The sequence below is a fragment of the Mesocricetus auratus genome, unplaced genomic scaffold, assembly GCF_017639785.1.
Source record: "Mesocricetus auratus isolate SY011 unplaced genomic scaffold, BCM_Maur_2.0 Super-Scaffold_100001, whole genome shotgun sequence".
NCBI classification, from domain to species: domain Eukaryota; kingdom Metazoa; phylum Chordata; class Mammalia; order Rodentia; family Cricetidae; genus Mesocricetus; species Mesocricetus auratus.
In genome coordinates, this window is record NW_024429187.1 from 15,529,801 (window position 1) to 15,673,979 (window position 144,179).

At 45.6% G+C, this 144,179-nt stretch overlaps 2 protein-coding genes, 2 long non-coding RNA genes and 1 pseudogene across 5 annotated transcripts in view; 4 read left to right on the forward strand and 1 right to left on the reverse strand.

The window, feature by feature from the left end:
- The first annotated feature begins 1,671 nt into the window (after window positions 1-1,671).
- Window positions 1,672-120,195, forward strand: LOC121139708. The gene is made up of 3 exons (XR_005876625.1): window positions 1,672-1,730; window positions 119,943-119,978; window positions 120,052-120,195. It is a non-coding gene; the product is annotated as an uncharacterized LOC121139708 (long non-coding RNA).
- On the forward strand, window positions 53,164-53,331 carry LOC121139762 (annotated as a pseudogene).
- LOC121139707 (C-terminal-binding protein 2-like) lies at window positions 103,809-105,683 on the reverse strand. Its single transcript, XM_040743653.1, is given in 2 exon segments — window positions 103,809-104,940; window positions 104,943-105,683. Coding segments are annotated over 2 exon segments (1,272 nt in total). The 5' UTR covers window positions 105,358-105,683; the 3' UTR covers window positions 103,809-104,083.
- A 2,919-nt stretch (window positions 120,196-123,114) lies between the features above and the next one.
- On the forward strand, window positions 123,115-127,091 carry LOC121139709. The gene is made up of 2 exons (XR_005876626.1): window positions 123,115-124,758; window positions 126,766-127,091. It is a non-coding gene; the product is annotated as an uncharacterized LOC121139709 (long non-coding RNA).
- A 3,989-nt stretch (window positions 127,092-131,080) lies between these two features.
- The window catches only part of Ccdc91 (coiled-coil domain containing 91), a 167,973-nt gene continuing 154,874 nt past the window's right edge, over window positions 131,081-144,179 (forward strand). For both annotated transcript variants that reach the window (XM_040743654.1, XM_040743655.1), the window contains exon 1: window positions 131,081-131,217. The gene's annotated coding sequence lies outside the window, so the exon portion shown is untranslated. The remainder of the gene's footprint in view (window positions 131,218-144,179) is intronic.

Here is a 144,179-nt window from a genome sequence, read left to right on the forward strand (position 1 = left end):
ACAATAAGTTATACAGGACCCAAAGGAAGCCTTCACGGATTTCTGACAAAGACTGACTTCAGCAGTCAGTAGAATGACTTCAGATTCAGGAGCTAGAGTAAACACCACCCCTGCCCTCTGGACTTAGAAAGGAGGCCACGTGGCTCTAGATGGTGGCTCTCAGGATCTCAAGGTGAGGACGAGTGGGTGAAGAGCAGGTTAGAAGCTCTTGTGCCTGAGACTCCCACCGGCATCGTCTCCCAGTGACGCGCTTTGGCTCCGGGCTGCTTCCTAGAACCATCACCATTTCTCCTGGAGCCCATGTCTTTGTTTTCCCCACGACCACCATCTGACCAGAGCCTTTCTCTTCTGCTGTCCTCTATGTTTCTAAACTCATTTCCTTATCCACCCTTTCCAATGTGGCCATGTTCCTGAAGGATAGGCACTGCCCCGTGATCATTTGATACACCTTTCTTGGGATATTCAGTTTTATTCAAGGATAACTGAACCTCCCATTTCCCTCCAAACGAGATTTCTACACAACGAGGCAGCACACAAGCAAATGGTGAGGAAACTCAGTCTAAGACAGGACGGCCACTGTGATCTGCCCCTGACCACAGCCCTAGATGCCTGGGGAATGCACTTAATTAGCTCCGTTGTTTTGGGTAGTGCATTGGTGGAAAGCAGAGAGACTCAGAGAGAGCTCATGGAAGCGTTCTTGAGGTTTTCTGAGGGGGCTTTTCTGCTAAGAATGGAAGACATGCCAGGCTCTCCCTGGAGGAGTAACAGGGCAGGGATTTACCCCCAGGAAATCAAAATATAGAGGCAGGGTGGTAAAAAAAAAACAGAGCGAAAACACAATTGAACAACGATTTTAAAAGCTTAGCACTTACTTACCAAGAATAATTAGCTAAAATAGGAAGCTACCAGATGGCTTAGGCTTGTGATTAAAACCCATCTGTGAGCCACATTTCCAGCCGGAGACCTCATTTGAGGGGTTTGTTTGGTGCAGCATCAGGGGCTCAGCTCCAGATCCGGAACTGGGAGAGATGACTGTGCCCTGATCCTCCCGGGTCCCACTGACACCTTCTCTTCCTTTGCTGACTCCACCTTTTTCTTCCCCCCTGAAAGGTTTGCAAGGATACATTTTGTGTGCACAAAGACCCCTGAGTCGTTCACCCATCACACCCACAGTGGCCTCTCTTAGTTTCTGCATAGAAACAGGGAGCGGTCCTTGGGAGATGGAGCTGGGGGTTGCGCCGCATAGAAGCAATGAGCCCGGGAGGGGAGCCTGGCTTTGGATGTTCTCCTGAGCCCTTCCTCGTCCCCCTCCCTCCCTTTGGTTTTGCATCCATTCTGCCACCACAGAGGGGACACGGTAGTTCAGAGATGACCCTCAGCTTAGCAGTCTCATGACAGGATTGTTTGCACCTAGAAACATTGTGGGTCTTCCTCCGTCGTAATGGAGCCAGAGGCTAGACCTTGAGGAGGACATGCGGGCCCACATGGAGAGGGCTCTGGTGATGGTAATGCCCATTGCCTGCAAACACAGGGGGAGAAAAAGCGCCCCAAATCCTTTGAGAGACACTTTGTCGGCTCACCTCAAGTGTTCTCAGAGCCAGGTGCTGCTCTGCTACTCAACGCTCGTTTGTTTCTTTCCTTGCGCAACGCCCCCTCGCCTTTCCTTCCTGATATGGAGAACGCTGTGTGAGAGCGATCACTCCGTGGGTTCCGTGATTACAGCCTAAAAGGTATGACAGAGCCTCCGCTCAAGGGGATGAGCTCAGTGGACGTCGGTGGCGTGAGTCTCATTCACAGAGAGTTCAGTGGGATGTCGGCATCATGAGTGGCTTTCACCCGGAGGGAGAAAGAAAGTGCTCACCGCATCGTAATTATTGCTATGGTTATGCCGTTATTAAATCTTCCGGCAGTCACCAAGACACGGACGTCTTGGACGACATTAAATGCTGGAATCACAGCAAGGGTCCGTCTGAGTGCTTGGGAGCGCTCCAAGCCTTTTGACACGCATATGCTTCCAGACGTGTGGGCTACAGAATATTGTCATAAATAAAAGTCTAGTTAGCAAACTCAAAGACATGGCAAGTGAGATATAAACTCACGCAGCACATGTTAACCAAGGCGAGAGCTGTCAAGATTGGATTCCCAAGGGCCGAAAATGGAAAGGGACCCGTGAATTCTGGGAGATGGTTCGAACATAGAGTCGGCGTTAGCATCTGTCAGTTGGACTTCCAAGGTGGGGCTTGGTAGCCAGGCAAAAGCACATAAGATGGTCCAGATTTTCCACTGGATATCACATTACTATCTGCAAGAATGGTTTGAACTTGGTTGGCTAAAACCGAAAAGGAAATACAGGAAACAGTCAGGTTCATGTTAGCGTTAGAAGGCAGAGAAGGGCTAAGGGGACAGTCTGGGCAAGACTTGCAGACCCTCATGGGGTCATTTGGAATATTTGGGTAGGAGGACTATGAAACCATCACCTTATTTAGGTCACGGGGTCTCTGCTACGGGCTATGAGTGTGGCTCGTTCTATTCCCGGAGCTATCTATGAGAATTCAGGCAGTGTCGAGGTAAAATCTCTGCCAGGTCACCAAGAGGGATTCCTGGGGACAGGCTTAGCATCAGTCGCAGATGATTGAGAGAACCAGACACTTAGTACCTGATACTTTCTTAATAAAGCACTTGAGATGTGCATCAATTTGTCTTACCCGAGTCCAAGAATAGTTTTGTTTCTTGCCAGTAATATATCAGCCTTGGCATTCTGATGTAAAATACATAATTATATAAGTGATTTAGATTTGTGCTTTTAAAAAAGTTGTATCTTAGCTTATTTAGGTTATTGCAAAAGCTAAGAAAACACAACATCCATTGTCTTCTTGGGTTTAATTTACTAGAATAATGTGGTCCTAAAGGTACTCAGAAAAGTCATCATGGTAGCTGTGCTTAACATACAGCATGCACTAAATTAAATTTATGAACAGAGTTTAAATTATTTGTATTTAAGTAACAACATTTATAAATAGAACAAAATATTATTCTAAATGATTTTTTAAAAATGATAACTTATTTTGGTTTATAAATAGAATAAAATTGCTAAGATGAACTTAAATTAATTAAGAGCATTTTTCTTGTAGTATTAAGAGTGCACACAGATAAGATTTTGGTTTAGCAAAATATTTGGAGGCTCAGAAACGATAATTCTATGTACACTCAAAAGCAAGAAAATTGGTTTTGCTGGAATGAAGATATTTTTGTAAATCAAAAATACAAACCCAAGAAATACAACATGGGGCAGATGAATGACAGCTGTAGACCAAGTCGCCTTGTTGGGAAGAGGGTGTGTGGTGGAGAACTTCCCCATGATGGATGCCTAGCGTGGTATCACTGGAAGGACTTGGGATAATCAGACATCTGCAGTGTCGAACCTGAACTGGCACCTTTTCTGGAATGATTTGGCAGGGTGCTTCAGCAGGCATAAAACATTCCTACTTTGTTTATCCTTCCTGCCCCACGCACTGGCATTTATCCTAAAGAAATAATTCAGAGAAAGGAAAATTTGCATACATGAAGGTGTTAATTATGGAGCTGTGGATAGGAGGAGAAAACAGGATTAATTCTAATAAACATTCGTGAGATTCAATAACCAAACGATGCAGAAGGAACGTGTAGATGTTGGGGAAAGTTTAGGAAGACTGCGAGGCAGTCTGAGAAAAAATGTGCATGATATGAAAAGGGGGATACGGAAAATCCAACCATGCTTTCATATATAATAACATCTTGGAAGAGAACCCAGGAAAAGCTGAGCAGGTTTGTTTTATAAAATGTCTTCTGCTGTTGCACAGACTGTGTTCTTTCCTTTTTGGTTCAGGTTAGATCACACCTCACAGTGTTTACTTTGTTAGCTCTCTATTTTGGATCTACCATACATAAATATGTGCCTATTTTGGATCTACTGTACATGAATATGTGTATATTTGAGCCTGTGAATTTCCAAGCAAGTTTTCCTGAGGCAGTTGACAGCTCCTACATCTACAGTGTTCACCAGCATCTCCTGCCTTTCTGACCCATCTTTTCTCTGACAATACTATATGCCCTGTGGTTAGGGGAATGGCCTTACCCTTACCAGATTCCGTCTTTCCTTGTGTTGTCAATCAAAATGTTCTGACTGTCCCTCTCAATAAACAAATACTTATTTTTCGCTTGGTCTGTGAAACCCAAGAACTGCCCTGGTTCTCAACTGCTGATTCTAAGACAGAGCAGTTCAACTTCATTCTTCATTCCTAGACTTAATCTGCATCCTCCCAATATATTTCTATCTTTGGTCATGAAGCTGGGCGTCCTCTGTCTTCTTTCTTTCTTCTGGCCTTCGCTTCTATAACGAGTGTTGTGAAGTAGAGGAAACAGACTCTTTTATTCTGACTTTGGGATAAGAGAAGAGTTCCCAATGGGAAGGAATACTGAAGAGTGGAATTTCTACCGGAAGTAACAGGGAGAGACAGGTTATTTCAGGAGAGCACCTGTATTTTGAGAGTCTATGCTTCTGAGAAGTAGTGCATAGCTTGGAGTTGCAAATGTTTGTTTGAAAGGAGCTCTTCGGAGGCTCTCAAAATGCTTGCTGCTGTCGCGTTTGCCATTGTGCCCAGCATGTGGAGGGGTCAGAGATTTGCCTGTTGAATCAAAAGCTGACATGGGGGTGGAAATGGGTGCAAAAATGGTATGCAAATTATCAAAATTGATAGGCAAACTATCAGATGCCTGGAGGTCATCTAAAACAGGCAGGATGCAAGGAAGCCACTACCGAGTCACCAGTATTTTGAGCAGGGGACAGACCTGATCAGATGAGAAAGCCAGGGAGGCTGACAGCTGTGTGGTAGCCACAGGAGCATAAACATTTGAGGCTGCTGGGAAAGCAGATGCATCTTGCAAACGTGGGCTGCTGGTTTGTGTGCTGAAAGCATTCTGGGCTGCACCAGCTGCCACGTCAGGAGAGCCCCCACTTCATCCAAGTGCCAGAGACCTGCGTATGGAAGAGACATCGGTGGCGGCTTCTGTAGAACTGTGCCCACAGAGCACCAGCTCCTTTCTGAGCTTGCTAAAATGTGCTGGCTTGATTTAAGCGTGAGCCCAGAGAGTTGGAGTGATTACCATGCTCCAGAAGAGGTTTGCTTTATGCAAATTAGCAGAAAGGACGTTTTTGTGTGATGTATCTGGGTGGTAGCATTGGCTAGTGTTTTTTTTTCTTTCTTTCTTTAAGTTACCAGGGAGTAAAGTGATATCAACACCGAGGATGATAATTTAGCCTCGGGAGCCTTGGGGGAGGGCTCCCCAGATAGGATTGAGCAATGAACTCTATTGCACCATACTTTTAAGTCTATTGTAACACAGAGCCCAGCCCAGAAGTTCTGAGTATGAGGCATCAGGAGCGGTGAGCCACCAAGCCCCCCCACCCCGACACTCTCTCCCCTTTTCCCTGTTTTTCCAATTAACAACAAAACGTTGGTGAAGAAAATCTGTCGGGATCTGCCATCCCTCCTCCTCTCTCTGCTCCAGTAAGAGCAAGGGTCTGTGATCCCTGCGGCTGAGGGGCAGAGGTCGGATGACAGATCGCAGTTTCAGCCTAGAGTCCATCATGAGTTCTAGGCTCTACTTTCTGGTAACTTTTTTTAAAAAAAAGAATGATAGCTCATATGGAGAGCTGCATATATGCACAGCCTGCCAGGGACTTAAGAGGGGTGCAACTGTGGGGTAAAGTCTCCTTGCTGGAGAAGAAAAGCACCATGTCAAATATGGTGAGTCTGTTCACTGGGAAATTGTGGAAACTCACATCACTCCCCCAGCTAGGGACGGCAAGTAAAAGATGGAGCCAGATTGGGCAAACGTAGAGGATTTATTTTGCCCCAGACAGCAAATGTGAATCTCTTCCAGATTTAGTTTTACTTCACCGTTTGGATTAAAAGGTAGATGTCTGTGAAAGAAGAAATATGTTTCTGCAGCTTTCGACTTTGAAACGACAATGCTCACGCCACTCCCTACATTAAATTCTTTAATTTCGCTAGTATGTTCAGTAAGTAACCCGGGCCCAGGTTAATGCTAACACGCTGCCCTAACGCAATCATGACATTTTTTCCTTGGTCTGAAGTGACATATCAAAGGAAGGTTTTTACCTTTTTGGTTAATATTATTATAACTTAAAATTATTATTTGCCAGCCAAGTCCTGCTACATAGACCTCCCCACCTCCCCCGCTTCAGCCTTCCATAGGCTGTGCACCATAAAGTGCTGCTTTTGCATGAAACTATTAGTTAGGGTCTGAGTTGGTAGTGCTTGCCATCAGGATGGTCATTGTCATCCCCAAAGCCTCTACAGCTGACGATTTGAGTTCTAAATAATACTTCAGTATCAGCTCTGGGGATTCCTGCTTGGGAATTAATGGTAGACTTGGTACAGTCCTGTCCAGGTCTTTAAGACCTCTTTGTGATCTGCTGGCCTCATGCTGTCCTAGCTGTCCTGGCTAGGAGGCTGCTTTTCCAGGAACGCTCCTCGTGGGAATGCCCTGGAAGGACCTTGCACCAGTAGGAGCTCAATGGCTTCACGATTCTCCCTTAAGGCTTAGTTAGCACTCGGCTCCCTCACTAGGCAACCCGATGTGATGCTGGGTGCTTGTGTGTTGCTCTCCCAGGCCATGCCTGTGCCTCCTGGGAACGCTCAACGCTAAAGTGTTACTCATGGGGCGGGGTGCTTAGCATCCGCCACTATGGGAAGGTACTCTGCCTCAAAGGTTTCCAAACCAGAGGTTCCTGTCCCTTTGTCTAGGTTTGAACTGATCATCGCTGCAATCCACTTGTAAAGAAACCGTGATGATGGGAAGCGTGGTTGTCTTTTTTATTTTCTGTGTCTTTTATACCCACAGAGAGAGAGTTTGCCCAGTTTCCCATTCTTACAGAGAGGGTTGCCCCTTGCCTCTCTGCCCATCCCCAAGGGACTTGGGAGCTGACAATAGGCAGCCAGCTACTTCTCCCCTCCCCGCCGCCCCACGCCCCTCGATGGAGTCACTTTAGACTCTTCATGAGGTGGGGTCCCATTGCTTCCCAAGCTTTGGTTATCCATCCTGGCGTACCTCTCCCTCCTTTGATGGGTTTCATGTCTCCTAGGGTTTTATCAAAGTACTGGGCTTGGAAAGCAACTAATAATTCGAGATTGTGGGAAGGAATTAAATGGCTTATGTTGTATCTTGGCAATGGGACACTTGGAACTTACAGTTGACTCAGAACTCTGATTAATCTAGGGGAATGAGCTGTCTTCCCCATCGGGTATGCCTTCCGCCTTGGCAAGCTGATTCCTGATGCCAGAACATGATCTTAGTCTTTCTTTCTTTTTTTTTCTTTTGCCTTTTTTTCTGCTCTCTGTTGTTGTTTTCTTAGAAGATTGAACTAAGCACTCCAGTCATGGCAATTTTCCTGTATTGAATTAGGGGTGTGCTTTCTTTTTCTCTGAACTCCCTTTGATCTCTCCATCTTCTGACTGCCCTAGGGGTGAGGGCTGAGCATCTGTGGCTCTCTAAGGAATGATCTCTGAGATGATACCTGCTCCAGGGCTGCCTGGCCCACTCTTCATTAGCATGGGACCCATACTTGAGAAGTCACCCTCTGTGGCAGCACACTGTAAGCCTGTTCTAAGAATTAATAGATATTTGGACTGTAACTGTTACAGTTTTGGCTAAATCTTACCAGATGACATTAAAAAAATGAGTTAAAATAAATAGACTCAAGCCCACGGGTCCTCACTGAGAATAATGAATTATATAAGGGGTGCTATTTACGGGCTCAGAATATCACCGGCGTCATCTCTTCTGCAAAAGTGGCACTTTATTAGCTCATCTCTGCTATGAATTCATCCTCTGAAGACCTTTGCACATTATCAGAAGCGGTAAAAAAAAAAAGGCTGGCACTCTGGAGAGCACTGTGCGTCATATCAGGAGGCAGCGGTTGGCAGAGCTCCTGTTTGAGAAAGGACTTGGTGGATTGGAGTGAAAGCACCCAGGGCTTTCATGAGAAGGTCATCCATTTAAATCCAGCACAGCCAGCGGGTAGACAAATGTCACCACCTGCATGGCTCGAGTCCTTTGGAAATGTTTGCCATCTCTGGCCTTGGGAGACAGGTTTGCAGGAGGAACGTGGTGCCTTCTTACCGAGTCACGCAGGGGAGCAGAGTGCAGCTTGGGTCCCAGGGCCTTGCCTCTCTTGCCTTCACCTCTACAGTCCACTGGACCCGAGTCTGTGCAGGCATCATTGGGTCAGGTCACTGCCACGTTGCAGTTGAAGATCAAGACGTCTCGAGGAAAAGATGTAACCGGCCCAGGGTGTCAAAGCAGCACACCCAGGTTCATGGGGCTGTGAGGAGGCACAGACACGGTCAGATCTGAAGAGTCTGAGATGACTGTCCTGGCTCAGGCACACCCCAAGTCAAGGGCAATGTTCCTTTCCCACTCTGAACTTTGCAACTTGTGAGCTGATCCAAACCCCCTGACCCACTTAGACCGTGTTATTATTCCCGGGGGATCTTAAAGTCTGGAGGTATACCCAGCATGCCTGTAGTGTCTTCTGCATGCATGTGTTGTCACTTTTGGGATGTTTACAGTCATCCTTCTTATTAACTACGGTCAAAGGACACATTGTATTCTTTTATGGAAATGTCCTTATGAAATCCAGGACTGTGCACAAAGAGTAAAGCGCCAGTAAAATAAAACACAGGGTGTGGGGAGACGGCTGGGCTGGCAGAGCGCTTGCTATGCAAGCATGAAGACCCAGCTTGGATTTTACCACACACAGGTGTGGCAATCCGCACCTGTAATCCCAACAGTGGGAACGCAGGAGCGGGTGGATTCCTGGGACTTGCCAGCTAGCCCATCTACACGGCAGGCAAGCTCTTTGTTTGCTGAGAGATACTCTCTGCAAAAGTAAGGTATAGAGACACCGAGGAAGACATGTGATGCTGGCCCCTCCAGCCTCCACACACACACACATGCACACACATGATACATGTACACACACACACACACACACACACACACACACACGGATGAACTATAAATTCATTCAAGGGCATGTTAACGCATGGTAGCATCTGAAATTTTTTTCTATGTACTGACTAGCATTTACCACTGTTACTGAGTATGGGTATGTGCTCCTATCTATTTTTTAAAATTACTTGATTACCGTGCTCACTTCGGCAGCACGTATATGATTAATTGCTTGATTATCCTTTGTGTGTAAAACCGTTGGGAAGCCCTACCCAGTGTTCTAATCCCGTGGAATTAGCAATTGGATTTTTGATACTCACAAATTAAAAAAAATTAGTTCTCTCCAATGGAGTCTCACTGGATATATAAACTGCTTTTAAGCACAGGCCGATGCCCAGCGGTAGATGGCCAACCCAAAATCAATTCAGGGACATCTTGGGAGTTCCTTGTCTCATGGTTTGGGACATCTTTGGAGTTCCTTGTCTCACGGTTTTGTCAAGGCATTTAATTTTCTTAATCTTACGGGCCATTTGCATACATATTACAGTTTTGCGTTTTTTTACGGGCTCCTATGTGTATGAACTCATGTGTCTCTGTGTCCCTTTACATTGGCTCTCTTTTGTTTTTCCTGCTTGTTTGTTTTTGTCCTATTCTGGTTTGTCTGTGTTTGTTTTATCTCATCTCATTATTCTCTATATGCCTTTTTTTTTCCTAAGAAGAGACAGAAAGGGTATGAGTTAGGATGGGAGGGGAGGTGGGGAGGATCTTGGAGGAGGAAACTGTAATTAAAATATAGTGTATGAGGAAAAAAATCTATTTTCAATAAAAGAAAACTAAGGTGAGAAAGAAATTGGATTTTGCTTGGATGTAACCCTGTAACCCTAATCAAAGAGGAAGTTGCATATCTGTTTCCACAGAAATTCACCCCTCAAACGGTGACAGTTTGGTCACTCAGGCATGGCAGCGAGTCAGAGGAAAAGGCTGCCCATGCCCTTTGTGAGTAACTGGAAGTGACCTGGGAGAGCGGATGCCCGCCAAACCACCGCGCCCCGCCCCACGGTTCCATCCCTGAGTGTCCTGCCTGGTTCGCACAGGAAGCAGAGGGCAGGCCCCAGAGGAGAGCAAACAGTCTCAGGATCAAGCAAACAATCGGGAGATGAAAGGGTTTAGGTACAGAATATGTACATTCAAACGACCTGGCCAGGTTATTGTTCTCAAATTAAGCTTGATAACTTGCCTTTGTTGGGCAGCCATGGGAAATGCAGAGAAGGCAGTAAGCTAACTTCACTAAAGGGCAGAGATCTTTCAAAAAGGGCATGCAGTGTTTTGATGTCAGGAGGCTCTGTGTGGCAACCTGGGCGTGTTGAATTAACAAAGAGGGGAGAAAAGTGCTACACCCAGAAATCAGCTTAAAATGTGACTCCAGGACACCTACACAGGTGCAAAGGCATCAGAAAGGCTCACGGGGAAGGTGTAGTACTCCCCAGGACTGCTGGGAGAAAGCCACAGGTTCCGAGACTCCTCTTCAGGTGGACAGGTGTCTTCTAGATCCAGGGAACCTAAGTGGGTATGAGGAAATCCTGCTCACTGACCCCTGTCCTTGGACCAAAGGGTGTAAAGGACCTGCCAACATGCAACCTTCTACCCGAGTGTCACGCCAGCTTGGACCTGCTCCCTCTGTAATGTCGGATCCTCAACACAGGGTCTCACTGGTCACTACCTGAAGTGGATCACAACAGAGTGGCTGTCGCCCTAGTCTTGGTGTAAATCTGCAGAGTACAGATAGCCAGACAGCCCTTTGAGACGATCAGATAGAAGAACAGTGGTTTTTCAGAACACATTTCTCATCCTGTTTCCCTTCCCAAGCGGGTTCTGTCTGCCCTGCTCACCGCTAACTCCCCAGTATCTGTAAAAACCTGACAGCCCCAGCTCATAATTGGTTTTCAGCCGGTGTTAATTGAATTGGGTAAACGAATCTTTCCCAGTCACAGGCACCGTCCTATGGTGACAAGCAGGACTGGCATCTACCATCACCTGAGATGGCCTCTACGGGTGGCCACCATTGCTTGATGCTTCTCTGCCTCTCATTAACGTTTTTATGTAATCAAATCAGGTAAGACAGACTAATAAAATGGGTGTTGGGTGAACAGCGAGTTTCTGACTTAGGCTCTCTTAAGTACGCACGTCTAGGTTCATGTTCTGATGCAGCCTGCAGGAATCCAGGGCTTGGTGTGGTCGTGGAAACGTTTGTACAGAAATTAAAGTCTTGTGATTTGTTTACTTACTTGCTGTTTATGAACAGCAACTGTTCCAGTTTGTTTTTTCTGTGTTATGATTAAAACACTGACCAACAGCAACGAGGGGAGGAAAGGGCTTGGTTTGTACTTTAGTTCAAGACTCATTACTGATGGAAAGCAGGGCAGGAACTAAAGCAGAAACCTTGAAGGCAGTGGCTTACTGGCTAACCCCCCTGGTTTCTGCTCAGCTCACTTTCTTTCTTTCTTTCTTTTTTTTTTTTTTTGGCTTTTACGAGACAGGGTTTCTCTGTATTGTTTTGGAGGCTGTCGGTCCTGCCCGGCCTTGAACTCACAGAGATCCACCTGCCTCTGCCTCCCGAGTGCTGGGATTAAAGGCGTGCGCCACCACCGCCTGGCTCAGCTCACTTTCTTATACAATCCAGTACTCCCTGCCTAGGGAGGGCACTCCCCACGTATACTTGGCCCTGCCTACATCAATTAGCAATCAAGAAAAACGCATCCACAGATGTGCCCACAGGCCAGCGTGGCCTCAACAATCCTCCAATCGAGACTCATCAGATTTATCTGGGCTGTGTTAAGAAGCTAATTTGGAGACTAACCCAATCAAAACCATCCCACCAGTGAGCAATTCTAATTTTTCTTATACATTATCATATTCTCTAAATTATTTATACCGAGGACATGCTTTTTTGTAAACATTAAAACAAAGGAAAAAATAACTCCCCCTTCCTAGGACTTCAAATTCAATATGCTATTTAGAAGTTATGACCTGATTTCTTCTTTTGATGGCCTGAATCCAGTGGTACAAGATGCCATTGATAAAATATGTTTTGTGAATGAAGGCAAAGCAGATGATCATGACAACAGCTGGCCTGGCATTCATGTTAGCATTCATGGTCACACCGGTCATCCTGGCTAAGTGGAGATGGTACATTATATAGAATTTCCTGACTATAAGACATTGGAGACAAATACGTGATAGACAGACAGACAGACAGACAGACAGACGGATGATGGATGATAGAAGATACATAGCAGTGGGTACACAGATGTAGACAATGACAGATCAACGTTAGATGGCAGAAGATGGACAGAGAACAGAAGGCTGAAGGCAAGCACAATTCCAACGCGTCATGGCATCGAAAGATCTTAGATGTGGGTGTGGTAGGGACACTGAGACAACTGTTGGCGGTAGGAAAAGTATCAGAAGAGTTATTAGCACCATGAATACACAGGCAAGCCACATGGCAGCAGATACACGGGGAAGTTCGGGTCTCATTACCGGAGACGGCATAGTGAGGGACTCTGAAGAGAGGAAGCAGGACTTACGAGGCAGAAGTGGGTTCTCATGCGATGGGTTGTTTTCACAGTGTGAGCCTGCAACCAGGACTCCAGTCCCCAGACAGGAGGCAGGGCAGAGAGGAGGGGAGCAGGCCGTGGGGCTGCCAAAGCCTCCGAGAGATTGAGTGATGTACACTTCTGTTTCCAGGCAAGACACCCTGGGTGTGGTAGATCTGTCGTCTGGAGGTTCAGACAGGGCCGTCACTCAGTAGGTGAGCATCAGCATCTGTGAGAGGGGGCACTGTGGCCTGAACAGCAGCCCTTTCTGGGTTCTAACATTGCATCCTTTCGTGGGGTCTCAGTCAAAAGCGTGGGTTACAGAGTTTGCACTTAGATCCATCTTTCGTGTGCATTGCTCCGAGGTTCTGAGTGACTCCCCTGTTTCGGCTTCCAATTACTTACCCGGAAAGAAGGCATGCCACTCTTCCCCGGTGTCTCTGTAAGATGGCGGGCTGCAGGCACAGTTAGAGCCTCTTCCTTTTTACCCCGAGCCTGCTTAGTGTCCCAGGGGACACTCGCTATGTCCCTACTGCCTCCCAGGGAGGGACGGCAGCTGCAAAACTGATAGCCAAAAATCTCTGCCCTCTTTTAGAAACTTGAAAACAAAGATATTTTTGAGGCCTCATCCTCATGGCAGGGAAATCCGTATTAGAGGGAATATATATTGGCTTATTTTTCTCTCCAAGGGTTATTAATTAACCTTAAGGAAAGGACCAGCCAGGTGCTTCTTATTTGGAAACGTGATGACCCCACAACTCCTGTGGAGGGAGAAAACACAGAAGGAAGCCAGTGTTTCTGGTTAAATACATTTATTCTCATTCTCTAGCTCACAAAATGATGGTAAGTAGATTTAAATTTACAAACATTTTAGTAAATTAAGTCCAGCGACGGAAAAGACTTTTGCCTTGTTTTAGAGTAGACACAGGAAAGATAGAAGCAATAATGAAAACGAGGGACAGGAAGGACATAATTCAGTGAGCCAAAGGTACCGGTCTATGAGAGGGTTCAGTTTGTGGGAGAACTGGTAACAGTTACGATTTCTCAACTTATAAGTGATATGTGTAGAACTCCCCAGCTTTTGTTACCTTGAAGAATTTTTTAAATGTTTCAGCATTTGTGTTTGTTCCCCCAAGTCCCCCAAGGCCTCCATTAGGGCCCCGCCAGCAAGGGCTGACATTTACGACCTAAGTCGAGAGACCTGGATTCTCTCCCTACAAGAGAATTTGGAAAGACTGATTCGAGGGCTCTCAGAAGTTAAGTGTCTACCCAAGAGACCGCGGTCGCCATGGTATCCAGCAGTGGTTGGGGTGGAAATGTCAGCGAACATGTCCATACAGGGACCACCTGTAGATTAATCCGCTGCCCACTGCCTAGTCTCCTTCAGTTCCAGTCCGTGCTTCTCCAAGATCTTATTTCTTCAGCCCTTGCATTGATCGTGCCTTCTAAATAACATTTGTTTCTAATCGGTTCCTTTCTTTTTGAATTTGGAATCTATTTCTTCTGCTTGCTGCCAAGACCTGACCGATACATATTGAACGTTAAAAAAAAGAAAATGCTGTCAAGGGCTGGGGAGATGGTTTAACAGGCAACACACTTGCTGTGATGGGTGAGGCCCTGCGTGTAGATCCATGGTGTCCACATAAGAACGCCAGGCACATGGCATTGCATGCCTGTAAGCCCAGGACTGGGGAAGCGGAGTGCCGAGCATGGGGAACTGTGGTTAGCTGGCCTAGTGCAGGTGGTGAGTTGAAGGCTCAGTGACAATAAGTTTGTAGACAATTGAGGAAGACAGTTGAGATGGACCCCTGGTCTCCATATGTGTGTGCACTCACAAGCACGTAAGCACATACACAGACAGACATCAAACACACAACCCAGAACAAGAAACACACAACATAAAGGTTACATTTACACTCAGCCTTTGAAGGGAGTCGGGTAGGAGAGGATAAAACTGCTTCTGTCTTTGTGGGGCTATGCAGGAGGGGAGCAGACGGGATCAGGGAAGGACAGAAGACTCTCTTGAATGGCACACCAATCGGGAGATGGTTAAAAAAAAAAAAAACAGGGCGAGCTGTATGCTGATGAGCGGACGAGCCACCTCCATCCTGGTACCGACGACTCCTTGAAGGATCCACTCTTTAAACAGAAGGGGAGTTGTTCAGTGAGCCCAGAACAAGATCTCCAGTCTAACTGGCTGCATTACTTCCCATTCACTGATCTATGCTTACCCCACTGCCTACCAGCGCAGCGCAACACCATGGAGAGGGAGGAAGTTGGCCAACTCAGAGAAACACCTGGAGAACAACAGCATCTCAGCATCTCCCCCACCCACCCGCCAATTATGTTTTTGATTATCACGGGGAGTGGAAATTCCATAGAGGACCCAGCAGGTGATCACCTCTGGGCTATGGACAAGGACCACATGTTTGCGCCACTCGTTAAGCCACCTGTTTTTGAGTCTCAGCCAAACACAATAAGCTACCTATCTGAACAGAAGATGCAATGAGTCATGAGTCCCAGAAGCTCGCTTTCGTGAGAAGGTGCCATCCGTGCCCGTGCGTATAGGATCTGGCCATGACCGCAAAATACCACCGCTGGCTTTCTGAGAGGTGGTCCAGCATCGTGTCCCTCAGGGCTTGGGAGAGCCTTCCCAAACTGCCAGGAGAAACCGTAAAGCATCGGGCTTGTGGCGTCTCTGAGGAATGCGTTGCCGGTGTCTCCCACAACTGGGGACACCTAGCCACCTGGAGAGGCCCAGCGTTCCTGCTCCTCCTTGTCTTAGTTTCTTGGTCCCCGGCAGCTGTCGATACACCGAGCCAGGCTGATTCGAACGGGGAACAAAAGATTTTTTTGTTTGACGCTTGAGATTTTCAAGATAGAGAAATGGTGCCTTCAGGTGACGACAAGGTTTGCAGTCACTCCTGAGAGCCGGCAGGAAGCTCCCAAAGCACACACCGGACCCTCTGCTTTCCTGTTCCTCTCTGTGCTCTGCTAACGGCTGGATGAGGACTTTGATGTCAGCGTGGTCAGGAGTGGCTGAGCACACAATAGGCTGTTTGTTTAAGGAACTGGTTAGTTCCTCCATTCTGTGACAACTTTTCAGAGCTTCCTAGTTCCTTATAGTTTGTTTAATTTTTTAAAATCATAGAAAAGTTGCAGGGATAGTACAAAGCCCCCATATACCCTTAATAAGAACGGAACGATTAGAGTGAATTATTTTGTCTTATTTAATCCCTTTTCCCTCTTCCCCATACATATGCACATATACAGACGCAAAGGTCCTATGCGGGGAAGGAAATGTGTGGAAACAGTGACAAGCAGTCCAGGGACGCGTTGGTATCTGGGAAGTTTTCATTTAAAGCTCGTTGTTCAGGTGGGCAGTCTGGACATTCGCCGTGCGCTTGCTGATGCAGGAAACACCTTGATCCATTCTTAGTAATAGAGAAGTCAGGTTGGAGGCCAAAGCAACGGAACGTGACCACGGCCCACTTCCTCCCCCAGCCCTCCAGCCTGGATATTTCTATAACTCACTGTGCAGCTCATTACAGTGTTGTTTGCTTACCACCAGAGGACTGTGGCCCAAGAGAAACAGTGGGTACAAGGCAAGGCATGCAGTCGGACGTCAGCAAGAGCCTCCGTTAGGTCAGAATGGATTGTCCTTTTGATATTTCGAGAGGAAAAGAAAAGACGAGTAAGAGACATGCAAGTTTGAACTGTGGGAGGATTTTAGAATTCTTTCGTGCGGTGGCCACGGTCAGGATTACGAGGCAGAGTTTTTCTTCATTCACTGGTCTTTTCCCTGTATGAGTTTCCATCCCTTGCCCCTCTTGTCTTTGTACATGTATTTCTATTTCTTTTTATTTCCTCGGTGCCCCTCTTTGTCCTTCCTGGATTCTCTTCCCACAACCATCCTTCCTCCCTTTTTAAGATAGTGTTCATCTCTGCAGCTATTCCTGCAGACCTTTCCTCTTCCTGGCTTGGCTCTTCTTGGATTTTTTTTAAGCGTCGTCCGAACGTGTGGATGGCAAAGCACACATCTCCTTCCTTTGCTGGTTTTGTTTTTATACAGAGTCTTGCTATGTAGCTCTGTCTGGCTCAGGACTCACAGTGAAGACTGGGCTGGACTTGAATTTGCGGGCATCCTCCTGCCTCTGAGTACTGGGATTACAGATGTGCTTGCTGCATCTGACTCGAGGTACACTCCTTTCTTCCCTCCTAACAACGAGGCAGAATTCTGAGAGAGTCAGTTTTGTGTTGGTTAGGGCATCTGTTAGTGCCAGCTACTTCTGGCCTGTCTCTGACAATTTTATTCCAGAATAGAGTTGTCCTAATGGTCTCCCTGGGGTTCCTTCCTGCCTCACACCAGAGTGGCCACCCTGCCATTGTGCAAACATGTACAATGTACACATGTACACATGTATGCATGCTTGTTTCCATGGGTGGGATTTGAGGTAGCCCTTTGCCTGCACTTTGTCTTCAAGAAATTTAGTTGTGGGCTTTTGGGGTAGAACTCATCAACCGAATTGGTTTTAATATAACATAAACTACTTGATTGGGGTTTAAATTTACCAGTCCAGATAAAGTGTACAGAATCATCAACATGTGAGCCTCTTAAATAGGAATTTGCTGTAATAAATATGATGCCTTGGGGAGAAGTTGGCAACACGATCAGCTAATTAAGGAGAGAGAAACGATGACACCTTTGGAAGGAATCTAAGCTGCCATATAATCCCCACTTTATTCTTGGGAAACCGTGATGACTGTGACATAGAAAGATCCAGATAAAACACGGATCTCGAGACCTTCGGGGAGGGAGAAGCTGACTGCTCTGCATCCTGGAGCTTATCGGTGGAAGGATCAGGACTTGGTCCCAGTTCTTGCCAATTTGCAGTCCAGACATTTGGAAATTATTTTTTCCCCTGAGAATGTTGCCTTGAAGTTACTATGAACCTCTTTATTCTTAACCCCTACCCCGCTTGACGGGCATGGCTAGTGGTGCTGTTGACGGCAGACATGCTTTACCCCTTCTGGTAACTCATTCTCATCAGGCTTGCTGCCTCCTAAACTTTTGATGAAAGGAGAATTAAAAAAACCTTAATTTTAAAGTTGGGCAGAAGTTTACTGGACTGGAAATTAAGTGTCTCGTCTCCTGTTTGCACGACTGGCCATCATTTGTACGGAAGCAGCGACGACAGGGAGTTTTCTGCAGCAGATGTGCGTCTGCTATACTTTGAGCTTATTGCTTTTTAAAGGCTTGGGCAAACTCAAGCAGAATGCAGCAAGCCTTGTGATAGCCCGTTAGGTACTCCAACAGTTCCAAGAGCATTCAGAAGCCATACATCTTGAGCAGAGCATGAAGCAGAGGGAGCTAAGTGACAGTGTCCAATCCCCTCTGAAGGTACAGAGCTTGGAGGGACCAAGTGAGGCTTGGCTTGCACAGCTTGCACACCCTCTTGCCTGATAGAAAGGTGTTGCAGAGTAAAGTGACTTTCCCAAACACTGGGAAGCAGAAATGGCTCTCTCAGAGGTGAGCGGTTTATTTTCACTCTCCAGTTTCCTTTGGACCAAGAGCTAATCTTGTTTGCTGTTAGGGCAAGAGACATGGGGCATGGCCACTAAACATGAAGCATTTCCTGTGCAAACAAAAAAAAAAGTTTGTTGGCTTAACCAGAAATCGAATCCTTGATTTCACACTGAGGGTTAAATCTTCCCAAGGGTTGGCATGAGGGGTTGGATATCTACAGAACACCTGATACCCGTGTAAATGGGAGATGTCTAGGAAAAACAGGTATATGAGTGCTTAGCCTTTAAATGCAGTGGATATGAAAAACTCCACAGGATTAGATGGATGTTCAAGTCCAAAGAAAATCTTTACACTACTCTATTTATAGATGTAAAAAGAACCATATGAAATTGCCCCCTGTTTTTGTAGGTAAAAATAATCAGAGTGGCAGTTTTGCACAGTTCAACACGGGATTACATGACACAGTTCTTAGCAAACTGTATTGTGAGCATACTATTCACGTGACCACGGCTTCACTCCTGTGTGGGAGTCCTTAAAGCTGATTGCATCTCACCAGTCCCAGTTGGTAGCTGTGCTTTGAGACTGACTTGAAACAAGCCTGAGTTCAACCTCCAGGTCCTACATGGTGGAAGGAAAGAACTGTCTCCTACAGACTTTCCTCTGATTCACAACCACACACACACACACACACACACACACACACACACACACACTAAATTAGAATATAATAAAAAAATTTTAAGAAGCATTAATGCATGAACAAACTGTAATGGTCTGTTGTGTACATTGTTTAGGTCAGACCCTGTAACTGTGGTTTTTTTTTATTGGTTTTACGAGACAGGTTTTTTCTGTATTGTTTTGGAGGCTGTCGGTCCAGTCCGGCCTCGAACTCACAGAGATCTGCCTGCCTCTGCCTCTCGAGTGCTGGGATTAAAGGCGTGCACCACCACCGCACGGCTTGATTTTTTTAAAAGAAAATTTAATTACTGTTTCCCTATTGTTAGTGTTTTGGGGCTTGGTTTGTTTGTTTTGAGACAGTGTCACTTTGTAGCCCAGGCTGGCCTAACATTTACTATACAGGCTTAGAACCTACAGCAAGCAATCCTCTTGCCCTCAGCCTCCCAAATGATGGGGGCTACAGGCACGTGCCTTCATACCCCACCTAAGGACATGTTTGCAGTCTCGGCGAAGCTCCACTTCTTCAGGATGCCCCTGTGGTACATCAGGGAGGCAGATCTCTCCTCTGGTTGCACTAGAGTTTCTCTGCCGCTTGACCACTCTCTGTAGTCTCCATGTCTCACGCCCTCTTCCTTTTTCCCTCCTATGACTCTGCTCTCAGAGCTACTCACTCCGCCGCTCTCCACGCAGGGCTTCCACACTCCTCACTGCATGCTCACAGCGGGGCAGGCTGCTGGCTGTCGTGGATGGTGTGTGGAGAGTCTGCACGACCTTTCAGCTGCACAAACGTGTTAAGCCAGTTATTAAGGGAAGAGAGACCAAAACAAAGCCATATAAAGGAGAAAAGCAAAACTGGTAAATTTGCCAGCCTCGCACTATGTCAGAAACAGAAGCTTCCTCACTCTGCAGGGTGGAAGGCAAAGCTGGAGACTCGACTCTGTCGTGGGTTTTGCTGAAATGGGTATGAAGGCATGTGCCTGTAGCCCTTGAAAACCTCTAAACTCTACTTCTTAGCTGCCCCCCACCCCTGCCACCAATTAAATGAAAAATGGAGCTAGCTTTTATCTCTTCCTTTTCCTTGTTCAGTGTATATTCGCTTTTGTTTGAAAAGTACCAACCTGACTTAGGCACAAGATAAGCAGACTGACTTGGGGTCTTCAAATTTTATCTTGTTCTTCTCCAACTATTGACACCAAACGCTTGCTAAACCAAATTTTATCTACCTATCTGTCTATCATCTGTCTGTCTGTCTATCATCTGTCTTTTGTCTATCTGTCATCTATTTATGTATCTATCTATCATCTACTTTTGAGGTTTGAAAAGTGTTTGGTTCACTTTGATTTTTCCTCAGGTGCACCTTTGCCTTTCAAGATATATTATTGCAAATGTTATCATTTCTAGGCCAAATGCAGGCAATATGTCTTGGAAGGACACAATTTTGCCAACTAAAGATTTTCAGGAAAGAAAAAAGAAGCATAAACATCGAAAGTGCAAGAATGTTGCACTAAATGTTGGGGGTGGTTTGAGTGGAAAGTGCGCTGGTTGGAATCCTCATCCGACCCAGGTCTTTCTAATGGTTATCGAAGCAGCCTTTCATCAGCCCATCAAAGACCTCCGCATTCTATCGGGATCCAAGTCTGGGCTCTCTCAAATACGCAGGTGAAGGTGTCCAAGGCAGCTGCTGTTTACTTACTAAAGTGGACTAAGCCTTTCCCATTCTAGCAAGACAACACAACATATCAAAGGCACAAAGACAGAGGCTGCGGGTGTTTTCACATGCTCGCTGGCAGTACAGCCCTGGACATTTTGTTTTCATGAGATATCTAGGTTACATGAATAATAAGCAGGAGATGTGGACGACTTATTACAAACGCTATTTTTGGTAGTTCAAGGAACTGAACCCAGAGGAACATATAAGTTTTGAACATTCGGTTGTGTGTCCATGGGCATGGGAGGCACCCTACAGTCAATACCTAAGTGCCTTCCCAGGAGAATGCAAGACTGGAATCCATGTGTCCTGGACCAGTTCAGCTAAGCTGTTTAACCTTTTTGATACTGTCATTCAAAGATATTTTATATTCTTTTCCTTTTTCTATTTATCTGATTTGACTCCACTCCACTTTGTGGTGTTGGCTGGGTTTTTGGGTTGAGTAAAATTTTCCATACAACCCCAAACGCCTTTCCTCTCCCTTTGAGAATGTCCCTTAAATCAAGAGAACAGAGGAGGGGCTTGTATTAACATGCCCGGGAAGCAAGCCTGGGGCTTCTCCTTCACCTCCTTCTAGCCCCTCTTTTAATAAAACTAATAAAGAGAGCTTTCAATCCAAATAATGGCAACGTTAAAAAGTGACTGTGAAGACACACAGAGTTACCTAACCCTGCTGGGGTTTACTGGTGGCTCCCATGCCTAACAGTCTAATTGACAGAGCAGGCAATCCAGTGTTTGGAGATGAACCCATACACGTCCGGACTTATGGGGTGCAGAGGCTGAGTCTGGACTTGTCAGCTAGCAGGGGTGCAGTGGGGTCCCTTCCTGGTGGAGCTGGGATGGAGCTACTGCTGTGAAGTTCGTTCTGGGAGAGAAGTCAGTTTGCAAAGGGCAGTTAAGTCCGCAGAACCACAGCTCTGTGTCCTCTGATACTCCAGATGCAGAACCAATGTAATTATCTGGGTAAATCAGACCACAGATTGTTTCAAACGCTAAGGTCACTTTGAAAGATTATTGACATAGAGCCCATGCGTTTCCCCTTCTTGACATTAGTTTCCTGTTCCTTCAAACAACATCTCTGCCAGATCCTCCCCTCTTTCCTAAAAGTGGGGTATCTACTGGTTTCTTTCCTGAAGCCTTTTGGGAGCATGTGGATTGGTGAGCCTGCTGCTTGGCTCCAAATGAGTGAACGTGATCCCACCTTAACGCCACCTGAAATGGGGAGACCCTGACTTAATTGACTGTCAGATGTAGGAGAGAAGCGAGGGGAAGAAAATAAAGAGAGGAAAAAGGAAGGAAGGGCACTGGTGTTTGTTGAAGAATTCCCTTGACCCAGCCACTCTGCTTGCCACTGTAGGAGCCTCACCTCTTTGTGGCCGTTGGAATTTGGTCTCATCTTCAGTCTCAAGCGAGGAGACGCAGCTCCATGCTTTCGGCCCTCTCCCAGATGGCATTCTCTGGATCAGACTCCTTCTGGAGAAAGAAAGAATATTAAAACCACCACAATTAGAAGCCGAACAAGTCCTTACAGTGCCTTTTATACGTACCTAATGGCCTCTGTAGCTTATGAGGGCAGTGCATCTTAGCATGAGTTGGGAAGAAAGGCCTGAATTCAATGGAGAAGTTTGTACTCATTAGCCATGAAACTTACTCAGCACCTTCTACTTACGCATTAGCATAATGGGTATGAAGTGGTAGGTTGTGAAAATTAGTGCTCTATAAGTGGTAGACGTTTTTACTATGAATTATCCAGGTCAGCGCCGCAAGCAGGCACCGGCTCCGAGAATACAGAGCTATAAGCAAGTCTGTAAAACCAAGGACGTTGAGGGGCTAAGAAGATCCATATACGGAGAGGACAAAAAAATGCCACAGACTCTCCTTAGCCTCAGACTCCTCTCCCTTCTACTTCCTGCCTCACAACGGAACAGATGATGTCTGGCTCCGGTGGTAGGCTTCATTTACTTTTCGTCTTAGTAAAAACAATCTTTTGTTGCATCATTGTATCTCTGTGCTTTGTCACAGTCTTGTTTCTGTGGCAAAGTATCTGATGAGCAACTTAGGGCAGTGGGGTTTTTTCTTTGGCCATGGGTTGTGTGCGCAGTGTGTCCTACTGAGAGAGGCTGAGCAGTGGGGGTGAGTCTCCGTGGTGATAGCTGAAGCACAGCACAGGGCTGCCTGCTCACTTCCTGGTGATCGGGAGGTAGAGAAATGGAAACACTGTTGCTCTGTCAGCTTTTTTAATGCTGCGCTCTGCGCTCGAGTCCATGAGATGGCACTCAGGGCGGCTCTCTCCTTTGCTCCCTTCCCTCTGTTATTCCTCGATAGACATGCCCTCGGAGACATGTATCAAAGGTGTTCCTCCATAAAACCACAGGTGTTTCTTAATTCTGCTGACAATCAAAGTTGACCACCACCGCCTTTCTTACCAAAAGTCTGTGCTCCTATATTTCCCTTCCACCTTTCCATTGAGTTCTTAGTGTGGGGGTGAGGTTCTCCAGATCTTACTTAACCCATTGTTGAAGATGGAGGTTTTGTCCCACCTGGTCCCACAGCCACTTAGCCCCAAATAAGCACACAGATGCTATCTATATTAATTATAAAACTGTTGGCTGATGGCGAGGGCTTCCTATTGGCTGACTCTGTCCTAATTATTAACCCATTTCTATTAATCTATATGTTGCCCTGAGGCTGTGGCTTATCCGTAATCTGGCATGTTACTCCTTGGGCAGCATGGCGTCTCTTCACAGTCCCTCTCTGCCTCCCTCTCCCCAGCCTTCTCCTTGTCTGGTCGCCCCACCTATGTTTTCTGCCTGGCTATTGACCGAACAGTGTTTTATTCATCAACTAATAAGTAAAAACATATATACAGAGGGATGTCCCCCATCACGATGTTCGACTTGACCGAACAGTTGTTTTATTCATCAACCAATAAGAGAAACATACATACAGAAGGACAATCCCCCATCAACTATAATGGTGCCATTCCCTACCACTTCTCTGGGCTTGTATCTTTGCTGGGCCAATTCTACATCTCAGTCGGCAGACACACATCTAAGAATCTATGTGATACCCTGACTTCATGACCTTTTCTTTTTTTTTTTTTCCCTTCTATCCAAATGCTCTACATCTTCTAACCTTTGTCACTCCCTGATGGACTTAGTGCTAAGGACAACATATTATCTGGACACAGCAGGAAGGCCACTGCCTTGATTAGGTAGTGTTGTGTGCACTACAAAAGGACAGCCAAGTCACTCCCTAACAGACAACAGACGGGAGGGGGGTGGTGATCTGAAGAGAAGAACATTCCTGCTGGCCCTGAGGCAAATTGCCGTGTTACAGAGAGAGCCGTGTGGCAGGAGAGGCCACTAGCATCTGAGAGAAAACTAGCTGGTGGAAAACTGGGGATCTGAGCCTTATGAAGAACTGATTCCCTCCAACAATGAGTGAAGTCAGAGGAGGATCCCCAGTCTCAGATGAGGCCACAGCCCCAGCTGGCGCCTCATTCCAGACTGTTACAACTATGAGCAAAAGACCCAAGTTGGATCGTGCCAAGCTCCAGACCCACGAGAACTGTCATGTAATAAGCCGGGTTGATTGTTTCTAAACTCGATGCAGTTTACGGTGATTCGGCACGCCGTGGTAGGAAACTCTCAGCGTAGGCAATGGAGCCACCCGAGTCTGGAGTTTTCCTGCTGGGAAGACGACTGTGTTTGCTGATCCAATCTCATTATCTGTCATTCTATTTTGGTCAAGTTTCCTGCTGTTTCATGACTCAGCTCGGGTAGATTGCATCAAGAGGGCCAAGTCTAGAACCAGACTCTAAAAAACCATCTGCAAATCCTCCTGAACTCTCTCTCCCCCACACGGAAGAAAATGCAGCAAGAACCTCGAGACTCATGTTACAGAGTCAGGATTGCCTGGATACCAGAGCCAGATGAGGAACAGTGCAGAAAAAAAGAAACCATAGGTCAGCAGCCTCCAGCAAACAGAGACACTGCTCAGTAAACAGCAATGGTCAAAATCAGGCAGCAGCCATCAGCCTCCGATAATGGGATGTGGTTTGAATGTGCCCCTGGTAGGCACTTGTAATTAGAAACTTGGTTCCCGGTGGTAACTGTGTCACTAAGGAGTACCACCCTTCGAGGCAATGAATTCCACTCTCTTGGGACACTGGTTAGTTCTCTAAGAGTGAGTTGTTATCCAAAGAGAACCAGTGGCCCCGAATCTGTCTGCCTTCCAGCTCTTTCTTGCATTAGCTTCTGCCATGCACCCCCCTATTGTGATCATCTGACAGCAGGCAGTTGAGGCTAGACCTTCAAGGTGTGTTTCACAAAAGCAACTTATGGAAAGAAGGTGAGGCTCACACCAGGTTCATACCAGGCTGGCCAGGAAGCAGACAGAAAGAGAGAGCTTCTAAGTGAGATGGTTCCCATCTACCGCTTGATTCTATCACGACCCTCGGCTGTGGGGCAGAGCTGCGCACATTCAGAGTGGGGCTCTCCTCTAAGTCTCCCTGGAAACATTCTCACCAACAAACCCAGAGATCTGCTTCACTCTCCCAGGAGTTCAATTAAGCTGGCGATCAAAGTTTATTTTTTTTTCCCCACCGCCTTCAATGCTGCGTGCTAAACGCGTTTCTCTTCATAAAGTGCTCAGGCTTGAGTATTTTGTCATTCCCACAGAAAATGAACTAATACAACAATATCTGTTGGTTTTTAAGGAATTAAAAATTAAGAAAACATGTTTATATTTACCCAGTATATATTTCCCCCACTGTATGCAGGCCTAGATTTTCGTGTGATTTTGTTTTCTTTTGTCTGAGTAACTCTTTGCAATATTTCTTAGGATTCATGCAGGCAGACGACATGCCCTCTCGCCTCTGCTAGAAATACTTTTTTTTTTCCCAAAATTTTCAGTAGGTAGCATCTCTGGCTATGCTGTGTGATGTGTGGTGTTTGTGTGCTGTGCACATGTGTGTGTGGAGAGGGCATGTACTCCAGACACTCACACTCAGAGACCGGAGGGGGAAGAGGATGTCTTCCTCTGTCACTCTCCACCTCATTTTTTTTTTTAAGAAGGGTCTCTCACTGAACCTGGAACTTATGGTTTTTGGCCAGGTTGGCTGGCCAGAGGCCTCATGGGATCTGTCCTTAGCCCCCCAGTGCTGAGGTTGCAGGCATGCACGGTCATGAGGGGCTTTTATGTGATATTGGGGACTTGAACTCAGACTCAGATGCTCTTAGCCCCTGGGGCCACCTCCCCAGCTCTTGATGCACTTATTACTCAGCTGCCTCTCAATCGTGTGCATTTTGTACAGTGAGAAACAGAAGCCATCACCTTTTATTCCTCTCCAAGTCGATGTCTTTCACTCCCCTGGCTGAATTGGACATTTCTCTTTATTGCTATTCTTCTTTTTGTTTTTTTTTTTTTAACCAGTTGATAATTTGATATCACATCCTGGTACGGGTTTCTTTATGCTCATCTTATCTGAATTTGTTGGACTTTTTGGTTTGTTTGTTTTTGTTTTGTTTTGTTTTTTTGAGGCAGGGTTTCTCTGTATTGTTTTGGAGGCTGTCCTGGAACTAGCTCTGTAGACCAGGCTGGCCTCGAACTCACAGAGATCCACCTGCCTCTGCCTCCCGAGTGCTGGGATTAAAGGTGTGCACCACCAATGCCCGGCGGACTTTTTGGTTTGTAAGTTTATAATTCACAATAAATTAGGAAAATGTTTGGCACTATTTCTCCAATTTTTTCCTGTCCGTTAATCTTCCCTTTCGTAGACCGTGCATGTACCCAACCACCCAACATTGCTCTGCATGCCCCCAAGAAGATTTTATTAAATTTTCATCACTCATTTTCATTTTTATGTGTGTGTGTGTGTGCTTAGCTTTAGACTTTGCTCTCCAGTGCTTACCTTCTCACAATGACATTTGTGTGTATCCTATGCCTGTAATAACAGACTGCTAAAAAAAACTCAAGTGGCTTGAAACAATGGAATATGTTACCTAACAGTTCTGGAGGACTCCGAGACCCATTTTGTTGCTTCCCCCAACGTCTGGTGTTGGCCGGGCCATTCTTGGCATTGATTTCCTCACCAGAGTGCCAGGCATCGTTATCTCCTCTTTCATCTCTCTTCTTCTCCTAAGAGCATAAGTCACATTGGATTAAGGATCCACTCTCAAAACTCTTGACCTGCGCAAGGCCTGTATTTTCAATTAAGGTCCCTGCAGAGGTACTGGTCTTGCAACATAGTCAATCCACTGCAACAATGACTTAGTCTGTTTGGGCCTCTGTCATAAAGACCAAAGAGCTTAAAAGGAGCAGGGGTTTGCCCCCCCCCCATCGTCCCCTGCTTAGGTTGAGGCTCTGAGATGGGACAGAACCCTGGACTGATTCTGAGAAGGCTTTCTCCCAGGCCTTTAGACTGCCATCCTGTCACTCAGTCCTCACAAAGTGGGCAAAGGACAGAATTGCTCTCTCGTGTCTCCTTTGTAGGGACACCGAGCGCACCCGTAAGGTTTCTGCTCTCCTTCATCTTTCACCTTCCAGAGTCCTCACTTCCTACGGCCATCACAGCGCTGTAGCTACGATCTCAGCAGATCAAACTGGGGAGATAAAAGCATTCAAATATTGTGTTCTCCCTGGTCTGCCTCAAAGTCACATCCTTCTCACGTGCATGAACTTTTCCCGTCCCAGCAGCCCCAAATGCATAAACTTTGTTCAGTATCAATTCTAAAATCTCCCGAGTCCAAAGCTTCATCCAATTACCAACTAAATCAGATATGAGTGAGGCTGAGCCTGAGGCACAATTCCTCTTCAGCTGCAAGCCCCCCTGAAACCAAACAAGTTAAACCCTTCCAAAAACACAGGGGAAGGATGAACATGGGACGCACATTTGTATCCCGACAGGCAGAAAGGGAAAAAGAGGGAAAAGATGAAGGGTTCTAAGCAGCCCCGACCCAGGGAGATGTTTTGGGGAATCGAGCCCTTGGAGCAATGATCACACTGTCGCTCCCCTGGTGGCGCTTCTACTGCTATCTCTGTGGGGTTGCTGTGTTCACAGAGGTCTTCTGGGTGCTTGCCCTGCTGTTCGGGAGTGAGGAAGAATTACCCCCCCCCTTGGAACCCATGTACCCTGCGTTGTAGTGGGTAAATCCCAGGCAAGCTCTCAATTGCCTTTATTGTCCTTCTGGACTGGTTCTGAAGATTTCGCCGTAGTTAGACCACCCTCCAGTCTGGCAGCGTAGACTCTGTTGCCCTTTTCTGTTTAGTGTCTCTGCTGCTCTGATCCCTTCTCCTTTTCTAGGCTTTGTGGAGATAGCTGATAAAGTCCTTGGTTCCTATCTCTGTTAATCTCCTTATCACATAGTCTCTTGGCCACGTCTTTAGTGTTTCTTTCCAAAATACTTGCTTTTTTGTTTTGTTTTGTTTTTGTTTTCCTTCAAATAATTGTTATTGATAGGTGGAGCATTTCCCAGCTCCAAGTTCTGGTTCCTTTTTGTGTATCAACCCCAGCTTTAAAGTCATCCCTCTGGTGTCAGAGAGGAGGCCTAAGCAATCTATGGGGCCTTGGGTAGTAGATCAATATTTGTCCCTGTCATACGAATGGACTTTGGGTGCCCATCCCACAATGAGAGATGCTCTCTCAGCCTGGACTCTTGGGGAAGGGCCTAGGCCCTGCCCTGGATGAAATGACGGTCTATGGATATCCGCCATGGAGGAGGGCCTTACCCTCCCTGGGGAAAGGAGTTGGGGTTGGGGGGGAATGGGGAGGTTGGTGGGAGGGTGAGGGAGGAGGGGAGGGAGAGGGACCTGGGATTGACATGTGAAGCAACCTTGTTTCTAATTTAAATTTAAAAATGAAAAGGCATTAAAAACAAAAGAAAAGAAAAGAAAACATACAAGTAGCCCCTCCCCCCCAATCATCCCTCTGTGTTCTTACTCTGCTCTACACAGTTAGAAGGAGCCAAGGTAGGCTTCAGATGTTTTTTTCCTAGAAGAAGCCAAGCTGCACCTCTAGCAATGTGCTTAGAAATCTCTGACTATAAATGCCATCAATGCAAGCTTCCTTTCCAAAGGACACCAGTGGTGTGTGGCTCTCCCGAAACCTGGCTGGATGCTCCCGGCATTTAGGGAGGTTGGTCTGCTCTGATTGGTCAGAACCTAAGCACCCCCTGACCTTCTGTGAATTCTGGGAGGCATCCTGTCCCTCCAAACAGTTTTGTTTTGTTGTTTTGTCTTTCTGACCTTTTATTTCTTTTGGAAGTGGCTGCTGGTCACCCACCCCACAACCACCACCCAAGGAACAGTACAGGAGAGTTCTACTCCTCCGTGCCATGCCTTTCTCTCCACGCAGCCCCTTCCTCTTACCTCAGGTACCCTTTGCCCCTTTTTATGGGTTTCCAAAGCTCCTTCTCTCATTGGAATTTCATTGTGATTGATCTGTTTCGTCTGGCTGTACCCTTATTCAGGTTACACAGAGCGAGCTCTGGGACCACTACCTCATGTCACCATCTCCGGTTGCTCTCTTCACCTGGCATCTTCCATATCAGATTACACATATACAGAAAGGTGACTCTGGCACTACTTCCTTTGCCAGAGGATCCTGGGTTCCAGAGTGGGATCCGTTTCGCAGCGTCTTAGGGCAGAGGCGACGCGTTTTGCCGAGGGTTCCAAGAAAACCGTTGCTTCTGGCCACGCTCCATGAGCGTGCCTTCACTCTATTTGGGAAGAATTTTCTGGGTGGAGCACAGAGATGGCCAAGGTCCTACAGACCAAGTGAAGACCCGTGTCAGGCGGTGGAATGGGGCGTAAACATCAAGGACCTCTCAAATTGGAGGCACAGAGCTTCTAGTGCCGCTGAAAGCAAAGCAGATGACTCTGGCCACAAAGCAGTCCTCACACCAAGAACTACCTGAGGGCCGGCAAGATGGTTCCGCCGGCCAAGGGCTCTTGCTACCAACCCTGAGGACTTGAATTTAATCTCTGAGACACAAGGGAGAGGACCACCTCTTGAAAATTGTCCCCTCTGGCCTCCATACAGAGGGGGGGCATGGCATGTACAAGTTCCTCCCTACCTAACGTTAGATTAAAATAAAAATCCAGGGGATGTATTGGTTTGCCCAACAACGAAAACATCTGTCATGACCCCAGTGAGTCACCAGCTTGGGACTTCATGATCACACACTCTCCCTTTCCATGACCCACATGCCCCCCTGGTCAAGAATGCATTAGGACTTACCAACCTGTGTCGTCCCAGCCCTTGATGGTGCTCTGTGGCTTTCTACCCCCTCCAAGAATGGTGCGCTTCTCCAGTTAAACACTCTGGAGGCTGGAGGAAATGCTAGGGCTTCCCATGTGGCCTCTCTTCCCGCCATCACTCCTGTTTCATAGACGGGAAAGCCAATATGAAGGCTCAGCTAGGTGACAAATATGTATGTAGCAACTACATCTGCTGAATTTTCAAAAATAAATATGAGATCCTTTTGGTACACAGCGGTGCGCACGGAGGCAGCCTTGGCTAAATAAAATTGCCAGGTCTTGGAGTTCAGTAGGTATTATTCAGACTGGAGAGCCAACACTGACAAGTTGGTTGTCTCATGAACAAGGAAGCTCAGAATCGGCATTTAATAATTTATCCTAAATCTTGTTCTTTCTCCAGTACACAGTTACTATGACAAATGGATGAGATCTTTTTTTTATTTTAATAACTTTTTTTTTCTTTCCCCGGTTCCAAAACTCTAATCTAAGACCTTGCACACACTAAGCATGTACTATGCCACTCAGCTTTTTGGAGAATAAATTAAAATACGGGGCTTGGGTTGTATCTCAGTTGGCAAAGTCCTTGCCTACCATCCTGGGTTTTATCCTCACCATTTTGTAAAAGCAGGGCGTGGTAGCACACACCTGTAATCCCAGTCCTTGGAAGGCAGGGGCAGGAGGCTCACCAGTTCCAGGTCGTCCTTGGCCGCATAGCAAATTGGAAGTCAGCTGGAGATGTATGAAACCTTGGCTCAGAAACACGGTGTCAGACAAAACTGTCAGTGTATATGAAATTGGATGTGGGCTTCTTCCAGATGCTGGTAGCTCCAAGCTGCCTTTGTCTCCCATGTCTCTACACCTACCCTGATGTTCCTATGTGTCTCACCCAAGCTGAGCTTCTTTCCCCAGGGGTGACGAACAAGGATAGAAAGTCTGACCTCTTGTCTTCCACGCTCTACGTAGCACAGGCTGTTCTGCTTGCATTTCCTCTGTGAAATGCACACCATATCTGTCCTTTACTGTCATGTTCTTCAGTTGATGCTGGGAAATTGAACTCACAAAGATCAATGGGATAGATGACTTTTTTTACATGAACAGATGGACGTATTCAGAGGGGGGGAAGGGAAGGAGGGCTCAGAGCTACAGCAGCCATCTTAGCAGAGAACAAGGGGCCTGGCAATAGAAGGGTCATGCTTGGGTTAACTGAATATTAAATTGCAGAGGGTAAGTATGCGAGGGCTATGGAGAGTCTAGTCTCTTGGTAAGGCTTTTGGTATACATTCAAGCCAGTGTCTTCTTTTTAGTAAGTCGTCCAACTTTTCTGGTGTGGAGAGGAGACATAGAGACAGAAATCTGGGCCATGTCAGGCTGAAAGTGAGGGGTGGCTGAAAGCTTCACCCTGATCGGTCATTTGCTTGGTTGACCGGCTCAGAATAGCCCTTGTGCCAAAGTGGCAGGTTGGCACACTTCCGATACCCTTGAGTGGGATCCGTCCTTCCAATCCAGAAAGGCAGATGGGAAACAGTGTCGTGAGATGCTGGCTAGGAAGGGCAAGGGAGTAATCACCCATATTAAAATGCTTTGCGAAAGCACATGTTAGGCTTTGTTTTGATTTTTAGTAGACCGAATATTCCTCAAAACAGAGGAAGCATTTCTTCCTAGTATCCTATAAAATTGTGTTTGAATTCGCGGCATGAATTCGAGTGTAAACCAGTGCTTTTATCAGTGGCGGGCTTGCGTGTCATTGTGAAGCTATGCTGATCATCCTGGGTGGGGACTGACCAGCGGCGGCTACCGATTTCTAAAGGTTCTCTAGGGAATTAACCGAAGCAGGGCTCCTCGGGAAGAAAGAAAAAGAAAACCTCTTGAGACACTGCTGCAAATTATGTGGAGAGAGAATTGTCAAGAGTATTACATCAGGGAGCCTGGCATCCCTGGCTTTTGGAGAACGGGACCCGGAGTCAACATTAGTAATTTTAATGATTTAATGTGTTTGAAGTCTGAAGCTCTAGGAATGATTCACCTCAAGCATGCTTAAATGTATTAACATTTTTTCTTTGCTTCTGGCAATTTGTTTTTGAAATTTCTTCCCTAAGGTCTAGCTGGGAAGCTGGTAGGTAAAGACACAGCCTGGTTGGAGCTGTAGTACCAAAGGGAAGCGGCAGAAATGGGCTCCTGTGCTGCAGGTGCCGACTCTCCACTCATCCTTCACGCCTTCTTCTGGGGGTGGGTAGAGCTCCACTGAGGAAAAGAACTCCAGAGTCTCTGAGGTCAGGAAAGAGAGGAGGAAGTGGAAGGAATATAGCCAGTAACACGTAAAGCCGGGTAGCTTCAAAACGTTGGTTGACCAGTTGGCAGAAGAAGCTGCTGTCAGGCAATAGATCTATGCTCCTTCCTACCTTGTCCTTATAGTCAATTCTCGTTTCTCCTAGTTTTACTCCTCTCTGTTTCTGTGTTCCATTCTAAGCTCCCTTGGCAATGGGAAACAATCGTCATTTAACCCTATGCTCTTGTTTACATGAATTCGACTTTAATGTTAATTTGGGTTAAGTTATTAAGGAAGTATGTACACATTCGGTTTTTAAAAGGCAGGCATTAGGAGCCAGACAAGTGCTAAGAGCATGTAGCACGCTGGCAGATTGCCCACATTTGGTTCCCAGCAACCACATGGGGCAGCGCACAACTTTCTGTGACTTCCGGAGGATCCTTTTTGCCTCTGACATTCAGGGACAGCTGCACTGGCATGCAAATGCCTCCCCGCTTCAGACACATAATCAAAAACAATAAAATTAAGTGTTTAAAGGGCAAACATTATAAAAGAGTATGGAATGCAAGGTTTCTTTTTTCTCTTCTTCCTTAGGCCCTCCTATCATGTCCCTGTCCCAACTCCTCTTCAATCCCTGCTTTTGCTTGCTATGGTCAACATCTTTATAGTTTCTGCAATATGTTTGGTGTTGTATTTAAAAAAAAAAAACCTCATACGATCTCCCAATCTTCCTTTCAGTCTCGAATTTTATAGCTGCATTACCACTTTTGACAATAAATACTGGTTAAGTGGGTGAGTATATCATCCCTGCCCACCCCATCCTCTGCCACCATTAACTTCTTTGTCCAAAAGTGACAGCCTGGTTTCTAAGCCACTAGAAGCCAGTCTTATATCTGCCCGAAAGAAGTTTCCCAGGCTGAACTGTTAAGATTCTTATTGGTACCCCCCATAATAAGCTCAGTTCCCTCCAAAATGAATGGCATGTCTGTATCCTTCTCAGAAACATCTGAGTTTTAACAGGGCTCAGAGTCATTAGCTGAAGTGGTCCCCAGTGTAGGAGCTTTGCAATGCTGAAGCTCGCTCTAAATTCTCCTTGGAGTGGGTGCTGTAGCACCTTGATAATCTGCTCTTTGGGGCTGAGCAGGATTAATAAAATGGAGTTCAGGTGCAGTTGCCTCGGATCATCAACTGTTTTTATTATGTCTGTCTTCTGAGCTTTTCTCTTTGGCTGTTGTTGGATGTATCATAACAAAATATCTCCAGGAAAAGGTATCAAAGAACCTAAAATTAACATGTTATTTCAGTTTTCTTTAAACCAGCTAAGAACAACCTCCCTCTGATGAACGTCTGATAATGGGAGCCTCCAGGCCTGCCCCTCGGCCCACTGACCTGGGGTTCCTGCCTACTTCTCCTCTTTTCATCCTTGCCTCTGATGCAATCAGCAGGCTGGCCTTAGACTCACCTCAGTTTTGTTTTAGTTTTTTTAAGGGGAGGGGGAAAAATACAACCTCTCCCTGCCTTTCGAGAGGGTTGAGATTGAGTTCCTCTCTCCTTTCAGAGCTGATTCTCTTGAAGTCTGGACATTAGGATGTAAATCTCGGTGTGCAGAGGTCACACAGGGGAGGAAATTCCCTTCAGTTGTCTACCTGTGCTCTCAGCCGGGTGTCCCAGGAAAAGCATTCCGCTCAGAACTCAAAGCTCTCTGCCTTCTGACCAACTATGGATGCCGTGTGACCAGCCTGCTCACCCTGACTGCTTGCCTTTTCCATGGTGATTGCATCCTTTATACCCACACACCAAAAACCCTTAACGGGATTCGAGTCACCTGCTGCGTGTGTGACGGGCAAGACATTTCAGCTCTTAGGGTCGCTGGCTGCGTTACCTCAACCCAAAGGGCAGGGACCCTGACACGCTCTTTGGCTGTCAGGGCTGGTGACCTGGTGCATAACAGGTGTGGGCAGTTATCACTAATCTCAGGTTCAACGTGCACAGAACCAAGTTTTTGACCTCGACTCCTAACCCTCCTCTACCTCCAGTCTTTCTAACCCTAGAGATGGCAAAAATCCCCGTCTTCCGTCGCTCCCCACCGTGCTTGACAAACTCCTTCCCTCTTAGTCCAAATGCAGCCCTATCCGAACACCTTTGCCTCTGCCTTACTCCCTCTCCTATTAAGTCACGGCCACCACTGCTCGAGTTTTCACTGCGCTCACTAGGTGGCTTAGTTACTTTTCTCATGGTTGTGACCCGATGCCTGAAGCTTAAGGGAGGAGGTTTTTTGTTTTTTGTTTTTTGTTTTTTTTGGTGTGTGGGTATAAAGGATGCAATCACCATGGAAAAGGCAAGCAGTCAGGGTGAGCAGGCTGGTCACACGGCATCCATAGTTGGTCAGAAGGCAGAGAGCAATGAAGGCTGTAGCTCAGCTGGTACCCCAACCCAGGAACCGTCCCACGCCGTTAGGGTCGGTCTTCCCATCTTAATTAACACAATGTAGAAAACCCCAGAGGCTTGTCTTCTTGATGAGTCTTGATCCTGTCAAACTGACAGACATGGTGCATCCCACAGCTTCCCCGGGACTGGTCCCTGATGGGGGATGTCCTTCTGTATATGTGTTTCTCTTATTGGTTGATGAATAAAACACTGTTTGGCCAATAGAGGGAGGAAGATAGGCGGGTCTAGGAGACGAGGAGAATTCTGGGAAAGGTAGGCAGAGGATGCCACGTAGAGACCAGGAAGATAGGATGTGCCAGGCCTTCTCTGGTGAGATAAGGTCATGTAGAAACACATAGATTAGTAGTTATGGGTTAGTAATTAAGACAGAGCTAGCCAGTAAGGAGCGTAAGCCATCATTCAACAGTTTAATAATTATTATAAGTCTTTGTGTGCTTATTTGGGGCAAATCATCATGGGACAAGAAATTCCAGTTAGAGGTCCCTGTGTTCCCCCTCATTTTGTTAGGGTCTACTCTCAACACTTCAAAGGGAGGCTGGGTCATTGCTCCCCCTTGAAATTCCAACTCAGCCAGATGCCCCACACTGAAGTCATCACCAAGCCTGCTCTCCCAGTTGGTTGACACCTGTATCCTGTCCCCTTCACCCCAACTTCCTCTGGAATCTACCAGGAGGTAGCTCTACTGTGTGCCAACTCAAAAGCTGATGTTTGGCCCCCTGGGATTCTGCGTCACTGCAGAGACCAGACAGCCACACTGATTGGTGAGTACGCGTGCTCTGACTGCCTATATATTTTGAGTGCCTCCCGTGTTTGCACGGGGAAAGCGAAGTCCCCACTTGAATGAGTTTCTTTGCACCATCTTTGCCTCTCCCACTCTTCCCAGACCTGTTCATGCCCTGTAAGCTGTGCTTGTCTCTTGGCATCTCCTCAGGCGGGATAAGTAAGCCTCGGCCTTGATCCCTTGAACACCCAGTACTGGGAAGGTGTCCCGGCAGCTGCCTGCTCAGCCTTTCCCACTGGTTTTCCATTATCACTAATCCCAGTCGTGATTTTCCTCTGCAGCCTTTTGTCTGGCATACTTTGCCTCACCTGGGCCTTGTTCTGTCTTTTGTCTCCTCTCCCCACCAAGCTCAAGTTGAGTTCCTGGAGAACAGGAATTTGTCTGATTTGCTACATACTTCCGGCAGCTGTGTCTGACACAGACTTGTTTATTTACTGATAGATGAACTAGTCACTAGTTGCTACTAGTTACTAGTTACTCCATTTCCCCATTTGAACAATATAGATACTGATACATTCCCGGATAAGTTGCAAAGAGTCATTACAATAACTTGATCACTGTTAGACCCTGAATAACAGGGAACGGTGGTCAGCTGTTTTCTCTTGTTAAGGAATGTCTGTAGGCCACATTCACCACCACCCCACTACTGTGCATAATACCCTACATGTTTAAGACAAAGCCTTAAATAATCTATCTTGGCTTCCCCATGGTAAGGTCACTGAAGAAGGATGAGGCGACAGCTGCCTGTGTCTGGGGGGTAAGGCAGCAGTTTTACCTGCCTGGTACTCCAGAGTCTGTCTGGGGGGTAAGGCAGCAGTTTTACCTGCCTGGTACTCCAGAGTCTGTCTGGGGGGTAAGGCAGCAGTTTTAACACGTGGAGCATGTGGCGGCATCTATCAGACTTCACAGGGATGTTTCTCAATTTTGCATTTGTTTCAAGAGACCTTTGGGGCTGTGACTAAGGGTCTTGGGAATGGTAAGAAAGACATTTAGTGAGCTTCAAGGAGAAAGCTTCTGGTCCCCCGACTCACCTCTGTGGCTTTAACACGAGGCAACCCCCAGATGGGGAGGCTCTTTAGAAAGACTGTAGACTCTAACTCGAGAAGGGAAGTCACTGGGGGTGGGTCTTAAGGATTTGAGGTTCTCCCCACTTCCTGTCAGTTTTCTGTGACCAGTCGCCTCAGGTTTTGCCAGCCAAGCCTTCTCTCCCCGTGGTGGACTGCATCTCATCAAATTGTGAGTCAAAACTAAACCCCGCTAAATTGCTTATGCCAGGAATTTGGTCAGAGCCGGGAGAAAGGTAACAAGCATACCCTCCATCTAATGGTTTGTTCCCGTTGGATCCTTTGTCTGTTCTCCCTCCCTAAGACATAAACAAGCGCCCAGAGGGAATTGTGCTACATTGAGTCTAGACCGTAAGCCTGGCTTCAAGTTAAACGCACCAGGATCTGTGAAGACAAGGTGTGCCCCACCGATGCTACCTAACCCTAACCCTGCTCCACCACAGCACACACCTTTCATTCCTCCCCACATCCCACTGGTCACAAGATAAACTCCGCAAGCACAGTGCTTTGGTTTGTACAAGGATACTTTCAGCTAGTGGAAAACAACTCAGGGGAGGAGAGCTCAGTTTCCGTGTAGCAAAACAATATTTCTGTCTAGCAAAACGAATTATAGGGGCCCACTACCCATGGCATGCTTTTCTTCTTCTTCTTTTTTTATTTCTTTTGGTCTCCAATGCTCCTCCAATGTCATGTGGCCATGAAGATTAATAATTAATAATTAAGATTCCGATACCAGTTAGATTTGCTGTTACGTCTCCTGGGGGGGCTTCAGAGTTTGCGTGATTTTTCCATGGTCAGCATGATGACTGCCCTGGGCACGTGTTTCCAGACTGCTCTTGAGTTTGCCTTCCATAATGAATCCTCCATTTGGAACTATTTCCATTCTGCACCACAAGTGTATCAAGAGGGGTGAGGAGAAATAGTAAAAAAAAATAAGCAGCACCTCCCGGACACTAGCAAGTCCCTAGTTGCCATGGCCACCCCATCATTCCCATGTGGATGACTGAGGGGGCAGGGGCAGAAATAAAAGCAAATTTTGGCAGACCCACACTTAGAAGAAAAACAATACTTTCACAGAGTTTAGCCTCTGCTCTCTGTCATAGAAAATTATAATAAGCACAAGAGAATTGCATTCAATTTTGGTCAAGTATTATTCTTGGAATATGCATTGGGCAGTTTGGCCTCATTAGAAGAGCTCTTGGTGAGCAACAGGGCCGTGGGTTCGTGAAGCATACTGACTCCAGAGAGGGTGTGATGTGAGTTTAACAAGCTTACTTCGTGTCTGACATCACTTAGGTCTCAAACTAGGACTCAAAGCTTGGTCTAAATCGAAACTTTATATGGCGTGGGATAAAATGAAACATATAAGCACGTAACGGCGCGGTCCCAGTCACCACAGCCCACTGATTGTAAGCCTGGCTTCCCTGGGCTCCCCCCACCCTCCAAGTCCACATTTTCCACTGTGCCTCAAGTGCATTGAAATCACAGGGCAGTCCACATCGAAGCACTGGCTCTGTTTGGCTTCCCTGTTTATAACCTTTATTTTGAAAACAACAATTGTGGTTTGGCTTTAACACAGGGCTGGGAAAGGGCTGGGATGTTTCATTTTTATAGAGGTTTTAAAATCATTTTCAGTTATGTCGTCTGATTTGCCATCATCCTGTCAGTGCAAAGTTGGTACAGCCCATAACACCAATCGCACCTTACAGATGAGATCCATGGTAGCACAGGGTAGCTCGCTCAAGCCTGCAGCAAGGTGGGAGGGGTATCTGAAATCTAAAATTAGGTTAAGGAGTAGACCCAGAGAGGCACAAAGAGAAATATACATTGTTGCAAAGACTTAACTTATAGTATGTACACACACACACACACACACACACACACACACACACACACACACAAATACTTATTGTAGACTTGGAAATCCAGCAAGTCAATGCTTTATAAAAGTTCAGAAGATACTGGATCAGTTTACCCCAAGAGCTGTTCTGGGCCAATTGGAGCCCTGCTGTAAGAGCTGAGGTCATTTCATCTGACCTGGGCTCCCTCCTGATAGCATTGTTAAAGTTTTTCTAATAATTTATTCATTTTATGTGCATTGATTGGTGTTTTGCCAGCATGTCTGTATGAGAGTGTCAGATCCCCTGGAATTGAAGTTACAGACAGTTGTGAGCTGTCATGTGATACTGGGAATTGAACACCAGTCCTCTAGAAGAGAAGTCAGTACTCTTAACTGCTGAGCCATCTCTCCAGCACCCCATTGATAAAGTTTTTAAAACATAAGCACACCGATTTTCCACTTCCTTTTCCTCCTTCCAGCTTCTCCCACCTGGCCCCTTCAAACATGATCCTTTTGGATTCATGGCCTCTTTTTCTTTAATTGTTACTGTTACACACACACACACACACACACACACACACTTAAACATATGAATACAACTCGTTAAGTCTGTTTCATATTCTTGAGTATATGTGATTTCAGGGCTGACCACTTGGTATTGGATAGCTGATTAGGGGGCTTGTCCCTAGGGAAGATGATTTCTCCTGCTCTTAAGCATCTTTAGTCGTATAGTCCTTTGTCTAGCCATTGGCCCCAATGAGATTTTCCCCTTCCGTGTTTATGTGTCTCCTGGCGTTGTCATGGTTCAGGTCTTGTTCAGGCAGCCGTGCTGTTGACGTATCACGGCTGAAGCTTCCCTGCTGTTTCCTAGGAGACACAGTGTCACAGCAGATTTCTTGGTCTGCTGACTCTTTAAGTCTGGTTGTCTCCTCTTCCACAGTGTTCCTAGAGACTTAGGTTCAGGAGTCGTGTTATTTGTACCATATAGACAAAGATACATGGATGCTTGTTGGCATCAAACTGTGCCTTCAAGAGTCATGTGGATCCGATTCTGGCTTCACATGGATGGAGGCTCTCGTTTCGGTGACTCGATGAATGAACTGATCAGGCACACTTAAACTTCCACCAAGTCTCTAAGAACTCCTGGATCCCTTGGAGGTAGCAGAGTCAGGTCCTGCTGTTGTCCCACACGGTCTTTCTTTTTCACAGTGTTCTAGTACTCTGGCTTACCACACAGGCCAGAAACTGCTCAGGTGTGCAGAGCTCAGCAGGAAAATGAAAATCCATGAACGTTTTTTAGACTTTGTGGGCTTAGACCTGAACCAGATTTTAGCCTGTTTCTACTGCTTCTCAGCTGGGTCACCCAGGCCTTTATTTTTCCACCAAATAATTTCACTTGACTCTCATTCTCAAGCACAAGAAGCCACCCACCCGGCCTGGATGCCGTGGTATTTTATTCCATACAAAGTCATGAGATGCACTCACCTGACTGGGTAGTGACCCTCTGGGGTGAGCTGTTGGCACTGCTCTAGAATGTGGTCTGTTACATCCAGGTATAAAAGATATAAAGTAGTTAAAAAGAAATTATCTCAACGTTAATCAACTACCTTCTCATAAAACCTTCCCTTGTTTTGATTTTTAGCTCATTTCTTGGTCTTTCTGACCAAAAAAAGAAAAGAAAAGAAAAGAAAAACATACTGCAGTTATGTTGCTCATGCAGCCAAAAATCTGCACTTAATTGGGCACATAAAAAAATAGACAGGAAGTCTGTTTCCTCACAGAGATACCATGGTTTACGGACTCTGCCTTTGTCTGGCACAGCCAGGCATTATTTTACTTTAATCCTCACGTTGAGACATGCCTTGCCATTAGACCCACTAGGCTGGTGTCGGAACAGGTAGATGGGTTTGAGCATTAGCTTAGCTGGGGTTTGCTTCTGAATCTGTCCTAAATTCTTGAACCTTTCTGCATACATGAGAAACAGAGGATTTAGTATTTGTGTGGAAAAGATAGAGACACTCTCCAGAGAAACCTTCTGTACCCTCGAATCCAGTTGCATGGGCTCTCTGAGGGGTCCATGCACTTACGTTGCTGGTGTGACTTCTGCGCAGGCATCCTTCCTCCCATCTCGAGGGCTCTCCGGTTACAAGGGCTGAGGAGGTGTCTCCACAGACTGGGGACATGTCTTGTCCAGCTGTCTCTCCACCACTGAGATCCACCTTAACGCTGCTTCCTCCCTGTATAATGCTCCCCGTGCTTGAGCAACGATAATTGAATTTCCAAGAATACGAATGTAATGTTTGGAGTCAAGCTTCCTTTTTTTTTTTTTTTATAGGTGGGAGAAGTGAGATGATATAGTTTGGTAACTGTCCCCATCGACACAGAACTCCAGTCCCAGAGACAACTAAAACCTGGCTCTTCTCTTCCCTTGTGAGTGGCCATAAGGACTGCAAGAGCTGTTCCGTCCTGTGACTGGAAGTGTGAGACGGGGTGCCTTGGATTCTAAGTCCCTTTGCAGCTAGCTACCTGTCCGCTGGTGCGTGGGGCCTGTGAGAAGCTGCCTTTTGTCCTTAGCAACTTAGCATCCCAGAGTTATTGTGGGCCTAAGCAGGGGTCTAATCACACTGAGAAGGTGAGGGAGAGATCTGTGTAATTGCCGAGCTGGAGGTAGTCAAGCCTTCGCCTAACACCCCAGCATTTCAGAAATGCAAATTCATTTTCAGGCACAGAGATGACCCTCCAACTCGAATCCTCTACCACTCTGGGCAAAGCAGCCGGTGCTGGGGAAAATGCACATCACCATAACGCCACACCGCCGCCACACCGCCGTCTTTGCTTGGCCTTTGGTCTGGAACTGGGTTTTTGACACTTTGCCTGCCAGAGGAGATAAAACAGAGAAGAGAGGCTTTCTCCAGTCACACCCCCCCTCCCCCAAGTCCAGGCTCTGCGCTGGGAACTTGGCTCTGAGCTGGGAATTTGATCAAGGGGACTAGGGGGCTTCGGATCAATCTCAGCTCTTGTAACTGGTCTCTCTGATTGTTTGGCTCTGTCTTCAAAGGAGAAAACCTAACAGGAAACAAACGATCTCTGGCTTTATTTGGAGAGCAGACCCCCACCCTTCAGTTATTACACAGGAGACTTGTGTGGGGCTGAACATCAGCCAGCTCGGTTGATGTGTGCGGGGAGTGGGGTGCACTCCTGTTTCTGCAGGGGTGACGGTTGTAGATTTCTTTCGAGCTGGCTTGGTCACAACCACGGCACACAGAGGAGCCATAATGACTGTGGTGCTGTCAAGGTCTTAGTGCATCAGGGCAACTTCTGAGTCCTTTCTCATTTTGTCTTCCAACTCACTGCTCACTGTAGGCTTTAGCAACCTTATTTATGGATGAAGGGAGAAATGAAAGAGCCCGCAGTGGTTACGGATGCAAACTCTGCAGCTAGGCTGCCTGACCCTATTATGTACTAGTGGCACCCAGCTAGGTGAGTTAATAACATGTTCTATCCCTCAGTTTCTCATCTGTAAAATGGGGGTTCCCTTTGCATGACTGTGAGCAGATAGGAAGTTCTAGGAGCGATGTCTGGCATGTAGGTCTGAGATAATATTTATCATTTAATAATGTTAACAATGTTAGCAGTGGTGACAAGACAGGCAAATGTGACTGTAGAGAAAGCTCAGTCAGTAAAATGCTTGCCTCCTAAGTGTAGGGACCCAAGTTCAATACACAACACCCATGTGAAAAGCTGGGTTTGGCCGTAGGTAGGGCTGTCACCCCAGCACTGGGGAGACGAAGTCTGATAGCCTGAGTTTGATCTCTGGGCCCCACATGTTAAGGAAGAACTAATCCCTGAAATTTGTCCTCTGGCCTTAACTCATGGGCCATGTTCCCTATGAACACAAAATAGATAACATGTAATTTAAAAAATTAAAAGATACAAAACACTTGAGAGATATACCTCTAGATAGGCACACAAACATGTACAAGCACATACATATACATAGATGCATATACCTACATACTCATGCATATGCATATACCTACAAAATATGCATGCACACCTACACACATATGCAGACACACCTACAGATGTATATACATATAAATACATACATACACCAAACGAAAAGGTGAATGACACTTTTAATACCTCAGATTTCAGTTAAAGTCTCAGTTTGGGGTAAGCTTGGTGGTGTGGACCATGTTCAAAGTTCCTCCGGACATACTAAAATGTAACCAGGTGGTCCTGGGTCTGGCGCTCACATCTTGGGTCCAGCTCATTAAGATAGTGGGCACTCCTGACTTCTGAAGCAGAGACTCCACAGGACCCTTGTGGCATATAAGAGGCTCTGAGTATTGGGAAGTTCCTGAAAGAAGCCTGGTCAGCTAGGACATGGTACCCAGGAGTCTAGAGCCTGATGGTCTGGAGTCATTCTTCTTAAGAAGTCCTTGGTAGAGTGAGGTGAGCAAGTGAGGTAGCATAAAACCTGTGTGTGTGTCTGTGTGTGTGGTCATAGACATTTACAGAGTTGCAGCATGAAAGACCTGTGGGACAAAGAGGCCGTCTTGTGAGAATTTTTAGTTTTCGAGGAAATAAGGTATGCACACTGGCTCATACTTGTAGCGAGAGCATTTAAGAGGCCGGTCTGGACTACAGAGTGAGAGTGAGACCCTGTCTCAAGGAAGCAGCAATAACAAAAGCACAAAACATAAGCAAAATGGAGGCATTAGACTTGGGTAGGTGGTGCGGCTTTCTTAAGATCTGTAGGAAATACGTGGTGAGGCCAAATTTTTAGCCTGCGTCCCGTTGTTCCCCTCAGCAGCCGCCAGGCACCCAGTTTGCATGTTCATCAGAGCTAATAAGAAGATGAGGTTGTGAATGAGACACGGCAGTTGTGGAATTGTGGGCGTGGGCTCTGTGCTGCTGGTGTGGACATCCGTGTAGGAGGGTGGTTTTTATTCGGAGGCTCAGGGAGAAGCAACGGACTTTGTTAAGAACTGGGTAGGAGGAGGGATTGTTACTGGCAAAACTCAGGCTGAGATGCTACGGGCAGTAGGACGAGGAACAGCTTGCAGGCGTGTGGCCTGAGAACCAGAAGCTGAGCAGCTATGTCTTGAGAGCAATCGTCACCCGCAAACTCTTGATAGAAGTGCAGGCTGTGACTTAATACCCTTGTCATCACGGAGCAGAATGTGGGAGTCTCCATTCTGAAAGGAATTCTTCCTCGGAGCCTCCCAGGGACACCGAAGCCCTTATGAAGACCAGAACCCTTAGTGTTCACATCTGCATCAAGAGTAGAGCCTTGGCCAGGGTCCCCCACACATGGAAATGAACAGAAACACATGGCCTGGAAGACCTCCTTACAGTTCCAAGGGAACTACATTGCCAGTGAAGCCAGGAAAGGTGGCTGGCTACCCCTGGGAAAAACATCAGCCCAAGTTCTGGACCTATGCATTGAAACCAGCAAGGGCAGAGTGGAGAAGTTGAGGTGGCCCCAAGTCGGAGACCCCCTCAAGGCCTGCTTTAGCTGTGGCTGAGCAAGACAGCAGGTGAGAGGCTCTCCCCTGGAGAGGGAGCTGCAACGGGCAGAGAAGCCATCCTGAGGACTCACCCCAGCAACTGGGAGGACATTTCTGTGGTTCCCTTCCAACTCGGACGAGGTCACTCCAAGGACCGATGGATGACGGCTCTCCCTTCCCAGGAGATGCTCTGGTTTTAGTCATCCTCCTGTTCCAACTCTGACATTTACTTTGGATGCTCACATGCAGGCGACCAGGCTGCTGGTTGACGTACGCAGCCAAATGCTGTGCTGCTCTTTCAGAGCTGGATGAGGCAGGGGGATGGAGTGCTAACAAATGAATGGGATACGCCTGACACCCTGAGCTCTCCTTCAACCATTTTTATTCCTCGTTTCCTTCCTTGTTGCCAGCCTGGGCTGCTTTCTTTCTTCAGGGTTGTTAGAGGGTCGCTCCTGACAAACACATTTCCCAGCTTCCATGTAGCTAGATGGTTTCTGTGAAATTCCTAGTGGGTGACACAAAGAACTCAAGGCAATAATCTTAAATCTGCTTTTTGACACAAGGCTTTGACAGATGGCTCCTTGGGGTGGGTCCGGGAACTCGGTGTGTTGCTCAGGTGGACCTGAAACTTGTGACCCACTTGACTCTGGTTTCTCTGTTCTGGGATTTTTCAGGCACAGGCTGCTCTTCTTGTTCAAGAGACAATCTCCCGTTCCTATCTCCCTTAACGGAACGGGATGTTCTTCTACTCTCCAACCTATTGATTGGCATGTGAGCATGTGCCGAGGGGTACTTCCGTCCATGCAGTTAGAGAATAGTCCTGGAAAGGGAATATATCTGAGCTGAAGGACCTGAGCCCCTACACAGCCTTTGGGAATCTTAGACTGCCTCACTCAGGCCAGTTAGACGAAGGGGTGTCTCTCTTGTCTTAGCTATTGTAGGCCTATGCTGTGCCCAGTCAAAGCATTTGCCTCTGCAATTACACAACCTTTAACATGCTGTCCAGGAATTCACAGTTCAGACCAGTGGTTCTCAACCTTCCTAGTGCTGTGACCCTTTACTATAGTTCCTCATGCTGTGGTGACACCCCCAACCATAACATTAGTTTTGTTTCTGCTTTAAAAAACTGTGACTTTCCTACTGTTATGAATCACAATGTAAATATTCTTGGGAGACCAAGGTTTGCCATGGGGTAGTGACCCACAAGTTGAGAATCAGTGGTCCAGACTCTTCTTTCAATTACTAAATGTTGAGGTGGGGTCCGTCTGCTCCCTTGGGCTAAGCAGTGAATACCTTGTCTGTACTGTTCACTGTTGCATTCCTGGTACTCACAGGACACCAGTCTTTATTCATCTGTATCACACCAATAACCAATGCACATTTAATAACTAATTCAGGAGTACATGCTTATGATTCAGTGCTTAGAATAATAGTTCTCAGCCCACAGGTTGTAACCCCTCTGACAAACATCTGTCTCCAAAAACATTCATATTGAGCAAAACTACAGCTTTTAAGTAAAAACAAAACCAATTTTATGGTTGGGGAATCACCACAACAAGAGGAAATGTATTAAAAGGTTGCATTAGGAAGGTTGAGGACCACTGGCTTAGAAGGTCATGGAGCACCTGGTATAGGGTCTACTGTCAGCTTTATATGTGAAGAAATTGGCACCTGGAAAGGAAGTGACTCTCTAAAGTCATAAGGTAATACAGTGTGTGTGTGGGGGGGTCTCCCTGGGAGAACCCTTATATATGTCTCCCAGTTCTTGGTTACATAGCAGCACTTTACATCTGATGGTTAACTTCAGAAGACTATTGCCTCCCCCGTGCATGCTCTAGAAAGTGGTGGCCTGAGCCTGAAACTCATAAGCCTATGTCAGACAGAAAGTGCTAGGAATTTGGCTAAGACAACGATTACTTTGTCAACCAGTGAAGGAACTTCCAAAGAGACTAATTTTAATGGGATGGAATTAACTTTCTAGTACACAATGTTATTTTCCAATTTTACACATGGCAATTTAATTTCCTGGTCATTAAAAACTGCACTTTAGAGTCGTTATTAATTATTTAGTCATACTTCTCACTAAAGGATAATGACAGTTTTTCCCTTTAATGCTTGCCATTCCCATAAGCTAAGTAAAAGGGTAGTTGAGAATAGTTGCATTAAGAGGACATAAAGGTAATCTTTCCTCTTGAATCAAATCATGCTGGAAGCACACATCAATTCTGTGTTTGAATCCATATCTGCGGGGCAAGGAAAGGGCACAGTGATTCTCTTTTGGTGCTCACAGGAAGAGAGAGTTTCTGTGAATAAGCAATGTCTACCCTGGCCAGAGTCTATCGAGGAGAGAGGAGCTGGGAGGAGTGGAATCTGGTCCATGGCATTCCTTCGAGCAGGTCTCAGCACACGGGCTTCTAACTCAGCCTCGTTCCCGACGCAAACCATGACTCACTTTAGCAGGTGCTGCATGCAACACAAAACAGGATAATGGGTGAGGACGCCTTGTAAAAGCTCACTGGGGACATGGAGGGTAATCAAGGAGGTCTTTGTCTTTGGGGAATCTGGGAAGATGAGATGGGTACATGTGGGGCCTCCTGCCAACCCATGTTTTTGGCCCCATTACCTCATGTAATTGTCCGCTAGGAACACACAGTTAAAACCGCTGACCTGTGTAGGATGCCAAACGTCTTCCAAAAACCACATTTTAATGTTGAAACATATGTACCTGCTTGAATTAGTTAATCTTTTGCCCTTTTATTGTCAGACCTCGGGTTAATTTTTTTGTTGTTGTTTGGTTCCTACTCCAAATACCGCAAAAGTGTTGGAAGCGTCTAGGTCATGGGTTGGAGAAACAAAATGCAGACCCACGTGGGTTGATGGCACACTCAAGTCACATATTCTACCTTTTAGACTGACTTGGAAAATGCAATATTTCTGATTTGCAGACTATTTTTATATTTCAGCAGGCTATTTGACTGATGACTAGTCTTCGTTGTGAACTTGACTGAATTTAGTACCGTCTAGGAAAGTTATGAGCTGCATGTCAGTGTGTCAGTAAGCGTGTTTTCTGAGAGGATTGGCTGAAGGAGAGAGACCCACCTCAGTGGGTACTTGTCTGACCCTCATGACCCAGTCCCCAGAAGCAACTTTCCACCTTCCTCTTCTCCATGCTTGAATTCACACAGATGACGGGGGATGTCATTCTGTATCTGTTTCTCATATTGGTTGATGAATAAAACACTGTTTGGCTGATAGAGGCAGGAAGATAGGTGGGGCTAGGAGACAAGGAGAATTCTGGGGAAGGTAGGCAGAGAAGCGCCAGAAGGAGTCGCCATGTTGAGACCAGGAGGATAGGATGCACAAGGCGTTCTCCGTTAAGATAAGATCATGCAGAAATACATAGAGTATTAGTTATGGGTTAATGATTAAGACAGAGCTAGCCAATAAGAAGCCCTAGTCATCGGCCAACAGTTTAGTGATTAATATAGTATCCATGTGTTTATTTGGGACTGAAGGCAGTGGTGGGACCAGGCTGGAAAAGAAACTGCCAGCAACACGCAGACTGGTCTCTTCTATGTGCAGTCATCCCTTCCACTGCTCCTCTGTCTCCTCAGAGCTCCTCAAGAGCTGCCCACTTAGAGAATCCAGAACCGTTTCCTGGAGCTCTCCTCAAAGAGCTGTCTCCTGAGCCTTGATCCGCTCTTACCCCATCCTGAAGACACACATTCTGCTCTTCCGGTGTCCGCACCTTTTGCCTCCTCTCCTTCTGAAGGTTTCTTCTTCCTGTGCCTCTCTGGTTGTCTGAGGTCAAGCCTCACTTTGACACCCAGGAGGGTTCTATTCTTGAATCAAGTCTATGTAGCTGACAGCGTCTGCTTCTCTCCCACTCAGGTAGTCTCCCGTGACCCGTCACAGCCCTCCCAGATCTTGTCTGCACCCCTCCACACTCCTGCAGGCCATCCATTTCCAGGGCCTGCACCCCAGGAACCTCCTGTACACAGTTCCTCCCTGACCTTCATGGCCCGGATCATTGATCTCCCCAGGACTCAAACCACTGCCGTGTTTACTTTTCTTCCTTCGTTGATTAGGTAGGACATTTAAAAATAAAGCCTTCTGCATAAACCAACAGTGTTAACATCTCTATGGTAAAAATATTTTCTCTTTTCAACACATTATATTCCAGAGCCCCGGTGTCTGGCAAACCACCGCTCTAATCTGATAACAGAGTAAGTGGTTCAATCTGGATGTAAATCTGGAAACATCCATATGCAGGAGGCTATTGAAGCTGCGTGAGCAATGAGTTCATTAGTACAAGTATAAAAGAAAACGTTGGCCAGTGTTAAATTACACATAATCGTGCCGGCTTAGATAACTTCCGTTGCTGGTTTCCACCATTGGAGTGTTCATCGTGGTGATATTTATAGAGTCAAAAAAACACAATATTCTCATTTAGGATGAAGTCTGCAGTGAATAGTGAGCAGAGAGAGTTTTTTCATGCAGACCTAGTTTAAAAAAAATAAGATGGGCTAATTCCATTCTTTCCAGTCTCAGCTCCCCCCCCCCCCCCATCTGTAATTTTGGCAGCAACAGTATTTATAATGAGGTTGCTTTTCTAAGTGTAAATTAACTGATCAAACACATGTGCAAAGTCTATAAAAGTATCCAATAATTAGCAGCATTAAAATGGTACCAATGAAAACACATGGTTTAAATATTGCAGTAGTACACATCTGGGTATGTTTTCTAAGACTTGTTTCTACAGTCTTAGTTCATTACTGACCACAGGTCATGTTCATACTCAAATGAATGTTGGGCATTAGAGAAAGAACCCTCGTGCTTCAGTGCTATTTCTCAAGCTTCCATTAGTTAGACAAGAGTTGCTGAGTTGACTTTAGTGACTTCCAGTCTACAGAATATTAATAGCCATAGTACATTAGGTATGATATATTTTTCTTTGAGGAATTTTAGTTCCATCTAATGACGAGTATTAGTTAAAATTCAAAAACAAGCTTCGATTAGTAGTATATGTAATAGATACTTCATATTTTTGTTTAGTGGTTAATGTCTTCCTCCTCCTAAATTTTGAAGAATTAGAAATAGTAAGAGACAGTTTCTTCCTGGAAGATAGACCTCTCCTGGAGCCATAATATCTAGTAAATATGGTAAATATAGGAGGGAATCTGGGAAATCTGGACCCCACACTTGGCAGTAGGAGAGATATGAGAAGAAAGCAGATAGATGTCTTGGTACATAAAATTTTAGGAATTAGTCACATTTTACTTACATCAGTATTTGAAAATGGCCAACTACACTGGCAATGTTCTTCAAGAATGCTCCTTGAGAGTAAACTCAACAAATGAAGAGTTCATTGTATTTTGCCCATTCTGGCAAGTGTGTACCTTTCCATTAGCTAAGAATCAGTAATTTACACTGGTGCAGGAAAATACAGATTTCTTTTGGTAATGCCTATGTACCTCCTGGGACATGAGAAGGCTGGTGAAACTTTTAGTGGATGACAGACATACCGTCATTTTCATGGCAGTTTTGTGTGGCTTATGATCCACTCCTCAGTCACTGTGTCTGTGAAGAACAGGGTTTTGCTTATAGATAGCTCCTCCTGCTTCCACTGTAGTGGAACCTCTTAGAATGGACTCTGAAAATGACCAGCTGTAGCTGGAGTATCTTTCCAGTCTATTAGCCCCAAATAATCACACGGAGACTTACTAATTATAAGCCGTTTGACCGATGGCTTAGGCTTCTTGTTGGCTAGCTCTCTCTTAATTATTAACCCATTTCTATTAATCTAAGTATTTCCACATGGTCTTATCTTACCAGAGAAGGGTCAGGACCTGCTACTCCTTCCTCAGATACATGGCGTCTCCCTCATGGCATCTCTCATGGAGTCTGCCTCATGGCGTCTCCCTCATGGCTTCTCTCATGGCGTCTCCCTCATGGCGTCTCCCTCATGGCTTCTCTCATGGCTTCTCTCATGGCGTCTCTCATGGCTTCTCTCATGGCGTCTCCCTCATGGCTTCTCTCATGGCTTCTCTCATGGCATCTCCCTCATGGCTTCTCTCATGGCGTCTCCCTCATGGCGTCCTATTTACTCAGAATTCTCCTGGTCTCATGGTTCCACCTATACTTCCTGCCTGGTTACTGGCCAATCAGTGTTTTATTCATCGACCAGTAGGAGAAACACACATACAGAAGGACGTCCCCACCAACCAACCTCCTCCCCATCATAGTTGCCCTGTAGACCAAACTAGTACACACTGGGTGTGTTTTGTTCCTGGTAGTGTTGGTGGGAGGATCTTGATTTCCTGCTGAGTGAGCTCACGTTCAAGTCACTCTCTGAAAAAAAGAAACCAGTATTTGTTTCTTGCCTCTGAGGATAATTTCTGGCCCCAGGGGTGGTTTCCCCTCCCTGCACGATTTTCTAAAAGTTAACATGGCTTTTGTTCCTCACCGTTTCACTCCATGGCTGTGGGAGAAATTGACCTTGTGGGAGCTGGGAGATCTCAGGGTGAGCAGTCTGCTCTGCTTCCCAGGAACACACAACGTTGTTCGGTGGTGTTGGTACCGACGCGCCCACTTTTGAAGGGTGACTGGGGGGGGGGAGGAAAGGGGCGGGGAAAGACAGACTGGTGGGCAGCATATCATCTCTCCAGGTCACCACAGCAGCTTTCCCCAGACAAAGCTGGTTGCTCAGTGTTGATAGTGTTAGGCTACCTCAGAGAAGGCTCCTTTTTATCCCATTATTATTATTTTTTTCCTAAAGGAAGGGAGTATTTATGGATATCTCGTGGCTTCTGGATGCATTGCACTCTCCTCATACTGTCCACACTGGGTCAAAATTCTGGTGGATTTCTTTATTGTTGTTCTAAAACCCTGATGCGAACACGTCAGATGACTTCGTGGTTGATCTGGCGTAAGCAACTGAAAAGGGGAATGCTTATCTGAACTTAATCTGAACTGCCCTGAGTTTTCTTGGGTCTTCAGAATTGGAACCGAAATCTCATGGAAACTGGCTTTCTCAAGAAAATTTTTGGTGAGCCAGGAATACTGTGAGAGCAGCCTTCCCCATGGTGTTTTGGCAAGTTTGACTTTGGCCTCAGACCGAACCAGGAAGTTCAGAGGTGAATGAGAATGAAAAATAATAAAATGGTAACTGATATTTTTTTTCCTACTTGAGAAGGGTTCAGTTCAGAATTCTTTTAGGAGCGTATTGAGTCAGTTTCAACGGTGGAGTCCAGGCCTCCTTTGTGTATTAGGAGATATGGGGTCTCCCAGGCCTTCCAAGGTGAAGAGAGGGGTCTTGCATCTCCTCTACATTTTTGCACTTAAGTATCATTTCTTTGGAACTGCAGATTCCATAAAATTGTGAGTCAGTTCTGTGTTTGTTTGTTTTGCCTGCCATGAGATATGACATAGCAGATGTTTTAATTAACAACTGTCTGCCAGCATCGTGGCACACGCCTTTAAACCCATCACTCGGGAGCCAGAGACAGGTGGATCTCCGTGAATTCAAGTCCACCCTTGTCTACACAGCAAGTTCCAGGACAGCCAGGGCTACGTAGAGAGGCCCTGTCTCAACAAACCAACAAAAGCAAAAACTTTCCTTCCCATCACTCAATTCAAATTCCTAGTGCCAGGTAGGTGGGTCTCTCCACATGCTAAAAGCATGCTTAGAGCTTGATCACTAGATTCTTAGCATCTGTATGATCACAGATGGTACTGGGATCCCCATGATGACACATGTGGAAACCCATGTGCTGCTTGGGATAAAATCTGTGTTTTAACGCTCTTCCTCGGTGCTGTTTCCATTTGCTGTGTCTGTGATGTCTACGCTCACCAACCCTCTCATCGTGCAGCCCTGGTTTACAGGAGGTCTCACTGTTGTGAGCTTCCTCCCATCAGGCTGTACAGGGTGGGATCTGGAAGGACAACGTGTGTTTGCACACGCCTTGACGACTTCATTGGACACGTGATTCTCTTCAGCGTTCACCAGCCATCGTGTGAAGAGAATGCGAGCTTCTCCTTACTTCACTGTTTGAAGGGATGGAGGATCAGTTAGTGTCGATCACTTCCCGATTTGCAGCAAGGGGTGAAGAAAAAAACTCAAATCCTTCTCTTCCGGCGTGCCATTAAGGACATCCAGCACCAATGTCCTGCGAATAAGGAGAACACATAATCTGGCCACTCAAGAAATTATTCCCGTGCGCCCTTTTAATCCTGGCACTCAGGAGGCAGAGAGGTAGGCAGATCTTTATGAATTCAAGGTCAGCCTGGTCTAAGCAAAAAAAGTTTTCGGCCAGCCAAAGTTACATAGTGAGACCCTGTCTCAAAAAGAAACTATTCAAAAGGAACTTCTGGTTGAGAAAGAAGAGACCACTACAAACAGCAACAGCCCCACGTCCCAGTGTTTCACATACATTTATTCCTAAGTAGAAGATGGAAGGGTGGCTGTGAAGACCGCTTAGTTGGTAAAGCGTCTGCCACACACACGAGGTCCTGAGTTTTGGACCCCAGCACCCATGCCAATCCAGAGGTGGTAACCCCAGATACCACGTAAATCCAGGTGTGGCTGTAGACCTCAGTGTTGTGACTCCAGTGCTGAGAGTAGGGATGGGGACAGGAAGATCGTGGAGCTCACTGGGCAGCCAGTCTACAGAAGCAAGCGAGTGGGCTCTGGGTTCAGTGGGAGACCCAGTCTCAGAAAATCAGGTGTAAAGGAATTGGGGAAGATGCTCAGTATTGGCTTCTGGCCTTTACACTAATATAGTCTCTGTCACTGTCTCTCTGTCTCTTTCTCCCTCTCTCTCCCTTCCTCTCTCTCTGTCTCTTTCTCCCTCTCTCTCCCTTCCTCTCTCTGTCTCTGCCTCTCTGCCTCTCTGTCTCTGTCACTGTCTCTCTCTGTCTCTTTCTCCCTCTCTCTCCCTCCCTCTGTCTCTCTCTGCCTCTCTGTCTCTGTCTTTCTGCATCTCTCTCTCTCTCTCTCTCTCTCTCTCTCTCTCTCTCTCAGTTATGAGGATCTCCACAGAAGTTTCTATTGCACACCTGTTCCAGTTTGTGGGAGCTCAATGACCATCTGGTATCGGCTTACCGCTTTGACATTTCGTTGTATTTACAGAACTTTGCGCATCACGGCCGTTGGGATAGTAATGGTTGGTTCTGATCAGTGTTCCTGTGTCTTGTTGGCCACTCAAATAATAATTCCTGTTCGGTTTTTGTTTGTTTGCATATTTGTTTCTTGAGGTAAAGACTGGCTACGAAGCCTGGGCTGGCCTCCAGTTAGCTGTCTTTCTAGACCGGCCATGGCTGTGTACTTCTGCCTGAGCCTCCCAAGTGCTGGGATTACAGGCTCGTACCAATCCTGGTTCCATGTTTATTTTTGCACAGAGGAGGCCCAGGCAACTATGACTTTTAAGTATCTGTGTTGCAATGTAAATATGTGTGAATTATTATCACTTCTTGGCCTTTTGGCTAAGATCAAGTGTAGTAAATATGTGCGAATTATAACAAATGTGAGTATACGATATTCTTGTACCACTCTGCAAGGACAAGATTTACGAAGATCTCGAAGTTTTCAAGTTTTGATGAAATTACTCTCCCCTCAATGATCTTACTTCATTGCTTTTTCTGGCCATACTTTAAAAGTCATTCCCCTTTTGTGAACCAAAGGGCCAGATTTTGAATAAATGATGGCCTTTAGATCATTCCTGTCTGTACTGTGATTTCTACAGAATCCTCCTCCATCAGCCTGGCCCCTGTCTCAGACATTCATTTGGGATGTAGTCACATAGACTGGGGCAGAGAGGGGCAGAAGAGCAGAGGGGGTGATTTCCAAACTAAAAGGTTGTCAGTCCCCTGAGGGGGAAGAAAAAATCTGACCCTGAGTGGAAAACAATAAGGTTTGGCTATGGTCAAATTAAAGTGTGTAAGGTTACCGAAAATCTCCAAGTGTGTACGGGTTTCCACAGACTACCCTGAGGCAGGGTTAGCAGGGCACTCACCAGGGAGATAACCTAGCCTGACACTAACCCTGCCAGTAGTTCAGGGATAATGTTTTCACTGGGGTGAACTGCTCTTGAACTGTTTCTGTAATTTATTTGGTGCAAACAGGCTTCCCTTCAACCTCAGACGCGTATGTCTTTATGGCTGCCCGTTTGCTTACTGTAAAAACATGTTTATCATCGCCAATGCAAGCAAATCCCTCTTTCCCGTGGTGTCTCTGTCGTCCGTCCCCCCCCCGCCCCAGCCTTCTCGTCCTGTGTACCACAGCCCAATGATGAAGTATACACAGTCTCGTTCCAAACCATGTCCCCTGTTTTCTTTGGAGTTACCTTCAGAAATCTGTTGCTGAGAGCAGCTCCCAGAGTTTCATGACCTTTCTCTCAGATGCTGCTTATCCTCCGGGCTTGAAATGATTATCTCTGTGTTGATGAAAATGTCAAGTGCGCATGGGAGTCTGCCAGGACGTGGACATTGGGCTAATCAGAAAAAGGAGAGAAGCCGCCTGGCTGTGAGGAAATGAAGTCTAGGAAAGTCACAAATCAGTCAATCGGCATCAGTGGTTTGTCACTTAGCCGTCAGCGGGCGCTGAAGGGAAAGAGGACCTCAGATGATCCTGTAGCCAGCGTCTTCCACGGAGACTCATTCATCCCTAAAATGCTTCCTTGAGTGGCTGTTAAACCACTCAAGAAATACGCCAGAAGCGTCATGTTCATTGCAAACCATGCTTTTGTTTTTGTTTATGCTCGGACCTGCCCGGTTCCCATCTTGTGTTACTACAGAAAACTGTCTCAGATTCATTCCCACTCTTTTGAGGATGCAAACTCTCTCTCAGGATGCCGAGAGTCCAAGGTTCAGATGAACAGTGTGGCATCCGCCCCCACCCCTTCGGGACGAAGAGGGAAGGGATGATTCACCAGGTGGAGTGTATGCGATTATGTTCAGAGGAGTGGGTGCTGACGGCACTGGCGGCTGGTGCGTAGCAATGGGACAAAAGCTCTCCTAACTTCTCGACGGTTCCCTTCAGCAGGGGCTCTTCGTCACGTGCCCAAAAGCCGTGGATGCCTAGTGCGAAGCTGACCCTCCCGGATGTCCTTCCTGAGTGGTGTATTTGCAGTGGCCCTGGGTCACCTCTGTATCAGAGGACAGCTCAGAGGCGCCGCAGACTCCTGGGAGCATCACGCTTCTTCATCCTCTCTCGATAGGGTTATCTCTTAAAATATCCTGTCGCCAGGTATTTACAACAAGTGCCTCCGCCAATCAAGCCGGGGAACCTGTCTTTACCTGTAGCCTTGTAACACAAGCCTGTTTTATTGCCCTTTCTCACCCCTTCCTCAGCAAACTCTCCTTCCTCAGCAAATGTCCCTGGTGGCTTCCCCGGCTTCCGTTCCCAGCTGCCTCTCTCCCCCACTTCCGGTCCCAGCTGCCAGCTCTGCTCTCCCTGTTGATCTAATCTAGATTTCTCTGTTTAAGAATTATAGCCCATCCACGTTCACGGTTAGCATCTTCTCCTCAAAATCTAGCGGGTTAGAAAAAAAGAATCCATGATGTAAATGTTCCCAGGAAGCCAAGTCATGGAACTGTATACTCAAAGGATGCCCGTATCATGGAAATGCCAGAGTTTTGTGATTACAAAAGATCCCCCCCATATCCCATATTCTAGGCACATTTCTTTCCCTCCTCCTCCCCCAGTGTATGCTGGATGCTTGTCAGTGTGTATGTGCACCTCGAAGGGGCAGAGGGGACGTTTGGTGCCCCGCCCTGTCAGACAGCGCTCCCTTGAGGCAGGCTCTTTCATCAAACATGGAGCACTGGGACCCGGCTTCTACTTGGGTGTCAGAGAGTCAAACTCGGGTCCTCATGATTGCTCATCAAACACTCTTCTTCCCCAGTGAGCCGTGTCTCTCTCCATGCCTCCAAAGTGTGCTTTCCACAGTGTCTTCCGAGTGTTTACATGACAGAAAGAGGAAGGGGAAAAATAACTAGTGGGGGCCACTTTGGGAGTTTGACCCTCTACTCACAGGAAGACCTGGATTATAAAGTTTTAATTTTCTCTTGTATTCAAGAGCCCACCTTATAAACTCTGCTGTGAGAGAACTTGGGTTGATCTCTCAGAATGTAGTTAATACCCGAGAAGTATTTTTTGAGTAAGATCGTGACCGTTCCAACTCAAGGCCTACCTGGATCGCCCTAAGGCATGAAAGTCCTCAACACAGATCCTGTTCTATTGTCCTTGTCACTTGGCATAGCTATTAGGAGAGACAACGCCAGTTCTCATAGTTATCCACAGAAGCTTGGGTTTGTAAAGTCTGTTTTTTTTTTCCTGTCTTTCAGCAATTGGCTATTTCTATGACCTGAAGAGAGATAAGTGGTTCACCTGCACTCCCTCCCTCTATTTGTCCTCATCTATTTCTATTTATGGCTTTTGTTTGCTTGGTTTTGTTTTGTTTTTAATGCATGGTCTCGCTGTGTTGCCCAGGCTGGCCTCAAACTCGCTATCCTCCTGTCTTTGTTTCTTGAGGGCACATGGCACTGTGATCACTGTTGTTTCTGCTTCAATGCGTACCGTTGTCTGCACACGGCAATGGTAACTTATAGGGTAAGAAATTGCTATATATCAAAGGCCCAGGATGAATTAAACACAGTATCCCCAAGCATTTGGAAAAGACAAACGCACGCGCGCATGTGTGTGTGTGTGTGTGTGTGTGTGTGTGGCTGGGGAGATGACTTAGTGGATAAGGGGTCTTATCATGCAATCCAGGAGACCTAAGTTTTGATCCTCGGAATCCACAAAAAAGCCAGACAAGGCAGCACAATGTCTGCCAACCCAGTGTACACCCATGGAAGAAATTTAAGGATTTCCATGATCTAGTAAACAAGAAAAACACTCATGACACCCATTCATATCTCAGCCAGAAAAGCTTTGTGTGACTGGTGATGAGGATGTACATATGCATTTCAATTGAGGAAGAGGTCCATAACCACCGTGGACGTAGGAACCACTTGCTTAGGAAGTATGTCCTCTTTATTCTAGCTAATGCCTCTGTCTCTATTTTCCTAGTTTACTCGAGTTCCCTGCCCCAATGCTTCTTAAAGAAACAAGCATATAAAAAAGCCACCAAACCAATGGTACTCACGTAGTAACACTGGTGATTGCAACTTTAATCTGTTCTAGGGATGTTGTTAGATTTAGACCCTGACCAGAATAGACTAAGGTCATCATTTATTAAGAAAGATGGAGTTTTTGAGAGAGAGGGAGAGAGAGGGAGAGAGAGAGAGAGAGAGAGAGAGAGAGAGAGAGAGAGAGAGAGAGAGAGAGAGAGAGAGAGAGGTCATTTTCAAGGGCTTTAATGCATTCCTGGCAGGAATTGAAACAGCACCCATGCTTTGAAACACTTGCTGACTTTGAAGGCAGGAACACCTCACCCCTGTGGGTGAGCACGGAGACCCAGCTTGGGATGTGTTTCTATCCGTGTGTGTGTAGTCTGAGTCCAAGTGTGTTATCAGATTCTTTTGTGGTCTTCCTGAGATCTGAGCCAAGGTGCTATGTACAAAAACAAACCACACTGGTTTCCAGTTCCCCACCCCAAACTCGGTGAAGGGGGAGACAGAGCTGGTGCAGCTGTGGCAACAGCCTCATTGTCAGAGCACAGGGATATCTAATTTAGAAATACCTAGAAGGCTACGAAGCAAAGAAGTGTGGGTTTCAGAGGGGGAGGCTTTTGATCTAGCAAACGTTGCTCTTGTGTACATCTGTTGATGGGTTCTTTTCTCTGGGTTTAAATGTACTTCTCTTACACTACCTAGTTTAACTTAGAATCACTGAGTTATAGGGTCTATAGTGATATTACCTTGGGCCAAGTAGTTTTCACTATCTGGGGAGCCGTAAGTAGATCCTGTGTGGGCCCCGTGATGGAGAATATCCCAGCATGCTCAGCGAGAGCTTACCGCACCCCACTGCCTCTCATGGGGATTCCGCCAGAAGCCCAAACCAATGTTTAGACTATTGACATTCATTCTGTCCCTCCCCCTATCTGAGAGGTGAATTGAACTTCTGGGATCAAGTTGTTAGACAAGCAGAAACATTTGCAGATTTCTGATCGTATTATCTTTCATTTTATGCCAAAGATATAAATTTACGTCCAGTCCTTGCTACAATCACACAGCCCTCCCCAGTTCCCAAGCAGGCAGCCAGCAGAGACAGGAAGCTTAATAAAAATTAAAAAAAGAAAGAAAGAAAAAGAACCCTACACTTGTATAAAATGTGCTCTGAAATGTGGTTTTCAGTCTCTCCATACAAACTGATAAATGGGCATTTTAAAAAGTTGCTGCCATTTTAAATGCAGTTAATTCCTTATTCAACTAAAGCAAGCAGGTGCTTCCAGGCAGCCGTCACCTTTAATATGAGCACACCTTTCATCAGAAATTGCTGCACTTTTTCAAAACAATGCCCTTTTAATCAGCTAATTGGTTTTAAAACGGCAGAATTTTGGAATAGGGATTTTTACGGTAACACGTATTTTTGGAATAGACTGATATTACATTTGTATATAATACATCATCGTGTTTTTATTTATCATAGTTTAAAACATCCTGTCGTGATTTCACTATGACCCCTGGACACAAAATTATAAACTTTCTCCTAATATAATTCTGTGATAAAATGATAATTTAGAAAAATAATTTGGTCCTGCAACAAATGCTCGAGGCCATGGGCAAGGCTCTGGAGTCAGTCCATCTGTTGGGTTTCTAAGCACTGTGCAACTGTTTCAAAAGCTGATCAGGGTTGGAAGTAAGAAGTGGATTGTTGGAAAGGCTGCAAAGAACTGAAGCAATGCAAGGGTTAGGAATGAAAATGGAAAGCAATAGGGCTTTGCTTGAAATTCTCATACAAGGCTTATCGTTTTACAGTAAGTACAATAAAGGTATTTTATTTCCATCTTCTTTTAAAAAATCCACCAAAATTAGTAAGAACAGCAATAATTAAGAAATAAGACAGTCAGGTGGTGGTGGCCCACACCTTTAATCCCAGCATTCAGGAGGCAAAGGCAGATGGATCTCTCTGTGAATCTGAGGTCTCCGGGACAGCCAAGGCTCCACAAAGAAACCCTGTCTCAAAAAAACAAAACAAGAAAGCGAGCAAACAAACAAACAAACAAAAACCAGCAAACAACAATAAAAGATAAAAGAAGAAAGAAGATACCGCTCCCAAAATATCTTCTCTTCTATATCTGTGAACGGTGCCTGTAACTCTGGGTCCTGATTTAGGAAATAGGCTGCCACCCACAGAATGGGAACACAGAAGCTGAGAGAGTGCTCCAGGAGCTCCGGAGCTACATCAAGGCCAGCAGAAGCCCTAGCCATCCCAGCCTGGGACAGTAGGATTACATGTGCTGTCCTGGAAAGAGCTTCACTGGACACAGTTTGGACAGAAGAAGGGACAAGGGTGTAAGTGTGGGACTGTAAGTAGACAATTCCCTCAGATCAGGGGAGAAAGAACACATTGTGGGACCCCCTAAATAATCATTTGTTACTAGATTAAAGTAATTTTGTGCTTACAAATTAGTACTCTAAGGAAGAATCCTAAAATCATAAAGCAAGTCCACAGCCTACTCTAAGTAGCACATGATAAGGAGTTCCAGTCAACTCTCAGTCTCCGTGGTTTCTGCACTCATGAATTCAGCCATAGATAAGGAGTTACAGTCATCTCTCCATCTCCATGGTCTCTGCACTCATGGATTCAGCCGTATGGGATAAGTAGATACAACCTTTCCCTTGTCATCACTCTCTTAACAGCACAGTATCTTAGCTAATTCACATAGAACTTATTTGTATAAGTCGTCTAGGGATGGTTAGAGTATAAGAGAGGGTACTCGTGGGCTACAAGCAAATGTTTAAAACATTCTTACAAGAGATCTGAACACCCAATGATGTGGTATCTGCAGGGACCAAGATCTATGAGACCAATCGCTATGCCTTCCAAAGGATGGTCCTACCTCAGGAGAGGTCATCTCATTCAAATAGTAATATTTGAAAAATAAAAGTAAGTACCAAAATTAGAAGGAAAAAGGAAAAAATGGCAGACAATATATTATAACCAGGTAAATATTTCTGGACTTCTTAAAAATTAGTTTGAGAGTATTTAGCATAATTTTTAAAAGAGTCTTTAAATCTACTTGTGTGCCTGTGTGTATGAGTATGTGTGTGCGAGTATGAATGTGTGTGTGTGTATGTGTATATGTGTGTGTGTGTGTATGGATGTGTGAATTCACGTGAGTGTAGGTCATGAGGAGGCCAGAAGAGGGTGCTGGAGCAAAATAGTATAGATACCAGTAGGCTTTAAACCTTGGGCTTTCTTAGAAAATTTAAATAAAAGTATAAATATTTAGTAACAAGAGGACACATGGGTATACAGTGTAGATGCTAAAAATAAGAATGTACTGTATAACTAAAAATGTAGATGATAATATTCTAAAAATAAAAATGATCAAAATTATAGAAAAAGTGGGAAACAATAACCTGGTCACTATTAAAGAAATGAAAATCACAGGCTGAGAAAGTATTACTGATGCGTTTTAACACCTTCCTAGGGGCAAAAGTATCTGCCATATTATATAAATTATGGAAGGTTTTAAAAAGATGAGAAGCTGGCCTGCTACTGTTGATACTCAAAGCAGACAGGGCATACAACAGAAGACTAAAGTGTAATTCCTAAACGGACATAAAATCAAAGATCAAACTAAAATCAACAAGTTTAATCCCCTCAGTATTGAAAAGCACATTGTGAGCCAGGCAGTGGTGGCACATACCCTTAATCCCAGCACTCAGGAGGCAGAGGCAGGTGGATCTCTGTGAGCTCTGAGTTTGAGGCCAGCCTGGTCTACAGAGTAAGATCCAGGACAGCCAGAGCTATTACACAGAGAAACCCTGTCTCAGGAACAAAAGAAAGGAAGGGAGGAAGGAAGGAAGGGAGGGAGGGAGGGAGGGAGGGAGGGAGGGAGGGAGGGAGGGAGAGAGGGAGGGAGGGAGGGAGGGAGGGAGGGAAGAAGAAAGGAAGGAACACCATGTTCAAGGAGCTTTGTTCCAAAATGCATCCAGTGGGTCTATACTAGCAGACTTGCAGGAGAACAAGGATGGTGAGGGAAACAAACCCAGGTATCTAATTACTGAGGACTGGAGATGTGATTCAGTGGTAGGGTGCTTTCCTGATACTTATGAAGCAATGCTTAATGTTAACATGAAGGCACAGGCCTGTGATGCCACTTGGGAGGCAGAGACAGGAGGGTCAGGAGTTCAAGGTCATCCTCGGGCATGTGTAGTGAGTTTTAGGCCAGCCCGAGCTACATGGAAACCTTCTCAAAACAAAGCAATCAATAACAAAACCACAAGAAAACAAACCACCTCGGACATCGGTGATACCTAAGCTAGTAGAACTCTCTGTCTTACGTAATTGGGATGGTGAACCAGAGGGTTACCATATAAGCAGAGGTGTCAGATCGACCTTTGCCCGCATTAAAAACTGCTCCAGGATAGGAAAGGGTCCTGAGTCTGAAGAGGATGCTGTTCTGACCAGATGCCCGAATGAAACGTAACGAGTGCAGCATTTTCCGGGGAGAATAACTCAGACAGGAAGCAGAAGGCAAAGAAAGGCCCCGAGGCAGGAAGGAAGCCACTTGTATCCAGGATTTGGGAGGAAAGTTCAGGAGCCAGCATGGTTGACAGAAGAGTAATGAGGTAGACGGAGGAGACGGACAACCAGGGTCACTGGAACCCACTCATGCCTCACTTAGAACCCAAGGGAAGGTTTTGGATCTATCTCCGATGACCTGGTTGGAGTTATGGCTACTATGCACAGAATGGTCCATATGAAGGCATAGTTGACAGCACTGGGAGACCAGCGAAGGGGCAGGGACAACACCTCTGCTGGAGCCCTGTGGTGTGTTGGGGGGGGTCTCAGCAGCTGCTCTTGAACAGGCCTATGGATCCCACTTTGATGAGCACCCAGCGTTCTTCACAACAGAGGTCTAGTAGAGTCATGAGGTCATGAGGTCATGTGACTATGCAGGGTTGCAATGCCCAGGGCAGTTCTGTTTGAAGGCCACTGGCTTACGATCTAGGAAGTACTTGGGGTTAACTGAACCCTAAGGCAGGGGAATTGGAGATGTCCCAGGGTAAAGGCAATCAGGGCAACAGTCACTTCCTACTTGTGAGACAATCAGCCCCTTGGCTCTAGTTACATGGTCAACTGATTGGGTGGGGCCCACCCACCCACAGAGAAGGCCTGCACTTTACTGATTAAGATCTTAGATTCTTCTAGAAACAGACACCCAGAATAACATTTGACTAAAAAAATGTCTGGACACCATGGCTCAGTTACGTTGAATAACAACAATAATAATAATAATAATAATCACAACCAGTTGAAATAGAACCAGCCACTAAATAAAGGATATTTATGGAAAAACTAAATACCTCCCAGTTAAAGATACGATGTAAAGACAGCCTTAAGTGGCCAGACACTGCTATCTCCACAAACCGTGGCTGACTCTGCTGAAGGGCTTGTCCAATGCAGTACAGGAAGGAAGGGGTTAAATACAAAGCTTGGAAAGAGAAGCTATGAAGCTGTCCTTATTTATAAACAACGTAAGATTCAGCCAAGAAGTTCAAGTGCTTTTCTTCTACAAGAACCAATAAAGTTCCATAAGATTACTGAACTCAAGCCAACACGCAAAAAGAATAACGGGCATTTCAATAAAATAACACCAGACAGAAAATGAAATAAAAAATGGAAACAAAAAAAAAACCCTTGTAAAATACCCAGGAATAAAACTAATAAATGATGGTTAAGACTGTTTGAGGGAAAATAAAATATTTTTTGAAGAACAAAAAAAATGTATGAAGATGAATGTACTCCCTTAGAACTGCTGGGTGTCACCACCCCTCCAAAGTACCTCATACCCCTGTGACATTTTGACGGCATCACAGAGGCATCACAGGATTTGCCAGTGGGCCCTAAAATCAGTATAAAAACATGAGGTATCAAAGAAAGCCAAGTCGGGTTTAGAGAAGAATGGGAGGGGAGGGGGAGAGAGAGAGAGAGAGAGAGAGAGAGAGAGAGAGAGAGGGAGGGAGGGATGGAGGGAGGGATGGAGGGAGGGAGGGAGAGTGGGAGGGATAGTGTGTTGGGGGTTGCCTGACCAAATGTATCAAGAATTTATACAGCTCTAGAAATGTGGTCTTGGCCTAAGAAGATTCCAATAAGCCCGGTAGTGTGGCAGAGAACCCAGAAACACTCGAAACACCTATAAACTTGAACTGTGACCAAGATGGCCCTGGAAAGCAAGAGGAAATACAGGCCAGCCTGGTGAACAGGGGCAGGGCCACTGATGACCCCGGTGAGAAAGAAGATGGGAATCCCATTTTCACACATAGACAAAAAATAAATCCAGAGGGATCAAAGATCCAGATGTGGGAAACAGCTTTGGTCAAAAGTGTGCAATACCCGAAATGGAAAGTTTCTTACTCCAGGAACAAAAAGTTGCAGAAAAGATGGGTGCATCTGATGACACCCAGATCCAAAGACAGAAGCAGGTTCAACACCGACAGAAGAAAGAGGAGGTGGATGAAAACATAACCTTTGAAGAGATATTCATATTTCATATGACAAAGAATCTTTCTCAGCTAAGTAGCTTGAAAGAACGGGGCCATTAATGGGTCTGTGAGCAGCAAATGAAGACAAGAATAAACGAGTAAGGATAAGAACAAGTACACAAACTACTGATGAAGCATGTTGCTGGAGTTACTTGTCCCGCCAGGTCCCGCCGCTTCAGCCCCAAATGAACACACAGAGACTTACATTAATTGTAAAATTGTTGGCCAGTGACTAGGGCTTCTTACTGGCTAGCTCTGTCTTAATTGTTAACACATTTCTATTAATCTGTGTATTTCCACATGGTCTTGGCTTAACAGAGAAGGGTCCGGACCTGTTACTCCTTCCTTGGCTACATGGCGTCTCCCCCGTGACGCCTCTCTGCCTACCTTTCCCAGAATTCTCCTTGTCACCTAGTGCCACCTATCTTCCTGCCCCTATTGACCAAGCAGTGTTTTATTCATCAACCAGTAAGAGAAATGAGAAATATATATATACATGTTCCACCCTTCCATTACCACATCCGTATGCCTCTTTAGAGCGCCACATGGCTAAATGGCGGAGTCCTAAGTCCTAAGTTTTCCCCTATGCTAGGGGAAATAGATTAACTTATTGTGATAGGGCTTTCAGAAGAATAGACAACATTCCACAAAGTACAGGCAGAAGACCATGAGTTTGAGGCCAGCCAGGCAACAGACACCCATAATCTAAAAACTAAAGAATAAAATAAACTATTCTAGTGGAGTTTGTGCTGTGATGAACTCTCAGAAACGTAAGTTGCAAGCTGGGGAGACAGCATAGCTGAGGCACTTGCCTCACAGCAGAGGAGACCTGAGTTTGATCCTCAAAACCCCTGTAAGAAATCCAGGTAGGGTAGCATATGCTTATAATCCTGTAACGTGATTCTTCCTGCCAGCCACCTGGGTCCCGTTGCCGCGTTAGCCCCCAAATAACACATGAGACACTATATTAATTATGAAGGCTACTTGCTATGGTTTCTTATCGGCTAGCTCTGACTTAACTATTGACCCAAAATTACTAATATATATTTTTGTAAGGACTTATCTTTCCGAGGACGCCCTCCTGACATGTCCTTTCAGGAGATCCCATGGTGACGACTCTCTGCACTGCATTTCCAAGAATCCACCTAGGCTCCTAGTCTCACCTATCTTGCTTCCCTATTGGCCAACAGTGCTTAATTTGTACCAATCAGAGAAGCATAAACACAAAAGGACTTCCCCCATCATAATCCCATTTCTGGAAAGGCAGGGGCTGGTGGATCCCTGGGGCTCACTGGCCAGCCAGCCTGGTCTTTTAAGTGAGTTCTAGGACAATTAGAGACCCTGTCTACAAAAAAAAAGAGGGCAGTGCCTGAGGAAGGACCCTAGAGCTTGACCTCTGGCCTCCATCACACAAGCATAGGCACCCACACACACATGTGCACTGTCACGCACAGTGAGAGCTTTTTAACTGAAGTTGTAGATTGGAGAATCCCACAGTGTACCTTGGATGGAAGCTTGGATGTGCAGGAAGCACACCCACATCGTGTATTGTCTAGTGGGTACACAAATGCGGAGTTGTGCATGAGACATAAAACACTAAGCCAGTGAAGCATGTGAAGTCTAGACTGGGCTGAAATGACCGCAACAGTCTGGTGAGCCTAACGAGAACCTGGAGCAAACATCGGCTGTTGTTGTGCTTTCTAAAGCTGTGTGATAGGAGGGATGCACAGTGTCGGCTTTTCATTGCTCTCCGTTCTTAAAACACAAGCGCGCGCGCACACACACACACACACACGGACACACACACGGACACACACACTGTCACGGACACACACACACGGACACACACATGGACACACACACAGACATACTCGGATACATGGACACACACAGACACACACACACACACACACGGACACATGGACATACACGGACACATGGACATACATGGATACATGAACATACACGGACACATGGATACACAGACACACACGGACACGGACACACACGGACACATACACAGACAGGGACACACAGACACACACACATGGACACACACACACACACACACACGGACACACACGGACACGGGACACAGACACACACACACGGACACACACACATGGACACACACACACTCGGACAGGGACACACAGGCACACACACACACACACACACACGGACACACGGACACATGTCATACAGACACACACACACAAGGATATGTAAACACAGACATACCATGCTAACCCTGGATTGGTTTGGCGAATCATGAATTGCGTTGGGTATGGAAACACAAAGCCCTTGGGCTGGAGAGATGGCTCAGCCGTTAAAGGCTAGGCTCACAACCAAAATAGAAGAAACACAAAGCCCACTGCAAATGTCACCGTTCCATCTTCTTGTTGGTCACCTTGGCTCCATGGAGGCCAGGAGACGAGCCACATTTGACTTTGTCCTCCACATCATAAAAACACTTGAGGAAGCAGTGAATGAAGTAAGACTTCTCACGGGGCTCCCCCCATTTACAGCAGAGCTGTCCAGAGACGGGGTGTAGCCGTTGAACCGGATGGCAGTGATGACAGGAGTGGATTTCAGATTCACTGCATCTTAATCAAAATGCTTTATATGGAAAACACTGACGTCATAAGTCAGTTTCCTGTTGTGGGTATTTCCTTCTTGGTTGAAACAGGCTTGGAAGGCAAGGCTTATCCTCAAAAGCAGGACAGTTGGGGGGTCTGAAGATCAGGGAGCAGCTCAGATTGCCCCTGCCCTCCACTTCCTGGGACAAGCTCAGTGCTGGGACCTGGGGTTGCCATTTTTCAGTTCCTGCCCCCTCTGCCTGAGGTTCAAGGTCAACGCAGGCATCCGCTGAGTGGATTTTTCTGTTTTCATTGCCCGTGCTGTATTAGCTCAGGGGACTTATTAGAACTACCCGTCACTGGTCTGCAGAAGCTAATGCCCAACTGGGCGCTGACCTTAATTCTCTTGAAGAGTAATTAAACTCCGAAGTTTAACTCTGTTAAGAGTGGCTTTTTTTCTTCTTCTCTCCTCCCATCAAACAGATAGCATGCTTGCCCTGGCAGGGGGCTCCTGACTCCCTAAGCCCTGCTTAAACATTTCTTTTTATAAGTATATACCTGATCACCTGATATTGCCTCCCCCACTCCCATGGCAAAAGCTGAAGCTGTTACAGAAAAGCTGATATTTCTTTCTCTTCTCAGTAGTTTAACAGTCTAAGTAATTTTTGCAGAAGATTAAATTCACTGAAAATCAGCTCACACTTGTCATAGAAAAAGAAGGAAAGAAGAAAACAGAAAAAAAAATGCCCAGCATCTCTTTACTTGGCATGTGTACTGGCTGTGTGATGCATTTCCTTTTATCCTCCTGGATATGCACAGTTTTGGAGGAGGTTGGAGGTAGATTTTACATCATTTTAAAACACACCATAGTACCAGTCCTGTGCCCGCTTGCTTTTATTATTTTCAAAGAAAATGTTGCAAGCTTTCAGGCCAGTAGGGCTGGCTGTGTTTTGCTTTAGTTTTTTAAGCCAATGGCAAATGAATCAAACTTTGCTGCGTTTTCTTTGGCCTGGTCCTTAATTAGTTTCTCTGCTTTTTTTTTTTTTTTTTTTTTTTTTTTTTTTTTTTGGATGCAGGACTCAAGAGCTGCATGTTGCAGCAGAAAAGATGGTGTCCTGGGATTCTCACTGCTTTAGCTTTTAATCCTGGCTTCCCCTCCTGCAACTGGGCCTTAGACAAGTTAGTTTAGCAAATATGTGTGGGCTCCATGCTATTATTATTTCATCTGTTTGACATGATGCTGTTAGCCCCCCCACCTCCAGAACCCCTGTTTCCTCCCCTGTAAAGGGATAGCGAAGTGCACGGTTAGTGTAATTCCTGGGGGACACATATGAAGTGCGTACCACCAAGCAACAAACATTCACTGGATGGTGGTCAATTTTAGTGACTTAGGGAAACCCCCATAGATTTAAACAGACCCGTGTAAGTGCGTATACGCAATGTCAATGACAGGATAGAGAGAGGTTAATTGACTTCCAAAGGAAGTGTGTTTAGTAAGTCAGCAAAAGGACTTCGGAATGATTTCAAAATAGCTGCTCTTCTCTGGAGCTTGTTTAAGACTGAAAACTTGAAGCTATGGAAAGAGAGAAGGAAGAAGGGAAAAAGAGGGGAAGGAAAGGAAGGGATATATATATATATATATATATATACACATATATGTGTATGTGTGTGTGATAGAAGAAAAGAGAGATGGGGAGGGAGGGGGGTGGTAAAGAGAGACAGATTAAAATATATATTCAGGGTGAATTGATGGGAAGAAATGCAAGTGTTTAAAAATAGGTGAGTGTTGTGAAGCCAATATGTAGACCTTTTAGGAACAGAGCAGGACAGGACATTAGTAGTCCTGGCCCCACAGGGAGGTATGGAAAGGTTTGTGTTCTCATAAAACCAGGGGTCAAATGCCTTCTGGCCACACTAGTAGGGCTTCATTCTCCAAAATTCTAAGGTTGCCTAAGCTGTCTCCATCCCATTTCTACTTCAAAGAAAGGAATGCTGTGGAGCTCAGGAGAAAGCTAGGGTGGGAGCAAGGTTGGGTCTTTATAATGCATTGAGGTAACTACTCACTGGATGAACACCTCACCTCTGGGCTTGCCTTTCTGATCTTTTAAATAAACACCACAAAACAAAAACCCACGTATTCTTTAACAGATCATATTTATCCAACAACACTAAGATGCATTAGATTGGGTTTCTCTTTTCTCAGTCTTTTTTTTTTTTCTTCTTCTTCAGGGATCTGTTTAAATGAATTCTCCATAAGTTCGAGAGTTCACAGAGTGTGTTGTGGCTAATGAAAGACAAAACAAGAACTTGGATTTGGAGACAGACAGGCAGACAGGGGCTGTCCCAGTGGGTTCTTGTGACTTAAGAGACAAGACAGAAAGCTGTGCCTGGCGCTGTGCTCTCGGAGTGTTCCTCATTAAGGAGACACACTTTGAACCATGAAGAAGAAGTGGAAATACTTTCAATGTTTTCAGTGTGATTAGGGTTGAAGCTGGTTTGTGAAACTCCCTGTTCTGTAAGCTTAGGCTTTAATCTTCTAAGAGAGTTGCCATCTGAGTGTCTTGTTGGCCAAATCCAAAGCCGGGACATTCCTTGGTGACGAGTGTGTTTGTAGAACCCCTCTCCACCCCTTTCCTCTGTCATGTGCATTAGATTTTTGTCCCATGAAAAATTAATTCCCCAAATCTGAAGCCCAAGTGTCTCTCTTTCTTGGTAGCTACAATCAGTGTTCAATCCACACTGTTGTTTGTTTCTGGAATGTGAAAAGCCCCATCCTTATGGGAAAATTTTCATCTGAGGTATCTCGCCCCTATATCGTAAAGTATTCCTCTTAATCAAATACTATAAGTGAGACCCTGTCTTAACGAAGTTAGGAAGAGATTCTTTTTGAAAGGAGGGCAGCATTAATATAAAAAAGTCTTAGAGACAGCTATAAGGCACAGCTGTAAAAACTGGGAGTGTAGTTAAAATGAGACAAGCAAGAGGGGAAACAGTAAACAAAAACACGGTCCCTACATGAAGCCGAAACTATTTGTAAAGTATTTAAATATAAAATAATGGAGGGAGAAGGGGAATGAAATGATGGAAGCAATTGCTAAGAATTCGGTACAGTTAGGAGAAGCCTCCAGATGGGCCAAGCAGCTCAGGGCAGCGTTCTTTCTCAAGTTCTGTGTCTAAGTGTTCTCTCTAAGAACGGGGCTTAGGTTTTCAAAGGAATGTTGAGAATGAATCACTACATACGTGTGCCACTTAAAGCAATCTACCGTGGATGTCGTATATCCATCATCTCCTACCTTTGATGTTTTAAACTCTGACATTCTCAAAGCGATGGAGGAGAATCCTGGTCAAGCCCCAGGGTAGAAACTGTAAGAAGAAAAAGTCAGGTTGAGTTTTTCCTTATGTGAATGGTGGTGAGTGGCTTCAACTCCTTATTGAACACAACAGGCCTTTGTTTTGAAACAGCGTCTCCTCTGTGGGGAAGAAGTGGATGAAAAGAGGCAGCTCATAGCAGATGAGTTTCTTACTGTAAAGAACAAACAGCTACACCTAATCAGATTTCTCAGAGCCAGAGGAGCAGCGTGGCAGTCCGCACAGACAGGCAGATGCCAACTGGATCCAAACTTGCTGAAAACATTGTTTGTGAACGAGACTCCTTTAAATATCTTTCTGGGTCTGTTGCAAGCATTCTGATTATGGGTTTCCCCCTACGCTGTACCCGCTTCATTAATAACATCACAGATATTATAGTCCTGAATTCCATGGCTTGTTCGAACTGGCATAACCTGTTTATTCTTCTTCCAAGAAATGTTTTGTGTCTAAGCTTATTCCCTCCTGTTGTGATGCAGATTGATAACAAAGGATCTCCAAGACTCCAGTGTTTCAGATTAGGGGAAGAAAAAAAAAAAAAAAAAAAAAAGAACCAACAAAATACCTTCCCATAGTAAATGAAGCCAGAATGCTTCCAGCAGCCTCTTGGCTACAGTATTTATGCTTCTTAACCTAACCTTTTCTGAACAACTTTGTCACCTATGTAATTTTTTTCTCTGTTCTTGCTTTATTTTAATTGTGACGGGAGGGTATGCGTGTGTTGGGGGTGTGGTATGTGTCTGTGAGTGCAGGTGTCCATGAAGGCCAGAAGTGAGTGTCTACTCTCCCCAGAGCTGGATTTCAGGTAGCTGTGGGTTATGAGCTGCCCGGCATGGGTGCTAGAAACCAGACAGATCCTCTGGAAGAGTACTATGCTCTCTTTATTGCTGATCTGTTCTTATTTTAACTAGTGGCCATAAAGTTCCTGTTTCAAATAACTATGTTTTTTCCTTGGGCAATTAGAATTGCTACTTAGTATATAGGAAATGACCCTGGGGAGGTGCAGTGATGTAACTTGATTTAGCACGCCACCATCAGGCTTGCTGTGAGATCTGGAGTCCGTGGTGAAGGTGTTCTCCTCCTTTCCTTTCAATTTCCAAATAGTTTTCTCTTCTAATTAGTGAACATCATGATACTGTTTCTTCTATTCATGGAAGGAAAAGACCAGGCTCTCTAATTCAAGGGTTAGAGATTTGACTGGGATGGAGGGAATAACTTTGTAACAATACAGAAGTAGTTCCCTTTTTTTTTTCTTTCTGTGTACCGGAGATAAAAGATGGGAAGTATGTGCCAAGGCCAACCCGTGTGTTGTCGTCTAAAGTTAATCCCTGGGTGGGAGAGGAGGCTCTTGGTCACTATGGGTCCTCATCTCCCTGATGTTGATCACAGTAGGTTTCTTTAATAAGTGTTATGAAGAATTCACATTTGTATTGACTGTACCACACAACCTTGCATAAAAGAATGGCCAATGAATAATTGTTCTTTTTAAAAAAGAAAAGGCAGAAAAGCCATATCATTTCATGTAAAATGATCTCAATTACACTTTACTTTTGATTCTTGGAAAGGAAAAAAAACTGACAGTATTGTATTGAGCAGCTCTAGCTCTGCCTGTGTTTGGCCTAATTTCAAGTCCCAGTCCTTTCCTCTGCCAGTTTGCAATGTTGATTTTTTTTTCCTGCTCCAATGTTAGTATGCTAACTAATTCATTGTCATTTAACATTTCCTCAAGTCTTGGTAACCTACCTATTCCTTCTTCCATGGAATGGACTACAGACACAGGAGAGGACTGCTATTTGCTTTGCACTGACCTGTGGACCCACGGCGCCCCCTTTTCTTCTGCTTTATTAACTCTGGGGACAAGTTCCTGAGAAAGGTTGAGGTGAACTGTGCACTCTACCTCCCTTGTTATCTGGTTCTTCCAGAAATGACTGTGTCATGTCACCTGCCAAATACCACACACCATGCAAAAGTGTCTATCACACCATCCTTCAAAAAGGCCAGAATTCTAAATTCTACAGTGCCCATGTCTCTCCAGTTTGAATTCTATGTAGAATTCTAAATTCTACAGTGCCCATGTCTCTCCAGTTTAAATTCTATGTAGAATTCTAAATTCTACAGTGCCCATGTCTCTCCAGTTTAAATTCTATGTAGAATTCTAAATTCTACAGTGCCCATGTCTCTCCAGTTTAAATTCTAAGGTTACCGAGGAGAACTTCAGACGCTCCCTTAACTCTATCCTGTAGGACCGTTTCTGGATGTGTAGACCCATTAGCAGATGTTGAGGATGGAAGTTAAGCTTTCGTTTTGTGCACGGATTTGTGTGATTTCCACGGACATGTTTTTGTTTTTGTTGTTGTTGTTATTGTTTGCTGGTTTTTTTTATTTTTGCTAATCTTTCTTTTTCTATGTGCAAATGCCTTAGCTCTTGAGAGATAGGAATAAAATACCTATCATGCTGACCTTAAGGAAGAAACTACCAGCTTCGATAGAAACTAACGATAAAAGGATCTTGTTCTGGGGAAGCGTGGAGTGATATGAATTTCATTTCAAGCAGGAGAGACACAAAAACAAAATCCTTAAAACTCTTGCTTGCAAGATGTGAATAAATGAAAAACATGAAACAGGGCTTTGGCAAGGGAGCCACATCAAGAGAGAAGAAATGAAGTGTATGGTGGGGGTTTGGGGGTTTTGAGAGTCTCTCAGAAATAAAGGTTTGAAAGTGTTTTGAACTGTAACAGCCGTTAGGCCACAAGAAATCTTTGGAAAAGAAAATGTTCAGCAGGGTGGGCTGAGTTTCTTACATGATTACAATTTCTCTTGTTTGTAATCACTCAGAATCTGTCCAGATCTGGAAGTCTTGTATGCAGCCCTGTGTATGAAGCTTTTGCTTGAAGTTGCTCAAAAAGCACAAAGCCTTTTGAAGGGAAATAGGTTTTCTTTTTTTTTATTTTTTGGTTTTTCGAGACAGGGTTTCTCTGTATTGTTTTGGAGGCTGTTCTGGAACTCATTCCGTAGACCAGGCTGGCCTCGAACTCACAGAGATCCACCCGCCTCTGCCTCCTGAGTGCTGGGATTAAAGGCGTATGCCACCATGCCCGGAGGGAAATAGGTTTTCTACAAGTGTTCATTTTTAAGGGGTCTCGGAGCGTGTATTACTTTTTCTGATTTTTAAAAAATAATTTTGTTTTTTTTTATTTTATGTCTGTATGTCTATGTGTGAGTATTCACATGTGAGGATGGGTGCCCACAGCAGGGGGTGTTAGCTTCCCTGGAGATATAGATACCCCCCCACCCTCACCCCCCCACCCCCGCATAGAGCTGGGAGCCAAACTCAAGTCCTCTGTGAGGTGCTCTTATCTGCTGAGCCATCTCTCCAAGGTCTTGCTTTTAAATAAAAATCAAAGCCAAAGGAAGTCTCCACTGACAGACAGGCTCACACAACAAAGAACCAGCTTGGAAGACACGTGACCTCACCAACTCTGAAGCGAGCACATTAGTGCTCCCCCACTAGTTGCCAGTGAGGAAGCATTCCCAGCTATAATCTTAGTGCGTGCCTTGGTTTGGGAGACACAAACCACGAAACCCTGGGCCACAGTGGTTCCCCCACCATGTCGTGTTTGACGGACTCACTGTTTAGAGGCGACATCCGATTCCTCAGAACACCATTTGGAGATGGCACTAAGTTGCAGGCCACCTATTAGCAGAGTGAGCACATTTTCACTCTGTCCTCATTACAGGGCTCTCTGTTACGATGCTGACCTTGAAGCGATCACGCCCCCAATCACCAAACTGGCTCAGTCTCGACCATCTAGTTCAAGAGGATTTTTTTCTTTAAATCAAGAAATGTATTTTGAGTCTTAATCGGTTTGATTTGATTTTTGAAAAGTCAGTCACTCACACTACTCCCTGTGCCTGGGTTTCTTGAACTATGAAAAGGGATGCGCATCGAGGCCCTGCCTTGAAGGGTTAATGGGAGGGCTGAAGGAGAACTTTGGGCGGTGCGTATCGTTGGGTGCATGTCCACCATGGTGGTTATTTCTTAGCATGTAGGAATAAAACTGGTTAGTGGCTAGCACCTGCTTCTGTCATTTTTAAAGAGCTCATATGTATTTCCTGTCCCCTCTGCCTCCATCCCTTCATTGTGAATGAAAGATGGTAGGTCTTTTGGGGTGTCTTTCAAGACTTCCATGAGCTAACAAAAGTAGGTTACTTCTATACGTCCTGGAAGCCCTGGCATGCTAATTAACATGAAGAAGTCTCATGTTGCAAGGTGACACCCTGCGAGCGCTGATGTGCTCAGAAACTGGCCTAGCTAGGCTGGCCATGAGGCTGGTCTCTGGGTTCAGTTGAGAGACAAGGTGGAGTGTCATCAAGGAAGACTCCTGTCAGTCTTGTGCCTCTACATGTGCACACACACACAACCTGTGGACATACATATAAAAATGTTATACACAGCCAAAGACACACACATATACACACACACAAAGACATACACACATATATATACACACACACACACACACACACACACAGCCTGTGGACATATATATAAAAATGTTATGCACAACCAAAAGACACATACACACACACACAGACACACACACACACCTGAGAGTGCAAGCCCTCTTCTCCCTCCCTGGTCAAATGGACCATAAGTCATTTACTCTTTGCCTCACTCCATGTATACGGTGAAAAATAAGAAGCTACTCAAAGTGAGAATGCACACGGAAGCCCATTACGTAGTGTGCAAACCACATCCATATGAGGGGCTCAGAGGGTGCAAGAAGAGGGCTATTAAAACAGATGCCCTGAACCTTCCCGGCCTGAGGTCAAGGCTTTGTCACTTGCTAACTGCGTGACAATTCCGTGACGCCATTTACATTTCTGAACTCTACCTACATCTGGCTCAGATGGCGTTGAACTACAACCATAGACGTCTGGCCCAGGGATACCAGCCCTACTTCATGGATGAGCAAACACAGACTATGGTCCGCATCAAATCTGTGAGGGCTCTGTGTTAGCTGATCCCTTTAATACGTACTTGCCTTCATGGAGGATACACAGCCATGGTCTGTGTGTGGGCTAAGGGGTGTTTTAGTGGGATACTCTATCAGATGGGTTTCTGGAGGTTCCTGCTGGTCGTAGGGTTTGGGGAAATTAAGCAGGAAAGGGGCAAAGACCGTAGCTGGCTGGAACGACAATCCTGCTCCTTTACGGTGCTGTTGGTCTGAAAATGTCAGGACGTAGACTGAAAGGAGGAAATGACAGGCCTGTGATTCACAGTGCCCCAAACTAAGAAAAGGTAGGTTTCCCTTGTGGTTCTCAAGCCCCAAAACAGCACAGAAACCCAGTGTTTAAATGTTAATTAGCTTCAGCCCATCAGATGCTCACAGCGAGAACCACCTCATGGATGCATCACATCCAAGAAACCAAGTGCTTTCTTTCTGCAGCCTGCTTAGAAAAGATACAGGGCTCTTTCCGAGGCGTGTTCCCTGTAGGGTGTGTCCTGGCTTTATCTGTAACCCTAGCTTTCCACGGGGGACAATGAGAACTGTTTCAGAGGAAAGGAAAACCTCGGGTTTCCTGAGATAAAAGACTAGCTTATCTTGTCTCTTACTCTGTGTGCTGCAGCCAGCCAGCTTTTGGCCTCCATTGACTCTCCACATCCCTAAGAGGAAGTTCTCAAAGCAGAAAGAGTGGTTAGCGGGGTATCTGCTATGCTCCCCAACAATTTAATTAACAAGGAAGTAGTCATGCATCCGAGGCAGTGTCCGGACACAGGGCACATGTTTCTCTAGTCTTCCTTTAAAAACATGCTTTGTATCAGAGAGGAAGAGAGAACTCATGGCACTCCACTTTATAAACAGTAAGAACTGGATCTTTCCACACAGTGTTCAGTTGGGAAAAAGACTGAGAGGAATCCACTAAAATGCTGTCTGAACCTCTGGTGAGAATTCAGATTCCTTGTGCTCTTCCAGGACCAAGATCAGACAGATAATGGAAAATTAATTTTGATGCTAATAATATGCTTATGTTGGCACTGGTCAAGCCGTCCGTCCTTACCATCTGGGCTTTGTTCCTGGGCTCGCTTTGTCTTTCCGAACCTTCCTCCAAGCAGGTTCTAAAACACTACAGCATCCCCACCAGCCCCTCTGCCCCTGGTGTTTACCTTCCTCTCAAAAATCCATTTTTCATGATTTCATTTTCTATGCAAATGGAGGAACTGAGTAAGAGGGCTTTGTGTCAAAAAATGGAAGTGGATTAAAACCCAGGGCTTCCGGGATCTTTGAGAAGGGAACGCTCCAAAGGCTAGGAGGAGGCAGGAAAACTGAAACAAAGGATAGAGCTATTTCTATCTCCTGAGTGTCTCTGCAAATAGGGCTGTGTCAGACCCAAGTCTTGTGAATGAGCTGTCACATGAACAGTGCACGTGCAGTGCTCTCTGTCCAGAGAGTGGAAGGATTTAGGGTTTCTAAAAATATTGCCCATTATTATTCCAACCATACGGGGACACACAGGAACATCTAACGTCTTTTTCTCTCAAGTGTTCCTTTTCCAGATTATAAAAAAGGTGATGCGCTCCAGCTCTGAGCAACTCCATCCCGTAGAAATATGCAAACTGCAGTACTGGAAACTAACACATTCTAACGATATGCAAATCAGATCCACTAGGTGACAACAATCGGTTTTTAGCCCGAGGTGTTTTGTAACTCTGTGAAGCTCTTCCTGTCCATGGAGTTTGGAATGGAGTCTGACTGTGGTGGAGAGTGTGCTTTAGATTCAAACAGGATTTTAGGAAGAGAGGGATCTTACATGCTCTGTCTCTGGATCCCCACTGCCTGGGTAGGACCCCAACTCCATCTATCACTTAGTGCCTTTGAGATCTTGGCCAAATTACTGGAGCCTCTTTCCCTTAGCTTACTCATCTACCAAAAGGTGTTGTAGAACCTTCCTTGTGGCACAGATACAGAGATTAGGCAAACTGGTGTGCTGATGGGTAGAACAGAACTGGGCATCTAATTCATCGTTAGCTATCGTTATGAATTTATTGTTATTGTCTCATAAATGACAAAATCAAGATTAAGAGAGGACACGCTATGGAAATGGGGTGAAGGGCTGGAGAGATGGCTCAGCCATTAAAGGCTAGGCTCACAACCAAAAATATAAGGAAATGGGGTGAAGCCAGGGACTCTGGTCCTCACAGCAGCTCCTTTCTCTCACAGCAGTTTGCAATTCCTCCCGGCCAGGGCTCTAGCTGGGTTTCTGGTCTCTCGTCTTGGACAAGAGTTCTCTTTATTCTACTATGGTTTTGCCAAGGAAGACATAGATTCTCATCACTGGTCCTTAGGGAAAGGCTGATTTGGTTTTGTTATTGACAGGCTCTTACCTGTCCCAGGATGGACTCGAGCTTCATCTCCCAAGTGCTGTGATTGCACGCCTACAACAATGCATATGACACCACGCCTGGTTTATGTGGGACTAGGGACTGAATTGCGGTTTCTATATGGCAGGTACACTCTCTATAAACTGAGTCCCAGCGCTAGCCCAAGGCCAACTCTTCACCAGTGAAAGGATCAAGTGCCCTTCTGCATGAAACTTAGAAACTGTGCTGGGTAGATTTGTATGGCCTCCCTGCCGATCGGAAGATACTAGAAGAAAAACAGAACAAACGGGCAAAAAGTCTGCCACCGTCAGCAAAACCCAATACCCACAAACCTGCCAGAAAGGAAGAGACGGAGAGGAGTTGGGTGTGTAACTCAGTGGTTGAGCATGTGTCTAGCAGGTGTGAAGCCCCAGCACAAAAACAGAAAAGAGAAAGGAGGCCGGTACCTGGTTCTCAAAGAACTCAAGTCTGCTCTCACTACTTCTCAAGCCGGGTACATGAGGACCTAGTAAGAGCACTCGGTGTATAGATAGAGATGGGGTCTGCCTGGCACCGTCTTCCATGAGGAACCCCTCCCTGGAAAAGCTAAGTAAGAGTACTTTGTGTACAGATGAACTAGAAATGTGGTCTGCCTGGCACCGCGTTACCTGAGGAGCCCCTCCCTGGAGAAGTTAAGCAGAAACAAAAGGGCAAAACCTCGTGGAAGAATTGTCCCAACTTCCCATCTACGTAGCTCCTGCCCACTCAGCCTCCCAGGTCACAGCCCCAGGTGCTTGAGGCAGCACGCAAAAGACGCGCGCGCGCACACACACACAAAGGTAGAGTATTTGCATATGAAGATGGGTAAATCAAATCTACAATGGGTAAGTCAGCCATTTGTGCTTGTAAACAACTTTTCAGTTAGGCTCTGGGAATGAGGAACGTGATATGCTCTCTGTAAACTCGTGCGGCTTTCTTATTTAAAGTAAGTTTTTGGTTTTTGTTCAGACATTTTCTGTCTCTAGGTTGAATGTTAGAAGGGGAGGGGGGGTCTATGCTCAGGAGATCTTGACATGTCACGTTTGCATCTTGATCTCTGAATTGTCATCCAGATGACCTGGGATAACTCATCTGCCATCCCCCTGCCTCAGTATGTTTACCTGTGATGCGGAGGTGATAACAGGGGTATGGGGTGAGTTAGTTCCATCAAACCTGGGCATACCGAGAGCACAGAATAAATACCTCCTTGGATGATTTTTTAAGATAGTAATGGTTTTCCTTGCTGCAATACTCCTTGGTCTTTTTAAAGTAAGAAAAGTATCTCTACCCCCACACACCACCAAAAATCACCAACTAACTTACATGTTCATTTAGAAAGAAGGTATTGAGGTTGTGTCAAAAACCTATGATGGCACGGTGAGTGTCGTGAGGGAAACAGAGGTAATTACAACATAAACATAGCTCCTGGGGGCTTGATGTCTTCCAGAAGAGAGAGGTGGAGAGGGATTTCCCCCCAAATAAATGACTACAAATGCTGGGTACTAGATTGTGTGTGAAGTAGCTAGACCTCCGATGACTATGTATTTTATTCTTTGAAATTTTCAGCTGTGGCACAGACTAGCAATGCCGGCTAAGTCCACCCGCGTGCTCTGGTTTGCAGGTGAGGGAACAAGGCTTGAGCCCACATCTGTTGGAGTCCTCGGTCCAGGCCTCTCTATTGCACCTCCATAATTCCAGCCTGTGGAATTTGTGGCCTTTGGTTTGGAAGTTGGAAGTTTCCGAGGATGGTTATAATCAAGGAGGGGCGGAAATAGGAAAAATTGTGAGGAGATGTTTAGAAAACGGGAGGGGGGGGAATGCTCTCAAAAGCGAACCCGGATAACTGGGGCTAGAGATTGGAGAGTTCCGGCTCGGGGAGGATGAGGGTCTTCCTCACGAGCACACCATTCGGTGGGTGCCGCTGGGAGCCGTCGGCAGAGAGGAGATCCACAGATGTCCAAGACTCAGTAGAAAGAAGGTCTCACTCGGTGTCCCCCCCCACCCCCGCCTCCGTCTGCCCAGGCAGGGGAGGGGCAGAAAGGCATCTGCATGTCCCAACCCAAGGTAAACAGAAAGCCAGAGAGGCCATTAAAGCAGAAACAGATGAGGATAATTAGAAGGGAACGCTCCAAAGGCTAGAAGGAGGCAATGAAACTAAAACAAAGGATAGAGCTATTTCTATCTCTTGATGTCTGGAAACTCAGTCGTTTTGGTCCAGACCATGCTACCACACCCTGAGTAAGACAAACTTTCTCATCACTGGTCCCTCGTTGGTCCCCATGGCATCCCCAGGGTTCTCCTACCACACTGTCCAAACAGATGCTCAGGGGACATCTCTAGTGGCAAGGTCTGCATACTCCTCTGGCAGGACTTCACCTTGACGAGTTACTTGTCCACCAGAGAACTTGATCCCACCCCGGGATTCACCTTTACAGCCTGGTGGTATCAAATCTAATTAGTGAACTAAGTTAGAAAGGAGCCGCCAGGACGCAGATATAATGGCCCATACCTCTAATCCAAGCCCTCAGGAGGCTGAAGCAGCTCAAGTAGCCTGAGCTACACAGGTAAGGCCAGCCTGATCTGCAGAGTAAGACCTTCCCAATAGCTAGTAATAAAACTTGCCTCTTAGGTTTTCTTGAGGAAAATGCCTCGTCTGTGTGTTCTCTGTGTCTCTGCCCTATCTTGCCCTTCTCTTTCAGCTTGTCAAATGAGTCGGTTTTTAGTGAAGGGATGGCACAGCCATTGTGGAAGGTCCATGGCCCCCAGCAGGAAGCCCAGGGAGCATCGTAGGTGCAAGTCCTAGAGCTGTTGGAGTTAGCGTCCCTCGCCTGTACTAATTTAGGATGAAGTATGTTACATCCTTTATGAAGAGAGGAGGGGATCATAAAAGCAGGGAGCCCTGGGAACCTTCCATTATGAGGGATGGGGAGGCAAGAATACTGACCTCCCTCTTCCCTTGTTTTCCTCATTGGAAAAGTTGGTCTAAGGAACCGACTTCATGAGTCTAAAGGAAAAGGTGTGTGTGTGTGTGTGTGTGTGTGTGTGTGTTGGGTGGGTGTGTGTGTGTTGGGTGGGTGTTGGGTGTGTGTGTGTGTGTGTGTGTGTTGGGTGTGTGTGTGTGTGTGTGTGTGTGGGTGTGGGTGTTGGGTGGGTGTTGGGTGGGTGTTGGGTGGGTGTTAAAGTACAGTCCATCTTTTTTGTATTCATCTGAATCCGTGGCCCTTTGACCTTGTGGCTGTGACTTCATTGGACATGACTGAGAAGTGACAATTACTTAATTTGACTTTACATGAAACACGAAAGCCCTCCCTCATCAAGTGGAACTTTCCATATGTAACCCCAAATCCTTGGCGTGATACTGTTCTGAAACACTGACATCATCCTACGCGACTTGGCACACTCGATTCGGAAGGGTACCAGTGCCGGGTGCCGCAGGTCATGACTGAGGTCCTTTTGGCCGTGTTGCCCATGGGAAACTTCTTGGGTGTTCGGTCAGGCTTGGAGTCAAGGTGCTACAAATTTCTAAATCGTGTTTACTAGGGTTTTTAAAAGAATATGTCATCGTTCATGAGTCAAAGAAAGGGACACCTGCCATGGGTCAATAAATAAGTTGCCCCCATTTCAACTCTTTCTTTACTGATTCTGTTTTGGACTTGCCAAGCTACGTTGGGCAAGTTATGGAAGCTGCTTCAGCGTTTACCCCCCTCTTACATGCAGTAAATGGCAATGGTGATGCCTTGGTCGCCTGAGTGAGAATTACAGAATCACAGCATGCAGTCAGGACCTCCCTTATGTAGCAGAGATCGGCCTTAACTCCGGACCCTCCAGATTCAGTCTCTTAAGTGCTGAGTTAAAGTCATATATGTGCCCTATCCCTGGCCTTGTAATGGGAGGACCTCAGCAGGCACCCCCAGTAAAACAAAAGGGTTAGATTTCACATTATTTTTCTTAGTCACCTTTTATTCTGTTCTCTCTGAATAAAAGTACTGTGGGGATTACAAGGATGAGGCCAGAAGCCATCAGCCACCCACTCTACCCCTCGGCCCCCATTCTGACTCACACACACCCTTCAACTCGGCGCTAGGGCCTCTGGTATTGACAAAACCTGCTTTGTCGATATTTTTACTTTTTCTTTATATTTCAACATTGGAAGGTACTGACCTCTAAGTATAGGAACCCTCTCTTTCCCTGTCCTTCTCTCCTCCCTCCCTCCCTCCCTCCCTCCCTCCCTCCCTCCCTCCCTCCCTCTCTCTCCCTCCCTCCCTCCTTTTTTCCTCTCCCTCCCTTCTCTCTCTCCCTCCCTCCACACCCGTCCTCTCACCCCCCCCCCCCCGCTTTCTCCTCAGAGTCTGCTTTCCCATCATTTCTCTTCCGAGCCTTGTGATATAGTGTGATTGCATTTCCTTCATTGCACAACTTTTGGGTTTTGCTAAGAAGGAACACATGGTTTTGGTTTTGCCGGGGCCCCTCGCAGATGAGGGGGTCACCAACTGCACGGCGATGTTATTTCCCACAGTTCTGGAGGTTGCAAGGCCCAGACGTGAGTGAGTTCCGCAGACAGACAAAAGGGCCTCTCCTGAGCTGTCAGCAGCTCCCGTCTCCCTTGTCAGAGAGAGAGAGGGCACCCTTCGCGTTAGGGGCACTCAGCTCATCCTCAGGGGCCTCACCAAGGCGCCATGAGTACGTGGGCGTTGTCCTTGTGTGTGCGGTCGGTCCCTCTTACTCACTGCTTAGTTTCCCCCGGCTTCCCTCACCCCCACGGTCACCTGCAGTTCAAATGTACGGACTGGAAATTTCAGGGAACAAATGTTTGAAATGGTGCGGCCTCCTGAGTGAGGAAGGCTCCTGTGGCCCCAGCCCAGTCCCCTCCTCGGATGTGACTCAGCGTTAATTGAGTAGGTGAACCCTAAGTTAAGTTATTCACTGGTCAGTCACATGGCACCCGGGTCAGCTCCATGATTATGACAGAGCAGTTTTGTGTTGGGGGGGGGTGGTTAGCTCCCCTCACTAGGGGCTCCGAAGAGCACAAAATGCGACTGGGAACATGTGAAGTGTGCCCAGTGAACTAAAGGCTTGAGTGTTCTGAGCTCAGCAGGAAAACCTCACAGGCAGGCACAGCAACTCCCGTGGTTCCAGGCTCCCACTGGGCAACCGCCTCTCATAGATGAGCTTTCAGCCGACCCTGACCAGCCAGCGTGTGGTCTCAGGCTCCTGAGCCGCTGTGTGAGAGTACAGATGGAGTTCCAGAGGACTGGGGGTAGAAAGGGCCCGTTCAGGAGAGCAGACTCCAGGGGGAGGGGGGGCATCCTTTGTCATGGCTGGAGCACGGCTACCACCATAAGCTTCGAGGCCACGGGCCTATAGAAATGATGGACTAAGAGGCTGGAAGGGTCAAGACTCTTAGGAGCGATTACGGCAGCTCTGGAGCAGGCTACCCCAGAGATATATCCCCCAGGGAACAGGGAAACCCTTGCTACTGCCCTTCAGGGATTTGGAGCCTTCATTGGTGCCCTCTCTCTCTGCTTGTGGGGGCTGTAGTTGAGACTAAAACTATCTTTGGCTTTGTTTCCGTGCTCTCACTGGAAGCCAGTCAGCCCTTCTGAGTTCATGATGGTCTGCTTAGCTGTGGGCCTTTTCAGTCATGGTGGCTAAGCTTTGCCTCCACAAATAAAAGTTCATACATCTCCGCTCTGGGAATTTTTCTTTATGTCTTGGATGTTTTCTTCCATTTCTGGGGCTTTTTTTTTTTTTAGGACACGGCTATTGTACTACCCAGCTTGAGCCTCTAGACCCTTTCCAACTGCCTTCCTTAGTTTTCTGCTTTGTCTGTTTTGTACAGTTATGTCATATAAACATATCTACTAAAATTTCAGTTGATTCTGTTCGTGCATTTTTCCTCCTCTCTGGATGACCTCCTTCTTCTGGATTTCTCTTCCCACATCTTTGTTTTGATCTTCTCTGTTGTTCCGGGACCTCCTGTTGGAACGTATGCATCTCCTCTTTGACCGTGTCCTTCTTGAAGAACAATGTGTTTGCAAGCACTGAACGTTTGTGCAAATACATTAGAAAGTCCACACACAGAGTCTGGGGAGTCAGTTCACAATGAAGGCCTGTGTTTATGTCTCCAGTAACCACCTGGCTTTTGTCAATCTAAACCTCTGACTCAGGCTGTCACCCGATGACATGAACTTACAGAGGGGAGCCCAGTGACCTATGTCTCTTACAGGAATTTTGTCTACCATTGACCAGCACTCCCCTCCCCACTTTTGAGACAAGTTCTCACTGTGTAACCCCGGGTTGGCCTCAAATTTGTGATAATCCTCCTGCCTCTGCCTTCTATGGCCACTACGTCTTATGTGATGTGTACCATCTTATTTTCTAGCCTATTGTCTGCCCACCCCTACCTCTAAAGCAATGGTTTTCAACTTGTGGGTCTTGACCCCTTTGGGGATAAAACAACCTTTTCACAGGGTTTGCCTAAGGCCATTGGAAAACAGATATTTATATGACATTTCATCACAACAGCAAAATCACGGTTATGAAGTATCAATGAAAATAATTTTATGATTGGAGGGGGTTCACCATGACACGAGCAACCGTGTTAAGGGTCACAGCATTAAGAAGGTTGAGAACTATTGCTCTAAAGTGTGTAGTATCCCTAAACTCTGCTTCTTCTCCAGGTTCTGGTGTGCACTGGTTGTTTTCCTGTTCCTAGGATAGAACACCAAGACCAAAAGCAGCTTAGAGGAGAAAGGGTTTGGCTTTCAGTTCCGGAGGGATAGAGTCTACGGTGGCTGAGAAGGTGTGGCCACATGGGGGGGGACACAGCTCATCACGTGATTATCCACACCCGGGAAGCAAAGGGAACGAGCAGGGAGCCGAGGCTACCAACTCTCAAAGCCTACCACCAGTGGTGATAGGCTTCTGTTAGCGAGGCTCTGCCTCTTCAAGGCTCCACAGCCTCCGCCAACTGGGGACCAAGTTCAGATAAATGGGTTGACTGAAGACATTTCTCATTTAAAACCCACGCGCGCAAGCATGTGTGTGCACGCATATGTATGCGCGCACAGTGTGGCTGGATCGCCTGCTTACCATGCTGTGTCTGCTGGCATTCAGGTCCAGTTTTCTCTATGGCCACTTAGAGATCACACACTTGTTTCCTTTGTTTCCCCCTCACCGATACAACTGTTTCTTGGCTTATGTTTCAGGGAATGGGACACTGTAAACAAGAATGCAAGCATGTGGGGGAAATGACCAAAAAAATGTGAAGAAAATGAGTTACGATGAAAGCGTTGGTGGGTGAAGCCGATGTGCCGCCTTGATTGGGGAGACAAGCGGCGTTTAGACAAAAGCCCAACAAAAAGCAGAGGAAGGGTAATGTAGACATGTATCCCAGGACAAGGGCATTCACGTGCAAAGAACGTAGAACCTGAGCATCGCTGGTGCATAAGCTTTGTGTGGGAAAGGAGGAAATCAAGTCCGAGAACGGTGGTGGTGGTGGTAGTTTTAATAGGGTCATGGGGGCCGTGACAAGGACAGGGATTCTGCTCTCTGTATAGGAAGACACTGATTGTTTTCAGTAAGGAGTGGTATGGTTGGGTTTACTCTCTTCGGCCAGTATAAGCTCCTCTCTTGCTCTCGGTCCTTGTAAGTCTTGAGCCTCTTGTTGCAATGTTTGTGAATTTTGGATATAGTTTGCATATAAAAGCGAATCTTTCTAGAAGGGAGGGCACTCAAGATTGAATCCAGGCCTCAGGCAATCAATGCCCCACCGAGTTACAACCCCTGCTGTATTAGCCTGTTTAACATTTGGAGCGAACATAGAACCATCTTTCTAGAGATCACCATACCCAGTCTAAGCAAATCACTGTGGTTCTTGACAGTGACATTGAGACAGAAGACATTCCTAGAATCTCTCATTCCATCTTCCCCTTGCCCCTGCCCCAGAGCCCGTTGCTCAATGAGACATTTGGAAAGGTAAGGGGACTTCACCGTTCTCATTCATACTGAGGGTCTTCTCTTGTGTCACAAACATCTGTGTCACCCTCACTCCAATAGCATAGCTGTCAACTATCAGCCCTGAAATCTCCTTTTAAGAGAAAGCCCAGGGAGCCAGGCTCTCCTTCACCTGACGATGTGTGCTGACACCAGGGTTTTGCCCTAAGCATAAGAGTCTTGTGCTATATAAGCTTAGGCTGTGTATCTTATTGCTATATCAACTTACACATGGAGAAGTATGTCTGATTAATGTGCTGCACATCACTCTGTAGACTGGTGTTGTGGGGTAACCTTTTTGTGCACTGAGAAGATGCATCTCTGCCTAACACGCCTTCCGATTGGTTTAATAAAAAGCTGAATAGCCAATAGCTAGGCAGGAAGGGATAGGTGCGGCTTCTGGGCGGAGAGAAGAACTGGGAGGAAGAATCTAGGTGAGTGGATTTCACCAGCAGACTTGGAGCAAGCTGCCCATGCCATACTGAGGAAAGGTTAAAGAGCCACGTGGCAGAACACAGATGAAAAAGTACGGGTTAATTAAGTTATAAGAGCTAGTCAGAAACAAGCCTAAGCCAAAAGGACAACGTCTTACAATTCATAATAAGTCTCTTTGTCATCAGTTGTGGGCTGGCAGTCCCGGCGAGAAAGTACTACTACAGACTGTATTGCTTTATGAAGCACAATTCATTCCTTCAAGTTCTGAAATCTAAGATCAAGACATTTGTGGATTCAGCGCCTGAAGAGAGCATGCCTCCCGGCCCATAGAGGAATGCCTCACTCCATCTTTATAAGGTGGAAGGAGAAGGAGGCAGCTCTTTTGCCATCACATCCATGACTGTTCTGACTCCATGGTCCAGTTGTGCCCTAAAGGCCATCTTCAAGTACTGTCATCTTCATCACTATGTTCTCAATCTTTGGGTTTTGGTGGACGTATGGATTTCCAGGATAGAACAGAAGAGCTACAGTCCTTTCTGTGTGAGGGACTGAACATTCGTGTTTGAGTTTCGAGTCCTGACCTCCAAAGAATGCTAAACTCTGAAGATGACTAACTAAAACCAAATGGTTCTTACAGTCACTGTAGTGTGGACATGCAGCAGCTTCTGGATATACATATATATATATGAGATGAGGGAAGTCCTGTGTATATGTCAATAAATCACTGTTGGCCAATAGGGAAGAAAGATAGGTGGGACTAGGAGTCCAGGAAGATTCTGGGAAGGAGAAACACAGGGAGTCAAGATGTAACTGCCATAGAGATAAGAAGCCCAGAAACTTCTCCAGTAAGAGAAATACTTAGATTAGCAATTAAGGGATAAATACTTAAGTCAGAGCTAGCCAGTAAGAAACAAGCAAGGTCAACAGCTTCATAGTTAATATAGCCTCCTATGTGTTTATTTGGGACTGATGTGGCTCTGGAACCAAGCGGTGGCAAAGAAAAGGCTTCTCTCAACATATACCGGGTCTAGCATAAATTTAATGATTGTAACCGTCATTATGAGACAGACATACTCACATACGCCAAGTCATGCTGCTGTGAGCTCCTCTGAAGGAACTGGAGAGGTGGCTCAGCAGTTAACAGCACACACTGCTCTTACAGAGGACCCAAGGTGGATTTCCAGCGTTCTCATTGAAAGCCTCACAGCTGCCTGCAACTCCAGCTCTAGAGGATCTGCTGCCTCTGGCCCCTACAGGAACCGTCACTCAACTGTGTACACACACACACTCGATGAAAAAAAAATATACAGTTCCTAAAGAAAAAGCCATGTGGCAGATACGGCTATTGCTCGTGTATAGTCATGTAGCTCCTTCCTTGAAACCCGGTGAGTAACGATTGCCACTGGACAGCCAGGAGAGTGGGAGGCGTTACGTGAGCAGGAGGGGAGGCTTTCTCTTGTGACTGTATGATGGTCAGGTGTGCAGAGGCCTTGGCAGGGGGCCACTGAGTGCAGACAATGGCCTCATTACACATCCCTAAAACGCGAGCAGTCATGGCTTGTCATCACATACAACTCAGCCCACACGAAGCTCCTCACCTCCTCTTCACAAGGGCTGTGGAGACTAACGTGGGTCCTGTGAACAGTGTGATCTGCCGGGGAAGGCTGGTCTGTCTGTAGGAGTTTTATTTTAGTCTTTTATTACATCTATAGATGTATTGCATCTATAGATGTGTATAGGTGCATGAGTTCATAGTGTGTGTGTGTGTGTGTGTGTGTGTGTGTGTGTGTGTGTGTGTGAGTGTAGAAGTCAGAGGACCAGTTTCCAGGGTCAATTTTCTCTTTCCAAGTGGGTCTGGGAGACTGAGCTATCTCAGCCTCTTTGGGAGTCTTCTACTGCAGGTCAAAAGAATGAACCTGGACTGCACCCGGAATCACGCCGCCTCTAGTCTCTCATTCCTTGGTCCGTGTCCCTAACAGCAACAGGCCAACCACGGAAAAGCTCTTCAATTGCGTGATAGTGTTTTGCATGTAAAAACTCCATTCAAAGTAGTTTCGGGACCTGTGTCTCATTGGTCTTCCCATCATCTTATAAAGCGGTTGATAAACATGGATGCCTGTGGAAAGTGGGGCTAAGAAAGCCCAGGACATGAAGCTGTGTGTTTGCCTGGTGCTGGGGAAAGAGAACACGGTGAATAGTGGACAATCTCCTGCCAAATGTGAGCAACAATCTCCCACTGTGTGTAAATCATAGTGCTGTTTGTCTACCATCAAACACATACACACACAAGGACATTGTGTCTACATCTTTATATGTTCCTGTATTTCTACCCAAAACTACACCTATATCCATCCATCCATCTGTCTGTCATCTATGTATGTAATGTATCTATCATCTATCATTTATTATCATCTTCTATTTTCTATCATCTATCTATGTCTGCATCTATTGTCATCTTCTATTATCTCTCTCTGTCATCTACCATCATCTATTATCAATCAATCTATCTATCTATCTATCTATCTATCTATCTATCTATCTATCACCTTTATTAAGGCCCCATGAAGCACCACTGAATGATTTGTGTTACATCTAATTAATTAATTTTTAAGAAATTTTTTATGTTCTTTGGCAATTTTGCTCGTACATAAAAGGATACTGCCTGTTTAACACCACCCCTACCTTTCCTAATCTCTCTTCCGATCCTACTACCTCCCACCTCCTCCATGCACATCCTGTACCACATTCCTGTCTTTTTTTTTTCTTTTGTTCGGATCCACCAAGTTCAACCAGCACCATCCATGTGACCTGGGTTTGGAATTATTGGTTGTTACCTGGTGATCTCCTCGGTGGGTGTACAACTGAAGACCACGACCCCCTCTCCCTCAGAATCCATCAGTAGCCTCTAGTTCAGTGAGGTTGAATAGGGCCTCCTAAGTCTCCCCCTGACCCATGGCTGACAGTTAATAGTCCCACGCTTGTCTAGACCCAGCACAGGCAGCCACAGCCACTGTGACGTCATGACGGCTTTTCACAGCCCTTGTTTCTATTTTCTGGTTCTTACATTCTTTTTACCCCCTGTCCCATGTTAGTCCTTGAGCAGTAGAGGGGGTGGTACACAAACCCTGTATGGGCTGAGCATTCAGATACCAATTATACAGCCCTAAGGTAGTTTTCTATGTTCACGATCTCATTTACAGAACACAATCTATTACACGAAATTGTCTACATTATGGAACAATAAAATGAGCAAATAAATGAGAATGAAAATGCTCTCAAAAGCCTCCTATATAACTAACAGGCACACACATTTTCAAGTTTCCTATGAAGGCGTAAATGAATCTACAAAAAAGTCATTATCGTAGTGAGAATATACTGAATAATTCTGTAGTTTGTGTTTATTTACTGAACACATTTTGTGCACATATTTCTTTGAATAGCTAAATCATGCTCAGTGGTATATGAAAGTGTTTGCAACATAAAAATGGGGGTTAAATAATCCAAAAGCAAACAGGGGGTAGGTTCTAAAGTGGTGTAAGTGGTAATTCTGAAGTTGAGGAGGAGGCAGGAAGGGAGGGAAGCAGAGCTATCTGCCCTTACTCTTCTCTCCCCATCTCAAAAATGTGATTTTTCTATGCACAGATCAAGAACAAGGTTGAAAAATAGATGCCTGTAAGAAAGGACCCCCAAAGTCCCCCTGACAACTAGTTCCTTTTATACTCTTTTTCAGTCAAGAGCCACGGCTTCATTTTCTTTTTCTTTTTAGAAAAATAATTTGTATCTGATTTTGAGGAAAGAAAAAATATTCAGAAAATAACTGTAGTTATCTTTGTATGAAATAATCTGGTGATTTTTATATTTTTTTAATTTGTTGGAATTTTTATTAATAAAAACATTATTTTCATTTAAATAAGCAGATAAACAAAAAATTAAGTTCCTAAAAACTGTAGCTAAGGAAATCAGGTGTTCACAGGCCAATCTGTAGCAACGATAAAAAAAGCAGCTGAGACAGTCCTCAACAGTGTCTGAGACAGTCCACAGCAGTGTCTGAGAGCTCATTATAGTTTTCTGAAGGAAACCACAATTACGTGCTTTATCCGGAGAAGCTAGATGATCAAATATATGGCATGAAAATCCCAGAGGAGTAGAAAAACGTCAAATGAACAACATGTAGAAAAGACTAATCCAGAGTGGAAAAAAATTAATCCAGGTTCCTAAAACCATGGAGTCACTGATATTGTCACAGACGGAGACCTGCTGGGAAGTTCCCTGAGCCGAAAGCAGAAGGAATACATGGGTCTTCGTGTGCTTGACAGAGAACTTGGAGTTCACCCACAGGAAAAAAAATGGGGACTGTGCATATAAATGTGTGGGAGAAAAACTCGTGGTGTAATAAAGTCAATACAAGATTAGTGAGAGAACAGACGGGATTTAGGAGGAGTGTGATTCTAAACAGTCAGACACTAGCAAGTTCAGCCGCCTATCTCCCTGTAAAATATCCTGCCTTTTCCTGCCACAGAGGCAAAGGCCTGAGTTAAGTCAATAACAGTTTGTTAAATGGCCAGTTTATTTTTTTCATTATAAATTCCAAATGATAGCTTACCATTTAATATTCCTGTTCAGAATTGGTAACTCAAGGATTTAAATGGAAACATTAGTGGGGTAGTTTTTTTTTTAACCATTTGCTGAGATTCAAAAATAACACGAAACGCTGTGTTACACTGCCTTCTGTTTCCTATGCATTAGACGCCTGGCTTTGGTTCACCGTGGGGCAGAGCTGGCTGTGGTCATGCCTGGGCTTTGGTTTCAGTAGTTGGTTTCAATAGAATTGGTAATGTCACCCTTTTCTCCAACTAAGAAGAGAGAAATTACTAGGGAGGCTGTGAGTAATGATGGCAGACAGGGAGAGAAAAGATGTCAGACAGAAGGCTGGAAAGCAGGAGGCAGAGAGAGGAGCCCAAGTACGTCGAGAGACTCTGACTGGGCTAAGGTTTGTGAAGTTCTCTACCTGTATTTCGATTCCTCGGTTTTCACTGTCATTTAAATCCAACGTTACCTTTTGTCCAGAGGGAGGAAGATGCTTTTTTTTTTTTTACTTTCAGTGGAAAAGTAACTCCTAAATTGATCTTAGTCTGCTTTTTTTTTCCTGTTAGCCTTCCCCACTCCCACGCAAGAATTGGCAGAAACCTTCCTGCAGGGGTGCAGCCTTCAATACAGTTACCCAGCACTGCACTGTTTGAATTAATGGCTTTCTGCTCCAGTAGCTTCCAGAATCATGACTGATCATTCCTTTGTTGATGCACTTCCCTCCTCCCTGTTCCTTTATTTATTTTTTCATGACCTCACAAATACCCTTTCCATTTAGAAGTTCACCTGACCCAGGCTCTGTCCCCGCAAATCTCTACCCCCTCTCCAACTGAGGTCATACATTTCTGAATATGACCTGGTAGTCGAGACTTGCTGCCGAGGTGTTTGCTGTCACGTACAGTCTTATACAATGAGCAGCTTGCATGTAGCTGCAGGCCCGCTGAGGTTTTGCAAGGGAGATGGTGACGCACATGTCCGTGCTTTGTTCGGTGGACAGGACTGACCCCACAGGTTGAAAGATGGCTTACTCTTTTCCAAGTGTTTCCAGAGAGAGAGAGAGAATTACCTGGCAGAAGCTGGACCTCACCTGTCATTTAACACACTAACCAACAACAGAGGGATTTTCTTCGCTTGGGGAGTTCAGATTCTTTTGTTGCTCTGAGCAACCATTTCCTTTGTTAAAAGATTGTTTTGACTTTCTAATTGTTGCCTTATTATATAGTTTTCTGCTTCTCTGAAAAATAGTTTTCAAGGGATTTAAAATAATTGTAGGGATTGGAGAGACAGCCCAGCGGTGACAAGCACTTGCTGCTCTCCCAGAGGACCCCAGTTCAACCCCCAACACCCATGTCAGGCTGCACACAGCGGCTTGTAACTGCAGCTCCAAAGGATCCAATGGCCTTTTCCAACTTCTGTGGGCACCTGCACACATATCACACACACACACACACACACACACACACACACACACGCACACTCACTCTCACACACATATACACACACTCACACACATACACACAGATACACACAGATACACACATATACACACACTCACAGACAAATACACAGAGACACACACATACACACAGAGACACACACACTCACACACACACAGACAGAGACAGAGAGAAGAGAGAGAGAGGAGAGAGACAGACAGGGAAGGAAGGATACATAAATAAAAATATTTTTAATTGAAATAGTTGTATAATATTGCACATAGTGCAATGACATCAGAAACGAGGGCCAACCACCCAATTAGCTAGGCTGTCTTATCACTTTTTTCCCCCTATTTAGTTGTTAGGTATTCTATAACCTGCTATCATTCATAATTTAAAATACCTGGGGAAAAGATGGATAAGGCACGCTTCCTGTTCTCAGAGGCCTCAAGGATTAATTGAGACTCTACATGTCATAAACTCCCATAAAGTGAGAAAAACAGGAACGGAGGCATATCCCCCACCATCATCATCAGTCGACGGCCACCGAAAGAAAATGTGCGGGAGGGTGGGGTGCAGGAATCTGAGCGGTTGACACAGTGCACGGGATCTCGTTAGCATTTCAGGCAAACGTATTACCCAGCCTGTCCCCAAACTCCAGGCTCCCCTGAAACAGTGTATTTAGGAAGCTGTCGGAAGAAAGTAAAACAAGGACAAGCAGGGAGGTAAATTCACAAGGAGGAAATAGTCAGAAAGGAGCATGGCCATTTTACCTGTGTGTGATAAAAGCAGCAGGAAGGTGTTAGGCAAGTATCTACAAAGCAAAGACGGGGACCGCAGGTTCAGGAGGAAATCGAGCTGGGACATTTGGGCAGGGGAACTGGGAAGAGGCTGTAGCAGTGCAGGTCGGACAGGGAGTATGAAGAGAAAGACTACAGAGCATTTGCCCTAGGGGCAGATTTCCTTGGCTCTTCTAGGGCCATGACTAACCGGGTTTGCAAGCCACAGAGGGAAAGTGATTGTGACCGGAAAAGGAAGGAGGAGGTCAGGAAGGAGCACATTGCTGCGCCACCAGGGTTAAGGCGCTTCTGAGACACCGTAGGGTCGATGAGGACCTTAGAAATGACAAGTCAGGGCCGGGTGGTGGTGGCGCACACCTTTAATCCCAGCACTTGGGAGGCAGACGCAGGCGGATCTCTGTGAGTTTGAGACCAAGCCTGGTCTACCGAGCGAGTTCCAGGACAGGCTCCAAAGCCACAGAGAAACCCTGTCTTGAAAAACAAACAAAGAGAGAGAGAAAGAGAGAGAGAGAGAGAGAGAGAGAGAGAGAGAGAGAGAGAGAGAGAGAGAGAGAGAGAGAGAGAGAGAGAGAGAGAGAGAGAGAGAGAGAGAAAGAAAGAAAGAAAGAAAGAAAGAAAGAAAGAAAGAAAGAAAGAAAGATGACAAGTCAGAAGAAGCTCAAGCACAGGCCCGTGCCAAGATAAAAAAAAGTTCTAGTGCCCCCAGAGCTGTGAGCTGACAGTGTGGGCAGTCTACAGTCGAGGGGGAGGCAGTTGCTCTGGGGACCGAGAGGAGGGCACAGGAGGCGAGAATGGCATCTTGGAGGGAAACCAGTGGGCAGAAGAACCCAGGGTTTGGGGGCAGAAGAAAAGAGCTGTGGGCGGAGAAGCTGTTTCCTCATAAGGAAAAGCAAGTGTGCCGAGCGGCCTTTGGCGAATATTTTGAATTCTGAAAATAGACTGAGACAATTGAAAGGACATCGGTTCTTCCGCCAGATGGTCGGTCACTCGATCTTTGGAGGGTGCTCCAAGGGGCGTTTGACGGCGGTGAAGGAGGCAGGAGGCGGAAGCCAGACCAACAACGTGACTGCCAAGGGAAGAGGAGTCTGCCTGCTGTGGTGTCGCATACACCTTATAGTCCTAGTACTCAGGAGGCAGAGGCAGGCAGATCTCTGTGAATCCCAGGCCGTCCAGGGCTACACAATGGCGACCCTGTGTCATACAGCAACAACAAAAACAAAAAGAGAAAAGATATAAGGAAAAGGAAAGGAAAAAGAGGGAGTCATCAAGGTGAACAGCTTTGGCAGAGAAGCATGGAGATGGGGGTGGGCTGGTCGCCCCTCTCCTCTTCATCTCCTCTTCCTTCCTCCTCCACCTCTCTGTCTGTGTCTCTAATTCTAGAAATCAGTCAGAAAGGAGGAGAGCCCCACCTCCACCCCCCACGTAAGGCTGTCTGATTTGGCGTGTTACAAACCTCTGTTTGGAGGGCTAGCTCTTCATACACAGACGGGCTTCCCTGACTGTAGCCGTGCCCCCAGGAGCACACAGTGAGTGACCTGCAGGAGACCGAACCATGACAGTGTAGCGCAGCAGGACTCCACCTACACAGAGTGGTGCGCACGCGCATAGAGGTGCGCACGCTCTCTAGAAACCCAGAGGAGACCCAGATTGAAAAATCACTCAGCGTAAAAACAACGTTCCTTCGGCTCAGTGTGCAAAGGCATATGCCAGCTACAGAGTTTGTGTGATTGTTTTTTTTCCCCCTTTATGAGGCTCATTTGATAGCTCCAACAACACCAATTTCAAATGCCGGTCAACGGTCGCTTATTTTGTTCGATGCTGAAGGTGTGCTGGTGGTGGGTGGTCTTAGGACAGTTGTATTCTGCTGACAAGCCTGTGCCTTCCTCCTCATTTTCCTTACAGACAGAAGGACTGCAGTGCATATGAGGCGTTCGACCCAGAGGGCTCTTAGTGCTGGGAAATTGGAAACCTCTTCCAAATGTTACATTAGGCGTCCTCTTCCCATTGGTGAACATTCCCCTACTTGAGCTCTGCACTGTCCCTTTAAATGGGGCTATGAGATGATAAACTCTGCCAACCATCCAGGGACATACAGCTTTTAGACATAGTTTCGGGTGACAACATGGTTTTTTGTTTGTTTGTTTGTTTGTTTGAGCCCCACAAAAATTAACTATTCTGATATCTGCTTTTTAAAATAGGTGCAAAACCTCAAACAAAGGCCTAGGAATATGGCTCAGTCAGCAGACCCCTGTGTGCAAGCATGGGAATCCCTGAACAAGAAGCTTGGCCACAGAGCTGGCATCTCTCAACCCAGAGTTTTGGTGACAGAGACTCGGGATCCTTGGGTCTTTCTGGTTAGTCAGTCTAACCAATCGGTGAATTCTAGGTCCAGTGAGAGGACCAGGCCTCAAAATACACAAGGAGAGAAATCAAGGAGGACCCATAATGTTGACCTCTGACCCTTATATGCCAGGATATGTGACCTGTACATACACACACACTCACATACACACACACACTCACATACACACACACACACACACACACACACACACACAGTACGTGCATGCACACCACCGAAGTAGAAGACTAACCCTTGAGCAGAAAGACCTCAGAATGATAATACATGCTTCTGCCTCAAAGGAAATATATTTCCTAAGTAGGTGAGACAATGAGACACCCATCCATGGGTTACCTACACAGAGTCTAAGCTGTGTTGTCTAAAGGCATGTACGCTTTGGAAGGAGTGGAAAAGCAGAGATGAGGAAGAGAGACCTTCAGGAATAGTTTTTGAAGAGTGCAAATCTGTAATAGATTTTTAAGAACGGTGATTGTATTTCCCAGACTGTGAGTTGGTTCTTCGCAGGCCGGGTCAAGCCTACTTGTGTTTTGCTGTGCTGGCATGGCGATTTAGGAGACAGCTGAAGCCGGTGTGTGTATTGTTTACTTTTCCTGTTGCTGTGACAGGTACCTGACAAAGACAGCTTAAGGAAGGAAGGAAGGGTTTGTCTGGGCTTATAGTTTAAGTGTACCATCAATAACGGCGAGGGAGGCGTGAGAGCAGGAGCTGGAAGAGGCTGGCAGCTCACCAGCCTTCCCTGCCCCCTACCTGGCTGCTGGCTGGTCCTCCTGATGCTGGCCGCCGCCGCTTACGCTGCTTGTCAAGGAAGAAACGGACAGCCATATGTGGTCTTCTGTATTTTACTCATTAGAGCGTCTTTTATTTGTTCCTTCAATATATTTAATTTACTAAATTGTCACAGATGGTTTTTATACTACATTGCTAATGAGAAAAATAGGAGAGGGACCCCATATCCTTTCAAGTCTGGTGGAAGAGGAAACATGTTTTCTTCCACGTGTCCAAGTCTCAGTTACCCTTGCTGGAAAACGCTGACTAGTAATGGAGGGTTCTGTCTTGGGAAGGTCCAAGACACTGGGAGCTGGGACGTCTTACTAGCAGCAACCTAAAGCGTATTGTCTCTTCTCTCAGCCTCCCTTGTATTTAAAATCAATAAGTACGCCGGAATCGCTTACGGCATCTAGCGAGTTTTGTTTTTGTTTTCATTTGTCTGTCTTGGTGTTTGTGGAAACGTGAGAGGCTCTTGGGCCAAGTTTTGGGCATTTTGTGGGACATGCACCTCGTGTTGAACAGAAAGGTATCTGAGTCATGGCACACTGTGGTGCAGACACGCATCTTATACACTCTGGGGCAAAGGTGGCAGAGCAGAGGCGCTTTCTCCCTGAGCTCCGTGATGTGTGAGATCGAACTGCCTCTGTCAAGGTGGGCACTGAAGGCTCATGCCCTCCAACATCTGGGCCGCAGCAATGCTTGCTAGAGCCATGGTGAACTATGCTATGTTTTATTTGATTCTCCCTGCCCCCATTGGAGCCCCGCCCCCCACCAAAAATGGTTTACATTTGATGAATGGCAGGAAACTCCCAAGTCTGACTTTGTGCCTAACTTCCATAAGGTCACCTCTCATGACTTGAGCATCTGTTGAGTGAACGTCTTGGAGCATATAGAAAAATGGATGAGGCTCATCACCACCATGCCACAGCCTCCCGACTTCTTTCTGTGTAGGAGAGCTGCCTTTCACATGGACTTGGCATATTCAGCTGTTAGCATCTGGATACTGCTCTTTTTTATATATAACTGATGTGTACATATACGTGTGGAAGCCAAGGTCAGCCTTGTGTACTGTTCCTTAAGAGCCATCGACTTTGTGTTTTGAGACCTTCTCACCCTGGGACCCCGGAGGCTGGCAAGCCATTGAGACTCACACAGGAAACCTGTCTTGGCCCTGCTGGATATGAAGGATGGCTTTCTATGTGGGTGTTAGGGATCAAACTTCGGTCTTTATGCTTGGGAAACATTTAGCCCTAACCTGCTGAGTTATCTCCCCTGTCTGTAGATACTGGTCTTAAGGCTTTTGAATAAGGGCCAAGTATTATAATGACAGTACATATTTAAACAAAGAACTTGTGTGTTTTCCTTTTTTCTTCCACTCTTGTCGTGACTTTCCTAGTTGTTTTTGTTATTAACTAACCTCCAAGTAATTGGCTCATCTGATCTACAGGGGAAGATGGACATGTAATTAAATGGGAAAAAAATCCATGTAAAAGAAATCTTTGCAAATGGTTGGGAAAGTCTGAGATATCATCAAGTACTTTTTCAACAAAATTAACCTTCCCAAAGACACACATATTTCTGCAAGATTCTTGCCAGAGGCATAACAGTACTCTCCTCCATCATTACCTCCTGGGAGTGGCCTAGCATCCTACGGACAGACAAGAGGACAGCGTTCTCTAGCTAGTCTGCCTAGATAGGTATTCGGCAGTTCAATAGCCCAAAGCATAGACCGAGATTATACAGAACATACTTGATTTTTTTTAGCAGTTCTACACCCACAAAACACTGACTATGAGTAGTGTTCTCACTGTGGAGTGCTTCAGGTGGAACTTGCCCACCCTGTTCACCCCATCGTAGCATACACAACTCAACTGCCGCAGACTGGCAGGCGTGGATCGAACTAAGTGTTCAGTTCTTTCCTGTGGAGCAAATGCATTTCCAGTGGACATGATATTTGCATTTAAGGGGCTAGCAAGTCTTCTCTTGCTAGCTCGTAGACTTGGGAAACCTTGCAAGCTTTATTTCAAGTGAACAAGACACTGGGGATAGTACAGTGTTTCTTTCACTCTCCATCCAAATATGTTGTTGAGTCAGTATAGCTTAAAGACACGCTCAACACATGGTCTCCATGCTCCCTGGGCTGTAAACACAGTAGACACATGGTCTCCATGCTCCCCATGCTGTAATAGACACATGGTCTCCGTGTTCCCCATGTTGTAAATGCAGTAGACACATGGTCTCCGTGTTCCCCATGCTGTAAATGCACTAGACACATGGTCTCTGTGTTCCCCATGCTGTAAATGAAGTAGGGTAGTTAAAGAGAGAGCTCTAACTACAGCCGTGCATTCCCTTTGTTGTGTATATTTAGGTCAGACCTTAACATGGCTTTACCATATTTTCTTTGTACTTTAATTTCCCTTGTGATTATTGCTTTTATTTATTGGCGGAATAAAAATGTCCCAAGGACTGAAAACAAATTGCAGTCCCCTTTAACATAAGCATTAAGAAGTTCTCCACTGGTTTGCCTCAAGGCCAAGATTAAAAGTTAAAATCAGTTCATATAAAATGTGCAGTAGGTAAGCACTTACATTTTCTTAGCAAAACGCAGGGAGATATCTATATCCACGCAGGGTTTGTTCTCATCACCCTGGGTCCAAGCGTATAACAAACCAGGAGTGAGAACCTGTGTGTTCACAGTGGCTCTCAGTGTCTCAGACCGGGCCTCCCTGGAGATGCCACAAGGCGCCTGCCAGCAGTGCCACCCTGCTGTTCCTAACGGCTCCCTGGAGAGCCGGCAGGATCCTGGACACATTAAGAAGGAAAGGCAAAAGAAGGCATCCCAGCCCGACCCAGGGACCACCATGAACTTCGCAGCAAGAGAAAGGGTGGTGGGAATCCATCTCCTAAGTGTTAAGTTTGCCAAGATGTTTTCATTTCATGTTTACTATCCCACCTATTAACGTCTATTTGCTTCTGACACTTCGTTCATTTTATAACCTGATAGCGAACAAGTTTGACTTAATGACCATTTCTTAGTCAAGGTGCTGAAATGGTTGAAATGTTTGCTTCTTAAACAAGACAGATTTTTAACCTGTTTGTTCAGGAAGCCACACACATACGTTTTCAGAAACTAGACTTTATGAACATAAATGCATTCATCCAACCCTGGTAGAACATGCTTTGATTTTATTGAGAATGTTACTCCATTTTAGCGCCTGCATGGATCCATAGCCCTTTGAACTCTGTGAAGTCACGGAGAGTCTCGCTGCACAGCTGTGCAGAGTTTGAGCAGTTTTTTGTAGTTGCGCAGAGGGAGGAAATGTGGTCCATTTCATCCCCTAATATAAAAATAAAGTAAATTATATGGGGAACAATGGTTGAACTTTCACAAGTGAGTCCACTGTTCATTTTCATAGGCTTAGCATTTTAAATAATTAAAAACAAAAAGCATCAATTAAAGTTAAAAAATGCAAACCTGTAAGAAATACACCTATCAAAAACTTTTGCAAAGCTTACTTACTTGGAATATCATTGTGGGGTGGAGAACATAGTTGGAACTGATATGAAAAACACCTTCTAAAATTATATTGTGTTTGAATAATAAGTATAAATTCTTCTTACATTGCAGAGAAAGTACTATGATAAATTGATGGTGAATGTAAACATACAGATGATTTTAAATAGACTTTGTCTTATTTTTTTAAGTGTTGTGTGTGTGTGTGTCTGTCTGTCTATCTGTCTGTCTGTGGGTATAGGTACCTGAGTACAGTGCCCACAGAGGCCAGAAGAGGGTGTTCGATACCCTGGAGCTAGAGTTAAAGGAGTTTGTAGCTGTGTGTGCTGGCAGTTGGACTCCCATCCTTTGGAAAATCAGCAAGGACTCTTAATCGCTGAGGCATGTCTCTGGCCTTCCTGTGTCTTATTTAAAGGGCATAGAGAATAGCTAAGAAAAATAACACATGATTATTAAATAGTATCCTAAAACATGCAAAATCATTAAACAAAATGAGACGGTTAAGAAACAGTAAAACCTTTACAGGTCTTTATTTTCTCCCTCAAGGTTACAACCCTAGCACCTAATTTACTTTTTAAAATGCATTATCTGAACAAACAGTTACTTAGAAGCATTATTGCACAGATTCAACACTTAATGGTTAAGATTAACAGTGCTGATTTTAATTAAAAAAATATTTCCCTAGTAAAATTTTCATTTACCTTAAAAAGAAAAAGAAAGAAAAAGAAACCCATGTTTCCACTGCCTCCAAAGTTCTGCTAATCACTCATGCAAATGAAAAATAATGTATGTTTTCCATACATGCATAAGTTGTTCCACAAACATCTGGCAGTGAAACTTTGAAAGCTGCTAGATTCCACCACAGTCCAGGTGTTCAACGCGGCCTCTCTAGAACTCAGCCATCGCCCGCAGTCATTTGTTGCAACTTGTATTGGCATTTTTATGGTCGGGATGAGGGGCAGGGTGATGACATCATGCTCCGGTGTGAGGAAGGTGCAGTGAATTCACTGCGAAAATCCTATCAATGAGTGATTGTTGCTGAAACCGACTTCATTGGTGGCCATCATGCTTTGCCAAGTGAAACATCTGGGCACAAAGTTAGCAGTGGCACACCTTGTAAATAACTTAATTGAAATTAATTGCCAGAAGTTTGCAGCATGCATAGGCAGTCATGAGAACTGTTTCTAACTCTACCGAGGAGGGTTATGCCGAGGAATCTGTGTTCACAGGTTCTATTGTAGCAACAGGAGATGAAAATGCAGAAAACAGGGAATGCAATGGCAGGACCCTGTAGAAAGCAAAACCACACCACAGTGTGGGGAACACATTTGTGCCTCTTCCACTGAAAGGCATTTTCTTCCGAGAAATACTTTTAAAACTTATGAATAAAGCGATTTAAATAGGCAGAGATCTATATTTTCCCCCAGACAGTTCTGTTATTTTGCCCATAATATTGATATAGAAGGTCATAATAATGATGCTGATTAAAATATGAAATTATCGAGTGTTCTACAGCCACATATTAAAGAGATCAAGAGGTTGCATTTTGAAAGAACTAGGAGACTGATCATGAAATATGTAGCTTATTTTCTCCAGAGTCTTACTAATGTTTAGAATAGTTTTTCACAGCCCTTTTGCCCTCAGAAATCCTGGGAAAAGCACTTAAAAATTACCAAAGGGACACAGCAGTCAGCACAAATAAGCTAATATCCACCATACACAGCCTTGCCTGGCCTTAAGAAGTGGTTCAATCTGTGTCTTTCATTCTTGGTTCTCATTACTTCTCAATTTTCCCTTTCTTTTTTAGAAAAGCTATGCAAATGTAAACATTTTTAAAGATTTTCAGTGTTGACACTGGAAAATTTTCTTTTATCTTCTTCAGATTTTGTGCTTTTATATTTGCTTCCATAATGAATTCTGTCTGAGTTAATCAGGATTTAAATGATACACATTTTAGTTTAGCATACCTAAAGCTCCTGGCTGTTATTCTCCCATTTAAAATAATGGGATCTAGGAAGCATCTTCTCCCTAGAGCTGAGGATGTCCCCCTCACTGCAGGAAGATAACCTGCTTTATACCCAAAACATTCTGGTCCATTTTTGACAACAGCCCCTGATATTCACAAGTGGGCTTTTGATGCAACACAGGACCCATCTCTTAAGAGAAGAGAAAAAAGGATTTGATTTCTTTTGCTCAACAACAAAACTCATTTCCAGATATGTCCCTTAAAGTTTTCTCAGTGTGCATTCTGTCCTGGTAGAGTGAGGGGTGTGATACAGAAGGGGAGAATGGATTCTATTTAGCCCTTGGTTTTGTTAGGAACACACAGAAAGTGTAGGCAAAGAACATCTTTAACGTATGGTTTTAATCTTAACATTGAATCCCCATGTGTCCCCTTGAGGATACTATTTTGATAGTATCAGATCAGATTAAACACAGGGGAGATGGGAGAGAGCAGGAGCGGCCAGAGCCGTATGAAATCAATGACAGTTGCTTTGTAATCAGGTTTCCATTTAGCTGCTTTTTTGCTAGAAATGAATGTATTTATAGCAAGAATATGTAAATCACTTGAGCTTCAGGGAACTGCATGGTTTTATGATATATCCTAACTCTTAAAGATCTCAACATTACCAGAAACAGGTATGTTTGTTAAATATGTGAAACATCCCAGAAAGTCCAGGTGAGGACTCTCTTTGCTCATGGATCACTTAACTGACAGTCGGTTCTGGAAGGTGGTGTGGAGACAGCTTGAGCTGCAGCTCAGAAATGGCAACCTGGATGAGGCACAAAGGCCAGTGTAGCAAGGGCAAAGGCATTTCTCAAAAGAAAGCAACACTGTTTCAACTCGTGTCACGTGGTTTGCCTGCTCTTACAGGGCTGGGGATTGAACCCGGGACCATATATGCATGGCAGTCAAGTGTTCTACCACTGAGCTGAATCCTTAGTTTAGCCGCATGTTACGATGCAGCATTTTTCCTTGCTGACATTCACATCATGCAGTGGATGGTGACTCAGCTCCTGCTGAATCTACAGCAGTTGGGGTGACCTGGGGAAGATCAGGCAATGACTGGGGTATCAAGGTCCCAGCCTGGTTCTTAGTTACTTTGACTCAAGGGTGCAGGTAGTGCAGGCTGGCATTGGACTCTTGATCCCCCTACTTGAGGCTCCTGAAAGCTAAGATTACAGGTGTGCAACACCTTGTTAATTTAGAAGCACTCATAAATGCTCTACCAGAAAGTAGGGACACAAAGGAGAATGGACTTACTGCCTCGCCCCGTTTGATCAATTAAATTTAGTTACTTCTCATAACAGTAATTATGAGTTAGGGTCAGAATATTTCATTTGTATTAGGTAAATTTTCTTTTCGATGATAATAAAGGATGGAAACCATCAGGGGCCCCTGAGGTGAGGGCACTTTGCCTCTCACGTGTGTAGATCTCATGAGTTTATTCACTGTGCCAGAATTCAATCAGTGCTTTGAAGGACCCATGCACTTGCCTGAAGTGATAATAAAAACAAAGTTTACATGAATTGAAAAGCATCATGGATATTTTAAACGTCTACTTAGAGAATATATCTTTCTCTGCCTTTCTAACTTCCCCAAACGCTGGTGTTCCAGAAGAGTCCATAGTTCATCAACGATGCTCTCCGGGTTGTAGAAGTGAGTTCTTATGTCTTGTGACTCTCTGGCTACTCTCTCCCATGAACACTTTCTCTTTCTCCTGATGTGGCTTATGGGACCCCTGCTCTCCTGGTTCGAATTACCGAGCTGATTTTTTTCCCTAGCCTCCTCTGTTAGCTTTCAACCACTTAAATGTGGGCCACCTTCTCTGTTGTAGCCCTTTACTCCTCTCTTCCTTCTTCCTGGAGAGTTTGGTTCCTATGTTCTCACTCTCGCCCACTGACGATGCCCAAATTCAAGCTTCCATCTCCAAACCTGAGTTCCCATCCAGGTTTTTAAATCATCTGCTTGGCGTTTGCGAAAGGGTCTTCTGACAGATACCTCAAAGTCTTTGTCAACATAAAATTATCCTTACACCCCCACAAGCCTGATTTTTCTCCTTTGGGTCTGTGTGGCAGTTTGAAAGAGAATGGGCCCATAGGCTCGTTGATTTGAATGTTTTGAGTCGGATTGCTTAGGAAGGATTAGGTGTGGTCTTGGAGGAGGTGTGTTGCTGGGGATGGGCTCTGAGGCTTCAAAAGCCAATTCCCAGTCCAGTCTCACTCTGTCTCTGCCTCCATTTTTCATATAAGGTGTGAGCTCTCTGCTTCTTCTCCAGCACCATGCCTGCCTGTTGTTGCCAAATTTCCTGCCATGATGGCCATGGACTAACCCTATGAAACTGTAAGCAAGCAGCCAGTCAAATGCTTTCCTTTATACGTTGCCTTGGTCATGTTGTCCCCTCGCAGCAATAGAACAGTGACTAAGACTGCCCATATCAGGAATCCACTCTTAATCCAGTTGTCCAAGGTAGACCTGTGTTTTGAGCTATAAGGGGTAAAAATGTAATGCATGATAAGCAAGTGCTCCAACTCTGAGTTACACCCCCAGCTTGTAACATGAATTAATAAATGAACCCAAAGACTGATATTGGAATTTAAACTTCAGGCTGGATATCAGAAAGAAAAGCAGCTGGCCACTAGCTTCTTACCTCTCTCTCAAACTGAATGGGGCTGATCCTGTCTCCCTGAGCTCTTGCTAAGCCTCAGAACGTAACCTCTCCTCAGTGTGACTGGAGAATGAATGCCTCTCTGAATATTTGATCCTGTCTTTTATACCCCTCTAGTGCTGGGATTAAATTCTCTGTTTAGACTGATTCACTCTTGTGTAGTTCTAGGTAGCCGTGGACTCACAGAGATCTGTCTACCTCTTAATCCTAAATCCTAGGATTAAAGGTGTGTACCACTGCCTTCTAACTTCTGGCTGCTGGGATTAAAAACGTGTGTCACCACTGCCTGACTTCTACAGCTTGAGGCTGACTTTGTTTTTCTGAATCATCAGTCAAGCTTTAGGAAATCATGAATAATATATCACTACACCAACCCATGGATATTTCCAACCATGGCCCTGTTCTGTCCTTTCTCTTTCAGGCCACATGCAGATAGAACATTGTGTTTCTTCTTAGTACCAACTACTTCTCAAATCCTCAAATTAATAATGTCTTTTGTTTTCAACTTCAAGGACATAGATTTAGTTTGGACTTTTTTTTTTAAAGGAAAGCTCTATTTATTCTTTGTGATTTGATGCACAGATGAAAAACTTAACACACAATAACAGAAGTTGGTCGTTAATAAATCACGTCCTAGTCTTTCCACACTTCCAGAAGCAGACACCATCTTCAGTATTCTAGCTCTTGTAGCTTTAACACTGCAACATCAGCAATGTTCAGGATCAGTTTTAAAGACCGCCAAAGTCCTTCTTAGTTCATCTGTTTGCTACTGTCTCTTGGTCCCAAGTTTATCTGAATGATTACCTTCTAGCAATCTCTGCTATTGCTCGTTGGGGTGCTCTCGATTGTCCCCGTGTTTTGTGGGCTGGTTGGGGAGGGAGCTTGGGAAGGATGTGCCACTGTGGGGAGGTTGTGAGTCACCTGGGTGCCTCCTGGGATGATCCCTTCCATAGCTGCAGGAAGTCCTCCTGGAGCTACCCCGACAATGCCTGGGGGATACCTGTATGTGGCACCATTGAGCTCGGGATGAATTGCTTGTTGGTCGATGACTGACCAAGGAGCTGAAGTAACGAAGAATTCTTTGTTGACACAGTTTCGCAAGCTTTCTGGGATGCGACCTGTGATTGCTCGGCGGATCTCAGTGGCAGCTGCTTCCCTCATCTCTAGTGATGCTTGTTCACTGTACCAGGCTGTGTGCGGTGTGCAGATCAGATTTGGTGCATCTTTCAATGGGCCCTGAGCGAAGCTGAAGGGCGCAGACTCGTGCACATCGAGGGCTGCTCCTCGTATCCTTCCCTCTTTGAGGGCCTGAGCGAGGGCTTTCTCATCCACCAGACCACCTCTGGCTGCGTTCACAAGGAACGCTCCTTGCCTCATCTGCTTGATAGTGAAGTCGTTGATGAGGTGGTGGTTATGCTCATTCAGATTGCAGTGCAGGGATACACAGTCACTCTGATACAGCAGGTCTTGCAGGGTGTAGACCCTTTGTACTCCCAGAGACCGCTCTATCCCATCCTGTAAGTAGGGGTCATAAAATAGGACGCTGAATCCAAAGGCCTTGGCTCGAACTGCAACTGCCTGCCCCGTGCGACCAAAGCCGATGAGGCCCAGTGTTTCCCCTCGGATCCGAGCAGCTCCTGAGGCAACCTCACGGATCTGTTCCAGCTCTGCACCCGCGTGCCTTCTCGTAGGGCCTGGTACAGCCATGTGTTCCTCCGATACAGATTGAGGATGTGGCAGACAGTGGAATCGGCTGTCTCCTCTACTGCAGCTGACGGGATGTTGCAAACAGCAATCCCGAGCTCACCAGCAGCCTTGATGTCCACGTTGCCATAGCCACTGCCAATTCGTACGATCACTCGCAGAGCCTTGAACTTCTCCAGGTCTTCCCTGGTGAGGGTGATGGTGTGGTACATCATGGCACCCACAGCCTCGTTCAACACCTTCTCATGGATCTCCTGAGTGGACTGTGCATCGCAGAAGGCCACAGTGGCCAGGTCCTTCAGGATGGGCATTTCCACAGTACAGTCTCTGCCATCGAGCAGTGCCACCAGGGGGCGGGGATGCAGGGGGCCGTTCATGATCTAGGGGCGGATACCTTCACAAATTCTGTCCAATCGCTGTCGCTTGACTCTGTGCTTATCCACAAGGGCCATTCTTTATGGAACTTTGCAACTCTGATTCAAAAGGCAAAGCAGTCCGCTAAGAACTTAGGGGAACTCGCAGGAGTCTGCGTGCATTGCGCCACTATGAACCCGATATAAATGCGTCCACAAATTCTACAGCTCACTCGATGGGCTGTATTGTCTTTTTTTAGGAGGTGCAGCTTCATCGGTTCACGACCATTTATGGTGATGAAACCCTCGTCTTGGGTCGCCGGCTTCCACGGAAAAGGGCGCCCACCCGGGAGGCGGCAGCGGTAGCGGCGGCTCCCGCCCCTCCCACCCCACCCGGCGGCGGCGGCGGTGGTGGCGGCACTGGCGGTGAGGCCCCCCCCTCAGTGCAGCATGGCTCCCAGCTCGGTCTCCTTAGTTTGGACTTTGATGATCTTTTTCTCCCTTAAAATATTTCTGTAGCCCTTGCCTAAGATTTGAACCGTCATCTTTCCTCTTAATGGTCTGTTGCTGAAGCTAACCCCTGTTGTCCATGTTGGATGCAGGGCTATGCTATTCAATGGTCCTTTGGGTTTGCTAAACTGCGTGCTATGGAATTTTTCCTTTGTCTCTGAAATTTGAAACTTCTAATAATTATAGTCATTGACATTTTCATATTACGTTAGCTCAACTGAGACATTGGGCCCTTTGGCTTACAAATGTACGTTTTTGCACCCAGCAATAGAAGTGCCTATGTATGGGGTGTATAAAGTGGGCTGCGCCCAGAACAGAGATTATTTATCAATTGTTTTTAAATATCAAGAAACAAGCAGTTATTATTGATAAGTTTTAGTTCTTTAAGAACACAGATCATCTTAAAAATAAAAGAAGTCATATTTAAAGAAGAACACATCAGAAAGGTGGAAACCTTGTCAATCTTACCGCACAATGGTGCTAAACAACTCTTTCATATAGAGAATACAAGACACCAAACTAAACAAAATACAGTTTTCAAACATTAAATTTGATTATTTATTAGAAAATATTCCAAGACAAAGACACTCTAAAAACAAAAGCTTAGTGTACTAAGAAAATTCTAACAGATTTCATCATGGTCATCTCTGGAAGTAATGACCTGGGCTGCGTAATTGCTCCTTTGGCATTGCCTCTGTTGCTTGCTGTGGGCTCCAGGCACTGCAGAGGAGAATCCAAGGGCCGCCTTCCAGTCCTAAGGAGTTTCTATTGAAGAACAGGACTCACACGAGCTTTCCAGCGAAGTGTTGGGTATTTTCTTCCCCAAAGTAGTAGATGGCACTGCTTACACTTACAGTGTTTAACAGGCAAATCACTCAAATCCCAGCTTCAGTTTCTTAGAATTTTATATCATGACCCACCTAGATTAACTGCTCATTGTGCCATTCATTCAGTAAGTGGGCCTTGCCATTAGATATTTGTTCCCAGCCTCAGAGGCACAGTGGAGGCTGAAAGACTTGCTGTTGATACGGCAACAGTGCATAGCCAGGGTGTTTCCGTTTGATTGTAAAACATCCCCTTGCGTTAGTTGCTGTGATAAAAACACCAAGACCAAAAGGGACCCATGGGAGGACTTTCTTCTGGCTGACAGTTGTAGAGGGAGAGTCCACACAATGGGGGAGACGACTAAGCCATAGTGAATTATGAAACAGCTGTGAGATGGCTGGTGCCTGGATGGAATGACACAGTTTGAATGTGAAAATATCCCGTCACGCTCCCCCAGGCTCACGTGTTTGAATACGTTGTCCACTGTTGGTGGCGCTGTTTGTGCGAGGCTGTGAACATGGATTGGCATCATGTCACAGAGGTGGGACTTGAGGGCTATACCCTGACTGCTCTTCCGGTCTGGTTCTCTGCTTAACTCACTGAGGTGCAATGAGCTCTGCCCCAATTTCCTGCCACTGTGCACACAGCCTCAGCTGCCTCCCTTTCCCTACCATGACGGACTATGTCCCCTTAGGCTGTGAGCCATGGTTTAACTCTCCCCCTGTAGCCCAAATTCCAATTGATCTTAATAATAAAAACCCATTGCCGGGCGGTGGTGGTACACGCCTTTAATCCCAGCACTCGGGAGGCAGAGGCAGGCGGATCTCTGTGAGTTCAGGGCCGGGCTGGACTGACAGCCTCCAAAGAAACCCTGTCTCGTAAAACCAAAAAAAATAATAATAATAATAATAAAAACCCAGAGTCAGATATTGGGTAAATGCTGGAAGAAGTAAAGGAACCAGATGCTAGAGAGACTTCTTCCCTCTATGGAATCCTCAGACCGAAGGGCTGAGCTCCTGTCTCCTCCCACCTTACATTCTTCTCTCTGCCCAGCCATATCGATTCCTGTCTCCACCTCCCTAGTGCTGGGATTGAAGGCATGTGATCCCAAGTGCTGGGATCAAAGGTGTGTGCCATCACTGCCTGGCCTCTATGGTTAACTAGTGGCTAGCTCCACCCTCTAGTGGCTAGCTCCACCCTCTGATCTTCAGGCAAGCTTTATTTGTTAGAGCACAAACAAAAATGTCACCACATCCTCCCTCACGCTGCTTCTGTCTGATAGTTTGTGGCAGTGATGAGAAAGACACTAACACACCATGGGTCTAAAGTGGTCCTTTCTGAAATCCGTGAAAATATTATTAGTTTTAAGAATTAGGAAACCCTGTCCTAAAATTCATGGAAACCCGTGGAACAACAAATGGGCCAGATGATCTTGAAAAGGAACCGAGTGGATTATCTCACGTTTCCTCCTCTCAACGCAGGTCAAAGCTACAGTGAGCAAACTTTGGCAATGCCCTAAATCTTCACCTGGATGACTGGGAGAGAATGAAGAAACCACACAAGCCCTTCCTGCACGTGTAGCCAAATAAAGGATCTCAGATAACTAAGGGGCAATGACATCCTTTCAATAAGCCGTGTTAGGAAAATGGAACGCCACACACAACACAGAAAGAGACCTGGCCTTCCTCTCCTCTTTCAAAACCAAACCCAGTCTGGGCCTGAAACCACAGCACACCCAGACTCTCGGGGGGTAGTCCTGTCCTGCTGTCTGTGGGTGGGTGTTCAGAACACACCTTGCCTTTAAAGATGGCTTCCAGTCCCATAAGAGTTTGCTAACCAGAGCAGAGAGGGGGGTGATTTTGGCACAATGAGATGGTCTCATTCTCTTAGCGTTCACCCAAGGTTGCGATGGAGCTGAATGCCTGGGAGAGTCCCTTATTACTTTAACACACAAAGGTGATTAAGCAAAGCATGAAATCCTTTTAGTTCTACACTGATGAGACATACCCCAAAATGTCAGCCACAATACCTATTGAAATGGGAGGTTATTGTTATCCTAAATAATTTTATAGGCGTGGCATGGGGGTGGAGAGAGAGCATGAACAAATGTAAAATACTCCTTTTGTGATATATAGAGGAAAAAATTCAAGCTATGGGGTCAGCAAATATGAATGAGAACAATTTTATAGGTAGACATATGAAGGATCAAGAAAGCAAGGGTCTTGAACCCAGTTAAGTAGGGAGTTAAATGTTTTTATTGGAGTCGGGCGGTGGTGGCACATGCCTTTAATCCCAGCCTTTGGGAGGCAGAGGCAGGTGGATCTCTGTGAGTTCGAGGCTAGCCTGGTCTACAGGGCTATGCAGAGAAACACTGTCTTGAAAAACCAAAAGAAAAATGTTTTTTTATTGGACAAGAAATAAGTCCCTGCTACTGACAATGCCGTTTACTTAATCTGTACAAAATACAAAACAACAGATGAAGCCAATGTAACCCCAAAACTTCCAATTGATTAACTGGAAAAACAGTCACAAAAGGGGATGTCTCAAGTGGAAAAATTTGCTTAAAGAGTCAACCTCTGGGTTCTATAAGCTGTCAACAAAGTTGAGGAAAATCTGACATGCAAGCCAGGGTTTCCTCCAGAGCCTCTGTGGAGAACACAGTGATGTTTGGGAGCACTAAGGAATCTGTGCCTTTTCCCAGTTGATCACTAAACTTACCACTGGTTCTCACGCGTTCTATCATGCTTCCTAGCAAAAGAAAAATAACAATACATTGACTACGGGTGCAATTCTCTCCTTTTTGTTGGAGCAGAAAGTCAATTGGCAAAAATTAGTGCCATGTTAAAATTTCAATAAGCAACTCGTCGTTTCCTTAGTGTGAGAAAACACTTTACAGCCCCCCCCCCATTTATTGTGATGGCATAACTGAAGTTTGTTGTTTTATATGTACTTGTCTTTTATTTTTCACATTACTTTTTAAAAATATTTTAATAGACAGACATTTGTTAACTTAACAGGCATGTGGGTATCATGAGAACGATTGCTCCAAAGTATATCTGAATTAACTAGAAACAGCATAAAAAGTTTGAGTGGACTCCTTGCTCTTCTAGAGGCCATGCTTGCTGGCTGTCAGAGTCCAGGTAAGCTGCCTGCCAGCATACCCCCTCCCTCTCTTGGTGCCCCCTACGTATCCCCAATCCCATCCCTCTCATCGCCACCACTACAGTGCCCAGCCCCTGACTTGGGTGGAGAAACTCTGCACAACAGGAGGCTGTGCCTGCCACTCTCTGGGTGCTGCCCTACCCTAACCCTCATTGTCACCATGCCCCAGCCCCAGACTTTGACTCAGAGGTTAAGAGTACCGGCTGCTCTTCCAGAGGTCCTGAGTTCAATTCCCAGCCAACCCCATGGTGGCTCACAACCATCTGTAGTGAGATCTGATGCTCTCTTCTGGCCTGCAGGGATACATGCAGGCAGAACACTGCGTGCATAATAAAAAAAATTGAAATAACCCCCTGCGTTCTGTCAGCCCACCATGGATTAAAGCTGGATTTCAACAACAGCAGGGGAAAAAAAAAGAAAGAAATCTTACAAACTCATGGAAATTGAACAACTCTCTACTGAATGAAAACGTGTCAAGACAGAAATAACAAAGAAATCAAAGACTTTACAGAATTCAATGAAAACAAATATTCAAAGCACCCAGACTTATGGGACACAATGAAAGCAGTGCAGAGAGCTGATACCACTAAGCACCCATGTAAAACAAGTGGTGTGATCTCCTACTATCAACTTAACAACACACCTGAAAGCTCTGGAACAAAAAGAAATAAGCACACCCAAGAGGAGTAGATAGTAGGTAGTAATCAAATTGACGACTGAAATCAATAAAATAGAAACAAAGTAATACGAAGAATCATTGAAACACAGTTCTTTGACAAAATCAACAGATAGACAAACCCTAAAGGGTAGAGAGAGAAACTATCCAAATGAACACAATCAGAAATGAAAAGTGGGACTATAGAACTACAGTTTAAAAAAAACCCTCATGGTATAGCACAAAAACAGACATCTTGTTCACCGGAATCAAACTGAAGACCCAGACATAAACGCACACAACTATGGATGACTTATTCTTGATAAAGAAGCACAGTGGGGAAAAAAAAGAAAGCATCTTTGACAAACGGTCTTGGTCTAGCTGGATGTCTGCATGCAGAATAATTCAAACGGGTCCATATTTATCACCCTGCACAAAAGCTCAAGTCCAAACAGAAGACCAGAGACCTTAAAATAAAACCAGATACTCTGAACCCGACAGAAGAGAAAGTGGAGAATAGCCTTGAATGCATTGGCACAGGAGATAACTTACTGACCAGAACGTTCATAGGGAAGGCACTAAGGACAACAATTAATAAATGTGACCTCATGCAACTGGAAAGCTTCTGTAAAGCAAAGGATACTGTTATTTGGGCAACATGATAAACTACTGAGAGGGAAAAGATATTCACCAATTCCACATCTGACATAAGGATAATATCCAAAATATACAAAGAGCACAAGAAACTAGACATCAACGAACCAAATGATATAATTAAGAAATGGGGTACAAATCTAAACAGGGGATTCTCAAGAGAGGAATCTTAAACGACCAAGAAACAATTTTTAAAAATGTTCCATATCCTTAGCTGTCAGAGAAACACAATTCAAAACGACTCTGAGACTCCATCTTACACCTGTCAGAATGGCTAAAATCAACAACACAAGTGACAGCTCATGCTGGTGAGGATGTGGAGCAAGGGGAACACTCTTCCACTGCTGGTGGGAGTGCAAACTTGTACAGCCACCACACAAATAAACACGGCAATTTCATCAGAAAATTGGGAATCAATCTTCCCCAAGATCCAGCTATACAACGCTTGAACATATACCCAAAGGACGTTCTGCCCTACCACAGGGACATTTGCTCAAGTATGTTCGTAGCTGCTGTATTCATAACAGCCAGAAGCTGGAAACAACCCAGATGTCCCTCCACTGAGGAATGGATAAAGAAAATGTAGTACATTTACACAATGGAATACTACTCATCTGTTAAAAACAGTGTCACAGTGAGATTCAGAGGCAAATGGATGGAACCAGAAAAAAGTCATCCTGAGTGAGGTAGCCCAGACCCAGAAAGTCAAACAGTGGCTATTAGATATTAAGTCAATGATAATTGTGTTACAACTTGCAGACCCAGAGAGGTCAGGTGACAAGGAAAGTTCTGGTGGTCGTGGGGAAGGGGAGATAAAACAGATGGAGCCGAGTTTGTGGGTGGACTGGGGGTGTCTGGGGATGGGAACAGGAGGATCAGGTAGGGGAGGGAGGGAAGGAGGGTGAGAGTCCAGGGAGAGATGACTGGAATTGGAGAGCATGGGGCGGGGACAATGTGTAAGCCTAGGGTAGTAGAAATTCCCTGACCTATGAGGAGAACCCTGGCAAGGACCCCTTGTAATGGAGGATACAGAGCTTGAACTGACCATCTTCTGTAACCAGACAAGTCTCCCAGTGTGGGACTGTGGCACCTGGACTTGGGGCACAAATTTCCACTTAACAAAAGCTTAAAAAGGGGATTTTACTAACAGAAGGACAGAGAGAAGCATGGCTTCTTGGTAGCAGCATTTTCTCAGGTGGGCTGTTTTGCTACAGACAAGCAGATACTTGCACGGCCAGTGCTGGCGGTAAACTTATGCCCGCCACCTTGGGAAGACAGCAGTTGAGACAGCCACAGCTTTGATTTTAGCAGATAACAGACACGTGGCCAGAAAAACATAATGATTGTCAGTAAAGTCAGATTCAGATAAAGTAAAACCTCTAATAGGTTTATAGTGTGTTAAAAAAATACACGTAAGCTTGGAAGAGAAAAAGAAATGGGATAATGGCTGGGTGTGGTGGCACAAGCCTTTAATCCCAGCACTCCAGAGGCAGAGGAGGGTGGATTTCCACAGAGAAACCCTGTGTCAGAAAAAAATAAATAAGTAAAAGTAAAAAAAATAGAGCAATAATAATAAATAGATAAATAAAAAGCCACATAAAGATGGTAAATACACAGAGAGTCTGGATGATGTATGCTATTGTGTTGTCTTTCAGTTATTCAATTGCTAAGGAAGGGAACAACAACTTCTAAACTACACTTGATTATAAGTGCTGCTGAATTAATCCAACTTATAATATTTGGAAAAGAGTTTTTACTTGCATTTCCACAGAAAATGAAAAGCCGTGGATTCCTTCCAGACTTCTATGCTTGATGAAGCAAGACCTCCTGAATCAATGGCCCAGGTTATCCAACATCTAAGACAGCTGAGATGATGCAGTCATACAGACTACAAAAACGTGATCCCCATGGTATGGACAGTGTCCCCAACCAGCAGGAAGCAGTTTGGAATGAACAATGCCCAAATTCCCAAATATTGTTTATAAATTTTTGTTTTCATTTAAATGGGGTTAGTTATAAATGAATAATGATCACAACTAATCTCCTTTAAAGGTAAAAGGGAGATTATGGTATAGAAATGAATACTTTGTATTGGAATAGATTTTCATTTATTGATACAAATTTAAGGACAGTTTTGGGATATGTATATTTCTCCTATTGTTTAGCTGTTGTGTCTGTATAGCTCATTTAAAATGTAATGTATAATTAAATACAGATTATAAATCAGATTATAAATAGTTACCTATAATAGTCAAAACTTATAGTTAGGTTTTCTAGACATACAGAGATGTATTTGAGATGGATAGATATTCTTTAAACATTTCAAAGACATATAGAATATATGACATTTAATGGTTTAGGGTTTTCATGATAGTGAAACACAACTACTCCTGGCATACCAATTACGTCTGAGAGGAAGATGGACATCAAAGAAACTCGTTATGTAGTTTGCTTTCAACATGACAAGATTAGCCATATGGGCAAGAAACAGCTCTTGCCTGAACTGTTTGACTGTTGCTGTATAAACTGGACATGCAGGACCCACAGGAAAGTGACTGCTAAACTTACAAAACAAGATGGGCAGTCCTACAAGGTTTGTGCTTCATTGAAGAGTCTGCCAGACATTCTTCAGGACACAGAAAAATGACTGACAAACTGCCAATGCAGACAGACATTTTAAAATTCCCTGCTTTGCTGAGAAGTCTGCCAGACAAACTGTGTCCTATGGGCTGAAGATGGATGCCCCAACGTTACAGAGGAACTTCCAGTGACTGTCCAGGTAGCCAGATGTCTCTATCAATTCTAGTGTTTATATATTATCCTCTGTGGTCTTTGATGGAGTTGAAGACAGATAGTTAGAATTATAGTTTTCCTTAGTTATGATAAAAGATATGTTACATATAAGACTATAGACTCACAAAGATAGGATAGAGGATATTTTCTTTAAATCTTGCTAAATGTTATTGAACTAAATATTGTATTTATAGTTCTTGCTTAATAACTGCCTTGTTATATATTTTACTATGTTAAAGTTAAAACCTTTCTTTTTATTTAGGCAGAATAGAGGAGATGGGGGAAGTCCTTCTGTGCATATGTTGTCCTATTGGTTGATAAGTAAAGAACTGTTGGCCAATGAGGAAACAAGATAGGTGGAACTAGGAGTTGATGAGGATTCTGGGAAATGTAGTCAAGGGTGGAGAGTCACCATGTGATCCTGGGAAGAGAGGACACATGAGGCTATGTCCTTTGTAAGATAAGACCTTATAAAAATATGTATTAGTAATTATGGGCTAATAATTAAGTCAGAGGTAGCCGATTAAAACACCACAGCAAATGGCCAACAGCTTCATAATTAATATAGCATCCTGCGTGTTCATTTGGGACTGATGCAGCTCTGGGACCAGGCTGGCGGGAAGAATACATGTTGCAGGATTGGGACACCAACCCAACCATAAAACCTGTCCTGCCTGTAGAATGTTCAGGGGCAATGCTGGCTCAGAACTTGTGGCAGTGGCCAACCAGTGACTGATCTAATTTGAAATCCATGCCACAAGAGGAAGCCCATGTCCAATCCTGCCTGGATGGCCAGGGAACAGGAGACTGGATAGCCCAGAGACCTAGGGTAGAACCAAACATGACTAGCAAACACAAAACAAATAAAAAACAACCAATAAAATGATTCCTAATGATGTTCTGCTGTAATCTTGGGTTGCTGTCCAGACCCGTTGTCATCAGACGGGCTGCCTCTGGCAGCTGATGGCATTAGGGGTAGAGAAAGCCCAGATTGGAGGTCTTCATCGTGTTCTTTGCCTCAGCTTGGGGAACCCTGTGGAAGAGCGGGAGGAGGAGACAGAGGAGTGGAGGATACTAGGGTAGCAAGGCCTATGGAATCAACTAAGCAGAGGTCACGGGGCTCACAGAGCCTGAAGCAGAGCGGCCAATCGAGGGGCCTGCGTGGGTCTGTGCTAGGTCCTCCGCATTTATGGTACAGTTGTTTGGCTTGGTGTTTTGGAGGGACTCCCAACAGTGGGGATGCCTGACTCTTTGCCTGATTCTGGGACTCTTTTCCTATGAATGGGTTGCCTGGTTCAGCCCTGATTGGAGGGTTTGTGCCTGGTCTTATTGTATCTCGTTGTGCAATGTTCCACTAATTCCCCCCGGGAGGCCTGCTCTTTTTGGGGGGAGATTGGAATGGCCGTGGGGAGTGGATGTGGGTGAGAGAGGAGGTGGGGGGAGGGGACTGGAAATAGTGGAAGGAGGGGAAGTAGCAGTCAGGATGTATTGTATGAGAGAATAAACAAAAATTTTAAAAAATTGAGCGGGATTTTCCTTACAAGAATTGGCAAATGAAGCAGGGGTTAGGGGGTGGTTGGTGGCTCATGTCTTTAATCCCAACACTCAGGAGGCAGAGGCAGGTAGAGCTCTGTGAGTTTGAAGCTAGCCGGGTCTGTGGAGTGAGCTGCAGGGTAGCCAAGGCTACAAAGAGAAATCCTGTTTCCCAAAACTAAAAAAAAAAAGGAAAAGAAAAAGAAAAAGTTGACAAACGGCGAATCTGCTCTCTCTCTCTCTCTCTCTCTCTCTCTCTCTGTCTCTCTCAAATTTGCTTCTCATGAGCCTTGTGTCAATGGATGACATCATCTTCCTCCCACTTCAGCTCAAAACCTCAGACTATGTTTTGACTCCTTAGATCTCTACCCCACCCACAACTACTTAGCTCCACTCAGACAAAATTCTGCTTTTAAGGCAATCTTCCTTCCGTTCCTTTCAGCCTTAAAGTCTTCAGGGATTTTTTTCAAAGAATCCTTCCATCGATCCCCTTTCCATCGATTCCCTTTCAAATGATGACTTTTAATTAATCCCTCTTTCGGATGACACTGCTTTTTAACCAAACTCCCTGCTGTTGGGGGTGTGTGTGTGGTTCCTTTTCTGCCTGTCCTTTGAAAGTTTGTTTTTCTTTTATTAACTTTTTGGTTGATGTGCAAGATAATATCTGTGTGTATGTTTCTGTGTCTGTGTGTCTCTGTGTGTGTGTGTCTGTGTGTGTCTATGTTTCTGTGTGTGTGTGTGTTTGTTTGTGTGTGTGTTTCTGTGTCTGTGTGTCTCTGTGTGTGTGTGTCTGTGTGTGTCTATGTTTCTGTGTGTGTGTGTCTGTGTGTGTCTATGTTTCTGTGTGTGTGTGTTTCTGTGTCTGTGTGTGGTGTCTGATGTGTGTGTGTATGTGTCTGATGGGTGTGTGTGTGTTTGTGTGTGTGTGTCTGTGTCTGTGTGTGGTGTCTGATGTGTGTGTGTGTGTGTCTATTGAACACATCCTGTACCCTCCCCTGTCCTCTTTGCTCTGATCTTGCTCATGTCCTTATTCCCTGCATTTACTTTCATGTCGTATATAATTACATCACCCTCTCTCATTCTCCAAGCCCCTTTTAGACTTCTTTCTGCCTCTCATATCGTAGCCTCTTTATCCTTTAATTTCACAAATATGTATATATTAATTTAAAGATAAACTTCATGCAATAAAAAACATCCAGTGTTTGTCTGAGTCTGCCTGTGTGCTTTTTCTTTTCCTTTTTTTGTCAGTTTGACTCAAGTTGAGATCACCTAGGACCTAGGACAGTGAACCTCAACTGAGAAAATGCTTCCAAACGATTGTCCTGCAGGAACATCCTCGAGGCATTTTCTTGATCATCTATTGATATGGGAGGGGCCTGGCTCACTGTGGATGGTGCCATCCTGAGCAGGTAGTGCTGGGTGGTATTAGAAAGAAGGCTGAAACAGCCCAGGGAGCGAGCCAGCCAGCAGCGCTCCTCCACAGCCTCTGAATCAGCTCCTGCCCCCAGGTTCCCGCCCTGACTTTTTCTGATAACAGACCTGAGAGTCTCGAGTAAAACAAACCCTTTCCACCCCAAGATGCTTTTGGCCCAGATGTTTGTCACAGCAACAGGAAGCACACCAGAACACTGACGCGGAATGTCCCTGGGTACCCTGCCAATGTGTGTTGCTTTCATTGGTTGACGAATACACCTGTTTTGGCCTATGGCGGGACAGAGTGTGGCTAGTCAGGAAATCCAAACAGAGGCAGGGAGAGAAAGAAGGCAGAGTCAGGGAGATGCCATGTAGCTGCCCAAGGAGTAAGATGCCAGGACATTACCAGTAAGGCACAGCCGTGTGGTAATGCACAGACTAATAAAAATGGGTTAATTTAATTGCAAGAGCTAGTCAGTAATATGCCTGAGTCACTGGCCTAGCAATTATAATTAATATTAAGCCTCTGAGTGTTTATTCAGGAACTGGAGGGTGGGAGAGAAACCTTTATGTACAGGACAGTCTGCCTAACTACTGTTTTATCGCTGTGGTAAGACACCACGATCAGATCAAAGTGACCTAAAGAAGAGAGGGTTGGTTATGGACTTACATTTCAGAGGGCGAGAGTCCACGGCCATCATGGTGCTAACATGGCAGCAGGCAGGCATGGCACTGGGGCAGTAGCTGAGAATTTATTTCTCCATCCACAAGCATAAGACGGGGAAAGAGGATTACCTGGGAACGGCATGGGCTTCTGAGTTCTTACAGCCCTCTCCTAGTGAGACACCTCTTCCAGCAAGGCCACACCTCCCGATCCTTCCCAAACAGTTCCACCAACTGGCCACCAAGCACCCATATGTATGAGCCGTGCAGGCCATTCTCATTCAAACCACAATGCCGCCTTTGGGCTCTTCATTACCCAGTCCATCCACACAGCGCTGGACAGACCCGGTTTATCTTTCTGTGTGAAGAGTTGTGGTACAGACCCTCCATTCCTACATGACCTTTTGCTGTTGGCTCAGTGTCCACAGATTGCGTCTCTGACATCATTTCCCACAACTCTTGTGTTGCCTGAGCCCTTGGATCTATTGATACTGCATACCCTGATGTTTCCTTTGTCTGTGGGGCAGGGAGGGGCTTTCCTTACTCGCAGTAGGTCCCTGTGGTGATGGGGATCTGCCCTGCCCGCAAGATCCGCTCAGATTTGCGCCTTTGCCCCAGCGTCCCCGTCTCTCTAGCTTCTGAGTCTTCCCGGCACTTTTTATGTCTGTCCCTTTTTCAGATAGTTCAGATACCCATTTCACTTCCCATTCTCACTGTAGCTCCGCTACGGACTTCAGGCTTTTGATGAGGAGCAGCAGATCTTTGAACTTTCCGTTACCATTGCCAGATGTCATCTTATGCATATAATCAGGAACACCCAAGTATTCAGGTGTGGGGCGTGTGTAAGGAGGGCAGTTCAGGGGCTGGGGAGATGGCTCGGTTAGGTTAGGAGCACTTGCTATGTAAGAATGGGGACTTGGGTTCAAAACCCCAGCACTCACATAAAAAGCCAGCCATGGCTGTGTGCATCTGTAACCCTAATGCTGTAGAAGGCAGAGAATACAGTGGTCTGCTGGCTGCTACACTAGCTCCAGGTTCTTTAAGATATCTCAGTGGACTAAGTTGAAGACTGATATAGAGCAGGCACCCAGAGTTCCCCTCTAGCCTCTATGTACACACCTGTATACATACACACACACACACACACACACACACACACACACACACACACACGGGGTGGGGGAGAGGACAGTGTTGGTCAAGGAGAGAAATTTACCCACCTTTGGACAATTTTCTATACTTGTAAGACTAAAAGGTTAAATCTGTCCAGTAATCCCAAAACGATTGTCATAAACTTGAAGGAAGATTTGTAACACGGACTTGTCTAAATATTTCATCATGCAATAAATATCTTCTGAGGCAATTGGTTCATTTCTCACCCCTAAGAGTCCATTGTGGGGAAACACAGATAACAGTGAATCCAGGAACTTCCCTAGGCTATCATCTTGTGTGCCTGCTGGTTTTTACATTTGAATTTTAATTGACCTGTAACATTCCATACTTATTTACAGGCTACAGTATTATAAGTGATAGTAACATGTAACCATTAGGCTGGGTCTCTTACCTTGGTCTTTCCATCGGTATAACTACCATTAGAGGCACTAATGCACAGTGCCCTCTGCCGAACCCCAGAAGAATCCAGAGGGGAAACTCAAGAGTTGAGCGGACTATGCCTTCTCTATGCCCAGGTTGGCAGCTGGTGCCAAACAATGATGTCACATCTGGTGATGTGATCACTTCTCTCAATTGTGTGCTCTCCGGGGTCCGCCAATTCTTTCCACACAGGTCATCAGGCGGCCATCAGTTGGTAAAATTTTCCTCTTTATTTGGCCAAAACTGGATCTAGAATTGTAATGAGTCATACTAAGCCAGGGCTTAAAAAATGACTTTACACTTATGTTTCACCTGCAAACATTCCCACGGTCTCATGTGGAAACCATGATAAGAGCAATCTTCCCAGCGTGCAGAGAAGGTGACTAAATCCTTTAAACAAGCAAGCACTACTTCACATACAAAAGTCTGGAGAGAGTTCTCAGTGCTAAAGCGAAGGCCAAAGACCAAACAGGAATCCAACAGCATGAGAATCTTGGCTGGGACTGACCGTACATCTGCTCATGCTGCCATGTTGCCAGTTCATCTGCAGATTCATAGTCACATGACTAGGGGCCAACCCCAGCTGCGTCAACACTGAGCAGCTTCAAAACAGATAGGAATGCACTCACACCTCACACCTCACAGCTCAGGGTGGGTGCCAGTAACCCGGCCTCCGACGTAATCAGCATTGTCCTGGTCCTCAGTGATTTTCAGACAAGTGACAGTTTTCTTTCTGAACCAAGTGCCTATTAATGAAATTCAAATCTGAAAAAATATAACCATAATATCAATATTTTTACTTTTCCAGTGCAAGCAACTGATTCGTCTAGAACTTTCTCAAAAGGTAATGAATTTTTCTTGATATTTTTCATTATGTGATTGAGAATTTAGGTCATAGCAAACTTGGATGGTTTCAGGGGCCAGGCTTCGCAGCTCCGGAGGCACTTTACTTATGGATTCGTCAGGCTGGGCTCTACTCCTGGTTATCGCACTTTCAAAGACGGAAAGACTTCTGTGGGTGGCTTTTGACTACCTGCTGCTGCTTTGTTGCTTCAGTGAAGGCAAGTAAATTTCTGATTCTGAGACATTTAACCAAGTAGTAAAATCCTAAGTTCCTAGTGATATACATCAAGAAATTTAAATATTATCATATTGTGCTATTTTTAATGCAATCGGCCCCCCATAAGTTCATAGGGAGTGGCACTATTAGGAGATGTGGCCTTGTTGGAGAGGAAGTGTGTCACTGTGGAGGTGGGCTTTGAGGTCTCATACATGCTCAAGCTATGCCCAGTATCTCAGACCACTTCCTGCTGCCTGCAAGTTAAGATGCAGGACTCTCAGCTACTTCTCCAGAATCATGCCGGCCTGCACGCCACCATGCTGATAATGGATTAAGCCCCTGAAAATGTAATCTACCCCAATTAAATGTTTTTCCTTTATGAGAGTTGCTGTGGTCCTGGTGTCCCTTCCAGCAACAGAAACCCCAACTAAGACAGACATGTAATACATATTACGACTCAATCTTTGTATCATTGCATATGACGAAACTCAAAAGTCAAAGCAGTGCAGAACAAAAACTAAATGACAAAAGGAAAACACATGTCAATCAGATGCGCTTGTTGTAGGCGGAAGTTTCCTGTCTTGGAGCCGCTAGGTCCCAAATACCCGGGGGCTGCTTCCCAAATTACCACACAAAGACTTAGTATTACTTATGAATGCTGGGCCACAGCTTAGGCTTATTACTAACTAGCTCTTACTTTTTTTTTTTTTTTTTTGGTTTTTACGAGACAGGGTTTCTCTGTATTGTTTAGGAGGCTGTCGGTCCAGCCCAGCCTCGAACTCACAGAGATCCGCCTGCCTCTGCCTCCCGAGTGCTGGGATTAAAGGCGTGCGCCACCACCGCCCAGCAGCTCTTACATTTTAAGTTAACCCATATTCCTTCGCTAACCCCCCCCCCCCACGTGTCTGTACCTTTGTTAGCATTCCACGTTTATCTCCTGCAGCCTCTGCGTCTACTGGTGACTCCTCTCTCCGCCCCTTCTCCTTCCCATCGTCCTTTGTTTGGCCGCTCTGCCTATACTTCCTGCCTGGCTATCGGACAATCAGCGTTTTATTCCACTAATCAGAGTGAGAAGTCTTTACAGTGCACACGAGGATTATCCCACAGCAGCTTGTCTCCATAGTGCCCCTACGCCCATTACTTCTTTCCTTGTTGTGACCAAACATCCAACGACAAGCGGCAGAAAAGGAAGAGGGGTCCTCAGCTGGAAGGTACAGGACCTTGAGCCGTCGGTCACGTGACATCCACAATCAGAAAGCAGAGGGTGCAAGGCTGGTGCTCAGCTCTCTGTCTCTAGTTTGTTTCAGTCCAGGATTCAGCCCATGGTGTGGTGCTGCCCACATTCATGGTGATCTCTTTTCCGAGCTTAAACTCGGTGAGAATTCTGATTGATTGACCTTCCCGGGATATGTTTCCATGGTGATGCTAAGTCTAGCCAGGCTGACAGTGAAGACGAATGGCACTCTCAGTATTGTGTACTTTGGGTATTTCATCCTTATTGTTCATAGATGAGAGAGAGTTTCTGGTTAGCACAGAATCCTGTTCAGTTTGCACCAGCAATAACGTACAGCAGGCACACTAAGGAATAGGCTAGGGATAAGTGCCTTTATTTTCCAGCAGTTTTTTTTTTTCTCCCCCATTACTAAAGTTTCTAAATTGTTTGCTAAATACCTCCTAATGGGAATGGTGGCCCACACCTTTAATCTCAGCACTCAGGAGGCAGAGGCAGTTAGACCTCTGTGTTTGAGGACATCCTGGTTTCCATTGTGAGTTCCAGGCCAGGCAGGGGCTACACGGTGAGGCCCCCTTCTAAATAAATAAAACATCTACAAATTCAGTGTACTCAGCTTATCATATATGATATTTAGATAATATTGGATTTGATTACTTATTTGTAACATCAATAACCTTCATAAAGGACTTTACATCTATAAGGCGTGGAGATTTCCACAGAGAACTGAAATAGGCAGGACACGGGTTCAAGACCGCAGGATAGAGATATGGGAGTTGCAAAATGAAGGACGGTCTGAACACGCAGGTGAGAACTTGGGGTTTACAGCTAAGTGAATCTGTATAAAAACAGCTTCCGCATTCTCAAGTACCCAGGTATCTTACGATAGAACTGGGCACCGGGTCATGTGCAATGACTATGAAGTATACTCAGCTCACAGACCACTGCCTCATTTTTGGGCCACGGTTATGAGCTTGGGGGATACGCCGCCTGCACAAGAGTTATTCACACGGCAGTCAAGAATTCTCAGCATTTGGGGCTGGGGGTGTAGGCTGGTGGTAGGGTGCTTGCCTGGCATGCATGAGGCCCTGTGCCCAGTCACTAGCACAGGGGAAAAGGTAAAGGATATTCTGTGTGTTTTCCTAGAAACCAAAGAGAATTCCATTATTAACATTCCTTCTAATAGCATCCATATAACCTGTATAACCACTTAGGAGCCTGATTTTCAATTATTTTTGTAAGAGCTTAGATTTGGGGGCATCGTATGATTTTACTCAATGAACAACTTTGCTAAGTTAAAAGCTAATTTCCAGATCTCTAGGGAAGACATTAACATTTGTTAAATTATAACTTTTGGCAGATAAATATCAGGTAAATTATTGTGTGACATGACACTCAGGTTTAGAATGCCTGTCCTGAGTAAAGAGTTTGATCAGTGCATGCAAGCAACACAAAAGCTTTTATGTTCAACAGGGAAAATGTTTTTCAGGAATGTTGTGTTATCTTCTACAAAGTTCACAATAAAAAGGCATGGAGAACTACACAATCAAGGTATGAAATCACTCACACACACACACACACACACACACACACCACAATATCTCCTAATGATTTAAGTATGTTTACAATTTTACTTTGGGAGGCATTTATAGCTGTCCTGGAGTGTGTGCTGCAACATCTGGCTTGTGGGCTGCAGGATGGGTATATCTGCGAGGTTTTACTTGTAATAGATCCTCCTTCCCTCCCCCAAGTGTGTTTTGCTTATTGCTAGAGGCAGATTGTGCTACTGTAGGCTTCGTATCATCAAGGACTTTATTTCCATGTAACTACGCTTTCAAACTTCTAAAACTTTTTGGATAAATACTTTATTAGGTTTTTAATTAAAACATACTTTATTTATCACTATTGTGGGTATGTGATGTTCTGTGGAGGCAGGCACATGCCACAGCATGTTTGTGGAGATCAGAGGACAACTTCTTGGAGTTGGTTTCCTTTTCTCTACCTGTGTGTGTTCTAGGGCTCAAACTCAGTCAAGAGGCTTGTGCTGCAAGGGCCTGCATAGCTGCTGTGCCGTCTCAACCGCCCTTGTGTAAATTTTACGTCAAGTGTTTTTGAACTGACCCTAAAACGTACATTCAGGCAAATTGTCTCCACTAGCAAGAAGTTGCTTTCATTTATTTTTTCCCCCTATGGTAGATTAAAGTTTGGCATAATTAAAGAGGTAATTACCTTTTTAAACTAGAATTATTTAAAATCCAAACCCCCCAAAAAGAGGCTAAAAGAAGAAGAAAGAGAAGTCAACAGGACGACCGCCCGCTGTTCCCATGTACCACTTGACTTCTTCTGGTCAACTTGAAAGAGTGATCAGACTCAGGAGAATGCTGCCTGGGGTTCAATCATGTTCTTTTCAAACCCCATTTTTCAAACTTCAGACTTTTCTCATGATGTGTTAATTTTGTGGTACACCAAAATTTATGAAAATGTTTAGTTCAAACTCAATTTGTCTTAGTTGCACCAGCAGCTCTTGCCTGGCGCTCTGCCCGGAGTACTGATTGCGAAGTCCGCAGAAGCGGCGCATCAGGCAGATCTGAAAGGAGCCATATAGTGGCCCCCTAAGGATCTGAAACTCAGCTTCTGTTTTGATTTTTCCCAACGTGCAGTACAAAGAGTAGCCTTTAGCAGCTGGAGGCACGCCATTTGAATAGCCATTTGTAGCGAGCTGAATAGCTCCCCTATGAAAACTAACCCAAGACACAAAATCATTCCAGCGCTAACCTGTTTGTTTGCTTGCTTGCTTCCCTGGGATCAAGATTGTAATTAAACAGTGAGGATAGATTTTTTAAATTTTTTTTCTGGGGATTCAAGCCAAGGCTTTGCATATGATCAGCAGGCACCAGACTGCAGTACTCCCCAGCCCTCCCCAGGCTCCGCACTGACTGTCAAAGGTTGACTTGCACAGAGATGAACCACTCGCTTAAAGGATGTGATGTGGCAAGAGGTTCTCAGCCAGTTGGACTCAGGCTAATTATGTAACCTAAAATGTGCGTGATGAGGACAGTGTTGATGGAGTGGGGGGTTGGGGAGTCACGCATCCCCTCTAGGATGGAAATTTCATAAGTGGCTGTGTGTCAGAGGATGTCTAACTGAAGAAAGACCCGGAAGGTGCTAAGTCATTCATAGTTCACTATGTTCTTCAGCTGTGCATGACTCAGATTAGTGTCTGATATCCTTTCCCACTGGCTATGCACAGGCCAAGTGTCTGGGGGGAACAGCTCCTGTACAACGCTGCTCCGTCTCACCTCTGTACGGCTTGGACAAGGCCAACGGAAGAAGGTAGGTAAGGCCCTTTCCTGCTTTAAGGGGATGGCAGTTCTCATCATAGTATTCAATTTTAAACTAGAAATACAGACCCTTTCTACATCATGCCATGTTGCTGTGTTCCCACCAGGGTCCTGTTACCGCTTTCAGCCCCCCAAATAGCACATGAGACGCTATATTAGTTATGAAGCTGTTGGCCCATTTGCTATGATTTCGTATGGGCTAGCTCTGACTTAATTGTTTACCCGTAATTGCTAATCTAAGTATTTCTCTTACCAGAGAAAAGGGTCCGGACCTCTTACTCCTCTTGTGGCCTACATCGTGACTAACTGTGCCTCTCTTCCCCAGAATCCTCCTTGACTCCTAGTCCCACCTATCTTGCTTCCCTATTGGCCAACGGTGCTTTTTTCAAACCAATCAGACACATATTCACAGAATGACATCTCCCAACAATGCCACACTTAGGTGTGCAGGTGACAGAAAACCCAACAGATGATAGATTCGACAATCACCAAGATGTGGGGACTTTAGAACTGCTTTAATCAAAGCTTTAGTTTGTGTCTCTGAATGCTGTGGCTTTGTCTGGCTCCCTGGACCTGCTCCAAGAACTGTTTCCTTCATGTTCATAAATCAGCTATAAAAGCACGGAGACTCACACACTTCTTCACTTATATTCTTGGGAGAGAGGAAGTCCCAACAACCACTAGAAAGAGTCCTGGTCACCAGGCTAGTCCACGTGATTCCAGGAAGTAGTACTGTGATAAACTCAGGACTGGGTCATCATCCCAGTAACTACGGTAAGGAAGTTGCAGTACCTCTTTCTAGTGTCTATCAGCCAGGGCACCCCTGGACTGATCACGCTCACCTGAGCGCACTTGGAGACTAAGAAGTGGCACAAAGACCAGATCCTCTGTGTGGGATTCCTTTGACTTCCAAAGGAATGCTGCCTACTCCTCTGTTAACTGGTGTATTATTTTTTCCTCTGCCTCCCCATCTTCACTGTCAAATAAGTTAGATTCCTCTAGAGAGCCTTAAAGTCAAGTAACCAATATGAAATACACAAACGTCTACCCCTGATAAAAAATGTAGCAAGAAAGGTCAAAATAATAAACATCCTCAACTAAAAAGAAGATACCCAGAAATATTATAAAGTAGTTAGTGTTCCTTTTCACACTCAGCGTGGGGTCAAGGGGAGGACCTGGGCTCAGATCTTGGTCACCCACTCAGAAGGTAAGTGTGGTAATGCACATCTGTACTCCCAGTGCTGGCTGTGAGGCAAGGCAGAGACAGGTGGATCCCTGGAGCTTATTGGCCACCCGGTCTCCCAAAATTGATGAGCTCTCATGGAACCTAGATCATAACAGAAATAAGGTGGAGAGCAACTGGAGAAGTCACCTGACATACATCCATGTGAAAACGCACTCACACGCATAGCACACACATGCACCTATATGAACTTGCACATGTAGCAGACAGGGTGATTAAGTTTTTGATGTTTACCTCTTGATAGTTTTAAATACTCTACACTTGTTACCTGTTGCCATACATGAGGGCATAGTAATAAAACTCATAAGTCCAGCCTACTGTGGGGATCTTTGCAGTAGCTTTATGCCATGGTGAAAACCAAACCAAACCCCAATCACGTGTGTGCATGTGCACACACACACACACTCCTCTCCCCATACACACATCCAGCTTAAAGCCTTTCCCAATTTTTTGTATTGGACTCACTTGGAAAAATCTCTTCCGAACGTCTTGCAAAGATTCATGGGTCACAAACCTTTTCAATATTCTTAGCTTGCACATGGTGTCATTAAGTCCTGAGCTATTACATACATTCTGTTGTGATCTTTGCCATTTCTGTGGGTTAATTCCAGCCACATCTGAACCACCATGGTAACCCCCTGCTGTGGTCTGTTTGTGTTTCCCAAGTACACATTTAAGTCTAATTCCCTGTGTGATTGTATGTGGAGCTAGTTGTTTTGGGAGATGGTTGGTTCATGAATGTGTCTGTGCCTTCAGGTTTCCCCCTGCTTCTGCTGTGTGAGGACATAGTCAAGTGCTGTCTATGAACCAGAAAGCATCCTCATCTGATCTACTTTGCACTTGGACTTCCTGGCCTCAGAACTGTGAGAAGTAACTAACATGTCGTCTAAAAGCCACCGGGGGCTGTGGTGCATCTGTTAGTTGGGACTCGGGGTGTTTTGATGGTCTATGGTCGATCCTTCCAAACGCATCTCCATCCCCCACCTCCTTGAGCAGCCTCAGAACCTGGTCCCATCTTTGGCTTTTCATCTTCCCCTCCACTGTATCTACTTTCCCAATAAACACTGTTACCTTCTTGGCCACTTTTGTTCATAGTTCCTCTTTCCGGCGACTTTATGTCTGCTAGCTGACTTCTGTTGTCTTGGTTCCCTCCTCCCATTGCTGAAATAATTCTCCCACACTGGATGACAAAATCCTGACGTTTTCCCATTGCCTTCAGAATAAAACTCCCATCTTTCTGTGGATTTTGCAGAAACTCTTTGTTTCCACTGGAGACAGTCCTATCTTTCCTGTGTGATCTCATGTTACTCCGTGATCCCAATGTCATATCTACATAGAGGATTCTGGGGACTCGTTAAAACGTCCTTGATTATTGAGTGGTGGCATGTTATAGATCCAGAAATAAAATGAGCTTGGGTTGTCTTTATTCCCCTTAGCAGCCATTTCCACCCATGTTCCCATCTGACCTAACATTCCCTTTTACTCCAGGTGAGATCTTTGGACTGTATTATCTTAGCAGAACACCAGTATTTACTGACCCAAAGGCTAAGGAAGTCGTAACATCTTAAATACGTAGGCAGAGACTTCTCTGCTTGGTTGGTTGTTACCTGTCTAGCTGATGTCCTCAACAATAAGTTTGGAAAGTATATTCATTTGTGACTTTTGTTTTTGGTCCTGCAACTATGAGAAAAATCACATAATCTCATCCATGGTGGAATATGTCATTTGGTTATAGTCTGAATCACTGTACCACAGACCATGATCACTTATATTTGAGCAGCAATAAATTAACATGTTTTCTCTGGAATGGAAGCTGTGTTTTGCACTTTTCACACCCCTCCCTCTCTGTGTGTTTGTCTGAAGCACACTCCTGTTTCTTAGCTGGACGGGATCCTATGGATTCTTCGGGGCTTGTCTTAGCTTTCCATCCCATGAGCAGCACCCGCTGGTTAGCCAGGTGGAGAGGAGCACTCGGTGCCTCTGGTTTGAGGCGGCCTCATTTCTGGTTTGATTGCATCTTTCCCCGCATTTGGCCTCCTGAGGGGGTTGGGGACAACGCTTCTCATCTCAGCTCACCAGCTGCGAGTACTGTGGATCTGCAGACACATGCGCCCTAAATGTCAATATGGGCGTGGGATGACTGTAGAGGTACGTACTGAACTCTGTTAATCAAGGTTCCAGAAGCGACGCACAGTCGACGCAAGGCCTCTCCTCTTGCAGGCGGGAGTTGTCAAATGGTGTCAGAGAGGATGAGAGTTCCTAAAACGTAGACCTAGCATGTGACTCAAGCAACTATAGTCTACGCCTAATGTCTATCCAGGGGTGAAGGTGGACACAAAGCTTCTAGAAGGCCATCCATAGAAGAATTGGGCGTGTAAGCAGACCCAGAAAACACTATGCTAAGTGAAGGAGACCAGGCGCAAACGGTAACACTTTGTATGTGTAAGACATGTCCAGAGGAAGCAGGCGTATGTGACAGGAAGTGGATTGATGTTGTCTAAGGCTGAGGAGACATGTGAGGAGATGAAGGAGGGGATGACTACTGAAGGTCATGGGTTCCCTTTGTAAGTTGTGAAAATACTTTAAAGTCCATTATGGCAATAGGTGCTTAGGTGTGAGCATATTGAAAATTTAAGGTTAAAAATATTCAGATTTCAAGCTGGGTGGTGGCGGCGGCGGCGGCGGCGCACACACCTTTAATCCCAGTGCTTGGGACGCAGAGGCAGGTGGGTCTCTGTGAGTTCAAGGCCAGCCTGGTCTACAGAGCGAGTTCCAGGATAGCCAGAGAAATCCGTCTCTAAAATAAAAACAAAACAAAAAACAAGCCACAAACAAAAACCAGCAAAGCAAATAAAAATACACAGATTTCAGAGGTGAGATTCTGAAAACTGATAAACAGTGATTTGAAAAGTGGAGTGGCCTGCTGTAGGGAATAGACAGTCATTCTGTTGGGCAAATCTGACTTTCCATCTTGCTCTGCAGCATGTTAAATTACCCTTCCTGAGTGCTTGTACTCTTATTTGAAGTGATTAAATTAATGTAGCCACACTGTAGACTCATTGTACACATTAAGAGAATAGAATCGTATTCTATTTTGCCCAATGCCATAGGCACACAGAATGCTCTATGGGTGTTACTATTAGGTCCATGTAATACAGAAGTTTGGATTAGGTGGGACAGAGTAAGCAAGCATGCAGACATTTCGATGGAAAGCCAAAGTCATTAGGGTGTCGGGGCACAGAAAGAGAAGAGACATGCTGTCACAAAGGTATTGATAGCAGTTTAAGGAATGATTATTGAACTCTTTTCCCTTTTCTAACTACTAGACTGCTCGATCCACAAGGAGAAACGTGAAGCAGTTTGCTGGATGCACAAATAAAAAGTGGCCTTTGGCTTGTTGCTCAGCAGACATTAAAAAAAAACATGTGTAAGAAAGCATCAAACTCCCGTAATAAGAAATACTCGATCAAACTCCCGTAATAAGAAATACTCGATCAAACTCCTGTAATAAGAAATACTCGATCAAACTCCTGTAATAAGAAATACTCGATCAAACTCCCGTAATAAGAAATACTCGATCAAACTCCCGTAATAAGAAATACTCGATCAAACTCCCGTAATAAGAAATACTCGATCAAACTCCCGTAATAAGAAATACTCGATCAAACTCCTGTAATAAGAAATACTCGATCAAACTCCTGTAATAAGAAATACTCGATCAAACTCCCGTAATAAGAAGAAATACTCGTTTGTGCAAAGACAGGGGTGGGGTAGAAAAAGATTCAGATGAGGTGATATGTTGCGCATTACTGCTCTGTGGTACTGATCCGCTCAGCATTACAATTGTCCACTCATGACTTCAAGTTGCCCGGCTCGGGGGAGGCGTGGCAGGGTCCTGTTGACAACTGCTTCCCACTTTGAGTTTAGAGATTACATGAAGTTCAGTCCGTTTTGTTCGGTGGAAGAGAGAAAAGCAATTCAGTCCGTTTTGTTTGGTGGAAGAGAGAAAAGCAATTCCCAAGATGCTTAGGAATGCCCTGCGTATGACGACTAGACGCCATCCAGGGGCTCACACTCAAAAGGCCCAAAGTGCTAGGCAGTGGAACAACTCGGAGGTGTCTGGTTCAGTCCCCGACGGTTACCACTTGACTAGTCCCAAGTCAAATGGTATACATTTGGTAAAAATTGGTAAGTGGGGATGGTATCCAAATCACCTGGGCAAGTGTGCTACCCAACCACTCTCCCTTTAAAACAAAAACCCACAAGAATGAGGAAAGAAAAGTCATGGCAGCTGAAAAATCAACTGCCTTCAACAGAGTAGCAGCATGGCTGATCTGCTATAATCAGACCGGAGAACAAGAGCTACTACAGTCCTAGGGCAGAAGAGCTCTTCAAAATCCATAGCGGTCTAGACAAGCTTTTAGCTTAGGCACGTCCAGGGGACTTGAGAGAGCTGCTAAGCCACGAGGGTCAGATGGTCTCATCATTCGTTTCTTGAGCGCGCCATACAGCCTGGTGCTTGTGAGTGAGTGTGGTGAAGGGGTTAGAAGAAGGCTCTTCGCGTGGCATCTTCGAGTTTCGCAAAGGAGACACATTCTGTTTGGTGCAGGTGGTTTTTATAGGGTCTCTCTGCTAAGACACAATGAGAGAGAACCTTAAGTAGGAGGAAGCTCTTGAGGGAGGTCAGGGAAAGCACAAGCCAAAGCCCATCTACTGCAGTGTGCAATGATCTGAGGAAGCACCCACCCAACTAGGAGGCTCTTCTGGTGGCCTTAGCCGGCCGAGGAACAAACATTTGGTGGAGAGTTCGGTTTGGAGTGGAGCAGCCACTCAGGACAAAGAGGACAAGGCACGATGCGGTTTCCGAGGATGCTCACTTTGGGCAGTGTAAACCAAGGTCGGTCCATTCCACAGGTAGCTGGCTGAACCTCTCCTCAACGAGGTTCAGCTGGCCACCTACTGGGGGTCACGTGACTAGCCCGGGTTTGGGGGTGGGGGAGGTGTGGACTGCAGCGCAGCGCGCAAGCCTGGGCGGGCCTTGGGGTGGAAATCAACTTCCGGCGAGGAGGTCCTGGACGCTGGGTGGTGCGTGGGCAGCCCCAACTGGGATACCTGGGGCCCGGTGTCACCGGGAGGGGTGGGTGTGCCGGCTCGTGTCCTGGTGGTGCACGCGTAGCAGCGCGGGGAGCACAGCGGCGGCGGGCGCAGGTAAATGGGTGCTCGCCACCAGGGTCCGGGTTCTCGGACGCGCGCGGGCGTTCGCGGGTGGGAACGTGGCCGAGCTGTCGCCGGCCCCGAGTCCTCGGCCGGCCGGCTGGTCAGGCGGCTCGCGGGAGCTGGGTCGGGGAAGTCCTCGCCCGTGCGGCGCACCTGCGCCTCCGTGGTGGCCCCGAGTGCGGAGGGAAAGCTTGCTGGCGTGCTGGCCGCGCCGCGGCGGCAGCTCCGGCGGAACGGAAGTGCCGCAGCGGCCGCGGTTCCCGCCGGCGCCGAGCGGCGCACCCCTTCCGGTTTCGGCTTTTTTTTTTCTCTCTCTTTTGGGGGTGGTGGGGGAGGAACCGGCGCCGCCGTGCGCCCCGGGAGTCCTCCGGGTCACGTGACGCGCCCAGACCCTCCCGCGCGCGTTCCGGGTTCCCACCCGAGACGAGCGCCTGGCGCAGGGCTCGCCCTCCGTGTGCCGCAGCGGGCGCCGCGTGTGCGCGGCCGCTTCTTCCTCCTCTTTTCTCCTCCTCCTCGTCCGGAGGTGCAGGCTCTGCATCCGGGCTTCTCCGGGCAGCGCCGGGCGCTGCTGCTGCTGGTGGTGGTGGTGGTTTGGGGGTTGCGTGAAGGCTCGGGGCTCAGCCGAGCTTCCTCGCTGCTGCCTAACCCCGCTTCTACCACCCCGCGATTCCCGGATTTCTTCCTCCACGGTGCACACAACCGACTCTACCGTCCGTCTCCCCCTCCCCAGTCTCCAACCTCCCGCGTCGGTGGGTGGGTGCGTGGCTCAGGAATACGTTCGCACGCCGCCTGGTTGAGGGGAGGGAGGGTGATGATTGCCATCTCGTCCCCGGGGCTGGGCCAGCCGTCCTCTTCACCCCAGGATCTGAAAGGCAGAGAGCCCGCGGGCCGGGTACTCACAGGGGAAGGGGGAGTGGCGGCCACCGACGAGGAGCGCGGAGCCCTCCCCGCCCCTCGTGGTCCTCCCAGCCCCACCTCTCTGTTGCCTTGGGAGTTTGTCTGCCCTGCACCTGTTGGGTGGGAGTAAAAAATGACCCCGGGAAGATGCTAGGACCCCCGCCGACACCACCTTGGTGCAGTGTGGTGGTGCGAGGAGGATTGCCCGCTGAGGAAGTTTGGTGTGTCAATCCCCTCCGAGATGTCTAGGAGGCATTTCCGTGGGCTGGGAAATGTGAACCCTGGTTGCTTAGCAGCAGCACAATCCTCCCCTCCCCATTGCAATAAACATAAAACAAAAACGAGAGAGTTAAGCCTCACCTCTTTTATGAGATGTAAAATATATGTATATCGTCTTAGTGGGTATTTAGCCCTGGAATTTTGAGTTTTTTTTTCAAGAAAAATTGTAATCTTCCTCACAGAAAAAGGAAACTGCAAAAGTCATCCAGAGAAACATTGTTCTCTTGTGTGTCTGTGTTTGTGGCAGTGAAAAAAAAAGAGATGATCTTTAACTTGTCTCAAGCTTGGATGGAGAGACAGGAGTTGGCACTTATATTGAACACCCAGCTCCTGTCAAGATTTGTAAAGTGTATGGGATTTTTAAGAATAAGGAAAACTGAAGGGACTCTTTTTGACGACACAAGCCGAGTAGGAATGGGTTGAGGTGGGTGAGATGTTTCTGCGTATGGAAAAGGAGAAAAAGGTGTAAATTCTAAGGTTCACAATCACAGCGCCCACTGGCAACCTGTTCCCTATAACTTTGCATTATGTTTTCTCATTTCTTGTACAATGTAAACTTTTGAAAGGCCACTCTGTATCCATTTCTTACTAATTACACTTCTTTTTCTTTTAGATCTGGTGGCATTTTTAGGGGGTTGGTTTCTCTGTGTCTCTTTTCTTACTCAAGTTCCCAGTAACTTGGGTTTAGTTTATTTGAGTTGGAGTTAAGCACATTTTCTCAAAGGACATTTCTTTCACATTTTAGTTTATGGCGGACCTTCCACTAATTAAATTAGTATGTCTTTGTGTGCACTCTGACAAATGCCTGTTCACATTACATCACCGGTTTGTTCATTGGCATCATCCCGGATAGCTACTGATTTATTCCCCGTCCATTTTTCCCCTTTCTGGAATTGTGTAAGTGAAATGATACAGTGCAACCCTGTGTTCCCACAGAATTTCTTATATTTTTGGTTGTGAGCCTAGCCTTTAACGGCTGAGCTATCCCTTCAGCCCTTCCCACAGTATTTCACCGAACTCTTTTCTAGTTCACCCATTTAGGTGCCCGTGGCAGCACTTTGTGCCTCCTTTAAAAGGGGAGCATTATTTCCTTATGCTAGTAGACCACAGTGTTACTCCCTCACTAGTTGGTGGACATTTAGGTTGTTTCTGAGTTTTGTATTTTGAAATGAAGCTGCTATAAAAACTCATTTTGGGGTACATTCAGAGACATTTTCATTTCCTTTGTTTAAATATTGAGAAGTGGAATGTTGGGTCAGGTGGCAGGTGCATGGTTAACTTTTTAAGCAGTACTGTTTTCCATGGCGGCTGCTGTATGCTGCACTCAAGTAAGGCTTGATGGTTCAGGTTGCTGTGCGTTAGCGGCTTTTGGCATTGAAGCTCGTGCTTTAGCAGGAATCACTGGCTTTTCATTTTTTTTTTTTTAATTTGAGACATGGATGGTCTCAAATAGCCCAATAGGGCCTCCAGCTAGCTCTTTGCTGAAGCTAGTCTTGAACTTTTGATTCTCATGCCATCACCTCCCGAAGCTGGGATTACAGCCTGTATGCCTGGTTCTCACAGATGATTTTATTTGAGTTTTTAGTTAACTAACATGTAAGACTTTTTCCTGTGCTGCCGTTTGCCATCTCTGTGTTCTTCTGTGAGGCATCTGTTCAAAGTTTTTGTCCATTTTATTGTATAATTAATTTTTTTGTTCAGTCTGAACATAGACCTTAGTTACATAATATGTATGTATGTATGTATATACACACACACGTGCAATATATGTCTCAATATATGTCTCAGTGTGTATATGTTCTCAAGTGTTTTGTTTCTGACACTTGAAAGGAATGAGTGAAACTTCAGTTTTACAAAATCCATTGCATCAGCTCTTTTTCCTTTTTTAATGATTTATACATGACCCAAGTTTGCAAGGAGTTTCTGATTTTTCTCTAGACCCTTTGTGGTTTTAGGTATTGTCCTGAGGATCTGTTGTCAGCTACTTTTTGTTTGTAATGTGAGGTGTAGGTTGTGCCTTTCTCTGCCCACTTTCCTTCCCATGTGCACAGTTTTGGTAGCATCTGGGAGAATCATTCTTACCATCCTCCGGCAAGGTTCTCTTTGGCGCTTTTGTGGGGTGGGTAGGCAGTTCACTGTATGCGTGTGGCTGTTTCTTTCTAGTCATTCTGTTCTGTTCTAAGATAGCATTCTGTGTATCTCTCCTTTGGTGCAAACCACTCTGCTGTGTTTCACAGTATGCCCTGAAATCAGGAAGACTGAATTCTCTAGCTTTGTTATTTTTCCAATTGTTTCAGATGTTACAGCTCCCTTTCTTCCTGTGTAATTCCTAGAGGCAGCTTACCTTCTCTAGAAGTGTGAGGATTTTGTTAGGACTGCATCTAAGTTATAAATCACTTCTGGGTGAGTGACGCTGATGCTTCTGCTTACTCAGGACTTAGGTTTCTCTCACTGATTTTCAGCTTTCAGCAGAAACATCTTGTTCCTGTTTTGTTGCCTTTGTATGTTTGTTCATTTGGTGCTATTATAAATGGCATCCGTGAACTTACACATTTGTAATTACTGCTATAAATAGGTTGGTCTTTACATACTGTCCTTGAATCCTACAGTGTTGGCCAACTCACTCATCAGGACTTGTGACTTTTGTGGACTCCTTGGGGTTTTCTGCATATTCGTGCATTTCGCCCACAGAGGCAGTTTTATTTCATGTTTGCCCAGCTGTCTGCATTTTCCTGTCGCATTGCACTGGCTGGGACCTCTAGTTGTGGTGAATAAGTAGTCACAAATAATTTACCTTAAAGGACGCATGTAATCATTTATTTATTACTTTTTTATCATTTTGATCAGATTGAGGAAATTATCCTTGACCCCTGGTTTGCTCAGAGCTTTTAAAATTCAGTCATAAATGGCTGTTGTATCGCTTTGTCTCGTTGTAGAAATCATTAGTTAAGGTAGAAAATTACCCCTACTGTTGTTATGAGATGGCTGCTGCTTACATTTTGGTTCCACCCCCATATTGTTTTTCACTGGGAAGTTTGTTGGGCAAGATTATAAATACTTTATACCCGATCCCTTTTTTGAATTATTACAGTCTGAGTAACAGTATATCGGGGAGATTTTGTAGCTTGGCTGTAAGGGCTGTGGGCTGTTGTCAATACCCTTATCCACATTTGATTGTTTTCTTATTGTCAGTATAATTATAATTTATCCCATTGAAATTAACATCAAAGTTTTCCCCCCTTTATTGAAATACAATTTCTATAAACTCTTTGTACTATATGAATTTTGAGGTTGCCGGTTTCAATGGCTTCGTCTAGTAAGCCTGGGGGCCTGTGTCTTTCTGCTGGTGCTATTCCCCCTCCCATCTGTACACACTGTACTTCATTGTTTATTGTCTCTATCAGCTTTTTGTTTTTTGCTAAAAACTGGTCATGTAAAAATATATTAAATGAGCTCTCTTTGGATATTTGTCCCTTTTTCTTTCCTGGGATTTGGTCTTGTTGCTTGTTTGCTGTCATCTTAACCTAGTTCTTGGTCTATTATGTACGCTCTGTGTCTTCTGAAGTCTGTATAGATTATCGGCCACATACAGTTATCCATTAATGCATAGAACTGATACACCTAGCCTTTGTCAAGGATCTCTGAATGATGGTGTGTGCCCACAGTGCCCCTGTGAGCCGTGTGTGGCTCTGCCTCAGCCTTCATTTGCTACTTGTGCAGAGTCAGAGGCAAAGTCTTAGGGCCATCTTAGGTCTTTCTCTAGCACGTGTGCGCACGCACACGCATGCACACGCACGCACAAGACCCTGGACATCTGTACAGGTCTATGAACAAACCTGGCCTGTTAGATTTTCAGGAAAACATTGGCTCTTTTAAAAAATAACACATGGACACATTACTCCTCTACATCTTTCTGTATATGTTAGCTTGCCTGTGTGGCTGTTGCCACCACTTCTGGCAGCTGAGTTTTAAGAGGGTCGGCCCTGTTTGTTTTTGACAGAGGCCGTTCTGGTGAAAGGCTGCTCTCCTGGCAACCGGAGTCAGATCTAATGCAGGTTAGCACTGGGGCAGTATTTCCAGGGAGCAGATGGACCGGTCAATAATGGAAGCTTCTGAGAATAGGCCTTCAGAAGAGTTCCTGGGTGGCTCCCTGGGGTTCACTGTGTTTTGAACACGTTAGCTTTTCAGGTCACCAGTGCTGGGAAAAACAGTCAGGGTAGGAGGGGCTGAAGCATCTCACAGCCTCTTTTCTTCCTGTCAGTGGCACTCCCTGGATATTGCAAGCCTTTGGTCGGTTTTGAGTGAGGAGAGAGTTGAATGGCAGTTTTTGCCATTGTTGTTCAAGCAGCGTGAAGCTTTTGGAGTTTACCTTCCTTCCACTATGGGCAGCATTCTTACTGGTGGGGACCCTCCCATTTTTTTCATCAGCTCTGTATGTCAGCTTTGTGGAAGAAATCATTTGTGGGTCACTCAAGTTTAGATTATCTAACATTTTCCTGGTGTGTTAAAACCACTTATTCAGCATTGTTAGTTACCGTCTTGAGTTCCTTGAGATGAGTCCACAGGATGAAGCCTAGAATTGGCTCCCGCCTTTAGCAAGGTGGGTCCAGAGTGGTGAGCAGCCTGTAAACATGGAAAGATTCAGTCCTGAGCTGAGTGAGAAGTACATCTGATGAGGCGGAGCATAAACAATGTTAACTGTAATAAACACTGTATCCTAGACAAGAGCGTCACCAGCTAGTACCTCACTGTTTTTATGTAGCCCAGTTAGCTTACACAGATGTCGCTACAGTTTCAAGTTTGTGAATTGCCAGTCATTATGCCCAAAGGGAAAATAGAAAACAAAACAATCCATTCATTGAATTGTGTCCTCTGCCTGAACATATTTCTTATGGGAAATTGGATTTTCTGCACAAGGAATTTCCCAGTAAAAGACAACCAGAGCCCACTCCCCCTGCCCTTGATTTGGTGAGCGTATCTAGTTGTGTTTTTGTGTATTTCCGTCTTTTGGTTGCTGAAGGTAACTGCTTTTTTCCCACTTGATAGAATGTTACTGTCTTGTAGTGGTGTCTGAGTGTCTGTCATACTTGAGGATAGAGCAGATGAGTCTGCTGTTGGAGAGGGGCTTCCAGCCTGCAGACCCTTGACATGAAAGTGGGTGTGTACTCTGCTGTGTATGTGACCTGAAAAAGTGGTGGATAGTCTGCAGGTGTGGTTAAGAGATGCATTTTTGGCGCACGCCTTTAATCCCAGCACTCGGGAGGCAGAGGCAGGAGGATCTCTGTGAGTTCGAGACCAGCCTGGTCTACAAGAGCTAGTTCCAGGACAGCCTCCAAAGCCACAGAGAAACCCTGTCTCGAAAAACCAAAAAAAAAAAAAAAAAAAAAAAAAAAAAAAAAGAGATGCATTTCCTTATTCACAGAGCCAAGCTGACAGCTCCCGGGACACAGTCAGTGCCATCCATGGCAAGCTCAGAGTGCCACAGTCCCCCAGAGCTCAAGGATACAGAGGAACTGATACCTGACTTGTTTTCACTAGAGACACTTGTTAGGTAGCCCCAGGGGGTGCCCTTATTGTCCCTACAATCATGTGTAGTTTGGGGCTGGGTTTTTACTTGTTGGTTACTGTGGCATGCTCTTCTTTTGGCTGGTATAGTTGCTTAAGGCTCAGTATGAAATATAAAAACAGCAACTAAAGACTTACACACAGTTTAAGGAATTTGTGTACATAAGGAAAGGAAGTTGAGCAAATAAAAATGGGTGTCATTCCTGTCTCCCAGGAGGTAACATTGTTTGGAGTTTAATTACATTAATTGACTCAGTAGAGAAGCAGGGCCAGCTGGCATTTCTGTGGGATCCTGACCTTACAGTGCATGAACACTGTGGGAATCCTTGGCTCACCGAGGTGTCAGGTGATAAAGACCACACCCATCTACTGCCTTTGGACAGGGAATTAAGATATGAAGGTGTATTTCTGAAAAGGACTTTTGCATGTAACATTCAAGAGTCTTTGTGTTCTACTGGATGGACTTGGTTTATATATTTTGGAAGTGTTATTAGAGTTGGCCCTCAGTTACTTACTAGGTGTGGATGTGAAAAAAAATCACAGGTGATTCATGGTAAAGTCAGAATCACATGAAAAATATGTGCTGAGGGTTCTGGTATTTTTAATTCAAGGGGAAATGAAAATTAGTGGTTAGAATAAGTTTTATATCATCTTGGGAAAATGTGAACAGGCAAGTACTTCATGTGTTTCTCCTGGTGAACAAGTCTGTTTTCTTTTAAAGAGACACTACTAGCAGGTCAGACCTTTGGTGGGTGCATGAAGTAGGATCTGAAAACTGTCAGAGAGTCTGAAACTTTAATAGTGGGAATCCGGAAGGTGCGGAGTTCACGTCTGCAGGGTTCGCTGAATCTTCACTTAGGTTTCAGCACTTAACATTGCTGCTGTGGATCTTCCGGGCCACCATAGTGAGGAATGGGGTCTAGAGACACACCACCCTGAATATATTTCATAAGATCTGAAGGTTGAAACCGGGATGTAGCAGGCTTTCTTTGGGCTGCCATCCAGCTCCCAAATAAAGACTCGGAGACTCGTTATTAGTTATGAATGCTCGGCTTTATCTTATCCTTGTCCTACCAGCTCTTATAACTTAATTTAACCGGTTTCTCTTTATCTACATTTTGCCTGAGGGCTTTTTACCTTTCTTTCATTTTGTATGTTCTACTTCTTCTGTTTCTCCCTTGTCTGGTTGGCTGGCGGCTGCCTGGCTGGTTGGCCCCAGGCATCTCCATCTTTCTCTCGCCCGCATTCTCTTCTCTCTTCTAGATTCCTCCTGTTTATTCTCTTTGCCCACCAGCCCTGCCTATCCATCTGCTGTCTAGTTATTGGCCTGTTCAACTTTGTATTAGAACCAATCAGGTGCCTTACTTAGGCAGGCAAAGCAACACATCTTTATGTAACTAAACAAATGCAACATAAACAAATGCAACACACCCTTACATAAAGTAACATTCCGCAACAGAAACAAATGTAATACATCTTTGTATAGTTAAAGTAATATTCCACAACACCGGAAAATAGGACAAAGCCCTGATGAAGGTGGAGACTGAACCCTAAATTGCAATGAGTGACCTCTCCTTGTCCTTCCTAGGGGATTAATTTCATGTGTCCCTGAGGAAACCTCACACGAGGTGTGCTGACTGCTCGGGACCTACCAACAGGCTGTCTCTAGGTCTGTGGCTGGAAGCCCCAGTCAACTCATAAAGGTAAAGCACAAGGCATGGCCTGTGAGGACATGCCATGCTCTGAGAGGACTGTGTGAGCTTCATAATTTATGCAGACAGAAGGCTCAGGTGTGCATGGTGGCACTGATGGCCAGGGTATGGCCTGACGGGGAAAGAAAGTTAGATCAGACTGAATTCATTGACATGCAGGCATTAAGCAGGGATTCTGACTTCAGCTTGGGGAGTTATGAAGAACTGTGTTACTAGACCACTACCCCTCCAAGATAACTACAATGTGGCTCTAAATGCAGTTTCTAGAGCAGAATGGGAAGGTTCGGCCAAGTTGGGATCTGCAGGCTTAGGATAATGGGAACGTGAGCCTGTTTGTCATCTAAGACTCACTCACTGAGGTTGGGAGTGATGACACGTATCATCCTAACATGTGGGAGGGTCAAAAGTTCAGTCATTGAGGCTACAGAGGGCCAGCCTGGGCTATACGAGATGCATCTACTCGCTGAAATTGTTGGGATACATTTTTGGGGGGAGCCCGGACATCCTGGAAGAACTCTGGGTGGTGTACTTTAAGGGCAGGACTTACAGTGGGTACCGCAGCTGCTGAATTGGGGAACCCGAACACAGAACACTCAGCTGCCAAAGATGAGATGTGAGGGTTACCAGGGTGCGCAGCAGAGCCAGACAGCCAGAATGGTCTGGCTTCTGCAGATCTGTGGCCCTGTCTTACTGATTTTGGCGTTCCCAGAAGTAGAATAAAGAGTTGATCTGCATAAGCAGAAAGTTTAAGGCCAGGTGAAATTAAGTTGTAGGCAGGATAATAAAAGCATCGCAGTCCTCGGTCAGTTCTAGGCCTGAGCAGTTTACAGCTTCTAAATGAAGGGCAGGCTGGGTCTCCTTCGACAATAACCCTAAAACAAACATCCACCAACATTTATGCTTTGATTTTCACTCCCAGCCTTTCCAAGGGAGCGGTGGTCTCCCCCCCTCCCCCCAGGGCATCTGTGCTCTGGGTAAAGGACATAATCACAGCTTTGGGGGGTGGGTACTACTGGGAGCTGATAGTTTGAGAGACTCAAAATGTCATTGTGTTTGGTTCTAGTTGTTTCTAGTGGGGCTTGTGGGTCACCAAACTCATTCTGTGTTTATCTCCCCAATTTTGGAATACTCAAGTGGAGTTGTCATAGGGTCCTAGTTTTGGACTCTTAATCTGTGGACCCCACTCCTTGTCTGGGTCAATGAGATGAGCCGTTGTTGGAGGGGTGAAGCCCTGTAGTAGACAGTTCTGGGCCAAAGGAAAGAGCCCTTGCAGGGCTGAAGCCTGGCTGAAGACAGCACATACAAAGCGGCATCTCAGGACGCCTTTGGGACCAGCGCATCACTAAGGACTTCAAAGACATAATAAGGGCAGTGATGGCTGCCACGTCCCCGTCAGCTCTCCCGTTTGTCCTACATAACAGAGAGACCAGTGTTGGAGAATGCCAGTGTTTTTCCAAGTAATCAACACACTAGAGCTTTCATTTTCTTACCTCATCACCAGTACACCACCAAATATAAGGAGCATACTTGTGATTAGGCTGTCAAGGTCCAAGTAAGTTCCAGGACGAGTGGTCCTAATGCCCACTGCCCTGGCTATTCTCGTCCCCTGACCCCCAGATCCTGCACCTGTGGTTTGATGGGGGAGTTTTCTAACCCTTTGACAGAGGAAGAAATGAGTAAGGCCTGGGATGCGTGATACAAAGGCTCCCCCCACCAACGTGGTTATCTGCTGTTTGTAAGTACCTTTTGGGACTCTTGTAGGCAGTGGTTCTGGGGAATCCTTCCAGAAGAGGAGCTGTGAGCTGTGTGTGTGGTAGTTACTCACTTTGCCTAGAAGAGAAAGTGCTGGCGTGTGTGTGCGCACTGATTTTTCTATGAGTTGTGGTCAGTGTCTGGCTAGGTGGTTTGTGGATTAGGAGACGGATGGGAAGAACTCTGGGAAAGATGTGTATGAATGGACACGAATGGGCAAGCATCCTGAGGGTAGTTGTGCTCCCAGGGGCGATGTCGGCAGAGATCAGGGGTGATGCGGATAGGAGGGTCTGTTTTCTGGTCTGCTGATGGGGGATGTCCTTCTGTATATATGTTTCTCTTATTGGTTGATGAATAAAACACTGTTTGGCTAACGGAGGCTTGAAGGTAGGCGGGACTAGGAGACAAGGAGAATTCTGGGAAAGGTTGGCAGGGAGAGACTGGAAGCTGCCAAAGGAGAAACAGATCCAGACATTCTCTGGTAAGCCAAGACCATGTGAAAAATACATAACTTAGTAGTTAAGGGTTAATACTTAAGACAGAGTTAGGCAATGAAAAGCCCTATCCACCGGCCAACTGTTTAATAGTTAATATAGCGTCTGTGTGTTTATTTGGGGCTGAGAATGATTGTGGGATGTGGCAGGACAAGAAGACCTCCGCAGCAGTCTGCAATCCTTGCAGGGGCAAATCCATATGTGGTGCCAGCCAGCCTCCCCGTCTGCATCCTGAAAGAGATTAATGCCCGGTTGTCTTGATGCCATGGGTTCCCACTCACTAAGGTTGACCTGTGTGTGCCCACTGCTAGTGTACCCACCAATACGGGGGCCCCGATACAGTGCCACTCCCTAGGATGACCAGCCAGCTACCTAGTGGCAGGCTGGTCCCATTGGGCCACTTACGGGAAGGGCAGTTTAGTTCTTACTGTCACACGGATGTTCTTTCCCGTGTTTGTGTTTCCAGTTTTGTGAAGACTGCCGTCCATGGGTCACAGGGTTCCTTAACCGCTACTGTGACATTCTGCACAGTCCTGCCGGTCAGCAAACATGTTTCATGGTAACCTGATCAAGGAACTCACATCATGACCGCAGGAGTGCGGCATTGGTCTCCCAGGTTTATGAGGTTCACCGACTTTACCATTTTCCATGCTTTCCAAAATCAGATGGCTTGGTAGAATAGGGGAGTGGTCTTTTGGAGGCTCAGTTACAATGCCAGTTTGGTGGCTGAACCTTGAAGGGTCCAGGCAGGGTTCCCCAGGAACCCAACCTGCCTCTGCTTGTTGCCAGCACCTAGTGTGTGGTTTTGTCCCTCCCGTTGCGAGAGCTCACAGGGTCCTGGAACCCAAGATGGGGATGAGCTTGGCTGTTACTTTAATCACCACTAGCAAGACTTGTGTGTCCTGTTCCCATGAACACCCTTGCTGGTATAGGGGTTCCCAGGACAGGGACACTGCTACAGGAAGACACAGCAGTGATTCTGCTGCATAGGTTCTTAAGGCTTGCTTCCGGCCAGTTCGGGAGCAAGTGACTCTGCCTGTCTCTGAATCACTGGGCAAAGGAGACACTATGCCTGCCTGGGTGGGTCCTGCCCTGGAGAAATCGAGCTGCCGTTCTGCACTGGAGGCACAGAGGGTCAGGGTCCAGGCAACCCTCAACCCTCCAGGGTTGCTCTTCATACTGCCAAGCTCTGTGGGTAAGGTTTGCAGAAACCGGCGCTGTTACGGCCTCGGCGCTGTTATAGCCTCGGCACTTTATAAGTAGGGATCAGGGTTGTCCTGGTAAGTAAGTAGTCACCGCCAGCTGAAGCAGTTGCTGATGGCAGAGGGACAATGGGTAGTGGAGGTGGTAATCGCTAGCAAAGGGACTGCGAATGGGTAGTGGAGATGGTAATCACCAGTACAGGCTGTGAGCAGGTGGCCAGACGTGGGCAAGAGCTACAGCCACAGGTGCATTTTGTTACCAGTCGGTGATACAGGTGAGGTAGGTATCTTTGCTGTCTTTCTGTTTCTCACTGTGTAACATGAGATGATAGTTTTACTTCTAGTATCAAAGTCTTTTTGGTGCTATAATGTAAGTCACTGGAGCCCAAGGAACAGAAGAATGGACATCGGTCAGGGACTTACCCTTCTCTTTTGGGAGAGGAGTGAAGGTGCTTCAGGTCCTGTGCAAATGGTTGCATTGTGTCGTGTGGGAGACTGAGTATGGACTGAGAGAATGCATACAGGTGGCTAAGAATGGCCCAAGAGAATGCATACAGGTGGCTAAGAATGGCCCAAGAGAATGCATACAGGTGGCTAAGAATGGCCCAAGAGAATGCATACAGGTGGCTAAGAATGGTCCAAGAGAATGCATACAGGTGGCTAAGAATGGCCCAAGAGAATGCATACAGGTGGCTAAGAATGGTCAGGGAGAATGCATACAGGTGGCTAAGAATGGCCTAAGAGAATGCATACAGGTGGCTAAGAATGGCCTAAGAGAATGCATGCAGGTGGCTAAGAATGGTCAGGGAGAATGCATACAGGTGGCTAAGAATGGTCAGGGAGAATGCATACAGGTGGCTAAGAATGGTCAGGGAGAATGCATACAGGTGGCTAAGAATGGCCCAAGAGAATGCATACAGGTGGCTAAGAATGGCCTAAGAGAATGCATGCAGGTGGCTAAGAATGTTCAGGGAGAATGCATACAGGTGGCTAAGAATGGTCAGGGAGAATGCATACAGGTGGCAGACTGACAAAGGGTGCACTTTGGGTAC